The sequence below is a fragment of the Falco peregrinus genome, chromosome 6 (genome assembly GCF_023634155.1).
Source record: "Falco peregrinus isolate bFalPer1 chromosome 6, bFalPer1.pri, whole genome shotgun sequence".
Lineage (NCBI taxonomy): Eukaryota > Metazoa > Chordata > Aves > Falconiformes > Falconidae > Falco > Falco peregrinus.
Genome location: NC_073726.1, coordinates 19,533,492 through 19,662,084, shown reverse-complemented (window position 1 = coordinate 19,662,084; position 128,593 = coordinate 19,533,492). Strand labels below are relative to the sequence as shown.

The following is a 128,593-nucleotide window of genomic DNA, read 5'->3' as shown; positions in this document are numbered from 1 at the left end:
ACACGGGGACAGCTTCTGGCATCTTCTCACAGAAGACACCCCTGCAGCCTACCCCCCCCCCCCCCCCAGCTATCAAAACCTTGCCACATAAACCCAATACAGCAAAAAAAGAAAAAAAAAATAAGGAAAAAAAGAAAAAAAAGAAAACAAAGATATTGTTGACACATTAAATGTTAAACCAGCAGAAATACTTCAGGTAACTAACTTTTATGAAGTCAGCATTACCCATTAAGTTCATTATTTTACTGTGGATCTTACAAAGTTTGGCATAGTTAGACTAGTTGTAGAGTCAAGTATTAGTATGAGTACCTTGTCCTTAATTTCTGAAAAAGAGCTTTAGGCAATTATAGCTAGAGCAAAAAACTGAAGGAAAATAACATAATTTATGCAGTAAAACCAGTCTCCTAGTTCTAGCAAGGTTAATTCACTGTTCCTTGGGGAGTGTGGTGGGCTCGTGTGAGTTGAAAATCTCTAATTTTTGCAAAATGTCATAATTGTTTTGGGGGAACTCGAGTGACTACATTGTAAATATTGGAATATATTATTACTACATAATTCTTCAGAGCAAATCATAATTTTAAACTAGATTTCCTCTTTTCTGTAACTCTAGAAGAGCAGTAACAATGTGAGAATTATATACAGAAAGGAATCTTACAGTTTTTTTGTAAAGAAATGAAAAAGAAATTACAAGAATCAGTGTTATCTCAGCAGTTTTTAAATAAGGCATATATGCTTACTTAAAATACATTGTTACAGACATCCATAAAGTGACTGGGGAGGCAGATTCCCTCCTTTGGTTTCACTGAAGATTACATTTCAGTGGGGGGTGCCTGTGTTTCAACTTTTTTTCTTTACTCGGAAGACATTTGGACGTCACTTCCCAACATCCTTGAAAACGAGCTCCTTTTCCTACAGGTTTCTAATCACACAAATGCAGAAAACTATCACAATATATGTTCTATAAATAGCCTTGTTTTGATGGGTAAGCGTTTCTGATTCTTCTAACCTTGCGCTGATTTTCTGGCAATGACCTAACCCAAAAATTAAGAAAATATTCTGGAGTTTGCACTTGTTTCAATAGCATCTAAAGAACCAGTTATTCTTTTTAAATCTTCTCAATAAAACTAAATTAATTAAATCCAATAAAAAAGGCATTGCTTGTGAGGAAAATGCTCTATTGGTGATTCCCCAGTGTCAAAGGGTTTCTCTGCACAGAGAAGTACATGAACAAAACAAGGAAGGCAGCTCTTAATCACGCAGCAGACAGGCCTGACCTTGCCTCAGTCATTAAGACGAGATCAAGTGTGAGGGAGGATTTCTCAATTGTTGTGGTTATTTTGTACATTGCCTATTTCTAGCATTTTGTCATCCATCTAGCAATTAGAAATTGTCACTTACAATTGCTGCCAAAATCAGTAATTACTTCAAACCACGTACATGATTTCACATAGTCCTATTTAAAAAGAATAATTCAACAGCAGCTGAAGGCTGGATGGAAAAACAAACCTATAAACACAGTAGCTGAAATCAAACATCTTCAGTGTAGGCTGTATTTGTATGTGGGAAAAGCCTTCCTAATAGCAGTAAAACTGCTTTCATGAAGTATTTGCTTATACTTTAATTAAGCAACTGTATTAATAAATGTATTATCACAAGGCAGTTCATACTGATTTTGATAATAGTACAACTGTTTGCAGCTGTCTTGAAAAGATGGGTTTGCATCCATGTGTGATAAATAGATGGTGTATGTTTTCATTGTAAATCCTGGTGTTTTGCTAAGGGACAAGGGAATGAACAGGAATTTGAAGTTATGTTCATTCTGTCATACCATGAGAGCTTCCAGGAGCATCTGTTTTTCATGACATGCCACTGTCACCGTTCCTTTTTTCAACCTCTCCTATTGTGTTGGTTTAATTAAAATAAGGCTTGCCTGAACTGCTCAACAGAATTAAATATGTTGTTACACTCCAAGGTTTCCACATTGTGTAAACCATTTCTCCTCATATCCCAAGTCATGCCTTCAACTAGATAGAAATGTTTGGCTGAACTGACAGCTCTGATGATGGCAAATCCCATCCTTCCTTCCCTCCCACTTTAACACACCTGCTTTAAATGATTGCTTTCCTGATAGCTGTGATGAAGAAACCACTAGAGTAAGTGAGGCTGCGCAGATATGAACTAAATTTGACTTAATAAATTCTTCCTCTCACATAGTCAGCATGAAGAGTTAATGCTAACTGGGTGCTCCAACACAGTTTGTTTTTCTGCAGCTGGGGTCACCCCTGAATACATATGACTTAAGGAGATCGGAGGTGGAGATGAGAAGTGGCACTTTGCTGTTCTCTACACTTTGTTTGCCTTCAAAGAAAGCTGAAGGCTCAGTTATGTGACCTATGGTTGAAGAGTCCGTGTTGTGTTCAGGTGTGATTGGTAAAGAGGAGCTAGGTGCTTTTTTACTTCAGCAAGACCTGTGGGCAGCTGCTGAAATTAAATTTTTTACTTCAGGAGTCCAAGTTGTGACATCTATGCTAAATTACACAAACCAAAATCCAAGTAAGTCCATAAGCCCTGTTTGTATAGACCAAAACTGGTGCAATAAATGCAATCACCTTTTAAGAATTACACTAATATGTCCTTGTGTGTAGGAAAATATTTTCTTTTGGGAGGGGGACAGAAGCTTCAGTTTACAATATAAGTCCAACACCTAGTGCAGTGAGTAACCATTTGGGATTTTTCCAATTCAGTCAGCATATCAAATTAATGCACTTAAAGAGATCCTCACCTGATTTATTTAAAAGATGGATTGTCAGGCAAAGCCCTGAAATCCTCTCTGGCAGCAGGAATTTATCTGAGAAAGGATACAATAAAAAGTGTTCAAAGTCTCTCAGAATTGAAACATCGTCTGGGAAAACATGATCACAAATAATTAACAGACATTTTCTATCTGAGGCAGGACAGGTAGGTGTTATCCTACAGTATTCCGTGTGATTGTAAAGAGCTTTTAGCTTATTCTGCTTTACTTGGAGTGGAAGGTATAAAAAATTAAGTGCAGAAAAGCTCTGGAAAATTTATGTTTTTACAGCTCTTGTCTTAGAAATAAATCAAAACAGTAGAGGATTAATCCATTGTTTAGAATTCAGTCCAAATTATACAGGTAGAGGATTAAGATAATATTGTTCTGTTTAAAATCCGTGAGATACAATGGTTATAGTAATTTTACCAACAACAGAAAGCATGCAGAAGAAACAAATCATAACTTTAGAGCTGCAATAAGAATCACTAAGCAGTGTTCTCCTGGTTCTGGTCAGTGGTATCTGTCAGTTTCTCTGGTGGAGACAAGTCGTATTCTGGGAAAGTGCACCAGCACCACTGGCAATACAAGGCACATTTCAACCATAGTAGGTGCTGCTGACCAGCAGCCCAGACAGGCAAGTAGAAGGGAGAAAGAAAAGAGACAAAGGTGGAGAGGAGAGGCCCAGCTGCAAAGCAAGACACAGCAAATTAAACTGGAAATTACTGCACTTATAGACACACAAGCACGGACCTTAATAAAACTTTCATCAAAAATATAGAACGTTGAACCTTTACACATAAGCACAGTGGTTTTACAGCCAAAGAAGACAGAGGCAGAAGATCTGAAAGGGATCAAAGAAGGGCAGAGATCTGAAAGGGAAGGGCTGCACAGAAAACTTAAGAAGGAAGGAAATTCACAGCAGTGCAAGACTGGGAAAGGTTTGATAAGGTGGTAAAAATAGACAGTCATGTCCTGTTAGTAACCATGTCTTCTTCTGCCAAGGTGAACTTCTTCACAGCTAGTCTAAAATCTTGGATTCTTGCCTTCAGAATATTTTGTCTTGGCTGTATGATGGTTGAGTGCCAGCTCCCTCCCTGCTGTTCCACGGCATGGTGTTTTGAACAGCAAAGGAGTGAGATGGGACAGGCTGAGAAAGAATCTGAAATTTGATCTCCAGACTCTAAGGTTACATCTTTGACCACCAGACTCCTACACGAAAGGAAAGTGCTTTTGCCAAGAGCACAACAACCTGGCACCTGGGCTTAGGTTCATCCTATTCACTAAGGTGTATATGCCAGCATAATTAATCCCACTACTACAGCCTGTTCTGGAGCCTGGAAGCATCAAAATTTCATTTATAATCTGGTCCTATGTCAGAATATGAAGAACTGCCTCTGGCACTACTTATGTTTCTTGTCCTTAGCTTCTTACCTGAAATTTAAGTAGCTGAAGTTGAGAGGAACTTTATTTCAATTGTTAAATGGTTTGAAATGTCTTTTTTAGAAGGCTGATCACGTTTTTGAATATCCAGTCTTCCAGGTCCCTATGCAAGTATCTAACCCAGTAGTCTGATACCAATCTTAGTACTCAGGAATTTTCTTTCTTAATTTGAAGATGGGAGATGATGTGAACTTTGTTCTAACATAACTCAAGGAAATAGGTAAATAATGGGAAAGACTTAATACAGGCCTCCCCTTTGTCAAGCAAAGTCATGTCTCAGAGTATCCTCTGAAGAAGCAAGCAAAAGTAGACATGGGAAAGCCTGTGTATGCAGTTACTTCAGTTTGAAAAAAATTGTTCAATACAAACATCCATCAAATGTTCCTGAAGAAACTTAAGTGGCAAAACATGAGAAGGAAAATCCTTAAATGAATGAAGAACCGCACAAAAGACAGGCAACAGATGGCAAGAAAAAGTAATCCTTTTTTTTAATGATTTTAACAAAACTGGGAGATCAGCAGGGAAATTCCACAGAGATTTGTGCTGCAGCTCATGGAGGTCAGCAACATTTTAAAGATGAGGTGAAAAGGTGGAATAATTAATTGACAAATTCAGTGGTAATAAAAACTTACTCAGGTAAGAAAGATGAAAACTGAGTTTGAAGAACTGCAGAAAAATCTTATTACATTAAATGATTATGCAATAATTACTTTCCAAAAATATAAGTGAAGTGATGTACATAGAAGAAAACAGTCCTAAAATTGCTGGAATTCTGAGCTGTTGTCAGTCATGAATCTGAGTGATGAGAGATTTTGGACAGAATAGGCAGTTCCATGAGCATGTCCTCTGAGTAACAGTCAGAATAGCAAACATAAAAGTTGAGAACTGTATTGAATGTTTTATCTTGCAAGAGAAACTGCTGAGGTAAGACATGAACAGGAGTTCTGTAAGTAGCATGATAAAAGTTAATTGTTCTTTCTTCCAATACAGGAATTAAATATATTACCCCTTAGACTGGAATAAAAAGACAAACCAAAACAAAACGTGGCAAAATCCAGATGGAAAACAAAAGGAGGTGCATCTTTACACAGTTCAGCTACGGAACTGCTTGCTGCTGTTCATTTAATTCTGTCCAGAAAGTAACAGGAAAGGATTCTTGGAAAAACAATCTGTTTAAAGCCATTTACTACAAAAAGCTCCTTGTCAGTAAACTACAGGCTGCTGTAGGCTGAGGGATTACTCAATAGAAATATTCTGGTTTGTACTATTCTGCAGGTATTTCCTGTTTGGGTGGTGTTTAGTACAGTAGGCTAGATGGACTTTGATCTTATTCTTTTGCTTTTAAAATGTTATGAAAATCAGGTATTTCATGTAATATCAAGGAGCCTCACTTTACATCTGAGTGATTCAATTCTGGCCCCTGAAATACAACAGATTAAAATGAGCTTTCTGTTCCTCAGTTTTGATCTTCTCACAGCTATGATGATTCAAATGTCACAGTCTGGCAGAACAGGGCAGCAGTTCTAGGGGTACATAGGGAAAGACTTTTGGGGCAGCCTGAAGAGTAGTTTGACTAAAGAAAATTATGAGATACAAATGTTTGGCAGCATAGGTCTTGTATGTTGATGTTCTGATTGCTGCTAGCCATTTGTCACTCCAATGTTTATTTGTTGCATAGGTGTGCCTCTTCTCATTTATGTAGTGGATAAGGAATCTCTACACCTAGAGACTAGGACAGATGCATTCAAACTGACTGGTTTAACTAAAGGAGTCACAAAGAGTTTCTTCATTAACACAGTTAAATGAAAGCGATTGTGCTACTTGTTTGCGTATCTCAATGATTCTGAACTATAAACCAAAGCCACGTGGGATGTTTAATAGTAGAGTGAAGTTCTCCATTGTTATAGGTGTTTTTTTCAGAGTGACTTATAAATAAAATTAGTCAAGAGTCTCAACGCTTGAAGAGTGTGGCTTTTGTGATAGAATTTAAATTTTATATCCTATTTAGATTTTCTTAGTAGGGGAACAGAAAAATCACTACAGAGTGAAGTATTAAAAAAATATTCCATCAGCCTTCAAATGAGCCATTACTATTCACAAATAACCCCCATCAACTTTTTATTCAATTTGTTGTTCTCTTTTCCACTGTTAATTTACCCTTTAAAAGTCAAAAGAACTGTTATTTGATCTAAAATAGATCCTTCTTCTATATGACTTACAGTTCTCTTTCTGTACCTCACTATTAGTTTTCTTTCTTGCTCATAGCCATTCATATTGTCTTCACCTATCATCCTCCAATTTTTAGGTTGCATCCCACAAAGAAATATGGCTTTTTCCAAAGCAGTTACTATTTTTCTGCACAACAGCACATTTTCCTAATATTTTCCTTATTCTCTTTTGTATTGCAGCAGTAATCCCCTTGTCCTCTTTGCCTCCTTACCATTATGATGTTTTATTGCTTATTTTTACTGACCTCAGTGAATTTCTCTGAGTTCACATAGTCATGCTTCCCTTAGTTTTAATTCCCAAAAAGGATGTCAGGGTTTCTGGCCAAGATAACTGACTGCTATATCAGTCCCTGATGGGAAGGATGCAATAAATGGAGCACAGATATTAATAATGAAATGTGGTGAGAGGATCACCAAAAGCTCTTTCAGACCCTGGCTACGCAAAATATCCTCTGGACCTTTCCCACTAGAATATCTTCTCTCATTTGCCATCCTCTTACCTCTGAGCCCCCTGGTGCCCAATACTTTGATTCTTAATCTGATCCCAGAAATATCAAACAAGCATCTAAAGGGTCAAAAACTGAAAGAAGCACTAAAGAAAGAAGAGAGTGCCAGTGTGAGATATATAAAAAGCTACAGAACTGGCTCAGTTTGAGGACAGGAAAAAGGGAACTAGGCTTCCCTGTACTGTGGGAGACACAGTTAAGTTCCAGCTTTTCCATAGATTTTCTGAGTGACATTTGCAAGTTGCTCAGCTCCATACCTCCATAACACACTTAAATGTAATGCTCCAAATTTATTTTTAACAGTTCATGTAGTTCCTAGTGTGACCTATGTGTCCCTCACATAAAGCACAGATAAGGGAACAGCTGCATAACTTATCCAAGCAAGACAGGCAGAAGAAAGGGAATGTAGATTAGAAACATGCCTCATTTAACAGAGGATGTTTAACAATGAACTCTCAGCTATGGAGATGAACTCCTCCATGGGCAGGTCTTTCTCCTAAGCAGGATTGTAGTCAAGGTCACCCCCATTTCCAAATTTGAATCAATTCACACTTCCTTATTTAATTCTGAATAACAGACGGTCTTTTGTCATAGTGCTGCTCAGGGGATACTGAAAGGATCAAGTATTAATGGTTTTCTACTACCTGGTTCACTGAGGTCAAGACCCTACCTTTTATCTCCACAGCTCTGAGTATGTACACTGACAGAAGAAATTCAGGTACAGAGACAACAGACCAGTATGTCTATATAGAGAGGCAAGGGAAGCCTGAACAGTGAGTGTGAGCACAATGTTTAGCACTTCTCAGTTCCTTGACTGTTTTGAACCCCTCCAACTAGGTCTCAGCTGTGGATACAGGACAATCAGTGCCACTTGGCCTCAGTGGTCCTCACTTGGTTCTGACCCCTTTTTATTTGGCAGTATCAACAGACTGTTAGAGGCCTTAGGTGAATGAAGTTTTTTAGGATCCTTGTGATGTCTAAATAGTGGTTAAAGGCTCCCCAGGCACCGCTAGCTTAGCTAAATTAAATCTCCCTCTCCGCTCTTTGGAGAAAGTCAGGAAGCTGGAGAAGAAATTCAGACCTTTAGGACCTTAGCCCTCTTCTGCTTTCTGTAAACTGCAGGGGAGGGCTGAAGTGACTAGCCTCCTAACCTCACTGAATTGGGGCCCAAATTCTCTTGGGGGTAATTTCCTTCCTCACGTTCACACTGGGGATAAAAGTATATGTAGGTATGAGAGGCAGAGTGACCAGGACTAGAGTAGAGAATGAGTGCAGTGCATGTATTTAAGGATGAAATATTGTAAAATTTGGCAATGAGGCCAGGACTTTTATGTGTCTTCACCAAGGAGAAAAGCCACTGGGGTCTTTTTGACTAAGAGGGCCTCATCACATTATTCCTTTTTAAAGTTTTCTACTTCATTTACTCCAGTGCTGAAACCTGCTGCTTTTCCTTTGCAGAGCTGGAACACAAGATCCAAGGGGTTTTTTTCTTAAAACATGCATGAACTAAACCGTTCTTACAAAATATATTAATAATATTTTTCAAAAAACCACAAACCAGTGTAATCCCAGTAATTAAGAATAAGTGCTTATTACAATTATTCATTAAGAAAAAAAACCCATAAAAATTCCTAGTAAGAACATTGCACAAAATATGGTTTAATTAACACAATGTTCCCTAACCCAGAATTGCAGGGTGTGGACCAAATACTCCACACTAACCAGACTGCATGTTTTGGACCTTCACCACATTCAAAACATCATCTTGGCAAATGGTACAGAATCTGCAATCCTGATTCAGCTCTTTTTAAGGACAGTGGTGAAAAGTCCCATTGTTTTGTTGGTGGTTTTTTGTTTTTGTTTTAATTTGGGTGGGTTTTATTTTGCATGTTTCATGAGCTATACCAATGCCTACAGCTAAAGACAGAAATGTCAGTCTGCAGCCTGGCACCGTTGAAGGTAGTGCTTAACACTGAAAGCCTTGGACGAACACAACAATCACCTGTGTTACTTTTTCCAAGGAGGTGGCATCCCTAAACCTTCCTGTATGCAATGACTCTTTCATAAAGTTCCAGCTATGAAAAGTATGCAAATTCAACAGAGACAAAGAAAATAATTAAAATTTTGCAGCAGTGCAGGCCAACAGCTCCCCCTGGGCTGGGGCAGGGGCTGATGGCACCAGGCTGGGCTGGAATGGGGACCTGGGCCATAGATCAGCATGGAGGAGGCCCCAGGAGGGGGTGAACTAGAACAATTAATGCCCTCAGGATCCTGACCAAAGGAAAACACAACAAACCAGCTGCAGACCTTCACAGACCTCCTCCTGGTTTAGGTCCAGGATTTGGAGCAAGCCCCATCCTCTGTGCTGCGTTGACCTGCCTCTGTACAAAGTGACACTCCTCTGTTCCTCTCCCACTTCAGGCCTGGGAGCATGTCCCTTGTGTTCAAACAGACAAGGGAAGGGAAACAAGACTGAAACACCTTCTGGAAACTTCACAACACCAACAACAAGCGTGAGGTGCAAAGAAAAAGAAACAGAAGTGAGTGCAAGGCTCTGATGAAGATGAAGGATCTTGCCCAGCCTAAGCACCTTTGTACTCAAACCTCAGTAAAATATCCAGTCTCATTTGACCCCTCTATTTCAGTCATCATTTAGTTGATAGAGTAATGCTGTAACACACACAGAGTTTTACTGGCTTACTCCTAATATTCCCTAAAATTAGTTTCATGCTGGGAGACTTTACAGCTAGTATAATGAAGCACATCGTTAATAACTGTTTCTGAGATGAACTTAAAAGTTTCCAGTTATCTCAGAATCACACCTCAGAATTCGTATTAGCCAACATTTTAGCAGCCACGTTAGCTTTGACAGCATTGTTTTTATACACTGACTGGGATGTTTGTCATTCTGCCACAGTTTTAAAAAAGAAAGTTGCATAATTCAAGGACCACTTATAACCACTAGGGCTGAAAACCTTCTAGCGCCAGCAACAATGCAACTGATTCTACTTTGACTTGACTTTGACATGAAAAAGTTGATTGCATAAAATCGACTGGGATTCATAAACAAAACTGCCATGTTTTGAGGAAGATCAGAAAACTTGAATGCTTTGACATAGCCACTGTGTAAAACATTCCTGTTTCGTCTTCTATTACCCATATACATAAAATATCATATTTGTGATCCCCTCAACTACTTTAAATCACAACCAACGTAAGTTATTTTTCTCTACCTGTTTTAAAACATACTTTGTGTGGTTATGGATCATCCCACAGTTTCTGCTAGATCAAACAGATGAAACAAGTGAAATCCTGTGCACTGGTGACTTGAGTGCTTCATCTGTGCTTTTAACAAATATGGAACTTGAGTGCCAAAGTTTAAAAGTAATTATTACAGCATTTAAAGTACAGCAAGCATGCAGCATGGCTTAAGCTGCATCCAAGTTCTGTTTTTAGAACACAAACTTTCTCCTAAATCACTACAAAAGACTGAATATACCTGTGACTTTCCAAATTTGATTTACAACATCACAAACACTTGAAGCACAGGAGACAAGCTATATCAACCATGTCATGGGGAGATGGGGATCCTCAGGAGACAAGTTTGAGGTTAAGTTTTAGAAGCACGTACCAGGAAATCTGCTCCAACAAAATTACCTGTAAGGTAAATGAACAAAGACCAAATTGTAAGAGCAATTATCAGAAAGAGCGCAAAGAAAACTTGTGCATTATGGACAAGACTTGTGACAGGAAAGCCACCACTGAACAGTCACTTACATACAAAACTACTTACAAACACATTCAAGGGAATCCTTCACTCAGAGTTGATCATTTAGACATCCTGGCTTAGCCACAAAAAGAACATAAGCTTAAAATCAAGCAGAAATTGCTTTTAGGAATGATGGTATGCCAGGTGTTGGCTTTCAGTCAAATGGGCTATAGTAGAAAGTACACAATGGTGGCTAGTAGTTGTATTTAACGTTTAAAGACCCAGAGAAGAACAAACCCCCTCTGGTACTTGTGCATGACAGATAATTAGGTACTGATGGACAAAGACAATAAAATTAATTAAGCTGTTTTCACTCCAGTGTCATCCAGAGGGACTATTTACATGGTCTGAATTACTACACAGAGAGGAAGAAAACTACTTATACAGTCACATATAGAAGGAAGTTTAGCAGCCTACTGCCCTGCTGGAATATGTTGGAATGCCAGCAGTTAAACTCCTTTACTTGCTTAGAGGCATAGCTGCCTTGCCCAAGATGAATATGTGCCTCTATGTTGCACACTGACATCCTGAAAAGTCCTGAATTTGTGGGAACATCTACAGATCACTGAAATTAATTCAACATTAATCCCTCATAAGTACTTTTCCTCATAAATATGTGTGCATGGGTGTCTATGTAAGTGATCCGAGTGCCCATGCAGGATGTGGCAATTGCAGATTTAATTATCTCTGCAAGAAGAGTTTAAAATTCCATCACCAAGAAAGCCTTAACTATCTGTTTGTCAAGTGTGATCATGCTTATGTCACTGTTTCCACCCACCCTGCTATTTAAGAGGTCCCAATGCAGTTATAGTGATCTCTTACTGATTCTTATCTCTCTTTTCCTTTAAGTGGCTTGTTATTATGCCTTTAAGACTGTCATGTGGCAATTAATAATATTTCTATTATACTATATTGTAAGAATAAACCCAGCAGTTTCCTGAGTTGGTGGAAAACTGAGTTTTACACTCGTCAATCTACACTCTGCTGTTCCAACTTCTTTCACAAATCGGGGATCTAAAATATCTTGCCTATAATTTCTAATTTTCTATGTCATTTTCTATTACTTTCAAACAGTTTTGTGGATAATTAAGATTCCCTCAGGTTCTACCCTTGGAGAAGGCCATTAAAGATAGAGACTTGCAGTGCCCTTCTGGAAAATACAGTCTGTAGAGAAAATCTGGTTTAATATAGAAAGACTTTATCTTTCTATGTAGATATTTTAACTTTGCAGTTTTTCCAACCAAATATCTTGATGCTTCAGTGAAATCATAGTTTTGGTGTTAAACTTCAATTTCTTCCTAACTTTTTATGTGGTCTTGATATTTGAGACTAGACATCTCAGATGCTCAGCATGAATGGGCTCCAGCAAGCCTAATAAATAGATGTAAATTCAGGCAGACAGTCCCTTTTAGGTCATTTTCACTCCATACAGGCACCTGTAACGGACTGTTACCAGCGCCTAAAAGTACATGCAGTGCAGGTGCCAAGGCTGAAAAGACTAGACTGCACCTTTGGTAGTTCCAGTAACTTTTTGCCACTTCCAAAGCCCTGTGTTGGCTTCCAGTTTTCACCCCAATTTCTTTCTTTGGGATCAGGTCAGTAAATTCTCCTCATTCTTTAGCAAATTTTTATTGTTTGATGTTCTTCCTCATCATTCTTAGGACAGCAGCCCATGACTGTAGAAAGCAAAGTCTTCTTAGAGGTACTTTCTACTCCATCATCAATATCCCTCCTGTATTCAATTCTTTCTTCCTGGGCTTTTATCTTTGCTGAGGACTAAGAATAATTCCTGCCCTGTGGAAACTGTGATTTTTTTTCTTCTGTCTTGCAATACTGATGAATTATTGTAGCCTGACATGCTCCTTTTTTTCCTGCACATACTTTATTATTAATAAAGTACAGTTATATTTTTAAAAAATTATTTCTAAACTAGCAACCAACCGTAATTCATTTTCACATCTATCCTAATTTTTCTAAATATTTTCTGTATATCAGTTATTGTTTTATTGGAAATTGCCATTTTTTTAAACAGAAAAGCATCATCAGATATTATTGCAAATATCCACCCTGAATCTCCTTTGACAATAACTAGGCTTTTTTTTCCTCCAGTTGACATGGAGAAAAACTGATCATCATCCTCCTTACTACAATACATAGTACCACACTTTTATACTTTGTTTAGTCTTGACCAAATAAAGTGCATTCAGCCTTTCCATAGTGATCATGCACACTTGTGTCAGTCTGGGTTTCTCCTCTGGACTTTCTCCAGTTCCTCTGCATTCTTCTTATCCTACTTACAGTCTTCTTAGCTTCATTGACACCATGTAAAAAGTATATTTATTTTTTTTTGTAACACAATCTTGTTTTTAAAACATTCCAGAATAAAGGTGGGTTTGCGTTGGTTTGTTTGGGTTTGGGTTTTAGTTTTGTTGTTTGTTTTGGTTTTTCACTTTTGTATAAAAGTCAGATTATTAAACTCTATTGAGATACTTAAATTCTTAATAAATATTACACTCTACTGACTTACAGATTTCAGATAATTTCTGTAATTTAGTAGGATTTTGCACTGCAATTCTCTGTGCAGAAGTGCAGTTATTCTGTTGGATAAGGTAGATAAAATTATGCTAGTTATTTGCTGTGGTTTTAAGTTCACAGTCCCCTCTGTCTCTAGTGGACTGACCAGACGTCCTCTGCTACTTATTTCTCCTTTACTGGTCCTTCTCCGTTCTCGAACACACATGTATTGCTCCCTGCCCTGTTGAACTTAAGGCCATGCACTTTTATATCTGAGCCTTGGCTGGACGAAATAGTGATGAAGAGGGCTACAGGGCCCCTGCACCTTACCTTGAGGTCTCCTCCTTTCCTCAGTTGCTCAGTCTGCGCAGTGTTCTTGTTTAACCAAAGAAAATTCTTCTCACTTCAGGAGTCATTTAAGTGTTTGCAGATCCAGAAAGCTTGTTCTGCAGTACGTTCCTGACAGCAGAAAAGGTCAAACGTTTCTAAATCCCTAAACTCACATTTGCAGATCACCTTGCAGTCAGCATCTTCTCATGAGGAACATGCTCCCCATATACTGTTACGGACCCACTCAAAACTCACCTAACTTCAGACCCTGATGCAAGAACCACCCTAAAATAGGATTACCTTGATTGCCCTTTGCACAATCCTACAGTTTTGTGCACTGCACAATTCTACAGCTATCTGTACTCAAAGAGCAAGGACTATAGCTTGCAGAGAAGGACTTGAATGCATCTTTCCAAGTCTTTATCTAGGGTTCTAGTTTTCCAAAAAATTATGGGCAAATTATGAAATAGCCCAATTAAAATCTAGGTGAGCTTTTTATTTTCTATAGGTATGAACACCAAATGGTTAAACTCATTGCTTCTGCTGGAACTCCAAATCTGTACTCAGAATTTGTTTCTGGACCTTGGACAAAGGACTTATTCTACAAGTTTAACATTTTTAATCAGGAAAAAAGGAGAAAAAAAATATTTCCCCAAATCATAGTGATGTTCTAAGGACCAATTTCTTAAAAGCTTTTGTAGCCTTCTGTGACATCTTTAGAAAGAGCATACTTAATTAATTACTATTATCATCATATATTCACATGAAGGCTCAGAGGATGAATTGTAAATGCTTTTAAAAACTACTATTTTTCTTTAAGGGAATAAATTAAGAATGTTGACTTCTGGCATAAAGTCTAAGGGATGATAGATGCAAAGAGGCCACAGCACAAAGGATCTGTCTAAGAGGCCAGTGGTTACACACATAGTAGCTGTGTATTACAAGCACTTAGATGGTCATAGCCACACATTTGTTGATTAAATGGTGAGAGAGTTTACGTCAGATGGTCAGCTTGAACACCATTCTTCAGTGATGAGAGTGTCCCTTCAGCAGATGTACAGCTTACTAACTGCTGCAGTTCAGAACTGAAAAATGAGCTTCTCCTGGGCAGCAAAGGGTTTCTACACAGGGAGGAGGACACTGAAGTATGTCTTTTGTAACAGAAGATCTAGAAAAGTAGTTCAGCACGTACATACAAAAAGAAGACTTGAGCATTCATTTCCTCGTTGACTATGTTAATTTAAGCGTCTGTCACCAGGTAGCTGTCCTCAACCCTTGATCTGTCCCTTCTGCTGAGTCATTACAACCAAACCCCTTTTTTCCTGGGTTAGTTTCCAGCTGGATATCTTCCCTAGCACAGTGAACCTGAGGCAGTACAAACAGAGGGAACACATAAGATGGTAAGAGTGAAAGAGTTGCTTAATTAGTTTAAACGCACATCTAATATTTATGCCAAATAGCTAAACATGGCCTCTGGTAGCTGGATAGGCAAATTAACCCCATCTTCATAGTCATGTATGCAACATAATACAGATACTTGTAGAGCTTATCCAGAGTCAAACAGAATCAATATTTTCTAGATATTTCCTGGAAGGATACCCACACTGATAATTCATTTTAAACGTGTCTTCATCACTCAGTATTGATTAAACTGTAGTTTCATCACAGCTCATATAAAGGGCAACATTTTCTTGCAGAGCTAAGGATCAGATCTAGAAAGAGATTTGGATCCAAAGTATCACTACCCATTTCCTATCTCCACTCAGGGAACAAAAGAAGTCATATCTATATCTGTTGTAGAAGATTGTCTGAAGGATTATTTTCACAAGGCCAAACTCCTGCTCATGCTGCCATGGTTAATCTCAAATTGCTCAAATTGCTTAGCCCAATTATGTTGGAATTCAGGATTGAACTGACTCAGCAATAATTTCTGTGAATTTTCTGTGAAATACAGCTGCATTAGCCAAAGTCTGATAAAGTAAAAGTGGCAGCCCTTGAAACTATTATCTGCACAGCAAGAGGATTTATAATAAAAAAAAAATAAAATAAAATAAATGAAAGTATAAATCAGAGCAATTTACAAGAGCGCTCAGAAAAACAAAGACTGAAATAGAAGATAGGACTGAGTTGCTAATGGCAGTTATTACAGTGTCATTTAAGCTTAATTAATACTGGTAATGCTCTCCACCTCCTTAACTACAGTGGCATGATAACAGATGAAAAATATTATCTTCTCATTCACAGCTTTGAGGAACACATAGGATTATGTAGACACAGAAGAGATCTGGCCAACTAGTACTGTGTAATCACACAACTGCATTGCTCGATCATGAAGCATATGGCGTAATATTTGTTTGCTGGCAACAGGCAGAAGAATACATAATCAGATTACACTGTATTTAGAGCATCTTGGACTTTTTTCTTTTTTTTTTTTTCCCCACAATCATTAGGTGTGTAAAACTGTCAGAGGTTTAAACAGGGAAAGGTTCTCACTATGAACTTACGGTATCTTCTTATTACTGTTTGACTCTTGCATTTGTATGTAGTGTAGTGCATTTTCAGATGATGTTGCAAAGTGCGTTAAGACAGTGGCAAGCTGAAGTCAGATACAAGTCAGAGGACACTCTCCTACTGCCTGAAGTGAATTCCTACTCCTTTCCTTCAGTGTAACAACTTCAGATAGACCAAGTGAATATACATTTGCCTGAACTTGAACAGAATGTAGATACACAACAGAAACCAATCACAGAAAGTATAGCTGGAAGGAGTATATCCAGAGATCTCATGTCCATCTTTCCACTTAAACCGAGTTTCATCAATGTTACATTACATCAGCTGCAGCTTTGATTAGCTATGATGTGAAAACCTCCAAGGACAGAGTATACAGTCTTCCAATGCTACGTTATCCCACTCCCACTAAGTAAAGAAGCTTTTCCTAACGTTCAAAGATGTTCAGCCTCTGGGTCTTTTCTCTTCTCATACATCTGCCACTATTGAGAAGATTTTGGCTTTTGCTTTACCATTCCCTTGAAAGTAGCTTTAGGCTGTGGTTACATTGACCCTTAGCCTCCCCTTTGCTAGATTCAGTAAGCCCGTCAAACTCAACCTCTCCTCACAAGTCATACTCTCTAGGCCCCTAATCGTCTTAGTGGTTGGATAGATTCTCACCATTTTCAAGACCGAGTGAGATGGCCCAAAACTGTACAGAATATTTCATGTGCATGCGCACCAGCACCATGCAGAGGGTAATGATGACTTCCTCAATTTGTTGGACATGCTTTCCTATTCAATAAGCAGTTTGTCTTATCTACGATGAGAGCACACTGTTGGTTTATATTCAGCTTGGTGTCCACCATAGCCTTTTCAGCAAGTCTGCAGTTCAGTGGGTCAGTTTGTGGCCTGTAATGATACCTGGTGTTATCCTGCCCTAGGCACAGAAATTTAGGCTTCTTGTTGAGCTTAGTTTCTGTTGGCCTAGTCTTCAAGCTTTTCAAAACCCCTCTGGACTGAATCTCAACCGTCAACATGTCGATCACCCTACTCAAATTTAATGTAATCTATACATTTCCTGAGGATGTGGTCTGTCTCATCATTTGAGATGATAATGATGATATTCAACAGTATCAGTCCCAGTATTGACCCCTGGGGTACTTGTTAATAACGGCCAACTACATGTCAATGCATTGATTACTATCATTTGAGTCCCATGGTCAATTCAATTATGAGCCCATCTAATGCACACTTCATCCAGTGCATGTTTCCTAAGTCAAAAGCCTTATGAAAGTTAAAGTATCTGATCTCTGCTGCTCTCCCCCTGCCTCATAGCCAGCCATTTCATCATATAAGGCAGTCAAGCTGGTCAAGAATGACCTGTCCTTGGTAAATTTGTGCTTACTGTTCCTGAAGGACTTTCTTGTTTTTCCAGTGCTTGTAAATGGATTGCAGAAGTACATGATGTCCAGTCTGAGGTGAGGTTGGCCAATCTTTCTGACCTGGAGCCTCCTTTGTGCCACTCTTAAAGATGAGGGTAATATTAACGTCTTTCAAGACAGGGACTTCCTCCGATCACTATGATGTTTTTGTAGATAACACAGTCATCCTGCAATCACACTTCAATGAATGCCATCTAACCCACAGATGTGAATATGCTCAGCTTTTTAAAGTAGTTTTGAATTTGTTGCATCCCCACTGTTGGCTAGCCTCCTTACCAGCCTCCTATAGGCAGTGATCTGGGAGGATCTTTGTAGTGACTGGGGCAAGAAAATCAAGGAATACTTCAGGCTTTTCAGAATCATTGTCACCAAATTGACTCTCCCATTCATCAGCTACTGCCATGCTTGTTGAATCCCTTCTTCCTACATCCCTGGCTCCCAAGTTTAGCTCCACCTGAGCTTTGACTTTTCTGATGTTTTCACTAAATGCATGATGATCACTCATATGTATTGCTGTCCTTGTTTCACTTCTATGCTTTGTACATACTGGTTCACTAAGAAGTTAATTGCTTTCCTGAGCTGGAGTACTGTCAAAATTCTCCCTTTTTCTATAAATGGTTGTATGGGGAGATGTTGCTGAACTTTCAGTAAGTTTTCTTTAAAAGCTAGTTAGTAAAAATACACTCTCTGGAGCATGTTGCCCTCTCATGACAGCCTCTGGTTGGATTCTGCATGGAAGTTCCCTAAATAAGCTTAAGTGACTTGTCTTGAGGTCCACGATGCTAACTCTGCTGCTTCTTTTCCTCACTTCCTCTGGATTTTGAGCTCTAGTACCTCAAGGTCACTACAGTGCAAACTACCATCTACAATCACATTCACCACCAATTTTTTGTGGGCAGAAAGTCAAACAGATGTCATGAAATTTTGCAACTGGCCCATGCCAACCGAGGAGAGAGGTTAGGATGCGAAGTATAGAATTACAAGACTCATTCCTTATTCATGTGTGTGAGATGTCCCATTCCAATTGAGGCACACCAAATGTGGTTTCACACGTGGTTCTTGCACCTTTCAAGCATTCAGGCACAACATGATTTGACCAGTTACTACTTAACACATACACACTAATATTGTTAAAAGCAACTGTTGTGCCACCATTCGCTTCTTTCTTGAGCTAGATGTCCTTGGAGTCAGTCTTTCTACTATTACTTATCTATGATGCCAGATAATGGAAGCATTTCACAGAGGTGCTGGAGAGCTTTTATCTCAGTTGGCTTTAAGATTCCAAGAAACAAAGTTCTTTAAATTCAGGATGGGGGCTGTCCTCCTCCTTGCAATGAACCGGGGCCCTTTAATCATGCTGACTTCACCATGGCTATGCAGTATTCAATGTAAACTATATATCTCTTACAAAAGCTAATATAATTTCATACTATTAAGAAAGTTCATTCAACTTCATACTATAAAGACTAATTGGTACAATAGTTAGGGAATAAGATTTTCCTAACACAGACTTATCTGGCTTCTCTAATACTCATATTAGACTCTAATATAAACTCTATATACGTATAAACTCTAATACTAGAAAAAATTCACCAACAGGATCTAAAGAGTTCTTGCATTGTTTGCACAATACTATCTTCCCCTTCCATCAAAAACCTCCCGTGGGAACATAAGTTTGTGATCAGGAATTCTGCACTAATTTTGATGCCATTTGCCCACATTACAATTCAGCCTTTGAAGGCTATGGGGAGTTTCACTTTAGTCACATCTAGTTCTGTCAGGATTGTGTTAGAAAGGGCACATATTATGCTGACAGACTAAAAACTTGCAACTTTATGTTGCCCCAACAGATGCTTTTGCTAGTAAGCATCCAGCATACCCAGTCTATCACCTGTACTACTGCCCTTGCTGTGACAATGTGTGCTGGAAAGTCATGGAAACTGGTCAGAGCTTTATGGAATCAGATTTCCTGATCCTAACACTCTTCCTTTCTCTTGGGGATTCCAGAAGAGTGCCACTGCTTTACAATGCACTCTCTCGTTTGTGGGTAGTGAAGTACGGCTACATGCTTACTTCAGTTCAACTGAGTGGAATATAGTTTCTAGCTAAATTTGCCTCCACATGTTTTCACAATTTCACCATCATTCATTCCTCTCCATTTAATATGCATGCCTTGGATAAAGTAACAGCTCGGTCTTCAGCTGTAACCTAGCCCTATCTTAGAGCCATCCCTCTGCCAAAAAGCTGATTATCTGCTGGTGTAGTTGCACTGGGTTGCTTCAAAACTGACTTCTAGCTAAAAACGTGACAGCTCCAAATGCCACTGGACTTTCACTTCTGCTTTCATCCAGCAACCCACATTTGAAGATACATACATTTTATGAAAACCAAAAACATCCTAATGAAACCCAAATTACTTTGCTATCTTCAAGAGTAATCATATTAAATTTTGTGGCTTGCAATATGCCAGTGTTCAGTCGGTTGGTTAATCACAGCTCGGCTTGCCTCAGCTTCAACCAGAACCTCGTGGTCCAGAGCCCAAAGAGCTGGTACCAGAACTGGCAGCAAATCTGCAAACTCCCTCCCTTTGCTGTAAGACCAGCTCTCCCCCACCTTTTTGATTGTTTACACTAAAAATATTGCTATATGAAGAAAAAATAGGTAGCTTTAAATTTTACAGTGGCACAGAGAACATGCTAGCTGCCCCTGTGTTTTATCTCAGGCCAAAAAAAAAAACAATCTAGAAAGGAGAATTTCAAATAAAACTTCATTAATATTTAACTAAGCTTATCAGGAATAGGGGAACTGTCAAGCAGTATGGGGCATCGTGATTATTAGTTGTTATTTTCACATAACCTTTGCTACTTACTCATATAAACAGCATTTCAGTCTTGATCAAGAAAAATGAGTCCATTTATGTGAAGAAACAAAAATGTATTTACATTCTGTTATAGAATATTTTATGGCAGTCTTTTATATATGTGCATGTATCTGCCATGTAAGGCATGTGAATTGTGTTTCATGTACATCCAGAAAAAAAAAAGATAATTGGCTTATTATTGTTTGTCAAAAGCCACACGTATGGTATGGAATTTTGGTATTTGTTTGACAGCGTACCACAAAAAGTGTGTGCAATACTTTTGGCCCAAATCATGTATTTAGAACTACAAACTTACAACACATTTTTCATTCTTGAAGTGAATGATTAAATTTATATATATATATATATATATATATAGTACATTTCTGAAAAATGTGCTGTGAGACAAATGGAAGCGGAGTGCTGAAGAAAAAGCTGGGCTGAGAGCCGGGCAGCCAGCAGGCTGAGCAGCCTGAAGGTGCCCTGCCCAGCAAGCCCAGCCATTCACCTGCTTGAGAGCTAACTGGAGAGCATTTCATTTCATAGCGTCAGCATTTTCCCAGTGTCCTGTTACAGCAGAAAATTATCAGCTGCTATGAAATGTTCCTTTAAATTATTATTCCAGTACACTGTTTGCTTTGCAAGTGGCACATATAGATTAGAACACTCAAAGGTCTGTCTTCATGTATTTTGTCTGCAGTGGTGAAACATGGCCAAAAAGACCCATTATCATTAGAAAGGACAGAGTTGATTATGTGCTGCTACGTGGACTGAAATACTTTATATCAAAGTTTCTTAAGTAAATGATTCAATACCAAATGTGTGAGGTTAAAGAACTCAGCTCTTCAGTTCCCCAAGCACAATAATCTTCTTCTGTGACCTTCTGCAATTAGCAAAAGTTGTTTACAAACCCAGAGATTTGTCCATGAATTTTTTGCTGACGGTGGTGGGTCATAGCCAGTAGGAAATGTTTCGTGAGGGCCCACTGAGAACGTAACATGGATTTACTGCTACATGAAATGCTTTAAAATGTGTAACCCAGGCATTGCATGAGTAGCCTTTATTCTAAAACAAGAATTATTTTAAAGGAACTCGGAACTGAAATTCTTCTGACAAAATGGAACTATTCTTATTATCTTTAAAGAAAACATGATAGTGGCTGCTGTGGCCATGAAAGCAGTTTGCTTTCTCTATAAAGCTTGGTAGAAACAGGTTTTCTTTACTAAGTCTCCAGTTGTGCCTCTGGGAAGAGCACAGAACTGCCAGCCACCCAGCTGCATTTCATGTAGTGCTGCCAGGAACAGCGTGCCAATATTTGTATAAACAGCTTGTCCCTGTTGTTTTACTGGGAAAAAAAAAATATCATGCGGTTTCCAACTATGTCCAACTTTGAACCTTCCTGCATCTTGAAGGATAATCAGATTTTTGAATTAAGTAAGCAGGAAGTGGAACTTAATCACTGAGCAATCCGGGGGAAGGACCTGTGCTCTAGTAACATGCCTGAGTTTTGCTGAGCCATAGCTGTGGGAAACACAGGGATACCAGAGTAGCTCTGAAACACTACCTGTGAGACTGTGTGATAGCAAGAATTTACTACAAAGGAAGATTTGCTCACTGTGCTGTAATAATTACTATCAGAACTTACAGACCCTCATACCCACCTACAGCGTACTAAATTTCTCAAATTCACTCTTATATAGTTGCAAAATAGAAACAACTGAGTACTCTGTGGCTGTGTTCATTGCATATACATAAGCATGTTAAGACTAATTAAATACTCTCTGCTGCTTTTGCGGCTTTGGTGTTGCAGATACCCAGCAATCCCATTGATATTCTTGTTCCTTAACATTTAAGTACACAGAAGGATAGTCTACACTAATGCAGAGCAGATTTGGAATAAATTTCCTTGAGTCAGTACAATAATACCAGTATAACAGTAATTCAAATGTCAGGCTCCCATTTTTCAACTTTAGCAAAGCACTGCTTTTTTCCTTCCATTTCCTGACTTGGACTTTTCATTTGCATTACAGACACAGGTCACAGAAATACTTGTTTTCAAATAAAAGCTTCATGTCGACCACTTTTTTGTATGTTTTAGGTTGCAATTATCTTTTTTTTTTCTTTTCTTTTCTTTTTGTGTAGGAGTGCTGTCAAATACTACTATGAAATGCCAAAGCGTAAGAATCACAGCAACCACTGTCTCAATACTCAGAAAGTGTCTAAAAAACCCCAACAATAATATAACCCTTCCCCCAAGCTTTGTGTTCTCCCGGAAAAGTTCCAGATTCTTCTGAACTAATAGAGTCCCCTTTTAAAGAGAAGACAAATCTTTTGAAGTCTGTTTGATCCATTTATTTAGGGTCTTTAGGGGGAAATTTTGTGCAAATGCCAAAAATCAGTGGGAACTGAAAAGTTCCTGGTTGAGCTGGACAGAGGGTCATTTCTCTGAGCAGTGAAAGGCTCAGCGGCTGCAAGTCAGAGGGTTCCTAAGGAATGTAAGGAGGCATAGTCACATGCATCTTGCCACATTTACAGAGAAGGAGCTCGAGTAAGCAGCGGTCTGTAAACCCACAGATCACTGTCCCACACCAGTGACAGCGAATCAGGCAAGTACAACTTGGGAGCATGCCCTTAACAGCTGGCAAGAGGTTTTGGGGTTGGATGTTTTGAGATTTTTCTCTCTCTCTTTTTTTTTTTTTTCTTTTCTCCCATTTTTCACCAAATCACAGCAGCTACAATGCTGGCATAATGCAACAGAAGAGAAATTCACAGACACAGTAATGAAAATTCATTCAGTTTAACTTGGCAACTTAATGGGTAAAAAAGCATAAACTTATACCCTCCAATATCTGATACTGCTGTAAGGAAGGTTTCAAAACTCCAGTCCAGTAAGCATTAAAAGACTAAATTTAGGAACTGTTACCTGAAACACCAAAATGAAAATGTTCCCTATTTATTCAGAAGATGCTATATCAAGCCTGGTTCTGCCTGTCAATAATTATGTGCATCAAAGTTCCAGAATCATGTTGAAGACAAGCACAAATCTACATTGCTTATTCAAAACAGCTCCTAAAAGCAGATTGTTAAGAAATAAAGTTATTCTACAGAGTATCTAATTTTTTCCAGAAACTTTGAATTACTTCATTGGCTTTCATGACACAAATGTATGCAAATAAATCAGAGGTGAGCTGACACTAAATATTAGCCTGTACTGGTTTATATCCAGTTTCTATACAACTAAAACATTAAAGCTTACTAAAAATCACACATATACATCATTTCAGTATAGTCCATGAACATTTTCTGATATTTTTATGCTGTTTATAACAATGAAATACAGCGTACTCAAGTAAAGACACCAGAGCAACTGTGTTTTTCTAAGTAAAAGCCATTTAGCCTCTCTCAAAAGAAGTTAAATATCTCACTATGAAATTACATTGCTAATAGAAGATGTAATCACTTCTCGGTTGAAACAGTAGAATGAAGAATTCAGATAAGTAGCATTTGAAATTATTACTTTCACAACACATCTCAGGAAATACCTAAACTTATTCACTGTGCCAACCAGAAAATCATTATGAGAAAGAACAGCCAGACGTGGTTTAGTTCATTCAAGGAAATTCCCCCCAACATGTTCCTTCTTAGAAAGCAATATCCAACAGTTGTGCATAATGGGCAAGAAAATTTTAGGACCATTCACTGATTACAGAATCACAACCAAGGCAACAGAAAATCATCTATGAGAAATGCAAGTCCTTGACCTTGCTTACAACCTCCTGTGAGAAACTGTGCTGATGAGACCCAACATCGCCACAGCAGATGTATTGTCTCAACGTTGCTATAGCAGGAAACTCATGCCATTACCACAGTGAATAAATTGTTAAGGCAGGAAGATAACACCACTGCCACGAAAGAGATTTCAGGCAGGAATATAACACCACTGCCACCGCAGAGGTTTATCTATACATTGTTAAAGGAGGAAACTGACTGACGTCTTGGAGCAACGGGGGAGGCTGATCCTGCAAAACTTAACCAAACCCCTGTGCATGCGCCAAGACTTGGGGTGAGGGGGTCAAGGTGCCTGGAGGCCCCTTGATGTTGGGCACGTACACCATTGACAGGTGGAAGGTGTGGTTAAGCAGAACAGCTTGTAAAAACTCTATAAAAACATGGAACCAACTGACATCGGGCAGAACGTTCCCCCACCGGACTTGGAAACTAATTGGACTGTCGGGACGCTGCAGCTCCGGGGTGTAGCTATTGCTCTGAACTCTTTCCTTTTCTTTCCTTCTTTCTTTCCTTCTTTTCTCTCTCTCTATCTCTTGCTTTCTCTCTCTTTGCATTCACAGATGTATTGTTGGGCAAATAAAGTTCCTTGGCTCTTGACTCCATTTTGAGTCTTAATTCTGTTCCCGAGAATACAAACAGAGCCACGCTCCGGTCTCAGACCGGCATGCGACACCTCCAAGAACCAAGGCACAGGATATAAAGTGTATTCAATATGAGGAAATGTATTATTAAAAGACTGCTAAGCATTCCTGGAAAAATAAATGGATGCCAGCCAGGGATGGATGCCAATGGATGCTGGCCCTGTCTGTGACAATAGCTATGACTATATTACCCAGTCTTACTAAAATCCATTTACATTTTAAAAGAGTGGGGGAAAGGTGCATTCTGGTTTTGAAAAATATGCAGTGGTGTGTTATTTCAGTGACAGCAATGAGCCATCAACACCGGTCATAATTTTGTCTACTCCTATGGGAAAAGGGAAAGAGGACCACTGCAGGAGTCCCCAAATAACTCAAACAACCCAGTATAAAAGGGAGGGCCACTGCTCTGAAATGAAATAGGGAAATTCTGACTATTCCAGGGCACAAACTCCTCCAGTCAGATGTGTGTCCCTGTGCTGAGGGGCAAACTCCAATAAATCTTACATTTTATTTCCGTGAAGCCTTACACCCGTTTCTTATAATATACACAATCAAACTAGGAGCATGAACCTGAACAGCAGAAGAAGAAAAGCACTTGCACAGCCAGGAAAGGAGGAGAGGTGGCATGGCATTTTGGGAGACAGTCACTGAAAAGAGGTGTAGCAGGAACAGGCTCTAGATAGGGACTCCAGAGTACTGAATGTTCCAAGTGAAGCAGCACAATGGTTTGCAATTTTTATAGAAATAACTGATGAGTTTTCCAAAAGGAAACACTCATCAGATCGGATTAATAACAATAAACATGTTATTGACATAAGGAAAGGTAAATCAGCTCACGCTGGGCTTTGCCTTGCCAGAAATAGATTGTACTTGAGATAAATCATTGATAGCTTGAGTAGCTGCCCACTGTCATTTCTGCCAGCGCTGTTCTGAGGAATTAGCTTGCCTCCTTTCTTTAACAGAAAGACTTCACAATCGCAGTTACGGTGTACAATATTAACTTGCCTCTATGGGTGATTAATTTAGTCATGGGAAATGTAGGCAGTGTCTTAGGAAAGCAGACACAGAAAACCACCACAGCTGTCCCTCTCTCTTACTGTTGTTTATGATGCTGGAGCCTTGCAAAGATGGTTTATGTTTCTGTGGTGAGCAGGCTGATGCGTTGTGCTGGGGAGAGGAGAAAGGGGAGCTCCTGCCCAGCACCAGGAACCATCCTTTATTTCCCAGTCTCCTGGGAGGCAGAAGCAAGCCCAGCTCCACACATTTTCCCACTAGCTTCCTCTTCCCTCCTTGTAGTGGGGGTTGCTCAGCCCCAGCCAGCCTCCACACACACCCTGGGTCTATTTCTTAGAGCAACTAGATTCAGCGTTAGCTCCAAGGTTTGACCTGTCTCTCTTGCATATATTCAAGGTGGGGAACTGCTGTGCCAGGCAAGTGTAGGGTCTAGAAAGCCACTTTGAGACAACCCTAAGTATTTGTGCCTCCAGAATAAACAAAGATGAATCCAGTGATTCGAGGTTTAATGTCAGAGCTCTTCCTATGAAATGCTTTACATGACATTTAAAAGGGAAGATGTAGCATAGCATGAAGTGGGGGACAGTGTAACCTGCTTCCTCTGAAATCTTCCCTAGAGGATTACATTACCCTTACCTCTCTAAGAGTAGCTTCACACTTTTCATTTAATTTGATACTTCCATTAGAGGACATAGCTCTTCTCTTCCTTAGAACACTACTTCTAAAACTCACCCTAACAGAAAACTTTATTTATAAATGTATTTAATATAGATGCATTTGTGTGTCTAACTCTGTTTCAGTACTTTTCCAAACAAGTGAAACAGCTGGGCTCGGGGATTTCAAACCCTCCTTCTCAGTCTGCATACAGAAACCGATTCTCCATCTCTTTCTTTCTTACTATGAAGTGTGTGGGTTTAGTTTAACATTTTCTAAAGCAATTATGTATTTGGCTTTTCCTTTAAATTTTTCGCTTCAGTCAGCTATATCATCAAGTCCAGTAAAAAAAAAATAATATCTGATTTCAGCTTTTTTTAAAAAAAAATCTGGTTTTGTTTCTAATCTCATGTCTAAGCCAAAACCTCAGGCAAAATGGGGGAAGAAAAAGGTCTTGTAGCCGAGAGAGAGAGACTTTATCAGTTTGGGGATGGGGAGTACGGTGGTGGGTTGTGGCTTGAGCTATGGGCATACATACTCTTCATATTATTCAAACATAAACCCTGGAAGATCTTAGGAGGACCCGCACAGTGTATCCTCCCAAGGATTTAGTCATATATAACCTTTGTCCTCCTCATTGTCCCTGACTGGGAGGGTCCCATACTGAGTTCATCTGAAGAAGTCACTAAGGAGGAAGTGGAGAGCCCATAACCAAGATGACAACAGCATCCCAAATTCTGCTGCTTCATTGGAGGTCTCAAGTGGAATACATGCTGCAGAGCAGCCTCCTCCTGTTTTGACTGCCTAATACAACACACCAAAATAACAGGCTTGACTGTTATTCTGAGGCCCTGTGAAGATAAGTGATGTACAAAAAAGCTGGCACGTTCCACAGCACTCTCTTTTTCAATAGCTATTATGAGTTTAACCCTGAAGCCCTCAACAGCATAATCTGGCAGAGGAGCAAGGGAAAATGTTTCTGCTGGGATTGAAGGTAGGGCTTTTAGATGGCTACCACATGATGAAACATGACTTACATTTTTAGAATTTGGTCTAGGTGGACGCAGATAAACATCAAACCCACAGGATCAGACTCAGCTTGAAAAGGATTCAGGGCTGTTTAGCACATATTTTTGCTTATTACTTCAATGTTAGAACCATTTGAATGGGTACCAATAATGGTCCAGACAGGAGTTTGGGTTTGGGTAACTGGTTTTTGCTATGGTTTGGGTAACTGAGATAAACAGGAGGTTGTTAGCACTCTCTGTAGGCTAAAACACTTTTACCCTTCTTCATAGTAAGAAAAACCCATTTAAGCAGGCCTTCTGAGGGAGCCATAGCCCAGACAGGGTGGACTGACTCATTCTTCATATTCTTTTTCCACTCCTGTTTGGGCACATCAGAGGCTCTAATACAGAATTACCCGCAAATTAGTTGCATCATTTGGTGTTAACTGGATGCTTATAAGCACCAAGTCCCCCATTTCAGGTCCAGCATCAGTACAGGGCTCCAGGAAGCCCCTTGCCCAGTCCCGGTTTAGCTTTAGATCCCTCCACCTCCTGGGTGCAATGCCATGAAACTAAGGGTTGGAAGTTGAGGAAAAGATAGAGGCGAGGGAGAAATACATAAGAAACTAGAATGAAGTGGTATGTGCATTTCTACTGCTCCTCTACAGTTGTGAAGAAACAAGACAGCAAAAGGTTCTGATTCAAGAGGCTGATATGTGAGGCTGGATAGAAGAGATGAACAGCAATATGCTTCATAAGCACTGTTAACAGAATTTCTGAAAGCTTTTCCAGAAGCAAAGCATGTATTTATGCTTATAAATTTCTTGCTAATCAGTTAGTTGCTACCAACGTGAAAAGCCAGCTTCTACTTTCCATGAGCCATTGGAGACCCTCACACATCACCAACGATGCTTTTATACCTAGTGCTACTGTAGCACTTAAATGCACCAAGTAGGTACCAGGTCTTTTTCTGCTTAGAACTGAGCAGAAATGCCAGACAAACCAGCCGGTAACTGACAAAGTTACTGCTGCATTGTATCTTTTCTGACTGTCTGCGTAACATGAGGCTTCCCTGCAATTTGTTTGAACAGCTCCATACTTGCAAAACTCTCCAGGCTCTTAGAAATTGTCAACTGTTAATGAAACAATTGGAGATGGGAGGGAAGGAAGATTAGGAATTATAAAATGACTACATTGACATAAATACAAGGAGGTTTCAGCCCACCACCTGTGTTTCATTTCACCACCTAAGCAATGTCCTGGTTCTTTATTAAAGGTTCAACAAAAGAAGGAAACCGACAGAAAGCAGCTAAACAATTTCCTTACCTTAATAGCTGTTTTGAAGTCTTACAGACATCCTTAAAAAGCAAAACATCCTAGGAATTTCTGAAGTAAAGTTCCATTCATAGGTAATAAGGTAATAGGGCTCACCCAAATTGATTTGCTTCTATTGTGAAAAACATGCAGGACAAGATTTAGATCACCAACTTTGGTGCCAATGATAAACCTGAAGACCAATTAAGAGGTTTGAGATGAATAAATAGAACCCAAATGATCACTCTCCAGCATAGTGTAACCCTGAACACGGACAGGTTCAGAGGACATTTATATCATATGCCACAAGGTCCTTCAAATTATCTTGATCAGAACAGTTACAGAGGTTCCCACCTAACTCTCATTACAATTCAGACCTTAAAAGTGAGCTTAACTTTCAAAAAATAGGGGAGAAAACCCTTCATACCCTTCTTCTGCTGTTTTTACCAGTTGATAAGTAATAGATTTGATACAGACAGACAGACATACAGACATACATACAGATAGGTAGGTAGGTAGGTAGGTAGGTAGGTAGATAGATAGGTAGGTAGATAGGTAGGTAGATAGATAGATAGATAGATAGATAGATAGATAGATAGATAGATAGATAGATAGATAGATAGATAGATAGATAGATAGATAGATAGATAGATAGATAGATAGATAGATAGGTAGGTAGGTAGATAGATAGATAGATAGGTAGGTAGGTAGGTAGGTAGGTAGATAGATAGATAGATAGATAGATAGATAGATAGATAGATAGATAGATAGATAGATAGATAGATAGATAGATAGATAGATAGATAGATAGATAGATAGATAGATAGATAGATAGATAGATAGATAGATAGATAGATAGATAGATAGATAGATAGATAGATAGATAGATAGATAGATAGATAGATAGATAGATAGATAGATAGGTAGATAGATAGATAGATAGGTAGGTAGGTAGGTAGGTAGGGAGAGAGAGAGAGAGAGAGAGAGAGAGAGAGAGAGAGCGAGAGAGATATTCTTGAGTGCCTATTCATTACTGGGTAGCTAACCACTACCTTACAGAGCCATGTTACTTTATGATCTTCTTCACACCGTCTTGTCCTTGGTGGATAAGTCTAAGCTACATTTCACACTCAGCACCTCTTTGGAGAGCTGAGCATCTCTCCTGGAGGTGACGGCCTCCTACCACTGATAGTACCATGAACATTGGTGCCCAACTTCAGTGCTTTGACTCACCTCACAGGTCCAGGTGAGCCCTCCTACACACTAGGGTGGCTAATTCAGATGGTCAAAGTCTGAATTTTGAATCTGGATCAGACTAACAACTGCATACTGAGGTAACCAGGCACTCCTCATTTATTCTGGATGAATTTCTTACACAGCTTTCTATTTCTTTGATACTGTTTTGTTCACTCTGGACTCCTCTTTGAGCCCTGGATTCCTCTTAGAAGCAATGCATGGCCACGATTAGACATTGTAGGAAAAATCCTCAGGCTAAAAAAAGTTTTTGAAATCCTTGTAATTTCCTTTAAAGTAAACAGCTATGCTTTAATCTGGCATACATCATTAAGGCTTGTGGTGCAATATTTCAGTGTAACGTTCAGGAAGGAAAGGGAAACTATCATGAAAGTCTTTGCAAGTAGCCAAAAAGACTATTTGAGGAAGAAGAAGTCACTGAACAAGTTTTGTGTAAAGGCACATTAGGGTTCATGTGAAAGAGGAGAGAAATGCTGCTGAAACAAAATCTTGAAATTTCCCCTAATTCTTATAAAGACACCACAAGTACTGAAATGTAGGAGTGCATGTGACAACAAAAGCAGTTCCATTCTGACTCTGTGGGTTAAATATGGTTGGTTTTAGTGTGCCATAACAGTGTCTGGTAGAAATTAATGCTATTTGTTCCTATAAAACAAAGGGATTTCCATAACCTTTATCTATAGCTTGTCCCAGTGCTAAATTACCAAACCAGTTAGAAGGGTTTCATTAAATCTAATGGAAACCTTCCTTGTTATAAATTATGATTATCTTTTCTATTTCCTGACCTGAGCATATAATCTTCATCCTCCTCAAAATGCATACTTGCTATTTTTAGGCTATCATGATCACTTCCACACTTTTTCCTTGTTAGTCTTTTTTCCAAACTTAAAAGAAATCTAATATTTTTTTCACTATGAGCATTATTTCTATAAGCTCATTTTTTCCTAATGCTTAATACAACTTGTCTTGCTTTCTTACTTACACCATAACCCCTTTGTATATGCTTTATTAATTAGTAAAGGAAAAATGCATCTATGTTGTCAAAACTATTACAAATAAAATAATTTTTATGGTCATTCTTTCAGGTTGCATATATTACATTTAACAAATACTTCAAAACAATTTTCCTGTGTAATTCCTGTACAAATTAGGGCATAGTGGAGGCCTGTTGCACATTACATTCATCTGGTGTTTACTTACAAAATGGTAAGGTGAATGTATACAACATTTTTGTCTAGATTGCCCCTGACATTTTAAATAAGAAAATGAGTAACAAGGAGAAAGAAGGCATTTCTAGACTTTTGCCTCCATTATGAGCTTCTGCACTTGGCTCTAAGAGGCTTCTCTAAGGAGACGATGGAACCGAGCACTGTCTTGTAGTGCAATGCTGTCTCTGGGAAGAACTGTCCTTGACTATGTTGACTTGGATATTATCAGGATATTCCTTTCAGGTATGCCTGTTATGACAAATTTGCAACTCTAAGACAGGCATCACATTCAGAAGATATCTGTATATCCACTTTCTTCTTTCCCTTAGTATATATGGAGAAGTGAGGCTTTTGACATTCTCCTGCCCCTGGAGCTACGCCTCTAGGTTTTTTCTATGTAATTTCTGTGTACACCCACACAGGCTTAAAACAATTCAGAACTTGGCCTGTAGTAAAACAGATGTTTTTCTATAGTGGATTATAAGTCTGTGTGGTCAGACACACAGTAGCCAACTTCATTTGCCTGTAAAGCTCATTTGTTTTTTTCTGAAAGGTAAAACAATTCTGTCTTATTTTTGTTGTTTTGGTTTGGGTTTTTTCCATTTTGAAAGCTGTGAGTTCTGAACAAATATTTTGTTCACAAACTACAGACTACAGGTCCATGGACCACACAGAAATTATTCCAGAAATGGATTTCATTCTTAGTTATTAATTAGTTATAACCTCTGACATAAAAATGTCCATTCAAAAGTGAGACCTAGATGGATGGCTGGACTATACAATTAATCTAGTAAAGTGAAATTAAATGTGTTATCTTGCATGCAGAATAGGGAAAAAAAAAATCACCACACACACAAAGAAGCTCTCGTCAACACAAAGATACATGTAGCTATCATCACAGGGACACTGCCTGTCTCCCGTTGTTCTTGATCACTGTTTCCTTATTTTGTGTTCATGATACAGATTTCCATCAATAAAATTATTTCATCTTATCACTCCTATTCCAGTGTGTATGAAATTATCACTAGCTTTGGCCGTTGTCCAATTTTCCGTCAGTTTTCCATACTTTTTTGGAGCCGCTTATGAGATTCACGTGGACCATCTGTCCAGCAGGTCTCAGAGTTTACCAGGATGTCTCCAGAGTGACTGCCACTGACCACTGCTGCAACCTCCAGTAACGAGGCAAATATGTTCACACACTGAGGTCAGGAAAGGCTCCTAACTTCGAGATCTTTACACAGTGCCTTCCTAAAATAAGAAATTGAACTTTGGCTCTTGGAGTCTCTCTGGAATTGATGACATCGTCATTTGTCCAATGGTTTTGAGAAAAACAGTTCATCCTTAGCTTCTGTGGTAAAGAAATCTTTCACCAGACAGTTGCATGGGAGAAGGACACTAATTCTCCCTGGAGAACTGCTGAATTTGAAGCACTGGCAAAAAGCTGGAGGGCTCTGAGGCAAAAGATGTGCTTCCGATGAGAACCATGCTCAGAAGAACCTTTGTGAGAGTAACAGTGAGAGCACTGCAGATAGATAAAAAAAGATGATAGCATTCTTGCTGAAGATTTTTAGCAGAAAAAGATGAGGCCTCTACACTATATGCTGCAAATGTGAGAGGACACTGAACTCTGGAAACACCTATTATTTTTCATTGCCTATGGAAAGGATGGAAGGTGACTGCTCAGATGCAGGCATGTACACTGCAGACATCTGCAGACAGTTTCAACGAATGTAAACAAATAAGTTTTAACATTGTAAAGTCGGTGACAAAATGTAGTTTTATTAAGCATTCACAATCCTAATGATTTATCAGTAAAGAACACAATATAAAAGTGAACAATCAATTATTATTAATATACATTCATATCTATTTTTGTTACCTCTACACAAATGTGCACTTTGTGTATATGCTATAGAATATGATATAATCTACAAACATTGTTTTGTTTTCATAGATACAAACTTGTGCAAACAGGATGCTCAAAATGGCATCTTGGGCTACCAAATGTTGATAAAGCAATAGGACCTCTCAGTTTTCTGCATAGTTGTCACATAATTAGAAATACCCCTGGAGAACATGATGAGTATTTCCCAAAGTACACACATTTCAGAGAAATATCCTCTTCTGTCTTTGGATATGTCTAGATATAGTTACAATCATTTAGGTTGGAAAAAAACTTTCGCATCATGGAGTCCAACTGTTAACCTAGCACTGCCAAGTCCACTACTAACCCATATGCCACATCTACACATCTTTTAAAGATCTCCATGGATGGTGACTCAATCACCTTCCTGGGCAGCCTGTTCCAATGCTTGAAAACCTTTCTAGTAAGAATTTTTACCTAATTTCTAAGCTAAACCTCCCCTGGCACAACTTGAGGCCATTTCCTCTTGTCCTATCACTTCTTGCTAGGGAGAAGAGACAGTCACCCACCTTGCTACAACCTCCTCTCAGGTAGTCGTAGATAGCGAGAAGGTCTCCCTTGAGTGTCCTTTCCTCCAAGCTAAACATCCCCAGTTCCCTCAGCTGCTCCTCATCATACTTGTGCTCCAGACCCTTCACCAGCTTCATTGCCCTTCTCTGGACACATTAAAGGTTACATCTTTTCCTCCTACTCTTACAGTTCTCACAGAACTCGACATTTTTACCTTTGGCCGCTGTGATATTGCTGATTAAAAAAAAAAAAAAAAAAGAGAGAGAGGAAAAGGACTGTATTGCCTACACTGTAGGCCTCTATTCACAGTGATTTATCATCTGGTTTTCTTTGTTATTTGGTGTTTTCCCAAAAACTCTCCTCAGTCATAGATCTTGGAAGTGGCAAGACATTTTCACAATTTACCCTTACTATATAGGATCATATGTTCCAAGAGGATGACACAGGGAGGATGCTGAGCAGGTGGCTGAATAGCACCTTGACCCAAACTGGTTGCAGATACTGATGCAGTCACAGACCAGAGGCAGACTAATAATTTCAACAGAGTAGCAGGGAGCTCATCATTGCTTGTTCACTTCTGAAGGCAGCACTTTTCCAGATGTTAACCTCAAGCTTTCCCCACAAATCAGGGGAAGAAATTATGAAATAAACTGGTGGGCAAACTACAAAAATAGGCTGCTCTACTTCTTACTTGATAGTGCTTAGGGTTGCAGCAGAAGTGGAAAGGAACGGCTAGATACCTGGACAGCACTGAAAGGACCTCTTTGCTACATAGTCTTTGTGTTCCTGTAGGACACAGGTACTGGCTTCCTCACACACACACATCAGCATAGATAGTACTGTAAAATAAGTAGGATGCTGCAGCCATCTGAAGAGAAGTGCATTCTTGGGAGCGCTTGTCTGCCATTCATTGACTAATTTGCTCTAACAGTCAAAGATATTAATGAAGTCACAAAAGAAATAATGCTGCTACTGACCTTTTGTTTTCTAAACCTATTCCTATGCTAAAGGTACTCTTAATTCAAGGGATTTCAGCAGATGGGTGGAAAGGAGAGATGGCCATAATGAAGGTTAAAAAATACAGGAAGCTAAACCATCTTGGCAGCCAACATCCTGACATAAAGGAGCTAAGCAATACAATAATACCATGTTAGTATTGTATAACATACAGGAGAAACTCCACCAAAGTTTGGATCACACCTGTGATCTAAGTGGTTCTTCCTTCTGTAAGCAAAACTCCCACTTCCCATATTGCACATTTGTGCATGTTGTGGGCATAGAAACCACCTCAGCCTGTTTTCACACTTAACACTGACAGGAAGCACAGGAAGGTGTAATGCACAAGTCTTTTAGAGTCAAGATCCAGAAAGGCTGGGCACGAGACAGCTTGCAAACACTTTGACCTTTCTATCATATCAACTTCAGAATGTATAGCTCACACCTACAGTAACTGAGAACAATGATCACAGTTCACCTCAAGTCTATTAATAAACTGTCACAGCCTTCAAACCAAACAGGTTGTAAGTAATCTGCCTAGAGTTGTGCCAATTTTCTTTGGCAAGCCAAGTCTACGAATTGTCCAGGGAATGTCATAAACTCAGCAAATTCTTTACCAGCACTGTCCTAACAATTTACAAGCACAGACAAACCAGTTCCAGGACAATTGCCAAGCACTCCTGAATTTAGTAATATAGCTGCTGCCTATAAATTCAACAGATAACTGAGGGTAGGGGGCAAATACTGAGTGAGAGTTATTTCCTTCTGTCACATGCCACAAGATAATTCAGGAGAGCCAGTCATCTGGAAAGGCAACCTGCATAAGCTGTATATGTAGGGAATGGTTTACCTACAAAATGGAAATCCAAACAGAATATGGGGTTGAATATATATGTGTGTACATATATATATATATATATATATATATGAGGAGTTTGATCACAACTGCTGGAGTCCATCCCTGAAGTGTCTGTAGTTCAGTGACTTAAAAACTGAGCAGGTGCAAATGAAACCTAAGACCCAAGCACAGCACCATGCTGAAGCATGAGGTGTGACTGCTCAGCCAGCAGGACCAGGACAGGTATGTGAGTCCCCCTCCATGGGGCTGGAATCACACAGGGCAGTGCATGGCATCCAGCCAGCACTGCAACCCAGACATGACTTTCCATCAGGGTGACTCTGGAGCACCAGAGGGCACATAGATAAATAAAGAGCCTGACAGAGTTCTGTGAAATATCAGCAACACAGCTTGCCAGCTGCACAAGACTTTAAAATAAGGGACGGGCACTCCAGAGACTTCTGAAGGAAATCTCACCCTGCACCACATGAAAGTACTGCCACAACAGATTTAATAATAAATAAGAAAACATAAAATCAATTGCCAGAGCAAACAAATGGGACACTATAATATGGGATAACTCAAGTTATTCCAGAGTGTCTTAAGTAGCTGCAGAATCTTTGTTGAGAAAACTATTCAGATGAGCAAATGGGAAAACATATTCTGTCCAAAGAACTGGCAGATTCTGTTCTGCACTTCAGTTGGCAGCAGACTCAAATAAAGACAACTTTGAGACATGATAAATGATGGAAAGAGAAGAAATTACGGAGGGAGACATTTGCACAAAGTAGATGCCAATAGAACAAGACCTCAGGAGACTAGAAAGTAATTCTACTTAAAGCTACAACTTTGAGTATAAATCTGGAAGCATATTTAATTCTGGAAATGATCGTGTGGTTTTGAGGAACAAAAACATTGCTCTTGAAGGCATAAACTAATGTGCTGTCTGAAGGTAAAGAGGCATTCCCCATCTCAACGTGTTATTCTATAATTACCAAATGAGGTTCACACCTCCTTTTAGGCAGTTGCAGTTGGACACCATCAAAGACAGAGACCCACTCCCAGCTGTGATCTGTTGTGGAACAACACTTAGTTACTATTGTTATTCACAAAACATCTGGCTAGTCTTGTACGCTCTTCCATTTCCTTTGCCCCTAAGTTCTGGCCTCATTTCCTATGAGACCTGAGTATTCAGAGGTTTACTTTTTTTCCCATCTACTTATTGTATGTGGGTGGAGTTCTTAACATATGTTCTTAGGATCTCCTTTTCCAAATACCTAGGGAGTCTGATCTGTGCTCATTCCTTTCAGGAGAGTAAAAACATGTTGGTTTTGTTTTCCTACCTAAGAACAGAACATTTTTGGGGTGGAGGCCATCCCAGCTCAGGAAGAAATGCTTAGCTTTTAAGTTCCTATTTAAGGGGAGTGGGAGCGAAGAAGAATGATATCATTTCCATTTTCCCTTGAATTCTTCCCAGGACAATACATATTTTTCTAGACGAAGTGTCAGCTAGAGCTGTATTAATTGCAACACTGCTTTGTTAGCAGAATGGAAGAATATTAAAAAATCATTAATTCTCACAGTCCCCAATGAGTGAAAATTTCCAGTATTTCCTCCACATGGTGCACAGGTCAGGATGAGGTAGGTCATGCTTCTATCTCACAGTATTTCAGGATACCATCAAGACAGAAAGTACTTTAGGGTATCTTGATTGAAGACATGTGAAAGTTAAGCAGATCTGAACACAGAAGATGACAACACATAGGGCTCACTCAAAGGCTGAAACAATTACAAGCCACAAAGATAACAACAGACAACTTTGCTCCTCTGGAGAAATAACTTTCCTTCCAGAAGTTATACTGAGCAGGTGTGGTGATGCACTTTTCCCCTTCCTCCAGGCTGTTCTACAACCTCAGGAGCCGCCGATCAGCTCTCCGTGCCTTGAGTAATGAGTTGGGCAGTTAAGTATCCCTTGACTGTACCAGTTACTCCTACTCAACTGAGGCAGAGAACAGCACTGTCCGTGCTGGAACTCCTGTGGGCTGGTCAAAGCAGGGATGAAGAATGGAAACAACCAGTTACTTTCCCTGACAGCCCTGGAATGTTCCTGCCAGACCATAGCCCAGGTGGTAACCGTGTAGAATGAGACACTGTTCCTGAAATTTTTGAGAAAATTACCAACTCAGGTCACAGTCAGGATGGAAATTTGCTGATGAATAAGGCCAATTATGTCACGGCCTTATAAACAGCAGTCCCAAAATAAACCCCTTGTGAGCTCTTCTGGACCACAGCGGGCTGCAACCAGCATCTCCCTCTGAGCAGGATGCTGCTCAGAGCTTGCAAACCTCTAAGTCTGTGATACTAGGGGAACCATCGCGGAAAGTCAAGGATGGGGCCTGGGCTGATACCCCTGCTCCTCAAAGCTCAACCCTTTGCCCGCTGAGGAATTCAAAGGCATAAGATGTATTTCACTGAACTCCAGGGAAAGCTTTTAGTAGGTATATACTTTTGCTGTAATATGTATTACAAGCTTGAAGTAGTTAGGTAATGATGTAACTTTGTGATTTAAAACAAATTGATTTGCTGTTAAATTCTTATGAACTGTGAACTCCCTCTCTCTCCCCTTTAGATTGAATCTGTTGTCTAAGTTTGAGACTAGGAATAGATCCAGCTGCACTTAAACTCTGTGAGAATTTAGAAAGCAAGAGGGTCTACTCTAAACCTCATGACTCAACAACAGGATCTCCTTTACCCCTTTATACCTTTGATCTTTATAAACTGTTTCCAACTCTATTCTGACTTGATTTCAGCTTGATTTATCTCTCTGCATTTACTCCATGCAGTAAGTAACAGAGTGAACTTTGCCATCAAATCTTGTGTAGTTGCATTTCCACACATTCATATTAAGCCTATTTCACTTAAACTCTTTGGTGGTAATTCTTTAAGCTACCTGACCTAACCACTCCTTTTGCGACAGCAGGAGACAGAGTTTTCCCAGAATAATTTAAATATTATAGACAGGTTTCCCCGGGAAACCTCTCTCTCTCTCTCTTCTCTTACCACATTTTGCTGAAATGCTCCATTTTTTAATTATTCAGGTCTAACACAAAGTTGTGGGAAACCCCGGCTGGTCCAAGGGATCGGAATGCAAGCTTAACATTAGCCTTGAAAAGATACCTGTGTATCCTTGAAGAGTCTACGAAAGTCCTGAGAAAAGCTGAGCCAACAAGACAAGGAACTGCCAGATGCACAAGTAAAAGAAGTGTATCAAAGATGTAGCAAAGAAAAGGCCATCATCATGAACTAATGGTCTGTGAGTGAACCAATCATGTATAGACACCTATTCTTGAGAAATATATAAAAAGCCTTGTTAGAACAATAAACAGCCTTTTGGCCTTTTGGTTTTGTGCACAATCCTTTGTGTGTCGTGTCCATCTCAACAGTGACACAAAGTTACAGCAAAATATGGTTTTAAAAATTTAACACCACCATCCTATCTAGGAAACTACCAAAATAAAGGATCTTATTTAGCTATTATTATGGCCTGGAGTGTCAATGAAAGAACAAATATGCAGCAGATGTTAGCCAGCTTCCATGAGTATGTATTATAAGAATCCACACAGAATAAACAAGATCTCTTCAGATGCATTGCATTACCTCAGCAGCAGAATAATCTTTTCTACAGTCTTTTCTATAGTGTTTATTGCAATACAACAACAGCTTTCATGGAAAAGAAATCTTGTGGACACACACCACACAGCATAGGTCAATGCAGCTGACATTCTGGAAGTCAGTCCAAGTTCTGAAGCTACCTATTTACATCCTCTTCAGCATTCACAAATCAAATTTTACCCAGCCACTACACAGCTGTGTTACAGTGCAGAGTGCTTTTATACTGCTGAAGGGACTGCAGTCACAGGCTGGCTTAGCTGGAACAAACCTGCCAGATAAAAGGGAAGGCCAGTCTGCCGAGAAAAAATCATCTTTTCATCTTTTCCATATTTTCCCTTGCATGTTAGTTTGACACCAAAAGCAAAGGTTAAAAAGTTTGTTATTCAAGAAGTTCTGCAATAAAATCAGAATTGTGTTTGCTTTTACTCTTCGTTCATTTCTGGCTGTGCAAGACATCACGGGACTTGGCAGGTCTTAATACCTGGGTCTACTGGGAATTGGAAATGTTCAGAGTGGGATGTTGACAAAATACTTCCCCATTGTTTCAAGCTTGACTGTTCACCTTGTACTAAAAACTAAATCCTTTTAGCAGAGATAGCAGGCATCACCTATTTTCTTGCTAAGATTCCCCTTTTTCTCTTTTTTTTTTCCTTTATTTTCTCTCCTTCCCTCAGAAATACGAGGTGCACCCCTTGCTGGAGTCAGCAGGAGAGAGTTCACACACTGCAGTGGGAAATACATGTGAATCAGCTCAAAGACCTCAAATCATTTATTCATTACAACACGTCATGTTCCTTTTATGTTTCTTGGGTCAATCATCAATAAGCCAGGAGAAAATTTAAACTCACCATAGCAGAGAGGTCTTTGTTGATCTTTGTAGAAAGGTTAGACCCTGAGATATTTGCTGTCCTCATGTGAGAAACTGGGAGATCAGCAGTGCTCAGTGCAGCTCAGCATTTTCAAATATATCACAGACATCCTGTAAACGTGGTCTGGAGTCAGAGTATTGGTTCAGGAGAGACTGAAGGGTTTGGGCTTCTTTTACAGCTTTGCACTGGATGTTGCTTTTTCACTGGTGAACCGAACCTATATACCAAGTTCCAAACTTTTGGAATGACCAGTTCATAAGCCAAACATAAGTAGCTCAGCCACACATCACAAAATTGGCATAGGTTCAGTGAGAACTCAGCCTATGTGCATCTGAAGTATTGGTAAACTTGCCAACAGTACGTGAGTCTTATCTGGACAGATACTCAGCCAGAAAGCCCCCACCCAGCACTCGATAATCTTTGTTCACATATTGTCACATATTCCATTGCATCAGTATGTGTTGCAAATTTAGAACCAAGGCTAATGAGCGTCCTGAAGCTAGTATGGTTCATGTATCTCAGAGAGCGCTTGAGATTTTCACAAAACCAGAAAGAACTATCGCATATGACAATATTTTGGGAGAAAAATTTCTTTGACAGGATTGAAAATGTAACAACTCTGTATTATTTTAGAAATATTTACTCTTGACATTTATAATGTTATTTTTTTTCCTTCTTCTACTTCATTTTCTTTTCACCTCTGTAAGCTGTAAAAATGAATGACTACACCATTCCTTTCCCCTTTCTTATTTAACTAAATGGCTTTGCAAATGTTACAGTGTCATTACTGTGATACTACTATAGAGCTAAGGGACAAGTTTTCCTTTTTTCTTTTGTTATTTGGTAGTTTCCTAGAGAGAAGATGACAAATGGCAGAGGAGGTACTCAAAAAATCAGATTTTACTCCCTTATATCCAGTGTAGAAAAAAGAAATAGAAAGATTAGGAAGAAATAGAGCAAATAAAAATAAAATAATCTAAATCTTTTCATATTTTGAGAAAAAAAGGCAATATTTTCAATTTAAGTATGCTGTCAATGTATTCTTTGCTTTTGAATTTTTTTCATAGAAATAATATGTTCTTCCCATGAAAAACATGAGTGTTTTTTGGGTTGGTTGGTTGGTTTAGAATGGAAAATTTCAGGAACCTGAAGTTTAAGAGTAATATTGCTTATAAAGGAAACCACAGACCTGAAGACCCCACAATCATATCCTTTTTCAAATGAATATGGTTAACATGGATATTAAATCTGAAAAAGATTCTTCCTTTGTCAAAATGTGGAGATAGTATGAAAAAAAAAAAGCACAAAAAAGTGAAGCATTGATAAACTTAGACATGTTAAGTGTCTAAACTAAACTTAGACAAGTGTCTCAGCTGATATTAACTACATCATTTTTTTCTTACCAATTATCAGCATATTAGTTATTCCTAATTTAATAAGGCTTTTTTACATAGCTTGGAAAGCACAGATGATATTTCACCACAAAAACATCCAGGGTGATATCTAGAACATTTTCAGTTATGTGATCCTTCTGAAATAGCTATGTTTAGAGTTATTTTAATTTTTGAAATATCATGAGGACAGCTCTGTAGATCTGATTTTTTTATTATTATTATTATTATTATTATTTGATTGAAGCAAGAGGATAAACAGCAGGATTCACTGATAAATGGAATCTGAAGTAAACACGGATGATTACAGGCACAAGAACTACAACAAGCTTATCTTTCATATGTCGTAATATTTAAATCACTGTGGAAGTATGTGATGCATCCAGAAAAGGCTTCACAAGGTACATAATAGGAATAATATTAAGGGATTGTTAGATCATACACTTGAGTTGCTTGTCTGTTTCTATGAGGATATGTTTTCGATTGTGCTTGAAAAGACTCAAGTAACTTGTTAACTTTTTCCAGTAGTAAATAGTGCTATTGCCCAAACACTGAATTTCCAGTGTGCTTGCATACTGCTCTGGATCAATTTACTTATCATTAACTTTGGACAGTGCTTATGCTTATGCTATGGGGCAGGGCTGCCTTTCAGACAGTCCTCAGTAAGCCAGAGGAGTGGGCCAACGTGAACCTCGTGAAACTCAAGGGCAAATGCAAACTCCTGCATCTGGAACAGGATAACTCCATGAGGCATTACAGGCTGGGAGCTGAGCAGAGAGAAAGTGGCTTTGCAGAAAAGGACCTGAATGGTGGACCACAAGTTGAGTATGAATTCTGCCTTAAGAATATAGCCATCATGTCAAGGGAATCCCTCCACTGAGCTGTCTTGAGGGCAAATCCAAATAAATGTTTCCAGGTTTTGGCCCACTAATTAAAAAAAAAAAAAAATTCAACCAGAGATTAGCATGAGCCAATGAAGATTAGGTGGCTGAAGCATATGGGGAAGATGGTGCTGAGTTTGCACAGCCTGGCTAAGGAGAGGATATAACTGTAGTCTTCCATTAAGAAAAAGGGGAGCTGACAGAGCCAAACTCTTCTGAGAAAAGGGGCAACAGTCCTGTGCTCCAGCAAAGGATTTTCTAACCAGAGAAATGGAAAAAAATTTCACGCTGAGCATTCAAGCCTTGGAACAGGCTAACTGGAGAGGTTTTTGGATTTGGATACTTCATAATTCAGCAGTGCAAAGCCATGAGGAACTTTAACTTTGAATTTATCTCTGCTTTGAGCTGAGGGTTGGACTAGAGACCTTTGGAGGTCCCTTCCAACCTAAGTTGTTCTATTATTTTTAGAGAAACCTCAACTAGTTTCACCATAATGTTCAGATATGAAGCTGGTATATGAGTGCCTAAGGCCTCAAGGAGTTTGACATGACACCACAATGCCTCTTTCTTAAGAATCATCTATATTTTACTATAAAATCTTTTCAGTAAAAGACCACTTCCCTGTGTGTCTGAAGAAGGAGGAATTAGGAAAAGATGAGCCATCCTTGCTGGTGAATAATGTATCTCCAGTATCACCTGACTTCTTATGTCAGTGTATTCTGTTCTGACTCCTCCAGCATAGGTATCTGAAGCATAAAAGGACCTCCACCCCATAACATCTCAAACTCCTCTGCCAATAAACTCAGTGGATCCCACTTTATAATTGTGCACGTTCACAAACAGAACCGCTGCTCATCCAGAACAGAACACAGGAGACCAACCTGTGATCAGCAACCATGAATTTCAATATAATCCCCTGCTGAGAGGACAGACAGTCCAGATGGGAGTTTCCCATTAAGTCACCTTATCTTATAAATATATATGTATATCTAACTGAACAGAGGGTAGTAGCATGGTAAGATCTAAATATGCATCTCTCCATCAGATCAGATTTTTAAAGGTGGTGTGCTCAAAGGAGTGTCTGGATTCCCCAGTAGGAAACTGAGGAAGTCCGAATTTTGACTACCCTTGAGTCAACAAGATCAAGCATGTCACATATGCACACTAGCAGAACAGATGGCAGCAGTACTGCAGGGGAGACCAGAGAACCAGAGAACCTGGAGAGCCTGTTGCCAGCAATGCTGGAAGGTCTGCTTCCATCAGGGAGACAGAATGATGAATAACAGTAGTAGTTCAGTCTCCCGCTGTCACTGCTATGAACATTTACAGTAGTATGAAGCTGGCTTGTTACACCAGTTTGATGATTGTCATATTTGCTTGGTCTGTGTCAGGTATCTCAGTGCCATAGTACAGTTGGTGTTGAGATTGACACATTTTCCCTTTGGCTTGAGATGTATAGATATGATTCTTAAGAGGAGCTAGGTACTTATCTGGACAATTTTTTGGTGGGCTTCATGTCACACTCAAACTTCAACAATTTCACTTTTGCGACTAAGTCACATCTTGGAAGAGGATCATCAGAGTGGCAAGAGGAGATAGCTTGAGCAGCCCTACCATGACCAATCTACTACTCAAAGATTCTCCACCTGTTACACTTTACTGCTAGGCTAGATGGCCAGTTCTGAAGTCAACCTGACCAGCTTCTTCCAGGTCCATCCTACATTCCTGCAAGTGTGAGAGATGAAAAGCTTCCAGAAGGATTAACACCCACCTGGTATATCACCTATAGCAGTCAAGCAATGGGTATGCTTACACAGTACGAGGCAGATGACAATCCAAATGGTAAACATCACCTAGTGAAACACAGCCCTGCGTGAAGATAGTACCTCAGATCCACAAACATTTCAGCCCCATGACTGTGGCCAAGTGCCAGAGGTAATAAATCTTGACTCTAACAGCTTTCAAAAGCTCTGGCTTTCTGCCATGCTAATGCAGTTTGCCATGGACCCAAGCTAATACCAGTGCTGACTGGGTGCATGTGAGGAGTCACTGTACCTGGCCTCATTACACTCCTAAAATGTCTGTCATTCAGCAGATATCTCTGCACATCAGTAGCTACAAAAGTCTAGATGGGGTTGGTAGTGTTCAGGGTGTAAGGGAAAGGTTTTTTCCACTAAAATGTTGCCAGCATGCAGTAGAGTAGTGCAGAGCTGTTTTGTTTCTCCTTGTGCATCAGAAGCAATTCAGTAGCCAGCTGAAAGCGCTGAAGGGTTTCCTTTGTTTGTAACAGGCATTGTACTGAAGATTTTTTAGGTTTCCTTTACTTAGGAGCATACTGAAGGAAATGATTGAAAGTTACTAAATTTAGATAATTCTATTCTTACTAAAAACTTCCTCCTTTTTCATCAATGTCATTCCTCCAAATTTTATGAGGGAAAGGGGAAAACATTAGTTACAGTGAAATGTGGAAAAGATTAACAGATCCCAGTCTGAACAGTCTGCAAATGCCAAGACCTAGAGAGAAAATGAGAGAGAAAAACTCAGAAGGTATGAGTTTCCTAAGCTATCCTTCTTTCTTTGACTGGGAAGAGTACACTACTTTGAGAAGAAACTGAAAATGAAAACCTAAGTTAATTGAAAGACTCTATTAACAGAACAACTACATTAATTACGAAACAAAAAAATCCCAAAGCAGTACACCTCTAATATAAGTTCCAAAATTAAAATTTGGAATTTGAATCCAGAATCCCAAGTCCATGACCTCTAAAAGATAATTTGAAAGAACCTTTCAGAAAGTCTCTTAGAACTCTTCTAAGCTACAGAATGCCTTTAGTGTACACTCTATATTATCAGCACCACCTAGAGTGCATCACTAGAAAGAACTCCAATAACATAATACTAATATTCTTTAAAAAGAGTGATTTAATTTCAAAAGAGCATTTTCCAGACTTACTCTCTTTCAAAGACTTCCATATCAAGTATATGTGGCTGATACAACAAAAGACAGACAGGGAAAGACCCTATTTTTCTTATTGCACCTAGAAGAGGTGGCGAAAAAATATCACAAAACATTTGGAATTCAACTGAACCCTGTAAGGCAGTGACTGTTGTTTCTGGCTTAATCATCAGCAGAAACTTCCTCTATCAGAATATAGGTGGTGGTGGTGGTGATGATGATGATGAGGATGATGAGGATGATGAGGATGATTGATGAGGATGACGAAGATGTCCAAATCAGAACAGAATTCTGCTCACTCTCCACAGAAATAGAAACAGATTGCTGCATTTTTTCAGTATACTCTTTAGTTAAGAGTTTGGAGGTAGAAGTGAGAAATAAAATAGATATTGTTAGAGACATTGCATATTTAGAAAGTAATTGGTTTTACCTTTATTTCTATACACATTCTGTTTACAGCCTGCTTGTTTCAGACACCTACTTATTTAAAGCCAATTCCTGTATGTAGTCGTAATAGCAACAGAGAATGTTACAGGATGCACACTTGATTTTCTCCTGCTTTCACTCTAGGTAAAAATTATGTAAAGCTTTCATCTTGATTTCTTTACACATTTTCTTCCAGTATAACTGAATAGGACCTTGTTTACCATTACACTAAAAATTAAATGCAAAATTAATAAACTAGTATAAGCCTGGAACAACTCAGTAGTGAATTGGGCCCTTAACCTGGAGCTGATGTTCATTGCCATGATTTGTGATTTTATCAGTTAACTTGTAAATTCTGTTAGTGTTCAGAAACGCTGACTTACTTTTCAAATCCGCTGAAATTCATAGGAGGACTGTACTTGCCTCGGGTTCTGATAAACAGACCCTTGGCACTGATACCACACCTCTGAAGCTGCTTATTTTCATTTGAAAAAAAAAAAACCCAACAGTTGTTTATGGTTGCATAACGATCTTATTACAGCCTATTTTAAAGAATAAACAAAGTAGGAATATAAGCTTAACAAAACAGAGCATTTTCTTGCAATGTAAACGTATATGCAAACATTCAGCTGTTAGTTACCAAGCACTGATTATTTATTCATTTCTGCCAAAGCAGTGCAGAGACTGAAAACATGGTTTCCTGCTCTGCTGACTGAGAAGCATATACTGAGAAAGCACGACTCCAGAGCTTTATTTCAGTTTCTGGTCTTAGTTTTCAATCTGAGAATACACTCCCTATTGAATGGGAAGAGCAAAGCAAACAACATGTCTTTTCTCAGAAGGCAGCTTGCTCCGCCTCTAACGGCACAGAACTCCTTAGTACCACTGGTGACCATTATTCCTCTCGCTCCCACCTTCCCCATCCAGTACCAGTTGCCTTCCTGTTACACCTGGGGCCCACCTACTTCTGCTGTGGGAAAGCTTCTTTTCAGAAGGCTGGATGAGTTAAATGCTTTGCCTCTGGCCCTCTTCCTCACTTATCTTCTGACCTAAAAATACACCTAAGGTCACTTAAACTGATCTGTATGCTTATATTTATCTTAAACATTATTTTCAGGCTAAAAACTATGAGCTTACATACTGCAAATTCAGAGTGTTATTGACTATTACTAGTCAACAATTTTAAGATTGTAATATAATCCCATGTTTGTATGTATTATATAATTATAATACTTTATAAAGTAAGTATAATGTTAAAATGAATTATAGTCTTGCACACCAGTGAGATTTATTTTATTGAAATTCTTAATCAGAAGAGAAGGAACCAAAAAGAAAGTATTTTTGATCTTTTAGTCCTGACAGTCCTCTTACCCACTACCACAATATTACAGGGGAGTATATTTCCTCAAGATACTGCCGACACCACATGCCAAGTAATATTTCCACCCTGTTGCATAAAACACTTCTGTATTACTATTGCTATGTATGTTGTATTACTATGAAGAAACTAAAATGAAATTATTACGTTACAGAGAATCTGACCTGTGTCCTTTGTTACACGAAGAAGGCGTGGTACTTTCAGTCAAAACTGATAACTGCTAACAAAATCGTAGAAAAATGGAAGACTATCACGTTCATCAAGGAATGGCTGAGAAGAGTATCCCAAAGATGTTACAAATTGCAGTACAAAGTACCCATTACCATGAGAGGAAAATAAATGTACTTGCCATAATAGGAAAATGCAGCAAACATATGTATGTTAATTAATAATTCAACCCAAAATATGTCTTAACTATATGAATCCAAGTTCTGTCATATTTTAATAAAGAATATTTATATTTAGAGCTATAACCATGGAGAAAGATGAAAAATAAATTATGCAAATACTTCAAAGACATATAAACCTTTTTTTGTTCCAGGGCAGAAACATTGACTGACAAGCTGAAATTTTTTTCTTTGAGCACAGTTATTCCCAATTTTATTGTTTCAAGGCATTCTGCACATTTCTTTGAAGCATATGACAGCGAAACCTGTCCAAACAAGGACTGAGGTCTATCCGCACTGTGGTTTTGCTCTTGGATGGATCATTTTAATTCTATGACATCACAACAGTACGTTTTTATCTCCTGTATAAATCCTTGACTATAGCATCTCCAGACCATGTGACAGGTGAAAAGGAACTGTTTGATTTGAAGGATGAACACAGAGGCTGAATGGGATTTTTAAATTTTCTTTAAGCACAGGCTGTTGTTCTCCTTCTGAATTAAATCAACCAGTCTGGCAAGAAGCAAATCAGTTGGACAAACAGAGGATTTTAAACATCTTGAGATGGGCAATGGATCCAGTTCTGAGAGCAAGGAGTCGGCCAGGAGATCCAGAGAACTGGAAAAGAAGCTCCAGGCAGATGCAGAGAGGGAAGCCAGGACAGTCAAACTACTACTTTTGGGTAAATACAATAGAAATTGCTCATAACGCTTCTCCATTGAAGGGTTATTTTGCTTTGGAATTACATTTCAGTACAGTGAATTTCCCACCTTTCACTGTTTTATTTGAAGACAATCCTGTAATACACGCACAAGTTATTTTCTGGTTGTAAATAATCACAAAGTCACAAGAAACAGGCTGGAAATAGCCATGTCACTGCATGTATTCGATTTCAAATATTACAAATACTTGCCTTTGAAAGGATTTGATAAATGAGAAACTACTGTTAGAATAAATGTTATGATGCTTACATACACAGAACGTAGCACAAACTTACCTTTTGTATTTCAAGGATCTATATGCATTTGTTTGCAGCAGGATTAAGTAAGATAACGGGTTACACAGAAAATCCGCAGTTGTCACAAGGTATTGATACTGTTTGTTTTCTAAAGTCTTGCACTTAATTTTTTACAGAAGCAGAAAGTGACTTAGGAGGACTTTTTTCAATGTATAAAAAATATATTATGGAGCGTAGAATGGAAGATAATGAAATGAGATGCACACAGATGAGTGTTCTCACAGACAACTGCTTCTAATGCACACTATGATGAATTTATTAACAGCCAGCATATTTTCTTGATATAGCTTTATTCTTCTCTCTTTTTTTCCATGGTACTGCATAGCCTACAAGAAATAATCAAGAGCACAATAACACTGCCACTGTCTTAATATTTTTATGCTGACAGTATGATGCCTATTATTGAAGTTTACATAGATTGATTACAAATGAACAGAAAAATAGTCTTTGATCATTGAAATGTTTCTATTTTTTCCTTCATTGTAACCACAATGCTTACAAATGCTTTTAAACTGCCATTTATTCAGACTTAGCTAGATCCCTTAGATAAAGTAAATCGGCTTAACTCTCTTGTTTTGTATTTTATGCAAAAAGTCTATTTATACCTGTTGAGAATCTATTACAATTAATAAAGAAATAAGAGAAAACCCACAACCATGCAGGTTCCTCAAATAATAATAGGAAAGTAGCTGTTTGATACAGTTTATGTACCATCAGTATTCAGATGGTTTACAAAACTTTTCAGTCCAGCGGAGAATATGAGGATTTTCTGTGCCACCTTAATACAAAATATTGGCCCCACTGAGGCAAGCTTGAACCGGTCAGAAAACAGAATAACATTTTCATTTAAACTTCCACAAAGTTTCAATACTTTTTATACATTCTTACAAAAATGAATTGTTACACTGAGTTAGAACCAGGGTCCATCTACTCCAGCATCTTGTCTCTGATCTTACCCAACGCTGATCCATAAGGATAATGTAAGAAATCCTTTCAGAGGAATTTATAGGATAAAGAGCAATATATAAGATAAAGAGGAATTTATAAGATAAACAGTTTAATGATATATTTTGATCTTCAAGTTTTCATGACTTTGCAGTAGTATTGGAGGCTGTCTTACACCAGGACACAAACTAAATTACCCCTCCAGGAACATACGTATGTATTTAGTATTAGCAACTTCAGTTTTAAATGTTTCCTAATGTATGTAATCAGTGTTCTTCTGACACTATTAATATCAGTCTCAAGATGCCTTTAGTAAAATACTTTGAGATTAATTGCAAGCCATGTGGAAAAGATTTCTATTTCATTCATTTCAAACCTGAACATATTTTGGATTCATCAACTACACAAGCAAACTTTACCTGAGACAAGATGATCATTAGAATCTGAAATACTTTCGCTTAAGTCTTCTTTATAGAATAAATTTCTACATTATCTTCCTTTACTCATGTCACACATGATAAAGATTCAAATTTGTCAGCAGATAACATTTCCTAAGTTTTTTTTTCTCTGGGGAACTATTACAACATATCACAAGGACTTGGTAAAACACATGTTGAGTGAGTAAAGAAAAGATTATAGACCTAACAGCTTGAATTTTCTTGTTCTTAAGAAAAAAAAAGGGGGGGGGAATAAAACATGTGTCTGTTTTGAGCCTATTGCACAGCTAAAGTGAAAGTGTCTCTTGGACACCTGGAATCACAGCTGCTTAAGCAATGTGTATACAGGGCACCATATAGCACCCTCCATAGTCAACAGTGAAATGGACAGATAGGAGAATATTAAATCTACTATGTTCAGATCTGTATCTGTTGTCTTTCCATACCTCTGGGTGATCTCTGAAATACTCAGATCTTACACTTCATAAGTCAAAGGCAGCTCGATTCAAGCGAACCAGCCTAGCCCTACCTTAGTCCTAGGTTTCTGTTCATTCAGACCATGTGTTGCCTTTGTATTACAGACCAGATATCACCATTGTCTCTTTTGTAGTAGGCTGATGGGCAGAAAACACTCAGGAAAAAATGGATATGTACATCATAAGTTTTTCATTATGCTCTTATTCTTAAAATGTAAAAAAAAAAAAAAAAAAAAAAAAAATCTGACCATTTCTTGAGATTATTTAATATCTCGTCTGGTCTCTCTGCATCCTCCAACTGGTGCCTTTACAAAACAGAAATTATATCCAGAAAACAAAGACACCACATTTATTTATGTTGAGTTCCATGATCTGGGCAAACACATTATCTGTGTTGAGGTGATAATTTAGAGTTTATATGACATGCACATAAAACCTGCACATATAAACTGGGGGAGGGGAAAAATTATGCCATTTTCTGATGTTCCTCACTAGTTGTCCAGGAGCCACTTGAGGGTTAAGTCTTCCGTGTTAGGTATTCCTATGTTTTCAAGGCCATCCACCCCTTCACCTTGTCCACAAATCTAGCCTATACATATTTATACTTCAAAAAAACCCAGATAGTTTCATGAGTCTGGAACAAACTCCAAGGTGAAAGTTTTATTTCCTTACTATCAGGGTCATATCTTGCCTACCACACCACATGCGGTTTATACACTTTGTAGGAAGACAGCTTGCAATTTATTTGTGTGCAAAGTACAGCACACATTTCAAACATGGCCAAAACAGCTGATGTTCACAGTGAACCTTTCCCAGAAACAAGAACTTCACTTCTGTTGAAATGATCATTAAAACTTTGAACTTATTAGTTTTCATTGTATTAATCCATAGCCTCATTGTCTATGGTTTTCAGTGGCAGGACAAATTCAGCCTTACTTGAGCTGATCATCCTCAAGTCACTTTACCAAGAAATACTCACTTTTAGGGCACAGGTCACTGGATTTAATATAAATATATGCTTCAGGGTGTCAAAAATTGAAGCTGTTTGTTCGTTTGTTTGTTTGTTTTAGGTTTAGTAGTAAATATTTTTATTCACTGACTATAAGAGGTCTCTGACAAGTAGTGTGAATATAAAAGTTTATAGTATACACACTTAAAACCAGTTCAATGAATCGGTACTGTTGTGCTGAAGTCAGGCTTGAGTTCCTGTTACTAACACCTCCACTGGAAGTAAAGACTTTGAGCACAAAGTCAGCCCAACAAACCTATCGATTGGAATACACAGACTTTCTTTTTTTTGGGGGGGGGGCGGGGGGGGGTGAGAATTTAATGAGGGTTAGATTATCAAGCATTGGAACAGGCTTCCCAGGGAAGTAGTTAAGTCACCATTCCTGGAGCTGTTTAAAAGACATGTAGATGTGGTGCTTAGGGACATGGTTTGGTGGTGGACTTGGCAGTGGTAGTTTAATAGTTGGACTCGATGATCTTAAAGGTCTTTTCCAGTCTAAACGACTATGATTCTATGATCTTAGATCTTTTCTCTACTTTCTTTCTCTCATTGAGAAAGTTTGTTGAGTTTGGTAAGAGGACCAGGAAGATACAATTTCCAGTCTAGTTCACAGTTTCTAGGGCTCTGAATGGCAGGCAGAGTTGTAAACCTTTTCTGATTTTAATTTGAAGATTTTATTTTCCTGCTTTTTGCAGGAAAATGCTTTTATGTCATGGTCACTGGCATTTGTGACAGGTTTCAAACAAAATATTTAGGCAGTGTTGTGGGGTTTTTTTTTAATTTTTATTTTCTTACCTTTATTGCTAGAAACTTTCCTAAACCAAACCTTTACTTTCACATAAATAATAACAGTAAAGAGATATTAACTCTGAATCTGAGACACAAAAGCAGCTTAAAATATAAAAAAGAGACTTCTTCAATGGCTCAGCAGATGTTAATCTTGAAAGAGGCTTGTATTCTGTCCAGTTTCCACAACTATTCAAACAAATTCTACTTAGAAAAACAGTAACATCAAGTTACAGCTGAGGTCCTAGGTTCTGTTCTCCTTTGAATTTGAGAGATTCTCACCACCTTTCAAGGCACCTCCAGTTTTTTCTCTCTTTGGTCTCTGTGCCTTGGTGGCCTGCAGGGAAGGAGTAAGGTAGTCCCTGAGCACTGGAGCAATTCGTGTCAGGCTGCTGGGGGATGGCTCCTGTGCAGCTCAGTGCCTGCAACTGTGCCACATGGCACTTCGTTTTGCGTCCCCTCTGCAGCCCCAGTCTGGCCAGAAACAAAATGGACTTGGGACATGGCCAGGTGCAGTTTTAGATATCCAAAGCAAGAAGAAGGCAGGTTACAGTCTGCCAGAGTGCTGCGGGTACAGCACCTCGCTGAAGGTAGATGTGATATGCCCTGCAGCAGGATGAATGTGACCTCTGGGAAAAGCTGTGGGAGCAAACATCCATTGACCTTACCAGCACCGAGGACATCTTTCAGCTCCCAGGAGAAGGGCCAGAGCTTCAGGCACTGACCAAGATTTCTGTGCCTTTATCCATCTCAAGGAAACTCAGCATCCAAATAGAAACAGCAATCACAGGTAAATTTGAAAAAGCTATAGGATCTTAAATATGTGAAATTCAAAATACAGGCTATGGCATATTATCAGTGGTCTCTACCAGGCTGAGCTATAAATCTTCACAGTGAGAGAGTTTTTCAAAAGTCAGTTAAACTTTCCAAGCTTCAGGACAGGACCAAAGCTTGACCTAAGTTCTCACCTTTTATTCATAAATTCTGGGCTTCATTATAATTGCCCTTTTCACCGCCTCCTAAAGAGAAGCTACCTTCAGCTTCCCACGCAGGCATGTAAGGGTTATCATCATGCACTTTTGCCACTGTTTCTGCAAGTTGAAGGCTATTGTGGTGGGTGGAAACTCAGCCCTGTCCCTGCACTCCCGCCCTGGGGCCGGGCCCAAAGGAGCAGGCTGTACAAGAGGTGGAAGGAAGAAAGGAAGCAGGTGCAAGGTAAATTGTTTGTGACCCATTTCCTGGGGTGCAAATTCTGCTACAACTAACGTGATACTCCAGAGCGAAGCCAAAGTCTGAAAGTCATCTGTTGTTTAGATAAAGGCATTAACTGGATCACAAATTAAAAATGAGCAGAGGTAGAAAAATGCACCCAAAAGATATAAATTACGCCTCCCACTCTATTTCAACTTTGCTTTTCAGATCTGGAACTGCGGTTCATTTCTATATTATATTTCCTGGCATTTTTCCATGTGGTGAATGTATGCCCTCTCAGCACAGACTGCTCTCTTCCCTACAAAAAGTGTGTAGCAAACACTACCTTGCCAACAGGACTTTACCAAGTTCTTCAGAAGGGCACTGGAGGGATAATAAATGATCTACAGCAAATTTGCATTTATTCCAAACTGTGGCAGATGGCAGCATCAGACCATTTTACATAGGCTCATTTTTTTCTTGCACTTTCCGCCGTTCACATAATGGATTTTAGAAAATGCTTTGCGTATGGCTTGCTGTCTGTTGTGATTCATTCAAGTAAATTAATCCCTGTCATTTAAATGTTATTAGCTTTACAAAATCTGTTTGGAAAGTCTGTAATTAGTTTGTTCCTCAGTTAAAATAGCTATGCCCCAGATTTTCTCTTTTGTCAAAAGTACTTGACATCGTCCAGTAAGGCAAATGATAAGCTGCAAAGAGAAAAGCAGTGATGAATCCTGTCCCATGGATTCACAGTCAAAGTTGAATCCTCTCTTCAGGTGCTTTCAAAATCCAGCTCATTTAGCAGTTCTTGCCAAGACTCATCACTCTGACAGAAGATGATAGTCACGCTGATTTCCAGTGGAGAAGGTCCCTCCCTGCCAGCTCTGAGGATTTCCTGCAGAATTGTTCCCAAGCTGGATCTGCTGCTTTGCTCTGCAGTCTCCCCACTTCCAGCCGCATTACTTCATAGGAGAAGACCACGGAGCAAAGGAACTAACAAAACACCAGTGTCAAGACATTCGCTCATGTGCTGCCTCTGCATCATGAGCTAGACCACATGCAAGTCTCCACATTGTTTTTCCAGTTGCTCACAGAGCTGGCTAAAGGGCATGGAACTGGCTGGTTTGGCTCACAAAAGGTCACAATACACATTAAATGAGCAGCTACAAATCATGTAATGAGTGAGACACTGTGAAGCTGTAGTTTGTTCATGTTTTTCTGCCCATCTGCCAGACATGAAATCAATATGACCCATATTTTATTTCCTTGCTAAATTAAGGAGTCTATATTTTTCTCTTAATTGACCAAATGTTCTTCTCAAATGTCCTTTTCCTTTCCAGAACTCATATTTTTACCAGGATTTAATCCTTGTTAGGTCTGAAGGGACACTAGGGAGGGTTATAGTTAGTACAATGGGGATCTAAAACCTCTGCATGTCTCTTCATAGATACAAAAATCTGTGTTCCATAGAGTTATTTTTAATACTTGCTGCTTATTCATCTATCAATCACATCATTTTAACATTCCCCTTCTGCAGGTGCTGGAGAGTCAGGAAAGAGCACTATCGTAAAGCAAATGAAGTAAGTATATGAATATTCATATCAGTTGTTGAATTTGGTATTTGCAGTATAAGCTATCTAGCTAATGTCTTATTACAATATTTATGCTTATTTGAATAAAATGCAAAGAAACATCATTCAAATCAAGTTCTTATTCAACCACATGAAGGAAAACACAAAGTGACTAACACACACAGCTGGACTGGTAATCAAATCTGTCTGATCAAATCATGCACTGGTCCGACTCCTTACTGAAGACCAGGGAAGTTTCTTCATTGGCTTTGGCAGGAGTCACAGTCCTGTAGTGAGAACATGGATGTATGAGACAACCAGCCATGGCAGATCCACCCAGCCTAGCATCCTGTCTCCTGCAGTAGCTAATGAAGGATGGCTGCAGAAGATTGTCAGACCAGGCAAGCAAACACACAGTAACACTTGTGCTGGACAGTATTTGATGATCTGTGATTTAGGCACCATCCTGAACTGGAGATGGCACCTCTGTGTTCGGTAGCGCTCATTTAATTCATGACTATGTTTCTCTGGAATCTTTTTTGAACCAGTGTAAAATAATAACATCCACAATATTCTACAACATGTAGTTCCACAGTTCAATTGCATATGATGTGAATCATCTCCTTTTGTTCAATTTTATTTGGTTCTATTAATTTCATTCTATTTCACTGTACTGCAAGAGAAAATACTGAAGTACTCCCTCTGTAGGTCATTCTCGGTCTCCACAGACTTACTCCAGCTCCTGCCAGAGGCCAGAAAATTGTTCTCAGGTCTCCCGCAGGCCAGGTGAGAACATACTTAGCCACCAGCCTACGCAGTGGGCAGCTGCTACCTACCATCTAGCATGGGTAGGGACACTCATGAGTTTTGCAAGGGAAGTATCACCCTAAAAAGCTTTCATACAATAATGAATCTGGGGAAAAAACAGGCTGTACAAGCTCAAATGCAGAAATCCCTGTTCAAATTTAGACTATCTGGATAGGAAGATCTTGTGTCTGCACCACAAATCTACTGCAAGAATAATTACAGATATTTGTTCAAAGTACACATGATGCCCCACAGATTGAACTCAGTAGCTCTATTTTGCCTGGCTACAGAGGACGGTCCAATTTGTGTGGTGTCCGTTTACAATTTACTATCACAATATTTTCACATATAGTAAAGCAGGCTAATGCTACATTCATTCAAGTTATTCTTTTAAGGGTAGCCAAAATACTAGTCATGTATCTGGCTTAAACAGATAATCCACCTGAGTTCAAGAGACCGTTCTTACACAGGCAGCAAAAGCCTTCCTTCACTGTGTAACCTGCTAAAATATTGCTGTTATATCTAGCCTTATTTTCATAGACAGTGTTCAGGTCGGCTCCCTAGACCTGTCCAAACACAGAAAAAAAATTACACAGGCACTGCAACTGTTTAGACGTGACTCCACTTTCTAAGCACCGATCTCTTGCCGTGTAAAAATCAAGCAGTTTTATGAAATCAGTAATACTATTCCAAATTTAAATTCTCCTATTTCATATCTTCACCAATGCATTTAAAAGTTATTTATTTATCTATATTTATTATATAATATATTAATTAATATTTATGTTAATATATAAACATATAAATCTATATAATGCATATAAATTAAATATTATATATTTAATTTAAAGAGTTAATTAAAAATATTACGTCCTAAAAGCAATTTTCTACTATTTAATCTGCTCATTTTGTAATAAGACAGATGCAGAACCATCCATAAATACTTTGCTAACTTTTTTGTTCCATTTAAATGATGGATAACTATTTCTGTTTTGAGTTCCAATCAGGAGGCCCACCCTATTCAGCAAACCATTGAAATGTATTGTGCTCAGAGCTTCCCCAGGTAGATGCGGATTAAAGATGTTCCTCGGAGTTGAACACTTTAACAAGGCTGGTAACTTTTAACAGCAATGAGGAAGGGGCAGAAAGCTGCAAAGCTGAGAGCTATCTTTAAAGCCCTGTGCATTTATGAGCTATCAACCTGATCACAAATATTAATTATTTGACAGGAAAACTGTTCATGAAAATTACAATTTTTCATATAAAATGTCATCTTTCTGTCACAACCAAGGACTTTTTTAAAAGAGGTTTTTTAGTAAAAAAAAAAAATCAGTTATTAATTTTTTCAATTAAGCATAGCATTTTCTAGAAAAGACTGATAGTTGCTTACAAAAGAAATAATTTTGCTGAAAATACAATTTTCCACTAAAATCAGGGTAATTTTACTCCTATTAATACAATTTGCTAATTCATAAACCTCATTCTTTCAAGAGTGAAGGTTTCAGTCGAAGATAAATCCTTCCACTGAGCTTTGCACAATATCATCCGGTGATCAAAATATAAATATGCTGCAAGGCCCTAAAAAGGCTACGATGGTTATGAGGCAGAACTAAAAAGGAAAACTAAATAAGCTTCTCTGGAGCTCTGTGCTTCTGACTAGATCATTTCCAATGTGTGATCTAAGCTTTTTAAAACCAGGTTGAATATTTCTATGCAGTGCTCTAAGTTAGCAGTACAAACATACCACAAATAATTCAGTGAATGAACAGCAGGAAACTATTTGGTAACCCATCATGCCTTCTGAGACTGAATCTGGTGAGAAGCCCTCCTTTCATGAAAAAAAAAAACCAAAACAAAAAACAAACAAAACCCAGGAGATTAACTTTTTTTGTCCAATAGAAATATAATTTAGATACGACTGGTAGCCTAACACCTCATGCCTTCAGCATCCTGCATTTATTTTTTAAAGGTTGTTTATTTTTTCAAGGAGGATCAGGGAACAAAATTTTCCAGTTGCTAACATTCTCCTTCTGGCCACACAAGATGTCAGCCTGTTCTACAATCCTTCCTTAAAAATTACAGATCTTCAATAAAAGCAGCAAAATTCACCACCGATTTAACAGGTTGGCAAACATGCCTTCTGCCAGACGATGTAATTATAATAATTAAGAAAAAATAATAATAAAAAACCCATTAAAAGCCTCAGACAAAACCAAGTTTTCTGCCTGTAATTACAGAATCTAGTCGTATTTCAGAATCTTATATTTTCTTCCTTCCTCTGTTCTTCAAAGGTAAAAAAATAATAATAAAAAAAATTACATTAAAATGTAAAATAGCTATTTGTGGACTGTGTTAGGGCCTTTCCTTCTTTCTCATCACAGATTTTTGCAGCCACAGGCAAAACACCCACCCTCCCCAGAAATCCAGTTATGGCCACCGCTGTGAGACACACAAAGTAGTTAAACCAAGTTCATGTGCTTCATGGGATTTGCATTTCTAGCTACTTCATTCCATGATTTATAGATAATCTGCTGCTTTCACAGGTAGTGAGGGTAAGAGTGAGAAGAATATGCCTCGGTACCGGTGTAAGGGTACCAGATGGCATAACACAGCTCCCCTTTGTCTTTCTCCCAATTTCAACAGGATTCCTGTCATTTGAATCTTGGATTCATGCTGAACACAGCATTAAAAACCCCAAAGCTTCAAAACAGAGTTTATGGATTTGCCCAGTCGAGAAGTGATTGGGGAAGCATTTAGAGAACCCTTTTTTCCTACAGATGCTACTCCTACAGACACAAGAATGCAACTTTCGAATTTTCTGACACCCATCAGTCAGAGAGATGTTAAGACACATTCAGTTGTGATACGGGCTTTGTGCATGTGTGTGTGAGAGTGAATTATTTTCTGAAAGGGCTGGCTTCTCTCCTTGAAGTGAAAGTCTCCCCAGGACACACACCTATGTGCATTCTGGGCTAACCTGTCAGGTCCTTTCACGTCATCCCTTTCTGCCTGTGTAGCCCTGTCCAGACTGTAACTGTGGCAAGAGACATGGGGAAAAAAAAAAAAAAAACCAACCTCAAACCCCAGAAACGATTTATTTAATAACCTGGCTTTCATCAATGAATGACTGAGATGGGGAAGAACAGAGTTTGGTGTCTCTTAATTGAGAATACGCTACACCAAAACAGGTGGCGTTTTTCACAGCTCATGGACAAAGGTGTCTCTAAGTCATAATACAATCTGCAAAGTGATCTTGGAGAACTTTAACCGCATGCCATTCCCTATCAAGGAGAATTATGAAATTATAATCCTTCTGTCAGGGTTAGGTTAATTGAATTTGACTGTTAAGGTTCATTGTCCTTTGGAATACAGGCCAAATCCTCTGGAGTAATATCTATGTCCCCAAAGCCTGTAGATAACAACAGTAACACCTTTCAATAACTAGAAATTGTAACTGATGTACAAAGAAGTATTAAAGATTTTTTTTTGTTTTCTTGAGGCAGGATGTCACAGTGTAGAAATATTTCTGGAATAATTATTCCACTCTAGGTAAGATTCCAAATAAAAATGAGAATGATTACATGAGCAATGTGACAGCCCATGACTAATATTGTGCAGATGCCAACAATAAAATATTTGGGATCTAAGCAGCTATGCATACACAGGAATGGGCCTGGGTCTCGTTCTGGATTCATACATTATCTTATACTGATCCACAAGCCAAAAAACCAACATGTATTCACCAGACTGGGAAGCCAAAACCCAGCCTCATAAATTTTAACCTCACATAGTTGCAGGAACTGCTTTTTACCTGTTCCAGCAGAATAGGCAGATCAACCATTGATAAATGCTTTTCCATGGGCCAGATGGATTCAGTTCTTTCTCATGCTGACCACAAAAACATCTGATCCAACTTTTCATTGCTCTTTTTTTTTTTTTTTAAATGCATCTCATAAACTTTTTGTTTTCTATTTTTGCACCAGGATTATCCATAAAGATGGTTTCACCTACCAGGAACGCATGGAGTACAGATCCGTCATTTACAGTAATGCAGTGCAGTCTATCCTGTCTATCATGAAAGCAATGACTAAGTTAGGAATCAGTTATGAAAACCCAGCTAGAATTGTGAGTATGACACCCTTTCTCTTGAAATAAGCATCAGAATACATTTTTTTGTAGAGGCTGGTAGAACAAAGAGGGTTCAGTATTTGTTTTATGACAGTGAAAACTAAGCACTGCTTGACTTACATGTGACAAGATGTCCTTACTTATTTTTGTTTTCTCATGACTGATGCCTGAGGTCTAACCTTTGCATAAATAGTCATTTTGTTTGTTACAAAAGAAATGTTCAACTTGCAAAGACATAAAAAAACCCCCAACAACCTTTTCTTAGCTGCTTAGTCACTTACTTATTACTATTGAGAAATTAATAGATATTGCCATTTTATGAACAAACCTTGGGGCTCAGCCATGTAAGGAAGGATTATCTAGAGATGCTGGGAATATTTCAGTTTGGTATTGCTCCTGGAGCAGAGCCCTCCCCGTTGCATGGATGCAGCACTGGTGTACTGGCACTGCCGAGAGCCTGACCTTCCTGGCATAGTTAGCAATCCTGTGCACAAGCACATACAGCAAAAGCCACAGTAAGATCTGCTATCTTCTGCCTACCACCCTGAATTTTCAGGGACAGAAGGAAAAACAACTTTTCTTCTCAGTGCAATGATTTAGTCTATTGCCTATAATTCAGACCTTGACGAGAATTTCTCAAATGCCTGTCAGAATATCAGCTGGTTGCAGTTTTAGCGAATTCTGCCTATCCCCTAGAGGTTTGCCTTAGAGGGAAATACATTCACTTATCTGAAAGAGCTTTTCTTTTTCCAGAAGTCTACATTTCATTAAAATGACATGTGCTACTTTGACCCAAAAAATGATAAAACTTCAGACATTACTAAAGCTCATACAGTCCTTTGACGAAATATAAACTAAATGTTTTCTTCCCGTATACTTTTAAGAGTCCATGAATGCAAGTCATTCAAACAAACGTAACGGTGTCCAAATGCAGCACACAGCCAACAGGCCCCGTGTGAATGTGCTGTGACTTGGCCTGTCTCTCAATTGTAATAGACATGTGTACTGTGTGAGGACCCATCCACCAATCTACATGGCCCAAGACGGCCAAACCTTGCAGCACCTACCCACAGGCCCTGTGGCTGAGGCTCAGCCTCTGATATCCACTACGTGGGTCAGGCTCTGCCACCTGTAAATAAGTTATGTTCTGCCTGTGCCCCGGGACTTCAGTCTCTTTTCTCAGCCCTGCCAAACTTTAAACCTTCTGAGAGGTTTACACGTGTTCACTCATCGTCTGTCATCTATGCCACTTCTTTCATTACTTTCAAGGGATTTCACAGCCTGGGGAACTGGGAAGTGAAAACTTTTGTTAAATAGCTCAGTTAATTTCTTAGCATTACATATAACCAAATGCTGAAACTACAGGTTCTGTAAGTTTATCATTTCCAGCACAGTAAGCCTATTTTTATTGTCACTGGCAGAACAGGCCTCTAGGAATACAGTTGAATACACCTGTACAAACTATTTGCAGTGCCTGCCTTCTTTTCGCCCAGAAGCACATAAGACTAACCTGGTTCTGAGTTTTTAAAGAAAACAGAAATTTTGGTCACATTTATTTTCATCGGCAGTAAACATTGCCCTTTATTCCAAAAACAAACTTAGCTTACCTTTTCTGTAAAATCGTATGTCATTTAAAAACTTGAGTTGTTTTGATGTAAGCTTTGATTTCAGCTGGACTTTGTTCTTGCTGTGTTCTGGTCCCAATTTAGCTGCTTAAAGTCACCCAAAAGCAACGGATTTACCCATATTTCAGGACTGCCTGCAAATACCTCATAGTGGTCCTGAAAGTGCCTCAGCACATAATTTTGAACATCTGTTCTGGGGAGAGAGGTATTTTTTTCTTCCTAAAGTGCCATTGCAATTTATTTTTAATATGAAAATCATCTGAAGTCTGTCTAAATGCCAGAGAGAAACAAAACATTATATAAATCAAGGTTATGATTAACTCAGTCTGCCGCTATCTTCCTTTTTTACGTAAGAATCAAAATCCATAGTTGCCACCTTTTGCATAATAATCTGTGAATGTTTACCATATACCTGGATGGGCTGAGCTCAAGGCTTCTCGTTATAGGCTATTCAACCAGCAAACCCAACAGTGCAGGAGGATAGCTATAATCATTAAATGATATGTGGCAGCTTGAAGGAAGGAACATTCCAACTCATATCTTGAAGCTGAACAAGTGTGTGCCCTGGAGAGCAGCCCTGAAGACAAGGTGCACATGAGAAAGTGTGACTCAGTTCTGCTGATCCTGGCTCTGAGCAAGGATGAGGGTGTAGATGGAGCAAATTTAATGTAGAAGGGTAATTGCATGGCTGTCCTCCTTCGTCTTTCAAATTAAGGCCGTCCTTTAGTGGTTATTCCTTCCTTTTTCTTCTTTTTTTTTTTCATGCTAACTCAATTTCTCCAATAGTTTAGAAAACCTGCAGTGTTTTATTTTTGATCATTCTCGCACTTTTACAAAGTCTCCATAAATTGCAATTTCTATTGAAACATATAGTACATGCTTAAAACAAGTATTACAAATTACTGTGAAGATGTTTCATATTTTGGAATAAAAGATACTCCCTGCCAGAAGAGTGTCTGTCAGAATCCATTTATACTTTTGCAACTATTGACTGCAAGTCACTTCAGTTGTCTACTTATACAGCTAGGAAGGAATTATGTTCTATAATTATCCACTGCTCCAACAGTGTATCAAATGACCCTATTTTAATCATGCTCTTTATTTGCATTACATTCCTGAGCTGTTAACCACTGAGAAGAAATATTTTTAATGCAATAGATTACTTGAAGTATTTTTGGATTGACAGCAAAAGGAAGAAATTACTGAATAATACTTTTAAAGTACTTAGGATTTATTACTCAGTTGGAGGTTTCTTTTTCCAAATAAAAGAACATATAGGAAATAGTTATATTCACTTTGCCACATTTCTCACTGTGGCCTACAGCTAGAAATTTTTTCTTCCAAATACATTCAAAAATATATTTAGCTATATATTTCTGCTTTGATGTAGTTATATTTAAGCTTTAAATATTCTTTTTAATTTAGTTTTTGGTACCCCACTACTCTGTCTTACAATAAAAGCCTTCCTACAAGTCAAAGCTTTTGTGAATACCTATGGTAAGATGAAACTGAGCACCTGAATGAACAATAAAAAGAGGAAAACTGTATCATGTTTTAAGTCTAACCTTGGCACTGACTAAAGGGAAGTGAGCCTGTAGATGGATGCTAACATGCAAAGGCGAGTACAGCTACCTGGAAAAATCAGTGAAAATGAGAAAATTTGCCCCTGCAACTCCTTGTAAACTAATCATGTCTTCAAGGAGGTGGAGGGGCACAGTGTGCTTGCACAATATTTACTGTAGATTTTCTCTTTAGGAAGACGAAAGGAAGCTGTGTGCCATGGCAACAGCTCTGGAGGATGGCGACATGTCTTCTGAATTGGTTGAACTCATCAAACAACTGTGGAGCGATGGTGGGACTCAGGCCTGCTTCGCAAGGGCAGCGGAGTACCAGCTCAACGACTCGGCAGCCTAGTAGGTGACCCCAGCTGCAGGCGCTGAGCAGCTGGCCATTACCGTTATGGACAGTGTAAGAGGGCTTGTGACAAGACATCTTCCTCACATGCAGAATAAATGGCCTACAAAAGTTATTACTCATTAGCCTGAAAAAGAATGAGGTTGTTTGTTAATGTTTATAATAGATTAGAAATGTTTAACTGAAGGAAACAAGAGGAAACAAGGAACAAATTGTTCCTGTGAGCTTGTTTAAACTCTAAAAAAAAGAGCCTATTCTTTTCATATTCTATTCATATTTCTATTCTTTTTTAATTCAAAGATTGGCATAATGAGAGAAAGGGTGAACCGAAACAGCTTAGGTTTTACCTAGAGTTCTACTTTGAATGTATACATTTCAAGCTGCTAAACGTAAGCCTGGAGAAAACTGTAAACACTTGCCTATAAACTAACCTGGCTGCACAGGTGGTGTCACCGCCCCAGCATCCAGCCGCTCTTGGCCGGTGGTGCCACAGCCGCCCCCCAGCCCCACGGCCCCCGCTCCCCTGCTGCGGCCCGGGAGCTGGCAGGCAGAGAAGCACAGGACCAGGGCTGTTCAGCTCCAGCTCCACAAAGGGTCACCATTCGGCCAGGGTACATCTCCTCAATTAGATGTAGTCAAGCTTAGGCTTTTCAGGAGTCCCTGGTTTGGTTGCTCCACTGGCTACACTGGTCCTGCTTTGCTGCTTTCTCCCTAAGCTCACACCAGGCCAGCAAGGGAGGCTCAGAGTTCTCCCAGCCTGCTTAAGTCTGACTCTAGACCTAGGGCAGAGGGTTGTCCCAGGTGAGGTCCACCTTCCGAGAGGCTGGAGGCTTCTCTGCTCCTGCAGCTTCTCCTGCAGGCTGAGGGCACCTGCAGGGTGATCCCTCCGGGCTGTGGGGTGTCCCTTGTCCCTCCCAGGCCAGGAGCTGGGCGAACTGCAGGCAGCAACAGCTCGCTACCTGCAGAAAGCAGAAAGGATATACCCTGAAAATATTCAAAATTCTTCAGCTCTTTATATCTTCAAAACAAGAATGAAGACCTTCCTGCAAGATACTTAAAGGAAATATTGCCTTGCTGATCTGTGCCTGATAGGGAGGTGTTTTACGGCAGCCTTGTATTTCTATAGCAATGCTACAGAGCGGCGTGTGTTTTCCCAACACAGCCTCTCTGACCCAGCGCCACAAGCCTGTAACAAGTCAGTCATTATGATTAAAAAAAAACACTTCTTGAAATTAAAACAAACAAGCAAAAACCCCCAACAACAACAAGAAAAAAAAAAACAAAACAGGGGAAAATACCTGCTTACCCACTAACATTCTAAAGCATGTACACTATTCCTGGCAGCTTGGGTTTCATAGCCTAAATAGATGATAGTCTAAAGTAATTCCCTCTGAGTGTTATGGGTTGTGTCATGTTTCCACCTGCAAAAGTTTTCAGTATTTAAGGCAGCTAGTACATACTGTAAAAGAGCCAATAATCTATTTATTGCTACAGTTACATGAAAAACAACAGTGGTATGTTTTTCATCTGCTTGAACACTTCCGAAAATCCCACTAACGTTCTGTCTTCATCTGCTGGTACCTGATGCTTCTTGAAAATCTAGCCTTTCGCTCTGAACCATTAAAATCAACCTAATTTTTGCCCTTGATGCTGGGCTTCTAATGATCCCTTCAAAACTAGCTAGAGTCAATCAGCCATCTAATGCTATACTTCAATTTCTTTTAAAACCAAAACCCTGTTTCTCAGCTTCTGTGAATCAGTGTGGACAGAGTATTGATTTATACTGTGTAAACTCTGACTTTCTGAGTTACCTTCTCTTAGTCTTTTCATTATTAATTCATGCTAATGAAATTTGATCATTGCCTTTCCTCTGTGTGTTTTAATTGAGAAAAAAGAGATCTTTTGAATAATAGAAAATCCCCTGCATGACAAACTTCTTTTTTAGACTCACCTGGAATTAATCCTGTTTCAAGATGGAGTGATGGGTAAGGCAGGGGCAAAATCAGGGTTATAAATCATGATCTTAAAAGTCATTGTATAGTTACCAGTAGTTCATGGTGCTTCTTGCTTTCTCAGCCATTTGCCTCTCAGGCAATTGTCACCTAATTCAAGTTAAAGAAAGATCAAACATTTAGACTAACCTACTAGTTTGCATCCTCTCTTTTGCCAGTGGAGAGTCGGCCTGTAGTGTCCCCTTGGAGCTGCCTAAGACTCTAGGAAGAATCTGAAGGTGCCTCTCTTGCTGCATTAACTAGACAATTAACTTCATCTAAGTTTTTATACAATTACAATTGGCTGTGTTGAAATAGATTCAGGTATTTGTGACTAAGAAGTATCAGATATTTATAACGAATTTTATATACTAGTGTTTATTCTAGAGCTTACATGTTTTATGAATTGCAAAATGTCTTGTTTCTGCCTTCCACTAAGGTGAGCTGAGATGAGTTTGCCTCAGGTTCTACTCAGAGAACCAGAGATATATTGCATTTTTTTAAAAAAACAGGCTGTTTCCTAGACTCAAATGATGGGCAAACATTTAAATAATCAGATCAACTCCAGTGCTCCTTGTTATTTTAAAATAAGAAAATCTCATTTTCAAGCATTACTTACGAATCTCCATTTGGAAGATTCTAACCTTTTAAAAATCTTTTTAATTTAATTTTTTTTTTTTATGGAAGTATTAAATATTGCAGACAAGGATGGTGAGCTGTGAGTTTTGTTTGGGTAGTTGTCTGGATAAAATGAACAGCAGAACTTCATGCTGGGCAGACTTTGTTAGAGAAGAACAAAAAAAAAAAAAAGCATGAAGCCTAATAAATATTAGAGAGACTGTGCTCTGTTTGTCAGAGACAAGAAGCTACAAATGGAAAGGTTCCAACTGGGATACCAAAAGCTTGAAAATTCTTCAATGACTTTATGTGGTTCCTTGCTTTTGGCTTTGTTCTTTATTTGAATATTAGTAGTTAAAAGGTAGGAATCTACCCAGACATCACCACTTCTTTTCCTTTTGTCAGTTCATAACCTCTTTACACAGACTCCTAGACCAGACAGTAAGATTCATAGGCTCTATCCAGCCATTTCAAGAAAGTTGCGTGCCCCTGGAAGAGACAGGAGAAGGGCTGGTGGTAGGACAAGAACAGGCTTCAAGGTCAGAGTTGGATTCCCATTTCATGCAGGTTTTATCTCTGTATGCCAGATGTAAAACCAGATAGCCTACTCTTTTCCAGGGGGTTGTGAGAGCACTAACCTAGGGGGTCCTCAGCTTCATTGAAGCTTCTGGTTTTGATTACAAAATCATTTTTTTGAAAAAAATTACCATGTACTTTCCTCTTGTAAACTGATAGGTCTACAGAGAAACAGCCCCTAAATGTGAATTCCTCCAAAATGTTATGTCTCCCCTTTCACGTAGGAAGGAAGATACTGTTACAACAGGTCTGATAGTATGTGATAACTTCTGGTCAATCTGCTTCTGAAAGACGTTTGCTTTCAGGACAGGTTCGTCCCCTGTGGTGGCAATTCCCACTTGCTGACAGCAAATGGACAAAACCCCTTTCCTGACAAGGTGGGCTTTTACCATCCCTGAGGAAAACGAGGATTTTCCTGAACTGAAAATTCTCAGAAAGATGTTTATTATATACACCTAAATTACACTTCTATATATAAGAAGAAAAAGGAAAAAAAGAGAAAAAGAAAGCTTCTGGATTGTGGATCTAGGTTGTATAAAATCCAAGACTATGGTATTTAAATGTGTAATTTACATAAAATACTTAAAAGCAGCTCAATAGGAAGCGATTACATAATATTTGTTTTACCTGTTGAATTCACCAGTCACCATTTCCTTTACTCTCCTTAGTTACCTCAACGATTTGGATAGGTTATCAATGCCGGACTACGTGCCTAGTGAGCAAGACGTTTTGCACTCCCGAGTGAAAACAACTGGGATTATAGAGACTCAGTTTTCTTTCAAGGATTTGAATTTCAGGTACAAACCCCATATCTGACAGTTTTCTGTGGTTTTATCTTAAGGATTTTCTTTGAAAAGTAGTGACCTATTATATTATTGGTAATCCCGCTGTAATATACTTGAATTCACTCTTATTAAATATTTGAAAGAGCTGAAAAAGCAAGATACTTTAGTACCAGTGCTCCAGTTTTAAGCATATAATGGATCATTATTAAGTGATCTCAGAATATCAGGTTCTAAAAGGTCATTTTTACATATGTGTCTAAAAAGCATTATTTGTATCCTGCCATTTGAATAATCGTTTGAGACATTTATGAAATTTGCCTACTTTAATGTCCTTAACAGCATGCAAAACATTTGATGACTACTAATTTGAATGCACTCTCAACCTTTCACTCTCTTCTTTTGAGAACGGAAATAACTGCTCTTAACAATGGAATGCATTACAGTTGGCAAAAAAATAGTGATTTCTGTCCCATGGGAAATTTCAGTATTAGCATGCATGCTTTCATGCTCATTTAAGATAAAAAGCAAAATGTTAAAAAAAATCTTGAATATAATGTGTCTTGAGAAATTTGACTGAAAATAATTGACACTTTTAGATACTCAAGATTTTGTTATGCTTGGTGAACCAATTAAAAACATCTAATTCCACATGAAAATTTATTTGAACAAATTATGACAGTTTCAGTGTTCTATAATGCTTTTCTCTATGGATTGGATTCTATTTCATTCTTAATTTAAATGTTGAGGTGTATATTGAGGAATGTAGTCTATAGAAGAAATTGTCTGTACAGTTAGACAAGTGTATCCTCTAAAAGTGTAAAAGCACCAGGATCATAAATTTTACATTTTTCATTGGCTTATTTTTTTTTTCTAATGTGGCAATTAACAGCCCCAAAACCATCTATGCTGCCACACAGATGCTTTGACATAATAGAAATTACATATACAACATAAGACTCAGAAGTAGATGCCCTGCGAATAATTTATTATCTCCTATTAATACACTGGTCACACATTAAAATTAATCACTTATCCACAAACACTACAATGCGATGTCATAGACATCATCTTCTTTTTCTCTGATTAACGTATTTGCAGACAGCTTTGTATGTTGGAAATCTCAGCACCTTCAGTTACAGTCATAGTTTATGTAAGAAAATCAGGATGGAGAAAGAAAATCATCAGAGTGCAAACCCTCTTTGACATGAATGTTACCAGTCCTGATATTAGAATATCAGGATTAGCATCTAGGTCCAACTGAAATGCAGCACAACTGAGAATTGTTACCTAAGTGTCTGTAAACAAGAGGAAGGCTCCTAATGCCACCACAAACACAAAAACCACTGTGTTTAGCCTCTCTGCTACACATCACAGTAATGGTATGTGAGTAAATTCATTGGTGGTTTTAAGCACTTGAGTAACACCAGTTAAAATCACTACAAAATAGTCTTGAGGGTTTTGAGCTGCCATACGGATGCAAAGCAGCTATAAATCCCTCTTAACCAGTCAGTTACTGCTACTTTGTATTGCCAGAGCAACGCAAAACAGCTGGGGGATCCTGATGACTCTGCATTTTGATAAGTACCATAGAAACAACTATAAAGAGAGGAACACTTCCACATTCAGAGTGAGTTTTGGTTGAAATATACTTCAAAGAGGCTTCGGGTCACAAGCCATACATAGATTAAAAAAAACATGAGCAGATGCCTCAATCACTAAACACTTGTCCCTCTTCTGAACTGAATGAGGCAGAAAACATTTTGTATCTGTGCAGTAAAAGTCTAAATCCCAGTACTGCTCCAGGGAACTGAATTACAGTTGCACAGGCAACAGTTCCTGTTATTTGCTGTCTTCTCAGTGGTTTCTTTGCTGGTTTAGTATAATTTAGCTTTCTTGAGCTCTTCAGTTTATTTCACTAACATTGGTTTTGATTTCCAGAGCTCACAACATAACTAAAATATTTTTAAAAGAAGGTCTGATCCTCATAGGTCCTCTCCTGCTGTTGTTTCCATTGATGTGCTAGTCGGAGTTTTACTAAAATCAGGCAAGCTTCAGTCTTCAGGTCTCACTATATATATCATTAGGACAAATATACAGCTAGCACCATATCTCTACCTAAGTTTTCCAAGAGCAGTGCTGGAAAAATATAAAGCTTTCAAGGCTAACTCTGACTGTCTTGGTAAACGAAAAAGATCATCTCAGAAATACATTTTCTACCAGTCACAGAGGGACTTCATTTCTACATGTGCTTATGTTAAGTTTTGGGCTGACATGAGAAGAGCTAAGTAAACTAAGGTTAGTACAACAAAAACTGCTCATAAGCATTGCCTCTGGCCTTGATCTTGCTCTATTTTAACTGACTTCTCATAAATATTCACAAGGACATGCTAAAAGTTTGCAGGCAGTGAATACAGATTTGTATGATGACGTATGCTTGCAAAACTTCACTGCAGATTAAATTTTGAAGCTTTTCCCCACCCCATAACCCTGATTTCAGTTACATACCACAAATCAAGGAAGACATGTAATGGCAGGTGACTTTTGGGTGCTAATCACAACCAAAAGTCAAGGCCCTTTATTCATACTGACATCATTCTTCAGTAGGCATACTGAACCCAGTGAAGATATGCTTGGAAGAATGCCATTACTATTAAAACCTTGCTCCACAACAGCTTTCTGATTTCCTAATAATTCACATTTATGGACACCCAATGATCAGATAAAGAGACAAAATGTACTAGAATTTTTTTTTTCTCTAATTACTCCTCAGCTGCAGAAACAGTTCCAGCATTGGGAAGGGTTTCATTTCTTCTAAGCAGGATGAAAAATGATAAACAATAACTTTTGTTTCCACCAGCTGCAGTGCTGATGGTGAAGAAAACAGAGGATCAATATACTGCAAAAAATGCTGTTTCAGTAACGAATTATTCTTGCTCTGTTTATTACTGACATGATTTTTTTCATTCTGAATCCCAATATTTTCATTGCTATAAAAACTGAGTTGTGTTTCATTTTCAGATACTGAAGGAGATACATCCAGAGAGTAAGATCTAATGCATTTTCTTGAAGGAAGAGATAATGCAACAGGGGATTAGGTTTTACAGTTATAAGTTCAACAACAGGCAGCACAGGGAAAAGTCATTGTGCACACAAGTGAAAACAGAAAAATTAAGGGTAGGATAAATTTGATTTTTCACATGTTTTTCCTCTTTTCTAATGCACTTGAAAAATGTTCAAGTTTGGCACCTTTTATTTCAGAAAACTAGTGAAAAGAAAGCACTATCTATCCCTTGTCACTGAAGAACTGCAAATCTAAATGGAATTTTGAAAGCTAGTGCTAAGCAGAACAATGGCAGCTTTGACAACAGCTCCATCTCAGCTGGGCCCTAACTAGGGTCCTAACCAGGTCCCAGCTCGGTATGCTCAGCTGGCTTTGGACTGCAATATAAAGTCCATAAAAATTCTGTATGATTCTACCCAAAGTAGTAATTTCTGGCAAAGACTGAAGGAAATTAATGCAGAGGAGGACAGCCCTACATTTTTTTCCTCTCGGCAAATAAAGGGATTCTTGCTCTCCATGAATTCCTTCTTAAACAGCAACTAATGAGATTGATAGGGCAAAGACCACATACACACAAACATGTGCTGCAAGTCCTTTAGCTAGCAAAGTGATCGCACCAGGGCAATGAATAGATGACTGTTTTATTCAATTAAACACAGCCAGTGGGTCAGCCTGTGACTGGGTTCCAGTCGCATGCCTTACGGATCAATGTGTCAGTTCACTACAAGCAAAACTATGAAGTAAAAAATGACTCTGGATTTGAGGGTCTTTTGTCGCTGTTTCGCGTACGAACTCTGTCCTGAACAAATCCTTGCCTGCAGAGCTTACTTCTGCACTGAGCTTTTACGTAAAGCCCCATTTCCTCAACGCAGAGTGCCACCTGAAAGTACTGAATCTATTTCCTATATGCAGGTATTTAAGCCTTTATGTTTCATTTTATGCCCACTACAAAGCCACAAATTATAAATAGTATGCCTTGACCTGCTGGGAATAGAAACAGACCAATATTTGGAAAAGCTAGATATTTGACTGTCATTCATCTCCAGTTGCACTCTGCACATTAACAGCACAACTATGTCTTTATTAGACAGTGCTTTACATTGTACTTATATTCTTTTTTCTCCAAAGGATGTTTGATGTGGGTGGACAGCGATCAGAGAGAAAAAAGTGGATTCATTGCTTTGAGGGAGTTACTTGCATCATATTCTGTGCTGCACTCAGTGCCTATGACATGGTTCTGGTGGAAGATAAAGAAGTGGTGAGTCAGAAGAGCCAAAAAACCCTTTTGCTGCTAAGTTTTAATGTACACTCTGATGGCGTATCAGAACTATTCCTGTTCCCTGATAACCATTTAAAGGCTATTATGCTGTATTGGTTCTTTCCAGTAAAGAACATTACAGTAAAAATGACATATAGGGATGAGATTTGTCAGTCTCTCATGTTTACCTTTTGCATGTCAACAGAACAGAATGCATGAAAGCCTTCAGTTGTTCAACAGCATCTGCAACCACAAGTGCTTTGCAGCCACTTCCATTGTGCTGTTTCTAAATAAAAAAGACCTCTTTCAAGAGAAAATAAAAAAAGTTCATCTGAATATCTGCTTTCCTGAGTATAATGGTAAGTTTGGGGTTTTCAGAAGAAAATACATTTGGATGACTGGTGTAGGAAGTGCATTCAAGACTGAGACTTTGACTCAGGTCACCTATATATAAGCATTTAAAACCTAAACATCTTATCTAAGCTACTAGCCTTTCTCTCAAAAGAATGGTGGGGGACAGACATGGCCAGAACCCAATTAGTCCCACCTACTCATCATGCTTATCCTAGGGTGGGGTTATCTCTGGAGATGCTTATTTTTCTCCACTGGTGGTAGAGGAAGCTGAGAGAACTAAAAGTTTCAGATGGTTGAACGGTGGTGTCATGAACCCAGCCAGTATTTCAGTAAAAGTTAGTGGCTTATCACTCACACACACCATAATTGAATCCAAGTTTTCTGACATTATTTTGGAAACCCATTCCATAAAAGGAAGTTTGCCTCTTTCTGTATGCCACGGTGGTGTCTATGGGAAATAAGAAACAGCAGCTGTTCCCAGCTGATGCAAAAGAATATATGAGGCTATATCAGAAAGTGCCAGAAAACAAAACAAAATCTGTTGGTATTTTAGTATTGACCTAATGTATTTGGGGTAGGGAGTGTCCAGAATTAAACATATTTAAAGCAATATTATAATTATTATTATTATTAGAAAATGGGTTCTGTGCACTTCCTGAAAACCAGCTCTTTTGCTCTGTTGCTGAGGACGCATCAACACTGCAACCCGAAATTGCTCAGTGCTTCACTGGGATAATCAAACATTATGTGCCAGACTCAGTGGAGCTATGCCACTTTACACTGCCTGAGGCTTCAGACAGGATGGGAGCCAGCGAGGGCTCTCAGCAGCAGCCTGCCTCCAGGAGCCTCATCCTGCTTCAGACCCATAGCAAGTCCACCATGCCAGTGTCCACGCCTGCTGTTGTTCTAAGGGACTACTACTGAAAGGCAGAAAAGCTGTGTGAAGAAATTATGACTGAACATTCAAGCATCTAATTTTTTCCCTTTTTCTTTCTTCATTTCTTTACCGCTTCATTTTTTGTACGTCCCACCAGTTTCATCACCTGATTCCCTTTGAATTTAAGCTCCTTCCTTTTTTTCTTTTGTTTTTTGCACTTTCTGCTCTCTCGCTAAGGTCTTTAACTGTTTCACCCTGACTTACTCAGGAGCATTTCAATTCAGAAATATAGACTTCTGGTTAGACATTAAAATTTCAATTTAGGTGGGCAATTTAGATACAAAATTTTCATACTTAATGCATGAAGTTCATTCCCTTCAGACAAAAAGAAAGAAAAAAAGAAAGGAAAAAAAAAGAATTCTTGTTTCTTAGCAGCTGTGAGGAACCACCAGTTGAAGTGTCTTCTCTTCCTTTTACTGTTTTCTCCACCAGGATTAAATACATTTGAAGATGCTGGAAATTATATCAAGAAACAATTCCTAGACTTAAACATAAGGAAAGAAGATAAAGAGATATATTCTCACTTGACATGTGCCACAGACACCCAGAATGTCAAGTTTGTATTTGATGCAGTCACAGACATAATAATCAAAGAAAATCTGAAAGACTGTGGGCTTTTCTAGCAATTCAGCCCCTTGCTCATGGCCTGACTTCATCTCTCGTCACTTTCTTCATCCTGTGTGCTGACTGAAATAAGAACTCTAGGGAAGAAACAATATCAATTAGACCAGGGGTCCTCAAACTACGGCCCGCGGGCCGGAAACGGCCCCCCAGGGTCCTCAATCTGGCCCCCAATATTTACAGATCCCCCCGCCAGGGGCTGGAGGGGAAAAACCAAGCAGCCGCAGATGGCTGCCTGCCACTTCATCCCCACGCTGGCCCCCTGGTTAAAAAGTTTGAGGACACCTGAATTAGGCTTTTATTAGCTCTCAGTTGAAGCCTTGGGTATAGCCTGAGCATTGCAGACCAACACTGACTTTCTGCATGTCCTAAGAAGATTGAAAAAAATGTTCCTGCTCCACAGAGATGCCAGCTGCTGATAAATCCTACTGGAATAAAAAAGAAACTCCTATTTAATCAATATGAGTTGAAGAAAATCAGCACTTCTCAGGGGACTGGGGACACCTCACTATCCTGTGTTTTCGAGTGATGGGAGAAAAGAAAGATAATATGTAACAAATAACTGACTTCTATTTATATTTCAAGCCTTAAGAAAGCTAAAGCGTTAAACAGCATCAATATATCACTTCAATTCAGTACTCTCTTGTTTTAATGTTACACACTAAAACTGACATACCATTAATTCAACAAAGGTAAACCCCCTGCACTTAACTGGTGTATCACAAAGAGCATTGCAAACCTAAATGTTTGATTATACTGTTTTGCTAGAAGAGCTGAGGAATACATACATAAAAACTGCACATGTATAAAATTGACAAATGCTGCTATCCAGTTTGGAAAAAGTAAAACACAGTAAGATGGAGGCAAGGTTTTTGAATTTTTAAGGGAGAAAAAAATGTTAGAGTAGCTGTCAGTTCCTGCTATAAAGGCAAGTTGAAACATTTGGGTTTTTTTAACAAATAAAGATAAGCCTTTTTTTTTTTTTTTAATAATAAGAATTAATAGTTCTGCTGTTGGACAGCTTCTCCAGTGCCCTGTGACTGCAACAGTCGCTTCTACCAATGCAAAGCAGCTGTAAAACCACCAGTGCCTTTGGCAAAAACACATCCTTGGGACTTTGGCGCAGAGATCCATTCTCTGTGCAGAGAACTTGCTCATGAAGAGCCACTCCCCTTCAACTCCTCCTGATTTGCTATGACTGTAACTACACAAAACATTTAAGCACATTAAACAGATTGGGACTTCTAAATCTATCCAACTGAATTTTGAAATTTTGATCTTAGAAACACCGGTCACTTCTGAAATCTGACCACTGACAAAATGCTCCCTCCTCTTTTTTTTTCTTTTGTTTTTTTGTTTGTTTTTTTTTTTTTTAAGACACTTCAATCTAACATTCACCATAGACTCGTCATGTTCTGGTTAATCTAGTTACTGAAAACACTAGAATCAGCATGGTCACTGCCCAACAGAGGCCTCCAAGTGGCCCGCACCAGCAAGGCCATCGGTATGTTTAGGTCTGCCAGCATTAGTGGGAATGGAGAGCTAAAACACATTTTGCATTGTCTGGATTTCTGTTGCTGCTTGATCTGTAATGCTTCTCTTCATTAATTCCTCGTTTCTATTGAAAATAATGGATTTACAGTGGTAAGGTTTCTGGATTTGTTTCCAGCAATAAATCTTGATTTAAAATGATTATAATTTGAACTATGGTGACATCAACATTAATCTCTGGGTGCCTTGACGGCCCATATATAATAAACATATTAATAAAATAATATAAAATATAATATTATTAAAAGCCCAGGTCTTCAAGAAACGAATCCATGAACACAGAGATCTCTTGAATGAATTCTTCAAGCAAACGCCCAAGAAACCGGACAGAGTCCCCGCCGCAGCCGCCGAGCCAGTGAGCAGCTGTGCCGGCCAAGCCTGCCCGCGGCTCTGGCAGAGCAGAGGCAGGCGGGAGCTCTGGGCTCTGCGATCCCCCCGGAGAACGGGCCGCGGGGGCGCCCCGGGCCGCAGGGCCCCGCTGGGGGTGGCCGGCAGCCCCCCGGGCCCGTCCGGCCGCTCCGGCTCCCGGGGAAACCGGGCGGGGCGCCTGTACCGGCGCTGCACGCAGGTGCGCTGCCGCCGTCTGCTGGGGACACACAGGGCAACCCCGGCGGCTGCGCCCCAAATAATCCCGGTCCCGCTGGGCGCGGGGCGCCGGGCCTGGGGCCGCCCGCCGGCTCCCGCCGCCCCGGCGGCCCTGAGCGGCGCCAGGCGAGGCCGCCAGGGGCCGCAGTGGCACCGCGGTGCCCAACGGCCGCCGCCGCCGCTGGGCGGCCGGGAACGGGACCGGGCGGGCCGGGGGGCCGGGGCCAAGTGGGGCCGGGGCCAGGGGGTCGCAGCGGGTCGGGCGGCGCCGGGAGTGCCGCCGTGTCACCCCCTCCGATTTCCTCCTGCAGACGGACCCAGAGCTCCGCTGGCAGAGGGAGGCAGGGACAGGCGGGGAGGGGGAGCCCGCAGTGCTGACAGTGTTCACCTTTCCTTTTCCGGAATTTTATTTTGGGGGGGACACCTGGCATGGCCAGGTAGCTCGGGCTACGTGGGGTGTAACCCAGGTGACCTGCATCCCACCGGCGCTGGATCGCCCCAGGTGGCGAGCCGCTCTCTTCTCTAGGCTGCCTGATCAATGAAGACCGTGAAGTATCTCCGCGTTTACCGTGTGGAGTTACTGAGCTCCTAAAGCGGGCGCGGACCCACGGTTAGCGGTGCCAGACCTGCCGCTGGCACCCACGCCTCAGCCCAGCCTGGCCTCCACCTCAGCTCCCAGGGAGGGCTGAAGATCCTGGCGGGAGGAGGATGACAGTCAGCAGGCTCTGCCGGGCTGGAGGAGGAAGAGGGAAGGCCCTGATACCCACCCATGTGTTTTTCATACGTGGTAGACTTCTTATACTTTTCTGTCCATGTAGAGACAGAAAAAGCACCTTCCCGTTTTTGTTGAAAACAGGTTATTATTCACAAGGGAAATAAATCTTTTAGACCAGGTGGAAACATGAAGCATGACTTCCAGAGCAAAGATAGCCGGAGGTTTCTGAAAATCCTCCCAGGAATGTGTCTGCACTTTCCATAGAAAAGGCACTAAACAGAACACAACTTTCCCAATCCCTAACTCTAACTGCAATTTATGCCTTAGCTAGAAATGAAGTTGATCCCATGAGCAGAGAATGGTGAAGAAAAGGCATCTTCAGTAGTTTGAAACCTATTGTATATACTCAGGGACCTCCAAGTTGCAGGAGGAACCTGGGCTCATAGGCCTACTCTCCAAAACCCTCATTGTAACCCTGATCTTGGTCCTGCCTTGTTCCAAAATGTAAAGGTAGGCATGAGACAGGAGCCAACAAGGGCTTAAGGAAAAGTAGTTTTGAGGAAAATGGCATGAGTCCTCTTGCCAGCTCCAGGGGACTTACAATACCAGCAGGAATCTGAGCTTCTCAGCCTGCATGTTCCCGAATCCTAGCCCTACTCCTGGTTTTAAATCTACCTTAGGCTGGAAATTGGGTAGAGTCCTTGACAAGTGAATGACAGAAGGTAAAGTAGCGCTTTAAACCAAGAGTAGCCCTTTTCATTTTTTCTCAATGATACCTTGAGAAATCAGATTTCTAAAAACGGTTCTTGTCCAAATCCTAATCCTGTCATCAGCTGTCACCCTGACTTTCACTCCAAGTGCTATACATTACAGAGATGTAAAATTAATCATTAAATAGTAAAAAAAGGACTGGATCCCTTGGAATTTCTTACCAGATCCAGTGGAGTCTCTTATCCTTCTTAGATAAGAATACCCTGTGTAGCTCTATGCTTTAGTAAATACAGTATTGCTGTTTCTGGTAACAAGCCTCAGGCTTGGTGTTAAGATAACACAGGCCTGAGACCTTGTCAGGTTTTGCCTGGACTAGTCTCAACTAGTTTGGAGCTTTGTTTCAACTTGTTTATCTGGATCAGCAATTATCTGATGATAATTATCTTAATATTATAGTATTATCTTGGTAATTATAATGATAATAATCTAATTAACTTACCCTTTTTTATTTTAGTTTTGCTTAGTATTGTGTAATTGGTGTAATTTCTATTAAAAGGTTATTTTAATAAATACTAATAAGTAATTTGGCAGTGTAGAATGAACTGTGACCCTAGACTAATGATGAAGTATAAAGAAGTACAGTTGTGACAGTGGTGGCTGTAAAGGTTTGAGCACAGCATACTACCAGAAGCCCCAGGGCTATCAGTAACACACCTGTGAGGGCACTGCAAACCTAGGAGCTGGGTAAAACCAGTTCTCTGCATAACAAAAAAAGAAGTGCCTTATGTGTATAATCCCTACCTTAAACCATAAAGTTAGGTGCAACATAAGGGAAAAAAAAGCAGTGTAGAGCATGTTAACAAATATATAAAGATGGACCCAAGTGGCCCCTAGAGCAAGGAGGAAGCAGCCATGGAAGTGGAAGACCACTTCAGCAGCTACATATCTCTGCATGCATTCTGGATTTCGTTTTCCTAGGTTTCAGCAAGTCATCTTTCTCTTTTATCTTTTAACTAAATATTTCCTTTTACCGAATCCCCATTCATTCTTCTTTTTTCCTCCATCTAGTCCCAGGAAGCATCCAGAGGCATTAAGGATCATAGGATCATAGAATGGTTTGGGTTGGAAGGGATCTTTAAAGATCAGCTAGTTCAACCTCCCTGTCATGGGCAGGGACATCTTTCACTAGACCAGGTTGCTCAAAGCCCCGTCCAGCCTGGCCTTGAACACTTCCAGGGATTCGGTGTCCACAGCTTCGCTGGGCAACCTGCTCCAATGTTTGACTCCTTTGATCGTAACAGAGGGGAAAAAAAAATCTTAACTCTTCCTTTAAGAACTAGAAATAAGCAAAGTCTTAGAGAAGGAATCAAGTCATCCTGTGATGTACTGCTTTACCTTTGAAGATGAAACACTTCCCAAGGCCCTGCTTTAACAAAAATGTCAGTCACTGAGAACGTGAAAAGAACTGTTTAAGCAAGTGAAACTGCTGTACTGTAGAGCTGCTGGACTGGGGCCAAAATGGCCAGAAAAAACACTCAAGAAACACCCAGAGAATGTTTTTCTCCCTGGTGACTACAAGGAGGTTTTCTACATTGGCCCTAGGAGCAAATGACTGATGTGGAAAGGTCATGCTCCTTCTCAACTCTGAGTCAGCCACTCATTCTAATAAATTGAATTAAAGACTCTGCAGTCCATTCTTTCATCCACTGGGACATGTAAATCTTATTAGTGGCAATGAAGGTTGCACGCTCAGAAAAGATAATATACCCTCCTTATAATGTGTATCTATAAGATACATTACATGTCCTAAAACTACTTCCTATAACATTGTAGAAAACCTGCCATAAATACAACCCTTTTCTACAACATTTTAGAAGTGTAGGAATGGCATATAAATCACAGGTCAGTGAGACTCTGATGAGCATTGTGAAAGCTCCTTATCCTTGGTACACTGCATTAAAAACTTGCGAATTCTGAAGAAGCACATAGGAGGATCATGTGAGACCTAAGACCCAAGGGCACTTACATGCTGAACATGCATTGATCAAAACCGCTGTGTTTACCCAGTGTAAATCCACCCAGTGTGGGTGCAAATCCTGGCCACAGAGGAGCAAGAAGGTGTAAAATGAAATTACACAGCTGGGAGATGCCATTCATATGGCATTTACTCAAAAGATACAAAATTTCAATTTGCTACCTAGCATCCCTGTTCAGTGGCTGTGTTTGTGATAGCAGGATGTGTAGGGAGGAATGAGATGGACTGATACACTATTTGGTTTATCAGGGGAAAGAACATAGTAGAGCTGAGGATATTTTTACAAGTTGCGCGTGTTGATTGAAGCTGTGCTAAAGAGCTGCAGCTTAAGGGGACATCATGTTCATTCCTATTACAAATAGAGATTTATAAAAAGGAAACCTTAATGTCTCTCGTAAGTGTATTTTTGTCCTGTAAAGCAGGCAGTTAGTTGATTTGTGAGTTACAGCTGCTGTAGCTATAGATGGATTACATCATGCCACTGAGTTTTGATCTGAGCTCACCATGGATTAAAAATTAGTGGATTATTCTGCTTAACAGGACATACTATTGGGGATATTTCTTCCTTGTGCTTAGTTTGAGCCCGTAAGTTTTTTCTCCCATATTGTGCTATTATTGGAAAGCCAATACAAACCTTGTTCAGGAGTTCTGCTTTATATTGATGTTCACCATATATTGTATTAGTAATAGAACAGCAATTAGCCGTTAGTTTGTATGTTGGCTCTTTGAGAATTTCCACTGGGTTTGTGTGTGTGTGTGTGTGTGTGTGTGAATGTCTAAGTTTATTTTCTTCTCCCTTTCCAAATCAATAAGAACCCTGCTGAATAATGTGTCTTGTTGTTTAATCTAATGTACTTCAATTTTCAATTCAGTGTTTAGAGTAGAGAACAGGTAGAAAAAACAGTGACTCTTCCATTGAAAAAAAAAAAAAAGAAAACATGAGTTAAATGGAGACTGAGTAGAACTTAAAGTAAAATGACAGCTAGCTCTTACTAAAGTACATTATACCTCTTTTTTGGAATACATAAGCTATCATTTTCTTTAAAGCTCATTTACAACCAGTGTTTTTCATACTATAAGTAATCAGAAATTTTAAATAAATCTCTCTCTGAAAAGCCACATGAGGCTGAGAAAATACTTGTATAACAATTTGGGGGCTTCAGAGAACAGGAACTAGAGAAACAAGGTGAAAGCAGCCAGGCTCAAAGGAAAGGGAATTAAATGAAGGACAGGTACATTTTCAGACTAAATAGCACTCATTTTCTCCCTTTCAAAACTTTTATTTTTAATTTTATGTATGATAAATGAAAAGTTTCAAAGCTCAGACAAAACAGTTTGTTTTTCTGAAATACAGTATTTTGATAGGTCCCAACTATTTTCCTTTTCGTGTGTGAAGAGCTACCAGCATCTGTTAAAAACAGAAATAACACAATCCCAGGATCTTCCCTGAAGGGGAATGCCCGTTCTCTGCATAGCTCTAGGTAGCAGCATTCATTTCCTAGGTCGGTTTGCATTCAGCAAGGTTTCGCTAAGTCTGTCTTTGCACCAGCAGAGAGCAGCAGCACCCCCACCATTAAGGGCTAAACCTTGCAAGATCTCAGAGGCTTTTGTTTGGTTTAGGCACACAACGGGGCCTGTGGGCACTTACAGGTGGCACCTGGAAAGCTCTCCCAAAGGCAGGTGTGCTTGCTATGCCTTAGTCCTCCCAGCTCAGGGTCCACACGGGTGATAGCGCTCAGGACTTTGCTTTTCTCATTCATATTCTTCTTCAGGTTGACAGGAACAGCAAGGAATTCAGCCCACAATATTTGCTTAAACTTAGCATCTCTAAGCTCACGAGTATGAAGGAGCTGCTGGTTTCCCCTTTCAATATTTAATATAGAGCTGCTTTTAAGTCCAGTGTACTGAATTTAGGTTTATTAAATTTTCTTCCATAAAACAATGTTTATATACATATACTTTGGTGTTTATATTATAAAAAGATTTCTACCTTTTAAAAAGGCTGTTCATGCAAACAGAAACCTTCCGGTTCCACCAGGCCCCGATAAATGCCTGTTTACATTATATCTGTGATCTGTAATAACTGGGCACCCAACTGAGCCCCTACAGATTTACAAGTCCAATGAATCCTTGAGTTTAAGATATCAAACACCCACTTGCTAATTGTGACATTAATCTCACACTGTTTGCTGCTGAGATGTTAATGGTGTACTAGTACCACGTTGCCATTTAAAGCCATTTCGTCCTGTGGTGCAAGTCATGTGGTCCTGGCTGCTGGTACCGATCCAACAGATGGATTGTGAGGGAGTAGGAGGCAGAAAGCAAAATGCAAACAGACTCGCTGATTTTAAAGAACAGCATATTCAAAGGCTAGCTTTGCTTTTAGCTTTCTTGGTTCATAAGCACCCAAAACAAGGTGGTGGCTCTCATTGCAGCATAGCCAGGTAGCTCAGACAGACATCCGGACCTGTGTGCCGGGAAGTGCTTCTGCTCTGTAGTTTACACAGGTCAAGGCGATTTAGACACAGCCAAGTAGCTCTGGCAGCAAAATTCACTCCCCTGAGTACAGTGGTGAAGTTCCCTACAAAGTGAGACAAAGGGTTCAGCAAGTCAGGGTGAGGTAGCAAGAGCCAGCATGCTGCAGAAGGAGCTCAGTGCAGTCAATAGGAAATCTTGCAGGGAAGGTTTTGCTGCAGGGAGATTGACTTCTCTAAACAGAAGTGGGAACACGGACACCTCTTTGAAGGAGAATCTAATACCTAAAAAGACCTTGCTACCTAGGTCCCTTTGTGAAGGAAATGAGCACTTTGCTGGCAGTATTCAGCATGTGGTAGAATTGTGCCCTGAAACATTCGTAAATGGGTTCTGCAGCAAGAACAATGAATGTTCTTGGATTTGTGAGAATAAGCAAAAGTGCCAAAAGTCTGAATGTGCCTCAACATTTCCGTTTTCTTACTATTAATTAATAATAAAATAACATCCACCTGATGACAGAGAACAGCAAGGTATCGTAGAACTTACATATACAATCAAAATAAGTAAAAATAAGTTTAAAAGCTGAACAATGAATTGTTATAAAGAAAATATTGAAAAAACATATTTACAGAGAACACATTTCTGAGGCAATGGAACATATGGTAGCTTTAAAGATTATTGCAAGAATATTTTAATAACAAAAATTAAAAGGCTGACATATGCTTTTTAGTGAAAGTTTGTATATTACTTTCCAAGGCCAAGAGAGAGTAGTCAGGAAAGCTGCAGCCCATTCTAGGGAAGCAGCTGCTTTCATCTGGAATTGACTGAGAGCTATCATGACTGAAAAAATGTTAACCAAGAAAAAATTTGCACTTAGCATCTTGTCAAAGGTTCAGCCTGTTCCCTTGCTCTTTCTCCCTCTCTCTGAATAGTTTATTAGGAAGTGGCTCCTTCCTGCTCAAGTTGCAGCAGCCACAGGTCAGATTTTTTTAGCTTGTGGAGTAATGGATTCTTCTTGTCAGCCTCACTGTTTAGCTTCTATCTCCTCGATGTTTCAGTGTTATATAGTATTGTACAATACAAAAGAAAAAATGTTAATATAATCAGTGTTGTGAAATGAAATTAATAATGACTGTTTAATCTGGCAGGCTGAAACAGGGGTTTCCTCATGAATAGGAGAGAGTCGGCATTGCTGACACTGAGTTCTCCTTTCCCAGGTTCATTAGCTCTGCTTTCTTCCTCTGAGGAAGGTGATTTGCCCAGCACTTTGGCAATTTTGTTTGATGAAAGGAAAAACATGCAATGTAATAAGGACAGATCTCACCTTCAGTTTCCCCCAGACAAGCCTACAGCCCTCAGCGGGACCACATCAAATCTCCGTTTCATGTTTCCAAAGCACTGTACTAACATTTGCCAGGTGCTGGCCAAGGAGGGGTCCAGGTCAGCAACACCTGGTGACCATCAACAAAAAGAAGCTCAAGCAGAGCATTAGGATGGTGTTTTCCCACACACCTTGTGACAAGCAATCCAAATGCTTTTGAACCTTCTGGAAAGGCAAGATGGCTTGGATAATTTTGCTCAAGGTGACTATACCTTGGTACTGGTTATACAGAGAGACTCTGGAAACTATACTTCTAACTTTGACCTCTCAGCAGGCTAGCTGAATACAAGTAAGGTGAAGATGTCAGGCCAGCTCTGTCTAGAAAAGAAATGGCTAAAGCAAACTTGGCCCACAAGATGAAGTGCTGGACGTAAGTCAGAACAAAGCAATATGCCAAAATGTGCAAGTGTGCATACTTGCAAGCACCTTTATATGAGAATATGAAAAGTTTATGGGTTGCTTTTGATACACTCCATTTCATAAAGTCCTCCTGAGGGTAAAAAAATCCCAACACCTCCATCTGTATGCAATAGATACTTTCTCCCAAACAGTTCTGGTCTGCAACATACCATTTTCTGCAGATACAAAAATTACAGCATAGTTAGGAGGCTGCTAACCCAGCAGCATGAACAACATGAAGCTTTAAACTCTTAATGATTTAAAGGCTTTTCTTAGCTGTAGAGAAGTGTTTCTTGTGCTTCTAGTAACCTATAATAAAGACTCAAACTTTATCTCCCAAAATTGCAGGGCAGGCATTTAAAGAAACAAAGCTGTCATTTGCTGCACAACTTCTATTTAAGGCTGCTCTTCAGCATTTGCAAAGAGCAGTGCCGATTCATGTTTATCCTCCAGCCCTCTGAGGACTAGGATTTCATATGAACTTGGGCTGTTACGAGAGGTATTGTTTAGGATTTGGCTAGCTGGCATTATAACCACAGGCCTGCCTTTGTGTGCATCAGGTCTTTATGTAAAGACCGTGAAGAATGCAGAGTTCTCCTTCACAGAGCAGTACAGGCCAGGGCTTTGTGGGAGATGGGTCTGGGGAGCTGGGACCTGATGGCTGGGTTGTCAAAAGGGTAAGGGGGATCAAGATGACGCGGTCCTCCCTCCTTCCTCCCTTCCAAGCTTTTTCAAAGGTTCCCTGTCATTACACCAGGTGCCCACAGAAATGTTCACCGTGGTGCAGACTTGATGGCTGAACACACATCATCTGATAAATTCACCCTCCTTTTGGCTACAAAGAAACAGCTCATGGCACAGGAGCATGGGGCAGTTGTAAAGGTGGTGACTGAAGAAATAGCTCCCTTCAAAAGAGAGGGCAAAATGCTAGGAAGGACATTTCTCCTTCCTCCCCAGTTCTCCTGAGCGCACACAGGTGCTATAAGAGGCAGTAGAAGCAGCACAATGCCTTGGGGACAACGTTACACACCATCTCTTGCAAACCCCATCAGAGGAGGGATGTTGGGGCTGGGAATTGAGCCTGTGGGGGACACAGTGGCCATCTGAGGGTGGCCACTTGCAGCAGCCTCTGTGTTGCAGAGCAGTCCCTTAGCTGATCCTTGCAGCCTGATGCAGGAGAAGGCTTCCTGCAGAATGGCTCCTCCAGCGCAGCCTCTGGCTGCTGACTTTAATGACTGATGCAGCTATGTTTATTCTGATCAGGGTTACATAAAATAGTAGCCAAATGTCTTCACCAGGGCTTCCATCAGGTCTAGCCCTGCAATAAGGTTGGCTGTGCTGGGAAATCCTTAGAAAAACGTCCGACATAGACTGCTGGTAGAAGGAAGAGAGGTGTCTCCTGATCGCTCTCCCTCTGTGTCAGTGAAGCACTGTAACTTTTATCATTGCTACTTTAAAAAACAGGAGGGTCCCTATATGTTTACTGAGCTGTCTTCCCTTTAGTGATTGATTTTAGCCTGCAACGCTGGACTCGGTGCCTCACTGATGCAGGATTTTATTTTAGGCTTCAGGAACTACATAAGAGCAATGTCTTGGGTAACTTCTGTTCAGCTAGGTGGTGTGATCCCATATCACAAAGCACTGGCCAGTGCCTGTCCTTATGCTGCAATACCCACCGCTTCTGAAAGTGATCTTTTCAATCCAAGCAGAATTAACAATGCACAAGTGATTTCGTAGGAAGTACAGCTCCTTTCATCTTCCCTGGTTGCTTCCAAAAAGATTTGGTATTACGTGTGTGAGTCCAGATGAACAAGAATTGCAGCACTACATCAATAGCACTGGTCTGTTATTCTGTGGAGCTGAGAGAAAAGTGTTTTTACAGCAAAAGATTGGTTATATCATTTTTTCAAAGGCAAGATGAAGTAATTACGTGCATTCACTGGAGCCTGGGGTGAGGAGGGTTAGGATGCAGTGGAACAGGTTTTAAAAGCCCACGCTCATTCTGCCTGCTCCTGGAAGGAGGGTGATCAACACTTCCTCCTGAAAAACTTTCCCTGAGCCTACTTGGAATTCCCTTTAACATCAGCCTCAGGTGTGAGGAAGCAGTGGTAGTCCAGGTTAGTACACACTCTAGTAACCACAAACCCTGGTACAGGTCCCAGCAGTTCTGGAGGCACTACATAAAACATTAAGGGTATGGAAGCTGGCTCTAAATGATAGACAGACAGTCTGAGCTGGAAGTGCTTTTGACCAATACCAGTAATCAGTGCTATTCCTTGCCAGTGATTACACCCAGTTCTGCCATTACCAAAGGCAGCATCTATCAAAAGTGTTTTTAAATTCCTGATTTAGACTATTGCAGCTGGAAACATTTTAAGCAACCAATGCATTTCCCTCTACAGATGAGCTGTGAGAATGGAAGTTGCATTTCAAAAGAATTTCAGGATTTCAATGTTTGACTTCATTCTGATAGGAATCAGTGTTCCAGATTTTTCCTTGAAGATAAGTCTCAAAAGCACACAAACAAAAAAGCTGGAGCCATTCTCAATGTTTACTTTTGGCAAAATTGAAATATTTTCACACTGACTTTTTAAGTTATGATATTTGGGTAGTTAAAAGAACAAAAAGAAAAGCCTTAGGAACTAAACAGAAATTAAAATGTCTTGCTCTGAATCTGTCCAAATAAAATGTCTAAACATTACCGGAATCTTTTTCATTGGAGAAACTCTGGAGAGATTAATCTGATTTTACAATGTGTTTTAGATCCAATTGAAAGCATATTCAAATGCAAAATCAGTCCATCAAAATTGCTCTCAGCAGTTCTACTTGGGATACAAAAGTTCATCTAATTGGCATCCACCAGGATCCTTATTTGTTCATTCAAGATGAGAGACCAATTTACAAAGCAAAATTACATCCTCTGAGTAGAACAGGAACCCTGACATGAGACTCAGCTTTTCAATAAGTATTTTCAATGCAAATAAGGTTTCAAAGCACTGTTCTGAGGAAAAAAAAACCCCAATGCACAAAGAAGTAAACAAGCTCCTTCCTGTCTCATTCTTGAAGTATACTGTATGACAGTTAGAATCCTTAATGTGAAGTATGACGGTAAAATAAATGTTTTGAAAATTATAAGGACCTTTACACACTACCTCTCTGGCTCTCCTATTCAGTGAAGATGCAAACAGAGCAGTGTCAGCAGGTTCATGTATTTTTAAATGCGAATGGAGATGAGAGGGCTCTGCTCTTCTTCGCTGGTCAGCAGCAGAACCGAGGCTGAGCTGAAACTTTAATTAGAGCCCTGTCAAGCATAACTTACTGTGAGTGTCTCTATTTTTACATCATATAAACCACAACTAAATCATCTGTTACACAGTCATTTGTGATTACACTGCAGCTTATGGTAGGTCTCTGTCTTTCTACTGAGACTGTACGACAAAACCATATAGAAGACAGACCTGGTACTGCAAGTAGAATCTTCCATTTAAGTGCCTTTGCAATGTACATAAAGCAGATGATGCTCTTCTGGGAGGAGTTACCTAGTTTATCAAAAATACTTATGGAGTTGCTATATCACACTTAATCTTGTGGCTATACTTAAAGAATTATTCCTTATATAAATGCCACCATCATCAGCTTGCTCTCATTGTCACAGAGAGACCCAATGCAATGCATAAACAGAACAGAAAACAGACTGAAGAATGAGGTGTTGTATCTATGATAAATCTCCATGCTCTCCTCAGCACACTGACATTTTTAGAAAACTCCATGCTAGCTGAGAGAAAGTCCATATTTTGTTTATGAAGGGAAAAAAAGAGGTAGCGTTTCTTCTTGCTTGGAAGGTGTTCAGATATTGTGCTGACAAACATAATAGAAATGTCCACATAGATTGGAGCAAAAGAACAAGAGGAAGACTGCAGAGACAGAGCTCTGTAGATAATCACAACATAATGGGAATATTAGATCACTGCAAATTTCTTTCTCTGTTACCGTCTGCTGGACTCTTTCTCATGGCAGAAGTTTTTAGGATGAGATCCCTTTTTCTTCTCAATTGCAGAATGTAATCTGAATCACTGGGAAGGTGCTCTAGACAGATAGCCACTCGTCACACCCTGGGGATTTTGTCTGTATCACACAAACTATACTCCTTAGGGGACTGTTCTGGGTATGGTGACAAATGTCCAGCTATGAAGTCTGAGCAGGTTGCTGATGACATTTGACAGCCAGACTGTAGAAAGGAGAATGTGAAACCAACCTTGCATAAAAATATTTCAAGTCTGCTCATGGGTTTATTTTCATGCAGTTTAGCAGGGGAGTTTGCTGTTGTGCCATTTTCCTTAAGAGGAAGATGCTGTGTGGAGAGTCTGCTGCCTTATCTCATTATGAGAAGCCCCCGGAGTCGTGCTGGAGGCACAGACCAGATCCAAGGGACCTGCCACCCTGGTGACTGCCCACGTTTGCTCCTGTCTTTTTCCCAGGTGCTCTTCGCAGTGCTGCTTGTGGGATCCTCCTGCTATGGGCCTTAGTGAAGCGCTGCCATTCCCTGTACACTCTGGTGTAAATCCCAGATGATTTCAGTGGAGTTAGGAGATTTATCTTCCATTTATGCTAAATTTGCTGATAGCAGGGTGCTCTCCTTAGCCTCTAGCATAAAAAAGTGGTAAAGCAAATAGATTTCTGAAGAAAGTTCAAACAGGTGGCAAACTTTGCATATCCAGGAACTTTCTTATTGATTTTCATGGGATGACCCACATGTACAAACATGGATGAATAGGCATTTGCAAGCATAATCTTTGATGTGTTAATAACGTAGTAGCATAGAGGTTAAACTGCATAACTTCATTTGCAGGATAGAAAGCAACTGACATTATTTAAAATCAATAAAAGCAAGGTAAATTAAGAAAGTGTTTTATATGAAATTCTTCAAAATCCTTTCAAAAGATCTTTATATAGTAGCTTTAAAAATATATGACTTCCTAGCAATTGAATTCCTTCCAAGCTTCTACAGATCTCAAGGTCTGACCTCTGTGTTTCCATTTCAGTTATCAGAATTTCAGTATATATGTTTTTGTAGGCATCAAGGACTTTCTATAAATTATATCCTGTTTTCCTCAAGAAATTTGAAAGCTTTTTTATGAGTGAAGGAACTTTTTGTGTAGTTGTCTGTTTTGTTGAAATGTATATGAAACTTGAGAAAATACAGTGGAAACAGAAAAAGTCATCCAACCTTGCTTTAGTTCAGTGCACTTAAAAAGGTAAATCTCCTGTTACGTGATTACTGTTATCCTTAACACATAAGAATGTCAGAATTCTGTGTCAGTACTCTGGGAAAGTATTATTTCCAAAATAACTTGTGTATGAAGAGTGGGATAATGGCTATTGAAGGAACAGAATGAATAAGAGAAACTACTTCATAATAGATTTTTTCACATTCATATTTTCCATGACCTCCAAACTGTACATGCAAACACATGCAGGCAGAAAAGTATGCGTTACAGACAGCAAAGTAAAAACTTCTGCTCTGCCTGTTTTGTAAGAAGGGGAAAACGATCAGTCCTCAGAAGGACTCTCAAAACTAGCAAGGTATTACTCGAAAATAAAAGATAGAACATTCATATAATGTAAAAGAATCAAAGAAAGACAGGGTGTTTCAGAGATCAGAAGTCACCTAACAGACATCGCTGTGGTTGGGTGGGAACTGGAGCAAATGAGAACTGGGTCATCTGTGTTCTGGACTGTCATAGTAAACACCAGCTAGGAAAATTCCCCTTTAGCATGGCTAATTAGGTCAGACTCTTTGGCAAATGACCTGTATTCACACAGCTTCCAGATCTCAGATTGGCTTTTGCATGTGTATGGATGGGAGGAGCACGGCCAACTGCAACCGCATATAAAAATATACTTTGCAAGTCAAAACATTGATATAGTTTTGTGAAAAACAATATTCTCAGGTATGATTTTAAAAAAACAGTCCCAAAATAAATCAGAGTCTGAGAAAGTATCCAGTCTATTAGGTGATCTGATTTGTTAGGAGAGCACTCCACCTCCATGTATGAGAGACAGGAAGGAAGCATGCTGTGGGCAATGTTAATCCTGCTGTTGTCATCCTTTGTAGCTCTTCTTATCTTCTTAGCTTATCTCAAGGTTAAAATCACAGTACTGGAGTCAAGCTTCTAGTTTAGCTAGAGGCTGGTGTGACCCAGAATAGCCGTTCTGCCTCCGGGCATGAAGCCTGGTACAGTGACTGGGACTTTGTTAAATTCAGCCCTTCTCGGAGCAGAGACCCCACAGGAACCGGCGGTTCTGCTGTCCTTTCTAACAGGCCAAAAATCAATGAACGAGACTTTGGCTTTTAATTCCAGGCTCTAAAAAGTTGCATGCCTGAGGCTCTTCTGCTGTGCTGGTGAAACCTCTGCTGCTTGATGTTGATGCTGTTCCATCATGCCATTCCCCTGTTTACCAATACGAGACACGATGTTTCTGGACACGGAATTGATCCAATGGTGAGTCAAAAAAGCACTAGGAGCAAAGTCTAATGCGAAGTGATACCTGCCATATTTGCCCAGTTGGTCATGACTATCATGCTTTTCACTAACTTTTGTACATATATATGCACATTAAACTTTTCATATGTATAAATGTCTATACATTAAAGAGTAATTATTTTATCTGAGAACGTAGAAAATATATTTTCATATGCAGGTATATCTACTTGTTACGTAGTTTTGTAAGGTAAACAACAGCCTTATGGGATTTGTTTTCTGTTGTGGTGCATTCTCCAGAATCTAGTGCTCTTTTTTGACTCTATTGTAGAGTATATCATAATGGAATTTTTCCATATTCATATTTTCCACGACATCCAAACTGTAAAAATAAAAATAGCAGAAATAAAAAACCTAAGAAGAGCTAGTGTGAGTATTCAGGTAAGATCAAAACTCGCTTCTGCTGGCAAAAAAAAACAGAAAAGCTTTCTCTCTTTTATGATCAGTTTCATTTGGAAAGTCCTGTTTTAACTCTTCACAGAGTGATTAGTAGACTCAAACTGAAAACAGTACTACTATTGCATACTAAAATAGTATGAGCTCAATTTGAATTTAAATTGGATTTCCAAAGGTGAATTAACTTCACAGTCTGATACATTTGGATCTCAGAGTACAAGGGCCTACATACTGTATTCCTCATGGACAGAGCTGAGATTTTTAGTCAGTGCTTTTTTCCCTTTGTAGATGAAAAGAAAGGAAAAACGAAGCAAAGCATACACTTCACTTGAATACCTACAATGACATGAATGATGCCACAGGACACAGAGATCACAGTTCTAGTAACATTTCACTTAGGTTCTGCATCTATATTATGTTCTTCAATTGAAAAAAAGCTTTCATGAGTGTGACTTACTGATGCCATTCCACCAGATGTGCCTTTACCCAATGTGTTTAACATTTGTTCCTAATCATTGAAGAGCTACTGCCATTAAATACTTCCTGGCATGTTATTTTGGCTCTTTGGTATTTCAATAGCTGGACCTGAGTGAGAATTTTTATCAAAGGCTCATTAACATTAGTCTTCAGTCTCTTCCAGAACTTCAAGCTGTGGTAAATGCACTGTTAGAAGCAAGGTATACAGAAACATTATGTAAAAGGCCATTTGAAGAGCTGAATTCCCCTTTCAGTGCAGGAGTACAGCTGCTTTATCATTCTTTATCTGTTTCAGCTAGGGGATAAGACGACATGAGATGCTGATTATCCCATTTTGCTCTAGTCCAGACACAAAGTGGCCCACTAGAGATAAGGTGAATAAGATTCTCACTCTCTTCCCTTTCTATTGGCAAGAGCAGCGTTTAAATTTGTTTTTTACTTCCCATCTCCCTACAAAGGTATGGGGAGCTTTTACTCTTATCAGAAGGCTAAAATGATAAAAAAGACCAACAAATACTAGAGAGGGGAAAGGTCACAGTCTAAATGTTGTCATTGCCTAAGCAATATCATCTGGAGCAAAGCAAGATGAAATCAGCAGATATCCTGTTAACATTTTCTGGATTTGAAAGATAACCCAATTCAGCACAATTCCTTATTGAAAAGGGCAAATCTTTTCAGGCACAACAGGGTCTTTCACTCTGACAGGAGACATCAGTGTAGCCACAGTTGCAAGGCAGCCGCCCTGAAGATCCCTAAACAAAACAAGTAAATGAAGATGGAAGGCAGCAATGTGATATACATCAAGAATTTCATTTTTTGTGCTAGTGGAAAAAAATACCTCCACATTCCACTGCAATTCTGAACAATATCATGTACTCCATAGACAAATATACCAATTCTCAATTCCCCCTCAGAGGTCCCTTTCTGTGTTAAGATACAGAGACATCCCACTAAAAATTAAAGTTATCTCTTCGTGTGAGTTACACTTGACACCTTCTTAGGCCTAAAAGGGAGAGAGATGAGCAAGATAAGCATATCAGATCTGAGACAAGCAAGCTAATCAGTTCTCAGTTTTCAAGTGCTCAGCTATCCTGGCTAACACAATGGAAGAATCCAGACCAATTAGCTCTCATCTGACAACTTTCTAGCAGTAACTCTGTAAGTAGGTCCCTGCTTAATGCAATCCTAAGTGAGTAGTTTTTGCATATACGTGCTCCAAGGTTACAATTCTGGGGAGGAAGGTACTTACTTCCTAACAAGATCTCTAGTGTGGTCTGATTTTAGCAGACAGACACCCAGATTCTACCTACACCTCCACCAGCCAACTATCATGGAAAAGCCTTGTGCTGGAGGAACCGTTTGTCCTTACCATCAGACTGCAGTGAGCAGTAAATAAGATATAGAAGCTTCCAGCTTTCTGCATGTCTTGCTCACCTTGCTGACCATCCATTCAATTACTGAATACCTTCTGTGGCTCTCTACTCCTGTTATCTTTTATCAAGTATCATTCAAAACAAAACCAATTTCCTAATCATCTTAATAATAGAGGATGTCGCTCTGGTTACGCCATTAAGCCATAAAGGAATAGCTACTAGCAGCTAGTACCGTGTCCACTTCGTCCATCAAATGCATTGATCCAACTAAAGAGATTAAGGTTCTTCATCATATTGGGATAGTTGCATGTTCTGAGGCTTACCCCTAGACTTCACATCTCCCAAATACCTTCCACAGAACCATCTCCCAGGTGTGTTTATTGGGAGGCAGCTTCAGTGCCAACGTATTAGTGAACGAGACATGGCAATAGGACTAATTCTGTGGTTTCTGAAGGTGAATGGAGTACAAAAGGCAGTATTATCATCCAGGGTAAATGCAGCAGGTAAATGGGAAATACTTCCTTCTAATTTTTGCAATGTAGAAGTTAAGCACTTCTCATAGAAACTAATAGTGATTTTAGGTGCTTTTAATTTACTAACAAGAAGAAAGCACTTCCATGGCTGGGAATGAGCATGTGCAAAGCACTCATTTTCATGTAGCTTTTCCTGCTGGTGTACGAGGAGGGCAATGGCATAGGGTGTAGGATTGCACTGAAGAGATTAGAGATCAGGGCAGGTGGAGCTAGTGGACTCTGACAGAAATCTTCAAGTTCATTCAGGTTAGCTAGTCAAACACTCTTGAAACTCCTGGAGGAATCTTGTCTGCCTACCTACCCTGAAGTCTTTTTAGTTTGAATTGGAAAGGATTGGGTCACAGCATATGGAACATGCATACACATCCTAGTGGTGCCTGGAAGGGAAGTAACAGCTTTCCTGAAGGGGGCTGGCGGTGTTGCATGCAGGGTGCAGGCAAGGAGTGGGAAGAGGTGACTGGGAACACAGGGAGGCTGCGCCTGATGAGGAGGTGAATCACTGCATGCAGATAAAGAGAACCACATAGAGAGTAGCTCTTCCCTTGGAGCGGCTCATTGAAGTAAAGTATGCTGCTTTTATTACCTTCATTATCAAAACAATTTATCTTGAAAGCTGTACAGAAATGGATGAAACACTGATCTTAGAAATTAAATCCCCTTTGATTTTTACTCCATTTCTTTTATTTCTATATGGGAACTTGACAGCAGCACGGAGGGAAAATAGACTCTTAAAAGAACCTTTGTTTGTAGGCCTGCTAATCAGCACACTCATCCACCAACCCCCGCAGCTAATCTTACTCCTTGATGGTTAGCATGTTTACATTGCAGACTAGCATCCCATTTTAATGGGATGGGTAGTGCTTAATTACATTTCCTGACAATGGTAATAACAGGCTTCTCTCCTCAATCTCCAGGATCGCCCTTGATTGCTGCTAGGCTTCCACTTTGCTTTCAAGGAGGGATGTTCACACCTATAGGTCAACACAGACTTGAAGATTTTTAACTGAGGACAGGACGTTTCACTTCACAGCTTTCCCACAGTCACCGATCTTTCCTCCTTAGCCAAACAGTTATATGCAATTCTTTCTGCACCATGTTGTATGAAATTACATATCTGCAGGCAGATCTACCACAGAACCTGGGTTTTTTAGTATATCAGAAAACTAGAGAGGAGTAATCTATTTTCCGTCACTAGCTTAAACATATCTTAAATTCCTTTAGGTGCACAGAGAGTCTGGGAGGAATTTCAGATTTAGTCTTCCTGAGTAGAAAGTATCCATTTAATTCAGACGTTTGTCAAACAGTATGCATGCTCCATATAAAGCTCTTTCTCCTTTCACCCCCTTTTATTCATTATAGCCAATATTGTATAAGTTTTCAGAAAGGAAGAAGCATGGCATGAAAGCACCTCTTCACAAGACCCACTTATAGTAACTGTATTGTTGATGGAAACATGGATTAGAATACGATGCTGTGTAGAGCACATGCTCACAGAAGCCTCTCAGCCTTTCAAAGCTGAGGGCTGAGAGGTTGTCTGATTCGGCAAAAAGTATAGAAGTAGGAGACAATGCTGGCCTTCATTCAGGTGCATTTCAGGCCTCCAAAATTAAGGAGATAAAACTGAATGTTCCAGTTCACTGCTGGTATTGAACAGTCTGGTTGGTACCTACTTCGCAAGATGGGGAAGGCACATAAAGCTTTCCCTGTTATCTACAGAATCAGACTCCTAATTATTTATACTACAAAACCGTTAATGTCTCTGAATCAATAAAACAGACTATAAAAAAGACTGAATCTCTTACCCTAAGGAGCTTACAGGTAAGCCAGTAATATACAGTTTCACTTAAGCATATAACAGGTTAAGCTAATTTTCACCCCTGCCTCCTACCTCCTCTAATGGCAGGGTCACTGTCAGGCACAAGGAGGGGCAGAGAGGAAATGTGGTTAGAAAACTGTGCGCTTAGCTAACCCACAGCTCTAAATTTTCCGCTGGGGACTCTGGCCAGCAGATGCACTTATGAGCAGTGCCTAGGGTGCCCTAACCAGCTCACGAGCCAGCGCTGGGCAAAGGACCAGGAAACCATAACTTGCTCCTTACAGCTCTTGCTGCTGAAGTAGAAGTTTGGCCCATTATATTAAAAGATGAACCATGTATATATTCAGTATCATTATTAGTTGGAAAAGTTACTGATGAAGCATGTTTAATTCAATTAAACAAGTCTTGAACATCACCCTCCATCTCACTTATCTGTGCTGTTTTCCTGTGGGTTTTTTCTATGAAATAGTCTCTGGATTACTAATAGTTTTTTTCCTGAATTAATATAAGTAACATGCTTATGTGCTTATCCAAGGTACACGCCCTTGCCTGTAATTCAGATAGACAGGAGAAGGATATGGTAAGGCTGATTATAGGCTTTACAGTGCACCCTAACGTTCGCACACCCAGATTAGCTGTTGAACTTCCATACTCTTCACACCTTCCCACATACACAGAGATGGTGGCAAATGGTGATCGGGTTAAATCTCCCTTCATGTTGCCCCCATGGGCTTTAGCTTTCAGCTGGGTTAAGGTGGCATTTTGGGTTCCCTTTGTGCTTTGGCCCAAAGAAGTGTGCCATGACCTGGTCCTTAAATTAGAGGCAGCTGCTACGCAGCTAGCAGCAATGATGTAGTCACCTTACTTTCACAAAACAGTGTTCTAAATATAGCTGTCAAGGTCTTGGACTGTGCAGAATCATTCCATTAACATGTAGAATACATCTTCATACTGTTTTGAAAGCTTTTTCATTGTGACAGTGGCATTTCTAGAGGCTATTTTGGGCTTGCTGGAGACACTAATGGTAGTGTTTCGTTTAGATATCTGGCTTTCTTCCAGTTAGTTATGGCTCTTTATGATTAATTTTGTTTGGTAATCTCTGATGGAGATTATGTGAATATGACAGAAGGTCTTCAGACAGAACATAGAATTATAAATTGCCAAATACTATTAGAATGAATTGTCAGCATCCTTGCTCCAAACAGATATGGTCTTTTAAATGCATCTCAGCAAGGAAACAGTCTGGTGTCCACCAGTCCACCTAGTGTGATCTTAGCCTTAGTGAGAAAGCATTAGGATTTTAAATTAATGTAATATAAAATGCTGTAATTCTTACTAGTATCTGATTCAGGCATTGCTGAATGGATTGTTTATGGCAGATGATTTCCTCATGTAAACAGTAGTTGCTGTAGGAACTGTTATTTGTATTTTGGTACTGTATTGTAGTCTGAAGCATGTTCAATCTACAGGTAGTTTTGGGAATCAGTTCAAATCCCTTGTGCAGCATATTCCATGTTAATGGATATTTGAACAAGGAGAATGAAGGTTACTTGATCACAGCTTGAATGTTACTGCTAGGTAAAAACAGAGAGGAAATTAATAGCTCTTTCATATCAGAAGTGTGGTATTCATGAACTGCAAAGAAATACAAATTGTGATAGATCTCAACTGCATGTTGCCTGACAATTGTTTTTTATTTATCTTGTAGATCATTTCATGTAGGCCATCAATATCTACCTTCCTATCCATTTTGAAATTCAGAAATCCAAAAATATCAGAATCTCAAAAAGGATTATCATTACAATCACTAAATTTGACTTCTTTTGGTGAGAATAATTAGAAACATAATAAGGGTTATGAAAAAGCTTAAAGCAAGGCTTGTTGGCTATGTTACTAAGGGGATATTGGAAAGAAGACTGACATAACAGCTTATTAGGTGCTCCCTCGCTTACCCCAAATCACACCAGAATTGGTGGGTTTCAGAGTCACCTGCTATGTAGAGAATGTGTTGTGATTCCAAGCTGGGTAGAAGACAGCTACCTAAGCTGTACCTACATTTCCCTTCAACTGAGTAACTATTGTTTTGAGCAGTGTGAGCTTCTTGTGGCAGACAGGGATACCTGTGAATGTTTTCATCAGCCTCCTCATCAGGGCACTGCTCTAAAAGGCAGCAAGTGTAGGTTCAACCCCCTCAAATAATAATGTCTCCCAGGCAGCTACAGGAATGAGAGCAGGGTGCAGACAGAATTTTTTAACAGCCAGCTCTCCCCATTGCACATCTGCTTTCAGAAGTCTGCTGGCTGGATGTGACATCTAAAGTTTCACATGGGTTCACTACATCCTCAGTGAAATGGGTACATAATATAGGTGAATCAGGTCTCCCTCTGGACATCTGCCGAGGAACAAACTTCTTCCTGTGAGAACACGTGGAAATTAAATGCTTATACCAGGACTGAAGTCGCTGCTTCCCACCCTCTGCTGTGGCCGCGGCTGTGAGAAGACAAATTTAAGACTTAAAGCTTGAATTTGGTTCCTGTGTTAGGCTCACTGTGTCCTTTGACATCCCTCAACTTCTCTATTTCCCAGGCTATTTTACTACTGCTTTATGTACGCTGGGGAAAAGCTTTAATGCATTAAAGGGACACTGAAAAAACTAGCCAGTGGGCATACTTCTGACAGTGAGTCCCAGGGAATTGCCTAGAGGAGGGAGAGGATGCTGGTTTGCTTGGGATCCCTAATGATAAAGCTTTCCAGCTCTGTTCTCCTCCACAGGTTATGCTGAGATTTAAGGGAAATACAAGTAGGGATTTGCCTGAAATCACAACATCCTTTTTAAACTTTCATGTACAACTACATAAATAATCTCTACAGATCTTTTAATCCAATATTTTGAGTCCCTTATTAGCCACTTGAATTCCCTGAACAAAGCACTAGGATTAGCACTCTTATATCCTAAGACACAACACAGCCAGTGACTCTTGCGCTAAAAGCTTAATCCAAATACCACAAGAGTTGATCACAACATTAACATAAATTTTAGGGGCTTTATTTTCAGCCACCAGTGCCCTGCCAAGCCCCGCATCATCTCACTTTGCTCTTCTGGTTTGGGGAAGTTCATCTTGCCAGTTCCTTGAGGACTGCACAAGACTTCAGCTGAATAAGGTGAGGTTTTATTCCCTTTTGGTGCATCAGGGAAGCTGAAGTACCAGAGCCGAACAGCTTCTCTAAGTGGGGGACCACGTCTGAGATTCAGAGATTCCAGCTAGTCTACATAGAGAATTACTTGAAAATAACTATCTTGCTTTGGTTCATGTTTTCCTGGGATGAAGAGAAGTAGACACTGTTCCAGCTAAATTTGCTTTTAGTCGCCTGGTTCATCTGATCTGAGAAACGTTTTGACTCGGCTAGCTCATCCTGGCTGCCTTTGCTGCTGAGCACATCAGGGGGTTGGGTGCCTGAACTCTAGTGAAGCTCTTGCCTTCACCCATTAGCCACAGATTAGAGTGAGAGCAGAGCTCAGCATCTCTGAGGAGGAGTGCAGGATTCTCCCCTTTTGCATTTACATGTTGAGGGAATCAAGAATAACAAAATACAACCACTTCCTTTTTTGGCTGCTTCTCCCTGAATATTTATTCTTCCTTTGGTAGCAGGCCAGGAATTCCTACATGTGAAACAAAACAATAACCCTGCTGTCACTAATTTACTGTCACAACTTGTATTAAATTAAGCTCTGTGCTTCCAGTCTTGGCATGTGGGTGTTCAATGCAGACTGAGTTTTCCATGCTGTCTGCTCCATATAAGCACTGTTATCTGCATAAAAGAGATGCACTGCACCGATGTTCCAATATGACATCCGATTTTCTGTCTGTAGGCAATTACAGCAAGTACAAGACAGAGAACAAATTTAAACTAGATCATTTTGATGTGAGTAACATTTGAAGATTCATCCATCCAATTTATTTCCTGGAAACTTTCACGGTGTTTAAGAACTCCCTGAAGAATCTGTCTGGATGAATTAACTTAGGAAAAAGCTGTCTTCAGGCTATCGATCAATCAGCCAGTCATGTATTTCTTCAGCAAGTTAGGCTTTGGCTACAATGTTCAGGATGCTAAGGAGAAAGGTCATTGCAGAGCATCATCTTTTTCAAGCTGTTATTTCACTTCCTTATGTTTGAATCGCTCATTTGAAACCCAGGAGACATTCTCCACTGAATGAAAAATACCCTTGAGCCACAATGGCCCACTAGTGGAACCAAAATGTGGGGCTGGTTGAAAAGTTTTGGTAAAAAAAAATTCACTGAAAATTGGAATTTTATTAAAACATACTGATTTCAGTATGCTAAGAGCATTCCTGTTGGCTGTGGCAACCTAGGGTCAGAGGCTCCTGGGGATCAAGAGCACCAGCATTAGGGGCTTGTCCCTGCAAGCAAACTATGGGAGTGATTCTTTCCTAATCTTCCATGAGAAATACTCCACTTAATATTAATTATTAAATATTAATTACATAATGCAGCAGTACTCTGCAGTCTCTAGGGCACTTTTTACACTGGGCAAAACAAAACCTAGAAGTACTTTTTAACAGGTTACCTGAACCCCAGGAAAATCTCTGCCTACACAGAGGTGGCAGGGTCTTTCATATCTGGCTCACAAAACAAATTACAAAGCCTCCCACAAAAAGCCATGGATGGGTTGTGCCCAGCCAGGAAGTAATGATTCACATGCAGCTGGAACCAGCTTGTGAGCCGCATAACAAAAACTCGAGGAAACCTTTTTTTTTTTTTCCCTGTTTCTTATATCAGAAGCTGGATTTTGCGGATGGTTATCTAGCAAATATGAAAGAAAACCTAGTGAGAAACAGTATACTTGGGTACTTCAGAGAAAAGCATCAGTTAGAGATAAGAATAGGTAACAACAGGCATCTTAGCTCTGGAAACCATGTTTCTGACAAACTCTCACAACCGTTCAATTTATTTTCATGCAGTGTTTTAAATTTTCTATGCTTTTTGACTTCCCTGCAAGTGTGTTTTTTCTGGTGAACACAGGAGAAGGTGAGAGATGTCAGACTGATGCTGACAGGGATACAAATCCTTTGTTTATCCATAACTGGCTGGCTCTCCCCTCTCCCTACATCCTTACTCAGATAAAAATCCCACTGCCATTTTCCAAGTAAGGCATGCATTTTGGTGCCAGAAATAGCATCGGGAGCGATCAGTTCCTTCCACTGCCCCCTCACAATGCTTCACAGCAGTGAGTGACGAACAGGTACTGGTGTCTGCTCCATCAGGAGACTCTTCGTTATGTGTCGAAAAAATGTCAGAAGCGGTGGAATTCATCTCATTTAATGCAGGCATCCCCAGCACAGAGCTAGTCATTTAGGCTGTCTAGGTCACGGGGAGAACGAGGCACTTTTGGAGCAGCCTAATAAAGATAAAATAGGCCAGGTGACTTGCTATAAAGGTGCCTATTTTTCTCCTTTGCTTTTAAGTGGAGCTCCAAGGATGACCAGCTCTGATGGAAGTAGCTATAGTGAAGACAACTAGAGTAAGGGGATACTAATCACATTTTTCTTCATAATAAACTGAGATGAGATGTCTTATTATTTTCTCTTCTCCCATCAAATACTTATAACTTGCCTGAGCTCGGTTTGAACAGTAGCTCAGGAAAGGACTGGTATTTAAACTTAAGCCACCTTTGTTGTGGGAACATTTTGAGGAAAGGATGTGGAAAAAAATGTGGAAGTTTTCCGCTCTCTTCATTCCTTGGTACTGAATGTTTCATCCCTCAAATAGGGGAGTAAAAGCCACTGTGGAGCTGTGTAAAAGCTGGAGTACCAGCAGTTATCAATAGAGAACTGCACTGGGCATCCCAAGTCAGGCAGCTCCCTGGAAAAGGCTTTGGGAGTAAAAGAAGAACCTGGCAGGAGCACAGATGGTTCTGCTATGTCTGGCTGCTGGCACATGGCCCTTTGCAGACCTCTAACAACAGCTGAAGGTGGAGAGCAGCAAGTCTGGACTTCAGTGGTACCAGCAAGCCAGGACTGTTGTTACTCTGAAACTATTGCTCTTGTTCTGTCACAAAATCATAGCACATCAGAGAGAAGCTGAGATTTGATTCTTAACCCATCATGGTGTCTTAGAAATCAGTATCAGTCCAAACGAAATGGGAAAGGAAGCATTATTGACAGAAATGAAAGATTTGGGCAGGTCTCTATACAGCTGGCACTCTGCAGGTTCTTTTAATTTCCACAGTCTTTTAGGAGCAGTAAGTTTTAAGATGCAAATTTGGATTTGAAATCAGGGTCCAGCATATTACTAAAGCAGATTTTCTCCCTTCTGACAGTTAATCTTATTTATGTCAAAAGGCTTGGAGGTTTGTTCTACTTCCATTTTGTGGATCTGCTGCTAAACTGCTGCCATAGTTGGTCTAGCTGTTTACATCAAAGCATTCCAGTCCTTTCTCAAAGCATGCCCATTAATCCCATTTTTATCTCTAAAAATGATTTAATAATCAAAATAAGTCTGTGTAGCCCTGCCAATATCTCAAAGTCTGAAAACAACATTTCCATAGCAAAGGTCCCCAGTTTCCCCAGTAACAAAACCATGAGGTGCAAACAGTAACAACTGAATTTTGGCTAACTTTCTGAGCCATTGCACAATACAACGTAATTTGCAAGTGAGACTGAAAAGGCATGTGAAGAATCAGATATTTGGCGTGTACAGCCATCTGTATTTGTACAGGTACATTGCAACAGGCTCAGCATCACTCACAGGCATTAGTAAATGAAACCCTGAATCCCAAGTAAGCCGCTAGTCTACTGTTGATGTCAATAACAAAGATTTTACCCTTCACTGGTGCATATAAATGCATAACGGAAAGCTTCAGCAGAGGAACATGTACCACATCTATTATTATGAACACCACAACTACATTGCAAGTGAGGTCCAAAAGTGGCTTCTTCCGTAAGAGGCCAGGTGTGTGTGCGTGAAGTACGTGTTATCCATACTTTTTACAAATCAGGATAAGACTTAATCTTTAAACTCAGTCTGGAAAATACTAAAGAATGGCTTAATCTTTAAGAATCTGGATTCCATTAAATTTGAAAATGCCAATAGGTGCCTTTGAAATACTGAAGTGCTATAAGCATTGATTAACCTGGTTCCTTGGATCATGGATCTCTCTGCATCCACAAACACCAGCCCAATATATGCGAGTCCTTTCCAAAACCTGGAGTCTTTCCACTGACTTTGTCAGGGGTTTGAAAAGCCTTAGTAGTTTTAATGGCTAATATTACATGTCTGTGAGTAAAATAATCCTCTCTATCTTTTTCTTCCCAGCCTGATTTCAATTGGTGCAGGCCAGAGCAACCACAGTTTAGGATCATGCTGGGGACAGAGCAGATCCCTGTGTTCTGGCTGTCTTCATACAACGCTTTGAAACAAATCCTGCTTCCCTGAGTCTTGATACAGCAGTTTTCATCTCAGTGTGCTGTACAGAAGAGGTCAAAGCAATTGTGGCAACCCACTCCACAGGTCTGCCACCATGCACGTTGTCTCATCATCTTCCCCGGAGTGCCACTGCTGTCTTGTCTCAGTACTGAATTGGTCACTAGCTGCCATTTGCTTAGAAAACTAAAAAAATCAAAGCTGTAAGATCTTGCTGATGTGTTTGCCTGTTTGGGAAGTGTCTTTCTGTAAAAGACAGGAGCCCACTCTCATGCTGACTCATGCCCACCTTCACATTTGTGTTTACGTTTCTGAGGCAATCATCAGAAGACTTGACGAAAAATGGACACCATGGAAAAGGACAAAGATCTCTCTGTAAAATTATCTGGGTTCAAATTATCAGCCTCAAAACTCCATGTTTTCTTTCTAACCTACAGTGCCAGCTCACAGCCTGAAGACATTTATACTTTTAATTGAATCACTTCCCATGCACTGCATTGACATAATATTCCATCTCTTTGTAGGCTCAGTATTAGCAACATCAGCAGAATCATTAATTAATACTTCCAAATAAGATTTAATTTATACTTTTGTGCCTTTGGAATATACAAATAATAGCTTCTCATTATTATTGTCTTATTATTATTAATCTTGTTTCAATGTAATTTACTACATAATTAACAATGTCATATCTTCTTAAAAGCACTGATTTATTAAAATAACCATCTGTGGGTCAAATCTCTGAAAAAAAATATGAAAAGAGCTATTGGGGCACAAATAAAAATCATATAAGGAGCAATGAGCTTTTCAGCTTCTGGAAATGCGCTTGAAACGCAGCAAAATCATTCTGTCATTAGCAAGTTCACAACTGGTGGTCCCTGAAAGTGGACATCTTGGGAACTATAAGACCAACAGAATGAAATTATGATGAAATATCTGTACAAATAGGAAACATTCTGGGTCCCCTTCTGATTATTTTTTAACCTCAAAGCAATAATGACATCCCCAGAGTTTTTCTCCTAAATGCTCTCATACAGACAGTCTCATCACTTTGCCTTTACCAGAAGTAGTGGTTAGCAGAAATGCAAAAGGCAATAAAGCTGAGCTTCAGTAAAAGACGCTGTGTTGTACTGAGCTTAATGTGAAAGAATCTCAAAGACGGATCATCAATGCAGCAGTAAGCATGCATCCATTTCTTCATTGTTCCATTGTGTAAAAGTGGATGCTGGTTCATGGAGAGCTTGTGTTTTAGCTTGTAAAACTGACTTACATAATGGATGGGCATTAGGAGACCACAAATAAAGGATCAGTCAGTGAAAATAGAAAATTCACTGCCCTGGAAGCAAGTTTTAAGCAGAAACGACTTCCATAAGTGGCTGCAGAATGGGTTGCTGCAAAAGAAAGTATGTAGGCAATACTCCATGAATCACACACTATTTTTATGAAAACAGGGCATGGAAAAACTGAATTAAATTTGAGGGCATGTCTTTCATTCTTCGCCCCGAATCTGTGAATTAGTCTGCGCTAGGTTAGGGTGAGAAATTCCAGAGTGTATAGTGAGCATTTTGTGCTAGAATCTTTGTGGGGTTTAAGGATACAGCACACCTAGAGAAATCCAAAGTTGACTAGTGGGATTTGTACAGAGCCTACCTTTTCACTTTGCCCAGCCCCAGTAATTTCTAAAAGAAGGGTGTCCTGGCATGAGGAGACCCAGGGAGTAAAGAAAGGGTGTGTGACTTCATTTTTCCTTTTTTAATAATGAAAATGCCCTGGCTTTCACAAACATAGAGAATGGCCTAGAAACTCAGAAAGGCAAAACAAAATGTGTGGTGGTAGGGGAGAAAGGGGAAGAGAGGGAGAGAGGAGAAATAGAGAAAGAAAGGAGAGAAGGAATTAGAGAGAAAGAGCGAAAAAGAAGACAGAAGAGAAAGAAAAAAAAGGAAAAAAAAAGAGAGAAAGATTAGTTTACATTATTATACAAACATTTAATAAGCAGTTCTTGGAGGAGGGTCAGACCTATCTCAGTCTCCCCTGAGCTGAGGAGCAGTGCTGGTATCACACGGAGTCAGCAACATGTGTTTTCATATAAATAAGCTTGGTCTGTAGACACCATCTTTTCTGTACCTGTTCTTTATACACAGATCCACCCCTCTGGACTGATGAAATCCTACTGATGGAACTACTGAAGAAATCCTACTGAAGAAGCCTTGAGTCCTCCAGCTGCTGCAGAGACCGAAGTAATATTTTGAGAGAGGGCAGTAAGCTGTATGTTATCTGAGCTATTTTGAAGTATGCAATTTCTTTTGCATTTATACCTTCATCTGGGTGCTCCCTACCCACCTATCCATTTGTATAGGTCCCCTTTCAACCAGCCACACTGTTGAGTGCCTTGTCCATTTAACCAACCTCTCCCTGACCAAATGGGTTCAATGCATTTCTTCAAGGAATTTGCAAGTCCCATAGTAGACCTCCTGCACTTCAGGGGGTAACAGACGCCTGCCAGAGCCCCCATCTTTATTTAGACTCACAGCCTGCAGGAAACCATCCTGTCTGTGCCATTCCTGCACATTTGCTGCTTTAAAACCTTATTTTTTTTCTTTCTGATAGATGAAACAAAAGGTTAAGAATATGAATGGTTGTAGCTAACGTACCTGTTTTCTTTTCATGCATTTGTCAAAAGTTGCCGGTTTGCAGTTCCAGTACGGTGTAACACTTGCTGGTACTATCTACATACCAAACAATAGCTGCAGGAACACAAGCTCTTTGTAAAAAAGGACGTATTTATTCAATAGCTTTAAACATACAAAGCAAAACCAACTGCTTTAAAACTAAATCTCTTTTGCTTCAGGCATTGGATTCCCGAGAGGTAAATGAGGTCAAGAAGATGATGTGATGTGTGTGAATCTAACCAGGCAGAACCCAGCAGAATAACTCATAAGCCTGACTCACTGAGTGCTGCCATATCTTTGGCCTGGATGCAAGCTTTACATGAAAAAAAAAAAAATTCAAGGGATTTGTCAAATGAAAAATAAATAGACTGTATATAAAAATGGGTCAGCATGCTGTGTGCAATTCATAGTGCATATTACCTTAGGTATTCCTCAGGGATTGACCCTTGAATGTTAAAGGAAGACTAAAACTGTATCAGGAAAGCAATAAACCTATACCTGCTGCATCTTCCTAGGATAAAGCCCTTCAGCCTTATCCCTATGTTAGGTTAGTGCATAATGATAAAAACACAGGGATCTATTGAAAGGCCAGAAGCCTTAGAAATGGCCTATCAAATAATTATTTTTTTTTTAAAAGAGTGATTTTTAAATGTGATGAACACATAAAAATATCTGGTTTGTCTTTTATCAGTGTTGTGAAAACAAGGGAACTGTGCTTTCTCTGAATTAATAGATATTTGTATGGGCCTGAGGTTCACAAATAAAGTTGTAGATGGAATGAATGAGCTGATGAAAGGTGAGATAAAGTGTAATTTCTCCATTTCGTACCATCGCAGTTCCTTTCCTGTGAGTACTCAGATGACTGTGATTTTCGTACGTACTGATGTTTGAGAAGGGGGTTTTGCTCATACAACTATGAATAATCATGTTTTAAAAATCTGTTCATTCAGAGAGCATATGCTGCCCAGATACTTTACATATGACTCGTGAAGAATACTAAGGACACAAGTGAAGATGCCAAGTTAAATACAAAAAAATTAGGAAGCGATAGAAATAAGGTAAAGACCCAAAGAGTCTTAGTTCAGCTTCTTTATGTGTATGCAATATTAGATAATCGTACTGATATAATCCTATGCCATTTTTTTTCCTCAGATGTTCCAGATATGCCTGTTACAAGAGCTCGGAATTCCCTTATTTTGTGTTATCATAAACTCATTTCTGCTTAGAGGCAAGTTTTTGTTTTGCAGGTCAGATTCTTGGTATTTCTGAAATCCATCGGCAGGAAGGAGGTTACAGCTTTTGCCTGCAATACCGAGCAATCCAGAATAATCTGCTGAAGAATGTGCATCCTTATTTTATAATAGAAGTGCCGTTTTGACACAACTGTCCCGCAGCTAACCTCGTATCCCACGTGTTTGCAGAGGAGGACCCAGGTATCTGCACAGCGTTGAGGAGTGAGGGTACCAAACCTTCTCCCCGACCACAGCAGGACAGGGACAGGCCAAAGCTCAGCTCCTCAGGAGCCCTTGGGAGCCAGCCTGGAGCACAAGATCTCGCCTGCTTTCTGTAAAGGATGGCCAAGCTGTTCCTTTTGAGCTTTGCTCACAGGAAGGAGTGTTTCAAACATTTATTCACGATATGTAAACAGCAGAACAGAAGCAGTTCTCCACGGCAGAACATGTGATTTCAGTTCAGCATGAACCTAAATAACTGATTTCCAAAACACACTCACTAAGGCTTTTTGATACCAACTAGGGTAATTTTTTACTTGCATGCAGTTAGGATATAAATCCTAGGCTATATAAATGTTTAAAAGCACTGTCAGCCCAAGGGAGGGCTAGTAAAAGTCTACTTGGTGACAAGAGGTATACCTTAATCTTCTCAATTTGTTTTATAGCTGCTGTTGAAATGTGTAAGACTTTGTTCAGATCCAATAAATGGAAAACTACAACGCAGACTTCTGCCATAGTTTCTGAAGATTTAAAAAAACTCTAGCAGTTTATTGGAGAAAGAAAAAAATGAGTGGGATGCTTATTTTTTATGCTTCAAGAGGTCAAATGTCTCCTGTCATTTGCGTGCATGGTTTGGGGGGCATATAGGCAGTTAGTTTTCAGTACATCTTATTTTATTCAGATATGAGATATATAACAAAAAGAGGGAAATTTTGAGCACTGTGTATTGTATGACTAGTTCAGGAGGAACATGTATTAGAAATTATTTTCTTAAAAGAAACTTATTCATATTTCCATTGTCCACATGGGATGATCTCTGTGCTGAAATAAGTTAAGTGGTTTGCCTAAGGTCACATGAAAAAGCTGGTAGCGGAATAAAAAATTAAATCTACATTAACTGATTCCCTGAGAGCTTTAGGTACAAATGTGTCCATTTTCCCTATATTTTACATTTTCGTCTTCTTTTGTGTTTGACATTTGAGGCAGCATATTTCTATGGCCTTTCTTTGTTAATCCTCAGAAGCTTTAGAGAGTCACAAACCATATCAAATATCTGCCATGTGCGAAATAATAGCTGTGCTCACACAGAGCCCAGAGTTAGGCAAGAATAAATGAGCACCATGCCCAATGATTAGCTAGTTTCTTCTATTTAATGTAATATATAGTTCAGATGTATGGCTGATGGCTAATGACTAATCGAGCCTCAAAACTTTAAATACAAAAAACGACAACACAACTTCCCCTCCCTCAAAAAAACCCCAAACAACTTCAGTATTTATTAGGGTGTTTTTTTCCCCTCTCGTGGCTTTTTAGCAGATGATCAGCTAACTGGATTTGTTAGAAGCAGCCAGTCTCAAACAGCCCACAAACTGCTGAGTACAAAGGAACTGGAACACAGCTACACGAGATGAGAAAAAAGGGTCTCATTTTCAGTCTGCTCTTTCTAACCCAACATGACAGGCATCGTGTCAGTCTCATTGACCTGGGTGTACAAATGCATGAGACAGCAGAACTCACTTGTAATTCAGCATGGTAATTAAGGATGCACTTGGCAGCTTTGCTGAACTGGGAATGTTTAATGCCAGTATTCAAAGTCTTTTGCAGCTGGACTGCCCAGATTGTCCTGCCTGTTGTCAGTCAAAACAGTGAACTGGAAAGGACGAGGTGCATTGCACACTCTGGCAGGCAGATGTCCCATGTTTTCCAGTCCAGCATGGGATGGTCTTCAGTGTGAGACCCCATCTGAGGACTTGCTGCACACAGTGAAGAGCATCTGGCCTCCCAAACTCGGTGACACATAGCGGGAGTTAAGAGCCTGATCAGAAGCTCAGCCAAAGCAGAACTCCTGCCAGCCCTCATAGGATTCAAAAACTCCATAGCTTTCCTCAGCCAAAGAGGATCTGGGCACCATAAGTTTAGTAGGTCTAGTCTAGAAATACAAAGCAACAGCCTCAAAAGCGGCATTGAAAAGTTGTGTGGTATAGGACCGATTCTGGAATTATCTTCTGTGCTTTTGATTTGCTCCTTAAAATTAAAAATTCACAATACCAACCCAAAGAACTATTATTTCAGACATTTGCAGGTATATCACTTTCAACATGCTTAATAAAATAAAGCCTGCTGTGCAGACCAAGCGTTTTTATGGTTGTTTCAGCATATTATGTTCCACCTTGGCATAGCAGATTTCCCTTAACATAGAGACTGGTTTCAGTGCTTCGTCTCCACGGGGCAGGGCTACTTCAACTTGTTATTTATGTATAATTCCAGTTTGCCTAAATTAGACTGTAATTACAGCCTAGAACCAAGAACTCTGCATCTACTTCAACTTTCAGGGATTTCTTTTTTTTTTTTTTTTTTTAGTTTTATTTCGTAAGTTTTCAGGTTCTTTTGCTCTGATTAGACAGCCAGATGAAGCTTTCTGAAGCTATGTATGTGTGTGATTTACATTGCAATGGAAAAGTGTCAGCTTTATCAGAAATTTTTCTCAGATCTCACATCAAAACACGGCAAGCTGATTTCTTTGCTGAATCCTTTCCCATTTTTTTAAAAACATAAATTGTCTTGGTTTATTTTAATACAGACAGACAAAGACCTTGTACATTTTATAGAGTGCTTCATCCTTGCAATCTCAGAGCACTTTATAAATAGATAGGAGGCATCAAAGGAGAAGAGTGCTCAAGGGCAGAAGCATCACACTATGTCTCTTATTAAGGTAGTAAGCCATCCTTTACTTAAAGGGACCATCCCCTATATCTTTTATTTGTTAATAGGGTTATTGACTCCAATTTGCTTCATATGTCATGGGCGTTAAGAGGAGGGCTGAATCAATCACTACATCCTTTGCACAGCAGAAGAAAATGATTTGACTTGATTAATCTGCTTTTCTCTGCAGAATTCCACCTTGAGAGTCTTTTAACAAAAAAATAGCCAGAAACTTTGCTTTCCCCACTAAAAAAGCCCACCATCCCTCAGTCAAAGTCTACCCTGAAATACAGCTTCATGGCTCAGGCTTTGCAAAGCTCAAAGGTCCGAACAGGATTTGGTACCTGATACTTCCTCTATGTTTAGCTATCAGGTTAAATGGAATTCATACATCTAGATTGATAACTTTATCCCAGTTCAAGAAAAATCTAGTATTCCACAATAATAAAGTGAAATCTAATTATTATGTGTTTAACATTCAAAACATCCTTTACTGAACAACTCCTGTGCCAAAAACCAAACTTCTTTTGCTAAGAGGCATGGTACTATGCTGTTCACTAGCACACACCCATGAAAACAGCTGCAAAGAAATTCTGCAAAGATAAGATAGCAGAGGAGCATTGATATGCACTTTGCTATTACCCTCATTGAAATGTGATCTAAATTGCAGCTTCAGCACCTTCACCTCTGCAAAACTTCATTGGTTTTTCAGTATCCACAGGTAACTAAGGCTGTTGCCCATCAAAAATCTACCTATCAAAGTCAATATAAAATCTGCTCTTTAAATAAACCCAGTTCTTTCTATTTAAAAAGTGTCTGCTTTCCATAAAACTTAAAATCAAATAATAGGCTGTACTCTTATAATTCAGAAATGTGTGTGCCTTGTGGGGATGGCAGTTTGGACCACTCGTGCTTCTGGTGCCAGACCTCTCCTGCTGCAGAAAAGCAGGATGCCAGGAGCTGGAAGAACAGTGGGGAGGGTTTCATCCCTTATACAAAGCATGGTCATGGGCTGCCTCTAACTCTCAGAGTACCACGTGGCATTTTCTAACCAAAATTTTCCACTTTGTGATCATAATGTGTTGTTACGGCTGCAAGGTCGCTGTTCTGTGGAGTTTTCTTTCCTTTCCATTCACACTTTTAAAAGTCAAAGGCAATGGTAGATGGAATGCTTATCTTCTGCTCTGAATAATTTTATCAGGATCATCAAATTTCCATGAAACCTGTGTTTATGCTTGCTGTGCTGCTATTAACAAAAACACCACCCACAAACGGATGTGTGGGTAAAGAGGCTCCTGACCTGCATGCAGGAATGGCTTAGCACAGAGCGGTGACTTATTGATGTTCTTACTGAGAGCCGACCTCCAGATTTACCAGATGTGCCATGTATGAGGAGGCCTTTCACGGCTTCCTCTGGGGTGCTCTGGAAGATGAATGCTGTGGCAGAAGAGAGATTTCCACCTCCATTTCGGGGAGCTCCATGCTCAGCAGCTGCTTTCCATAGCAGGGGTTGTGGAGTGCCTGCATGTCTTGGGATGGTCACTATTACTCTGACAGATTTATTGTACTTGCTTGGCCATGGGAGGCTTCAAGCCTCTTTTATTTTTCTTTTAAAAAAAAAAAATTCCTTGAAAATCATCTAACCGCAAAAGTTAAGAAAAGAGGTTTTTAAGAAGTCTGAGCAAATTTACCCTCAAGCCATTGCCCTAGCAAGAAAATAAATATTTGTGGCCACATCTGAAGAAAAATGTATGATTTTTTTCAGTCCCACAATCTGGTTGCCAAGCCTAAAAAGCAGCTTTTCGGTGTCTGGGCCCTTTGCTGCCTGTGCTAGCAGCTGACCAGGGCTTTCTCAGAGCAAATATTTGAGGCTTGGCAAGAATAGGCTGCTCTCCCTTCACTTTCCAGACAACATGTTTGCTCTGAACGAGCTCTTGGAGCATCAGGGTAGTATGCAAAGATCTTGGGATAAGATCTCATCCAGGATCTATGCAGGATCCAGCGTCTATTTCCCTGGATAATTAAGAAAGTGGGAGGGTTTTTTTTCTGCTGCACTAGTTTATCTAGCTGATATATCTGGTTACTATTACTACACTGCAGGCCATTCTTTTAACTATTAGAAGTGAAAAACGCAGAAATACAAGATAAAAGAATGACGTGAAGGAAAGACAAGGTAATATATTATAGCAAGAACACAACACTGGGTTTTATTAACAGTGATCTCAATTTAAAAAAAACAAAAACAAAACCCACAAAACAAAACCAAACAAGCAAACCATGTGTGGTCTGGGACTCTAAACAGAGGCACTTATCGAAGGCTATGCAAGGAATCTCAAGTTTCTGTCAGAGCATTTCAGCAACAGTCATCAGTGAAGCTTAATCAATAGCTGCCTTCTGAGCAAGGCAGGTTAATGACCGGGTCCGTCAGCAATGTCAGGTCTCACACAGTAGCACTGTATGGGTTGGCAAGGGCTGTTGTTGTGTTTGATGGGGTTTTTTTAATAACTGCTATAACTTATAATTATTTACTCTATTGCATCAAAAGATGTGTCATGATTTATATGGACAGATTCAATGTAATGAGATTTGCCAATGGAAACCGTGAACCATCTTTTCGGTTCAGTAGAATGCATGACTGTATTTTGAGAATGAAGCTTGTTAAAGATGGTTTGTTCACATGCACTTCAGCAATATTAGTGCTAAAAAATCAATAGGCAGAATCAGAAGATTCGTAAAGAAAATTTGAAAAGTAATTAAAAAACCCAGGTGGAGGCACTGTCTTGAAAACATCACATTTACTTTCAGGCCATTTTACAGACCTTACCCATGGGTGGCACAGAGCAGCTTAGACCCACTAACAGAAACAGAGCTGCACAAACGGATTTAGAAGTGAGAAGTATGGTTCTTTTACTAATATGAAAAAATCCTGACTAAACCCGCCAACTCAAGCTTTTGAATTCCACCAGAGTTTTAAGTCTGGGCCTATTTGTTCTGTCTGGGCAGCCTGGGCTAGCCTCAGCAGGCGCGGGGGGTCCATGCGGCACGGTGCTGCAGAGCCCACAAAAGCAGCTCAGTTGTGTCCATGAAGAGGCGCACCGGAGCCGTTCAGCCCAGTCTTGCAGCAGGGCTAAGAGGACTAACAAGGCTGATGTTTAGCTTCAGAGGCAGCTGAGATGTAGGGATGTTTTCAGAAATCACCGCATGATATAGACTGAACCTCAGTGCTAAAATTGCTGCTGTCTTGGCTAACCCATCCTTACGAGGCTGTGACATGCATTAGTAACTTTACCAAATATTATCCAAACTATCAAAAGCATCATGAATCTCTTACTGTGATGTTGGTCCTTTTTCTCATTTCAGGAGATAATTTAATTTAGCACATGAGACTTCATTGGCACAATTCAACATCTTCAATCTAAATGAGAACAAGTACCAATGAAACTGTTGGGTTGGTTAAGACGAGGCTGAAAGCATCAGCCTTCAGCTCTGTCCTGCTCACCTAATCAAGCAATAACTCCACTCAAATCAGTGGTTCAGATCAGAAGGAGAAAAAGGAGCAGTGTCTCAGACCCTACAGGGATGGAGGAGTGTAGGGTTGCAAGAAATGGAGTTTTTCTTCAGGGGTCTCACTCGAGCAATTGTTTTTTAATGCTATATTTCATCACCAGCTTCACTTGAGATTTGAGGTCTGTCCAATACTGAACCCTTCTGTTTTTACTTAACAGGGCAAATTCTAACAAGCCCATTAAAAATAGGAAAAAAAGCAGAACTTGAAGTCCCATGACCTTAAACCAAATAATCTTGTGACACTCAGTGTGTGTAGAATTAAGAGTTTGCAGAAACATGTGATTAGGGATAGAACAAAAATGAGGAAGAGTGCAAAGGAAGAAAGAGGGAGACAGGCGAGCAGAGAGGCAGAAATTTATTCAGGCACAGCGGGTGACCCAGCCATCAGGACACCTGGCCTGGGATGCAGAGCCTGTGTCCTGTCTGCCACATTTGGAAGAAAAAACAAAAACCCACAAAAACTCCTTTTCCATTAAGTACTAATCAGAAGACATCCTCACATTCCATTTAAGTTTGGTCGTTTTCTACAAAATAAGCTCAGTATCAGTAATCTTTAAAATGGTGGGGATAAAGAGCAAGGCTTTTTGCTTTTAAGAGTCTCATGATTTTAATCCTACCAATTTTTTTTATTTTTTTTTTTGGGGGGGGGGGGGCAATTGTATTAACTAAGAGTTAACTATACTAACAGATGTGAAGGCAACACTCATGTTGAACCATTACATGTGCTTCCATATGCAAACCAGCAGGTTTTGCATTATTGCAGTGAAATTAACTCTGTTAACTGCAAGGATTCACCTTCCTCAGACAAATTTAGCACAGAACACTGCACAACTTCCAGGCTGTAATTAAAAGCAGGAGCAGCAGGTCTGTGATTTCTAGTTTCATTATAAACAAATTCAGTAATTACATTTTGAAACAGAAGACAAGGCTACAAAATGTTCTTAATGTGTCATTGCAGGTTTTACTGCCTAAATTTCAATCGCTGTCATTCACTGAGCTCTGTCCAGAAAATGAACTAAATTATACTTCTTGGTATTCGTGACAATTGTATGTATTTCTTCATAAACACAAACATTTTTTAACATCCAGTGTCTAGCTCTATATTTACTCTCGTGTTCACTGTAAGTTGTGAAAAGCCCCCTCCTTTTATAAAAGAAATTATGGTTTTGCACATAAATCACAAAGTTTGATGCTTATAGTGGTTCTTACCTACCTAGCATCTTCCAAATTTTATAACCCTCCTTTATCTTGCCTCAAGGCTTTCTATTTGTGTTTTCAGTAAGGTGAAAGATCTTTCATATAGGGAATTCATGCCTGCTGAGGTATTGAGAGACTTAGTTTCTCAAAGTTTAGAGAAACAAATCTTACAGCCTCAGTGCTGACCCTTGGGCTTGCAGGTGCAGAGCTTTGAATTTATATACCAACAGATTAGAAAAGTAAAGAAAAGAAAAAATTTGAAAGGAAAGCTTTTGTTTTGTGATGGGGATTCTCACAAGCCGTTGAAGCCGTGACTGTTCCTTGCCAACTGGTAGAGCCTTGACTGCAACAAGCACGATTTGAACTTGACTCAAGGTAAGCTTGTTATTGTTGCTGTTTTTCATACTCCACTAAGCCACCAGCAGGCAGAGAGGATAAACCTAATTACACTGATCTAGCAAACTAGTAAAATAATCTAAAGTAGATGCTGAAGGTAGATAAAGAAAATATAGCATTTTTTTCTGCAGCGTGGATGAGTGCAGCTAGGAGCATCTGATATCTGCCACCCCACCCCAGAGGGTTGCTTGAAGAACCGTGAGTGCCCAAAGCCCCAGGATCACCACCTCGATGGCTTAAAGAGCATGCTGGCCAGAAAGCCTCCAGGCTTTGCTATGCCAAGTGTCTGAATATAATTGCTTGTAGAATACATCCTGTAAATTCAGTTTCTAAGTGCACAGTATGTGAAGCTTTCCTTGAAGCACTGATTACTCATAATTCCCATGCAAATCAAGTGAAACATGCGGCCTCTGTTGTTTCCAGTAATACCCATTAAATCATGCCTACCTTTTCCATTTGTCCCATTACACAGCTTTTATTCTATAGCCGTATGAAATGTGGTAGAAATTTGTTTTCTAAAAGACCTTTTTTCTAAAAACAGAGTTTGAAACTTTTTAGCAGTTTGACATACTATTTTGCTTGTGCTCAAAATCTGACAAGCTTTCCTTTCTGCATTATTCTTTGTCGTTACTTTTGAGCAGACTGACAAGTATATACTAATGGCAGACTGTTGTGGTTTAACCCCAGCTGTAACTAAGTACTACGCAGCTGCTCACTCCCTCCCCAGCAGGATGGGGATGAGAACAGGGAAGGAATGTTAAACTTGAGGGTTGAGATACGAACAATTTAAAAATTGAAATAGAATTAAAAAAAAACAGCAACAATAAAAATAACAAAATGGAAGGAGAAGGGAGAGGAATAAAATCCAAAGGGAAGGGCAAAGAAAAACAAGTGATGCACAACACAGCTGCTCACCAGCCTCTGACCAATGCCCAGCCAGACCCTGAGCAGCAAACCCCAGGCCCCGCCAAACCCCCCCAGTTAATACACTGAGCATGATGCGCTACAGTATGGAACATCCCTTTGGCTGGTTCGGGCAGCTGTCCTGGCTGTGTCCCCTCCCAGTGTCCCGTGCCCCCCCAGCCCTCTCGCTGGCCGGGCCCCAGAAACTGAAAAGTCCTTGGCTTGGTACAGACACCACCCAGCAACAACCAAACCATCCGTGTGCCACCAACGGTGTCCTCACACCACATCCAAAGCACAGCGCTGCACCAGCTGCTAAGGAGGAAATTAACTCCATCCCAGCTGAAACCAGGACACAGACCTACTTTTAAATAGTTAAATTCTTCCTTTCTTTCCCATTTAATTTTTATTTTTTATTTTCTGGAAGTCACCTGCCATTCAGTCATTAGAAATGAAACACATTCTATCTGAAATTATTTTCGCCTGCAGGTTTAAAAAGAAAAACAAAAAAATAACTGTATGTTTTATTAATAAAAGATATGACTAAAGCCTATTAGATGAATTGAGTCTAGGCCAACTTTCTGTCAGAGTGACTTGTAGGCAAGGCTTGGGATTTAAGCCCTGAGTTTTGAAGACCATCCGTTCAGTTTACTTAATGAAAAGTCAGTAAAATATACTGGAGCCATTTCAGGTGCAGCAATGGGAAGTCTGGCCCATGACTTCTGGATACATAATTCAAATGAAGAAGTAGTGGCCAAGAATAAGGGTTCTGTTGATATACCTGTGCTGCCTTGCTGTATGACTGTTAATGCTGCAAAATCTTTTTTGAAGGACAACAGGTCAGAAGGTAAAAGAAACGTTAGTGACCAGGAAAGGAGAAGACAGTGAGAAGAAGGTTGGCAGAGGTACAAAGCAGGATAATCCAATGTTGCAGAACATTGCTTGGTCATGAGCTCATAGCAATGACCTTTTCCCTGAGAGAGAGGAGTAAAGGTTAAGCATCACCATGCCTCAGCCAGCATGGGCTTCTCGGGGTGATGTAGCTGCTGAGCTCTCCACAACAGGCATCCAGACACACGCATTTAGAAAGCAACATGAATCATCCTGGAGTAACGATAGCTGAAGAGACATAAGGAATAAAACAGTTAAAACTCAGTGAGGCATTCTTAAACATCACTTGGGAAAGAGAAAAAAAAAAAGAAAAAAGTCCACCCTCAGGTCTCTAAAATTAGTCACAGAAAAGTACTGCTTAAGATATAAACACTTTGCCTCCTCAGGCCTGCACAAGAGGATGCCTGCTGGCAAAAGCCATTCTGCTCGTGAGAGGACAGATACATTTGACTTCGTACATTAAGAATCTCACAGCTGCGTCTGTAAAGACAGAAATGCTTATAGCTACTACGAGCTCTGAAGCCATCCTTTCATCTGGTGGACCTGGGTGGATCATTTACAGTCCGGGGAGGGGGGTGGGGTGTTAGAGAAAAAAGCTCTCTTTTCATAATGCCTTTTATGCTCGAGCCCAATGTGTGGCTTAAGCTAAATATGTGGTAACTATTTTGCAGAATTTTTTTTTTTTCTGGTGAGACAAGCTGGTCTGTGAGAGGCCTTGCTGATCAGGAAAACAATATGCAGTTATCTCCCAGCGAGAGTTCAATCAGCTCAGAAACTCACAGCTGGCTTAAAAGGAGGGCTGTAGAAGGAGGAGGTAAAGTTCGGTGCAGCAAAGCATGTTAAGAGGTGAATGGGATGGGATGAAGGATAAGAGATGAATGAATAACACAGGGAGCTGGAAGCTGTTCTGCTAATCACAGCCAAAGCAGGACACCCTGCATGAGCCAGCTCAGGGCTGCTGTTGGGTTGCATGTTTGTTGTGTGGTGTAGAATTCACTCTGAAAACACTGGCAATTCAGGACATTCTTCAGTCGAGGGGCCTTGGGATTAATGGGTTTGGCCCAGTTTCTCCAGAAAACTGGGATATAAAAAGAGGATGCAAATGGCAAACATCAGAAGCGATATTTTCTATTCCCCATCCCACCTGCCCACCTGGGGTTTTGTGCTGAACAGGAGCTATTAGAAGCTATGGAAGTCCTACAGGAAAGCTGAGGAAAAGCAATATTCTATGACAGAAAGGAAGATACATGCACAAGTTTTGCTGCTTTTCCCTCCAGAGAAGCTGGCTGGAACCACAGCCTTCTGAGGTCTAACAAAGCAGAGGTATGCAGGAAAGGTTTTTTTAAAGTAATTTAAAGTAATACAATTAAAAATACATCAGTTGAAACCAATGATTGATATCTGCAATCAATATTTGCTGAATTTGCCCAGTAGGATAATCTTAGTCAAAATGAAGCTTCTGAGACAGTAGTATTTTTGCTACCTGAGAATATTCCAGTTTTTTCTTCCATGGAAAAATAGAATAATAGAGTTTTGTAAAGCTGTGACAAACATACTTTATCAGCAGTTCATCAGGAATGGAGTAGAGCAGAAAGGTGAAAAATTAATGTGATAGATGTCAGGGCTTATAGCCAAGATGACCTAGGACTCCTGTCTCTACAGGAGATACTGAATTTTAGTACTGCTCTCAAGTAAGTGCCATCCATGGAAAAGGAATTATCACATTCTCAGCTAAATATGACAGTATAATAAGCATTTTACAGATTAAAGAGAAAGGATCAGAATAAAACAGGGTTTTGATGTTAGACATGCATTTTTATGACTGTGCAGCAGGACAGTGACATTTAGCAGTATTCTCTGAGGACATAGACGTCAGAGAAAACAAGTGCATTGAAATTAGTTTGAAGGATGTTAGCACCAGAACTATTTGTTTGCATACCAAAGTCCGAGGATTTCATCTAACAGCTCCTGCAGGTGGTGCTTAGATCCTGAAGGCATGAGAAAGGACATAAGAGCTGCAGCTCTAAATATTATCAACACATGCAGATTGAGCCTCCCTGCTCACTCCTGTAAGAAACATCCAACAGCTCAGTAACACCACTTGGAAACCCCCAACTTGAAAAAAGGCAGAAAAATATGGTGGTAGGAAATATAAGGTTAAAGGAATTAAGTTCTAAGACAAATCTAGCATTTTGGTCATATTGTGAACCTCTTGGAGGGTTAATACCTTTTTAGAAGCAGTGCTAACCAAAGGGGATGCTTGGGTTTCACCCAGGATCTGACCCTACTTGCCACTGCTTAGTTTGGCAAAGCCCACTGGTAATGTGGCTTTGAAGCTTTTAGGGTTTAATTGAGCCATTCAACACCTTCCCACAGCCTTACTTACAGCCTGTCCATCATAACTTGAAAAGCCGCCACATTAGAATTGTAGCATTTTGCAGTAGCACAAATGGCTACCAAAGATCAGAAGAAACTTTTAGTGATAACAGACAACAAGAGGTTCAGTGATAAATGCTGAAAATTACTAATTTGGCTTGTTGTCTACAGTGTAGAGTCTTTAAAACACGAGTCACCCTATCACAATGATAGTTATGTTTTCTTCTGTAAAGATTTTGATGTAGTATTTGCAATGATGACTGTCACAGCACTCTCCAAACTAGCCCCCTGCAACAAGGCTTTTACCACCCCATACCAGGTTAACTTCAATAAGTGGCTCCCACACCTTGCCCCAGCACAGCCACCCATCCCCCACAAGGTTTCCACAGTTCATCTACTGTCCGTGCTGTTTCTCCAGCCTCTTCAGGCCAGCCCACCCTGCTTCTTGCCTCTGCTGTGCCTGGATTCCTTCCATGTCCCGGCTCCTCTTCCAGCCAGCCTCTCCTCATCCAGGCCCCCTTCTTCTCCCAGGGCCTCTCCTACACCCAGGGCACTCTCTCTCCTCCCTCTGCTTCTCCCAGTGCACTCTTCATCCCATGCTCCTCTTCCATACCCCTTAGAGCTATTTAACCACTTAGCAGGAACCAGCCACGGCTGCACATTATCCACCTCAGCCAACCCACCGCCCCTGAAGCCAGCCCACAGCTGTGTATTATCAATGTTCATTAACCTGCCTTCATTCCTCTGTAATTCCTCTACAGATGACATCAAGTTAGTAACTTCACTGTCAATACAAGTTTGAAGATTTCTGTGGTCACTAGAGACTTTATATTCATCATCAATCTGCTAGTGAGGTACAAATGAAACAAAATTATCGGCATCATTAAAAAAGTAAAGGCTGCATGATAATTTTCTGTTTTGCTCTTAGCTGACCCAGTCAGGCAACAGATAAAAAATACTTTAAAAAAAAATAGTTGAAAATGTTTGAATCCTGATATTACTTTTAGCCAGCCAAATATTTTTTAAAAAATTTGTGGGAAACAATGGAGACACCCATGTTCCCATTGAATTTGGTTAAAACCAGCAGATCAAACAATATTTGGGAGAAAGGAAAGGGGGAGAGGCAGTTCATACAAACAAGCTGAACCAGCAGTGTGCCCTTGGGGCCAAGGAGGCCAATGGGTCCTGGGGGGCATCAGGAGGAGCGTGGCCAGCAGGGCGAGGGAGGGGATCCTGCCCCTCTGCTCTGCCCTGGTGAGGCTGCACCTGGAGTGCTGTGTCCAGTGCTGGGCATCCCAGTTCCAGAGAGACAGGGAGCTGCTGCAGAGGGGCCAGCAGAGGCTACAGAGGTGATGAGGGGACTGAAGCATCTCCCTGATGAGGAAAGGCTGAGGGAGCTGGGCCTGTTTCACTTGGAGAAGAGAAGACTGAGGGGATCTTATCAATGTCTACAAACATTTTAAGGATGAGTGCCAAGAGGACAGGGCCAGGCTCTTTTCAGGGGTGCCCAGCAACACAACAAGGGGCAACGGGCACAAACTGCAGCACAGAGAGTTCCACCTGAATATGAGGGAGAACTTCTTTACTTTGAGGGTGACGGAGCACTGGAACAGGCTGCCCAGAGAGGCTGTGGGGTCTCCTTTGCTGGAGACATTCAAAACCCACCTGGACGTGACTCTGTGCATCCTGCTCTGGGAGAACCTGCTTTAGCAGGGGCTGGACTAGGTGATCTCCAGAGGTCCCTTCCAACCCCAACCATTCTGTGATTCTGTGGTCACACGACACCTGCTACATAGAAAAAACAGGTCAAAAAATGTAAATCTGCAGTCTTAGTTCTCACCACAAAGCTGTTCAGTGTCGACTACCCTGTTTTCCAACACTCATTAATATTAAGAACAGGATTTACAGTCGTAAGGGGGATTCTTAACATTTCCTAAACTTTTCTACATCTGTCTTCCTCTCCTGCAGAAGTTTAATAGTTTTTCCTGGCTTTCTTGGAAAAGCTTCCTAATTCCACATAGCCAGCACTGAATAATCCCTCCACTGAACGTACATAGTGTGCTGAGCGTCAAGTGGGAAAAAACAGAATGAAACAAGGAAAGGGGAAAAGGCAGGAAAAGAAAGGAAAAGAAAAGTGGGGAAAAAAGACTGATGGAGAAGAATGGAGTGAAAAAGTGGACAGAAGAGTTACAGTATTTGGACAGTGTCAGAACTATGTTAGGCTGCCAGAAAAAAATAAAAAATAAAAAAGAGGATAATTTCTAAGTGTATGCCCCTGTGAAAGCTAGAAATCAATATGAAAATTCTCAGTGCTTTGTTACTTAGACCTTGAATACTTATTCCTCCCCCAGAGCAACTTCTAGTAGACCATGGGTAAGTGATATACTTCTGTTAAAACAAACATATATTGTGTATCTCATATTTCTTTGAGAAACAATTGCAGAAAGCGAGGAGATCAAATGGCTGGGATGCAGATGTAGCATCTGGGCTTCAACAGACAGGGCACAGGCTGAGTGGAAATCTTTTTTGCATTGTTTGTTTGCTTACTTTATTAGAGATGTTCTGTGAATAGCAACTCATTAGGGACATTGGTTTTACTTGAGATGTTTAAGGAATTAAAGGAAACAATATTTTCTACATGTAAAATCTAATTCTATTCTAAATGACTAGAGGAACATGGTCTCTTTTGAACTGTACTGGACTGTTCCATGTGCAAATCCTCCAGGTTTTCAGAACATAAGATGAAATTCAAACCAAAGTCATATCATGGCCAAGAACCTTACTCTATTTAGGATTATCCAACTACACCCCACGTTTAAACCATTAACCCTATCACTCTTCTTTTTATTTCTTTTTGTTTGTTTGTTTTTGTTTTTTAAACTCTGGTGGGGAAAAACAGACAAGCGATCAATAGAGGACTGTCTGTTTGTCTGTATGACCAGAACTGATCTGGCTAAAAATTAACCAAATTGAAAGTAAACTGCAACACACTGCCTGCAGGAACCTTAGTACTGTGATAACGGATTGGGTGAGGAGAGTATACAGAAGTTGTGGCCAACCTCTACATGAAATTGAGATGAACTTTATATGGATTAACTGACAGCGCAGCTAAACCTCCAGGTCATCCACTTTCATCTCCACACAGCCTAAGAGAAGAAGCTTGTGCTTTCATAAGCTCCAGGTTCTAGCCTCCACAGCCATGTCTAACAGGGAGCAATAGGGGAACGTATGATGTTCATTCATATGGTCTGAGAGATCCTACCAGCAAAGACAGGGATGGATCTGTGCCTGCTTTATAGCCTGATTTCACCCTGTGACCGACTTAATTCTCCTCTAAGCCAAGGTCATATTAACCCTCTTTGCACATAAGCCTTCAAATGTCATGGACCTGGAACGGCCAAAAAAGGGTTGAAATCAGCTTTTAGCATATTTCAGACTAAGAAATATATACATATTTCAACAAGGAATATTCTGTCCAGCAAATACAAAAAATTAAGATTTAAGGGGTCAGGTCCAAATAAATAATAAAAAAATCATACTGAAAATTGTCTTTGTGCAGCACCACCTCCCAAGTTTCTATATTTTACCATCCCCTGTGGTAGAACGTCCACTCAGTTGTTGCAAGAAGGACACAGCGAGTTACCCAGAGACACTGGCACCTTCGAAATAACATTACTTATCAACAAAGCAGAAAATGATGGGAAATACATATTTCATAGATACCAGCAAGAGTATCTTTGTTCTCTTCCGTGAGAAATACCTTGTTTGAAAGAATATGTTTGCAGAGTATGACCCTAGGGACTGTGGAAAACACGCAAGAGGCCATTTGGTACCATGCAGAAGGTTTGCTCAGGATAAATAGTGGAGCATGACTAGTGTATCTGGGGCCAGAAAGGGAGTGGGAAGGAAAAGGAGATTTTAGAGCCCAGTTTGTTGATACTGCAGGTTTTTAACACACTGTAGGAAACAGGAAAAGAGTGAGAAACCAGTCTAGAATCTGAGTATGTGAATGAGTGTAAGTTTCACTGAAAACAGTATCATATTCCAACACCTATGTACATTTGACCGACAATGATACAGTACACTCCAGACAACTCATGGGTCTATAACTAGTTTATGTCTGCTAAAACATTAGCCTTTGAGTCTCATACGTCATTCTAGTGGTTATCTATATATCACTCTGACACTCCATCCCCAAACATTAATCATTCTGGTCTTGTCATTTTTATATGACATGCACCAATTATTTACACATTTTACACCTTATTTGCACAGTAGAGGCTAGAGATTTGGTAAGGGAGAATACACACATGTTTCTTTGATTATTTTTTTCTGTATTTAAATAGTGAAATATATAAATGCAAAAAGAATTGAGTCCTACTCCATCTTCCAGCTGCAGACATTAAACTCCTTGCATTGTTTCTTTTGACTCAGAGTTGGGTTTATATGCACTAGTTTATTTTTCCAGGCCTATTTTAAAAAGAAAAAAATAGCTGAACCATGATGAAAACTGGGAAAGCTGTTGGCATTGAGAACATCTGTTTACCAAGAAGAAGAAGAACTATGGGTCTCGTGGGACTTAAAACCCAGTCAGCTGCATTACAGAGGAAGGTTCCATGCAAACATTTCCCATATAGGAATCCCTACAGAAGCAAATTAGGATTAACCCAAAGCTTTGAGATTTTGTCCTCTCTCAGCTGTGGGATCAGAGGTTGTCATGAGGCATTAACACTAAGCAAGGAATAAGGAAGGAGCCTGGTTCCTGCAGGGTCAGGGAGCAGTTGTTGGGGGGGGGGTCAGGCAAGAAACACAAGTGAAGTGCAAAGGCAGCAGATCCTGCAGCGTGACACCTGCTCTGAAGTGCCGTAGGTGAGCTCCATCTTAGCATCATGTTAGTGCTGCTGTGAACACCACGCGTAAATGACCCGTACTGCCTCCAGCTCAGATACCCTGCTCTTCACACCAGAAACTTGTAGGTTGCAATGCAAAGACCTTGTGAGTCAAGCTATAGGACCTCAGCATACTCGGTGTCCGATGGCACAAACAGCATTTGAAGAAAACCAGAAATACTGTTCCTGTTTGCTGCACCAAAGTCAATAGCCCAAGGGCAATGCTGGTAGTTGGTTGTAAACTCTGGAAGTTGAAGATGTTTTCTGGAGGCAAACATATTTTGAGGGCATTTAGGCTTACATTCATTTCCAAATTCAGAATAAAAGAAACAGGACTGGTGTAACAACTCATTATTTAAGTTGATAATATACAAAATTTCTCATCAGGTTATTTGTGAACATAAATATGACAGTTTTTAAAAGTTGGATTTAGAAAAAAATCTTGTATAATGTCAAGTCCAGGCAGCTTACCTTATTTTACAGGTATACTGAAAGCAAAATAAAGACATTGAACATCATAATTTCTTTTATATTCCACTTAGTCACAAGCACTTTTAAATTACCATTAAAAATAAATTATATGTTTCCATTTTACTTCCCAGCCACCTGAAGACGACACATAGGGTGAAAGGAACTTCTCAGTAACTACCAAATAATTTACGACCAAATAAATTTGTAGACAGCACCAATTTAATAACCAACCAAGAGGTGACAGTACAAAAAGATTTGTGGAGGTAACCTCATACCTGAGAGTGGTCAATGTCATATTAAATTAAAGATCTCTCTCTTGTGGAAGCCAGCTAAAAGCCTAAGGAAAGGATTTATTAACTCATTTGTCATTAAACCCAGCATTTTCTCAATACGCTAGAATTACTGGAAAGTTCATACAGCCAAACATGAAAGGGGTCAAAGTATTCCAGTCTGGTAAGTGAGGTTACAACTGTCCTCTTTTTGCAGACATGTGCCCTACGAATTAGGTTCCCTATGATCGCTTCTGCTGTCTCAGCCTTACAAACATTTATAAATTACAGCAAAAATACTATAGAAATGACTGCAGAATTTATCACCAGCACAACAGCAGTATTTGTCATTACAAGAAGACAGACATATACTTTCTCAAATTGTGAGTAACTTGGGAATATGAGCAGTCTGACACAGCTTCCATTACAGTGACTGGCAACAGCTTTAATAACTAACTACACGGGGGAATAAAAATCAGCTTTCTGATGAGCTGATATAGCATTTGACAGTATTTCCATTTTTAGGAGGTGACAAAGCATAAAAATGTCAGTAAAGTTCAAGGATAAAGTGATCTTGCTATAGAAGACCGTAACTCTTAACTGATCTTGGTAGGAGCTCTGGCAGCTTGTACTAAACCTCAGACTGGTGCAAACTGTGCATTTCTGGATTGCTCCTTTGTAAAACTGATTTGAATGAGCATGTTTATACATGCGATGGTTTTTAGGTCTGTCCCATGGAAGAAATAGGGACACCTTCTGGAAACACCCTCAACAGATGCCTGGCATGGGGGTTTGGGCATTTCCAGAAAGTGTCTTTAAGTAAGATGATGACCTTGTGCACATCCCTGTTTGAAATTTTTCTTTCTTTCATGTACTTTAGGAAGGTTGGATAGACAGAGGGTCACAGAGATGGGAATCTGAAGTGCTGAATAGTTGAAGGCCCCAAAGAAAGCAGAGGGCACAGTTTAAGCAAAGGAATTGCTGTTGTGCTGCCTCTGGATGGTGCCGTTTGAGTCTGACACCTCAGAGCTGCTGTGAAGGTATAACCAGGTCCTTCTCCGTCTGAAACTCATGCATTGTAGCATGACCTAAAGCCAACTGAAAATAAGGACTTTAAAGTGGGTCCTTTTTTGAAATGTAAGGGCATACCACAGAATTTTTACCAAATTTCCTTTGTTTCATATATAAACAGCAGCTGCTAGACAAACAGAGCCTTCTAAGAACTATTTGTTTCCAAGTCACTCAGTTTAGAATTCATTTTTCTGGGAAACAGTTATAATGTCATAGCCAATACATTTTTGCCCCCTGATACTTATTTTGCAAAATGAAAACCAACAGTTACAGCTTTAACAGGCAATGAGCACAACAACTACTTAACAGTTTGTTCTTGGCAGGATCTGACCATGTCCCAATACCCTACAGATTAATGTTTTTGTAAAGGAAAAATGCAGTATTCAGCAGGGAAAGAGATTATTGCTGGCTGGAGTGCAAAGCAGAACATTGCTTCCTCTGTTCACTCCTAGCACAGTATCTCTCCTCAAAACTCGGCCATCCCACCTCTCAAAGAAACCTGCATTGCAGGCACCCCTTCGAGCAGCAGATAGCCCAATCACTGTCTTGGAAAGCACTTTGTGTGAGATGTTTGGCATAGTTTTACTTGCAAACTATATTACAGGCTCCCTGTGCAGGGCAGAGGAGGATGAACATTTTTGCCTTCTATCAGCTCAGCTCAATCAACCATTACTTGAGGACTTTGACCCTTTCCACGTGCTGGATATCAGAGCCAAAGCAAGCATGTATGAGTAAGGTTTTCACGCTCTGCCAAGTTTGACGATGTGTCTTTTCTCCATGGGAAGAATGATAGCAATTCACAAAACAGGCAAATGGAGGGACTTAATAAGGCAGCCCTTGGCACTGGTCCCACATGTCTGTGCTGCTGGACAGTCCGTGTCACTGGCTTCCCAATATCCCTCCTCCCCAGCTGGGTCACCACTCCAGCAGCAAGGCCTGACACAAATCCCATCACCTGGCAGGAGGATGTGCAACGGGTGACAGGCTCCATCCTGCACCGAAGCGTGGGGCACCAGACCAAAATCCATCAGGTCTGCTCTGCCGCAGTGCAGACCTCTTATAACTTTGCAGATTATCTTGATCCAGGGTCATAGTGCAGGAACCGTTATTCAAAATAGCAATATTAGGTGAAACAAAAAGAAAAAACCCAACTACTCATTTCACATATACTACCATACAGCATCACCTTCTGCTGCAGTGCTGTCCCAGTAGGTGATGTTGAGCCAGTGGCTCCCTCTGGGGAAATTAAATCGATTTATTCATCAATCCACATAAGGCTTTTTGTCAAAGGTTAAGAATTTGTTACAAATTTTCCATTAGTTTACATTCATAAAGAGAGGAAGAAGAAAAGATCCTTTTCCAGCTGTACTTCAACTTCATAGAAAGGAAAACACAGACATTTTAATATTTCCTGATTTATTTACATTTTAAACTTCACCCAGAGTGATGTTTCCATGACCCTGCTACTTCAGCCCTCCCTAGACTGATGCACCACAGACCACTAACCCCTGTGATGGAAACGCTAGTTTCATGGAGATGAACCAAAGCAGTGTCAGCCCTTTGCTGATCAGATAACCAAAGAGAAGTATTTTGAGGCAGAGTTATGTGGATGGATAAAGTGCCAAGTAGGGAATACACAGAAAGATCTGGACGTGTTTTGATTAGGACAGATTGACTTTATCTACAGGATAGGGTAAAATAATTACAGCCAAAGTTTTAAATCTGTTCACAGCAAGCAGGGTATTTACTATTGATTACAGGAAAATCAAATTGGACCTTGGACACTGACAGTAAGAGTGAGGAGAGATGGGTATTCCTGTGATCTGCCTATTTAACACTCAGAGACTTGCCACATCAGTATCAAAACTGCCTCGTTATTCAAGCTGTGAGGTTGTCTCTGCTAAATATATGCTTAGCATTGATGAAGTGGTTACTGTTCATGCACACTTGCAGTGCCTACAGGAATGGTATTAGGAATAAGAGTCACCAAGAGTACAGCTAAGGTTAGTTAACCTTGAAGGTTATTGCCCTCTCAGAGTGAGAAATATCTGACAGTATCTTCAAAATATTTTTTTTTAATATTAAACATGAACACAGCAGTACCAAAACTATGTTGAATGGAAATAAGCTACACTTTAAAACCAGCAGCATTATCATATTTTTAAACAGATTTATGCAACCTCTGTCTATGCTATGCAAGAAAGGACTGTTAGGATGGGAAGGCTGGATTTTCAACAGCCTTCAGGCTACATCCATGCTGCCGTTTGTGTCCATCAATCCAGCAGGAAGAAATATGGAGAGGAATTACTAATGAAGTAGAGGGCTGTGGTTGCCTGTAGGCCTTCCAAGAAATGTGCTCAGGAGCAGCATTTGCATTGAAGCCCTCAATATATTTTGGACATACTTCATAAAACCTCTCCTGGTCCATGCCAGAGTGACAGCAATACCTCTTCTTGTTTCATTTTGGGGCAGTCATTCCCTATGAAAGATGTCAGCAAGGCATAATTCTGCATAGCAGAATGGTATCTTTTCCAGGGACACCTAGATCTTCTCTGATTTCTGATATTTTCCACTTCTGATAATGCCAGAAATTCCCTGAAGGACTTAGTTAAAGGGGTTTTAATTTTTCTGGTTCTTCAGACATATTAAAAACCTCACAGCCCTTACAAAGAATGAGGGAAGATCTGTGCAGGTCTGTGGTAATGCCTCTGAACTCAGTGAAGCTGACCTGCGTTTGGAGACCACGCGTTCCTTTTGTTTTACAGTATCGCCAATTAAAAACCCTTGGCTAAACTTCATTAATCTCTTTCTTAATTGTAGAAATACAAGACTTAACCAGCTCAGGAAAAAATATCTTGAAGAATCCTATTTTACAACAGAATCTTTAATGCTTTTTAATAAGGAAATTTATTGCAGTTCATGGTTTTCATTTCCTCACAAAAAACGCAGCAGAACAGATCTTCTCAATCAAATGCATTTCTGGCCCTGCTCCACCTTCCCATTAACTGTGAATCATAAGCTAGCACTGAAAAATAAACTTGATTTACTTTACATAGACAGTGAACAGAAAATAAAAGCAGCTGAAATATTTCAGGTGCTAAAAAAGAAGGCTGCAAAGCTGAATTTTAATCCCAAGTAAGTGACCTGGAGCGCAGCTAGTGCATGTTCTTAAATGCTACGGTCCGTGCTGTGCAGAGGCTTTCTGCTCCTGGCTTAATGCATGTGACAGCTTCGCTGATGTGCCCTCCTAGGTCTCTGATGCTGTGCTTTGGATTTAATGCTCCAAACAGTTTGAAGAAAAATGCCTTCCCCTAAGAGCGTTAATTATAAGACTCTCAGAAGTCAATTGATTACAATCTCCCATTATTCATTACCTAAAGCATTACACCTGGAGCTCTAACTGAAGTATTTATGACCCTCATCCAACAGATAGTTCGCTGTGCCAAACTCCAGGCAAGATCTGCCTGTACCAAAAAGTACGACTGTAATGCGCTATAAAACTGCCATGAGCAGACAGCTGTTAACTTCTCGATGAGCTAAGGACGAACAGGGCCTAAAGGACAGCAAAGTCCAGCTTGCGTAGAGGAAGGAGGAGGCAAGTCCAAGGCTGCAGACTTGGAAAGGCTACGGCAAGTCAGGCACGCTCGCTTCCCTACCAGAGGGGTTAAAGCTGCGTGTAGAGTAACAAGGGTGTAAAGAGAAGATGAATATGAGTCT

At 39.9% G+C, this 128,593-nt stretch overlaps 1 protein-coding gene and 2 long non-coding RNA genes across 3 annotated transcripts in view; 1 reads left to right on the top strand and 2 right to left on the bottom strand.

Moving 5' to 3' along the window:
• Positions 1-9,890: 9,890 nt before the first annotated feature.
• On the bottom strand, positions 9,891-40,379 carry LOC129784699 (uncharacterized). The gene is made up of 3 exons (XR_008747710.1): positions 40,043-40,379; positions 13,582-13,710; positions 9,891-10,625 (listed from the first exon to the last, which is right to left on the bottom strand). It is a non-coding gene; the product is annotated as an uncharacterized LOC129784699 (long non-coding RNA).
• A 6,481-nt stretch (positions 40,380-46,860) lies between these two features.
• On the top strand, positions 46,861-73,594 carry GNAT3 (G protein subunit alpha transducin 3). Its single transcript, XM_005243467.3, has 8 exons — positions 46,861-48,163; positions 54,884-54,926; positions 59,708-59,849; positions 63,233-63,390; positions 67,245-67,373; positions 71,551-71,680; positions 71,886-72,039; positions 73,404-73,594. The coding sequence occupies exons 1-8, from the start codon at positions 48,046-48,048 to the stop codon at positions 73,592-73,594; spliced, it is 1,065 nt and encodes a 354-aa protein (XP_005243524.1). The 5' UTR covers positions 46,861-48,045.
• A 41,718-nt stretch (positions 73,595-115,312) lies between these two features.
• The window catches only part of LOC114013879 (uncharacterized), a 21,691-nt gene continuing 8,410 nt past the window's right edge, over positions 115,313-128,593 (bottom strand). The window contains exons 2-4 of the long non-coding RNA XR_003557138.2: positions 119,842-119,964; positions 117,740-117,788; positions 115,313-116,028 (exon numbers count right to left, since the gene is read on the bottom strand). This is a non-coding gene — a long non-coding RNA (uncharacterized LOC114013879). The remainder of the gene's footprint in view (positions 116,029-117,739; positions 117,789-119,841; positions 119,965-128,593) is intronic.

Bases quoted from the DNA above. Each gene is read 5' to 3' on its own strand.
- GNAT3 (XM_005243467.3), top strand. From the start codon at position 48,046: ATGGGCAATGGATCCAGTTCTGAGAGCAAGGAGTCGGCCAGGAGATCC. The intron at 63,391-67,244 runs GTAGGTGACCCC...TACTCTCCTTAG, and splicing joins CTCAACGACTCGGCAGCCTA to TTACCTCAACGATTTGGATA. The intron at 72,040-73,403 runs GTAAGTTTGGGG...TTTCTCCACCAG, and splicing joins CTGCTTTCCTGAGTATAATG to GATTAAATACATTTGAAGAT.